Raw genomic sequence first — 144,179 nt, 5'->3', positions numbered from 1 at the left:
ACAGTCTCACAGAGCAATATTTACTTTGTGCCTTCCTACCTTCTCTTTCCTTTTCAAATATACTAGTTCTTCCCATTGATGTAAAAAATAGGTTGGGGGAGGGGGGAGAAGGAGAATGGAGAGTTTTCCTTTTTCCTGGCTATTATTTAGTAAGTTGTCATTTCATTTCTAATGACTTTGTTTTCTCTTGTGCATGGACAGGATAGGTGGTGCTTCCTGTTTAGATTTTCAACCAATATTCCAAAACCAGGTTATAAAGGTATTGTAAGAAGTTATATTTATTTGACCATCTGCAGGGCTCAGCTCTCCCACAGAAAGGTAATCAAAGCCAATAATAGCCCCCTTATTGCTGGTAGTATGCTATAAAAACCACTTCCCCTGTTTTGAACCACTCTTTCATTTTTTCCTCTTCTTGTGAGCTGAAAGTTTGGCAACATTACCACAAAAAAGAAAATATATTCAATATATTTTAAGAAGCTGGGTACTTTGTCCAGTACTTGATTGAAATGTATTTTTTTTTTTTGCTTTCTTTTACTAAGTAGCTTAGAAATGCTTATTAAGGAAACATTCTTTTAGTGCAATTGCATTTTTTTGGTTCAGTTCTTAGATCGAGCAAATTGGAAATTTAGAAGTCAACGCACAGCCTTGTTATGTTAACTATTTAGCCTGTTTAGAAATGTCAGTAAGTCAGTGAGTGTAAGTTTATGTATACGTACATATATACTTCTTTTGGATTCTGGGATTTCTTAGACCATAGAGGTAGTAAAGTTGCTTTATCTTCAGTGTATAATTTCTATTTTTTTTTTAGGGGGGGCTTGGTAGTTTGAGAAGTCATGAGGATAAGAAGGAATGTTTAATCTTGTATTTTGTTGCTCACATGACCCAGAACCCTGAATTGAACCTAAGTCCAGTGCCATATTTCTTAGTTATTGATATTTTATAGAACTGTTAGTTCCTAATACTGCTTCCTCTCCTATTCCTTATAAAACAAAACAAAATAAAAAGTATTCCTTATAATAAAGAAGTATACTCAAGGTTAAATACCTTGCCCACAACCACACCCGTCTTCCTAATTCCAAGTCCATTGGCCTAACTGCTTCATTAACATTCCCAGAAAGAAGTTGTTAAGAATGGATTAATCTTCAATTTTTCTCTATTGAGCTTTCTTTTTTGGTACTTTGATAGTCCTTATGTTTAAGTAATTTCACCCTCTTTTACTACTTATTTTTTAATTTGTGTAATAAAACCAGCATTTCTATATCATAGGATAATAAAAAGATTATTGCACATAAAATTGAAAATCTATTATGTACATTCCTATTAGAATATATTTGAAGTTATCATGTAATTTTTTTCCTTTATTTTTTCTCCCCTATGCTGCCTAAGAAGTGACTACATTTAGACAGAAATATAAATAATTTATAATAGTCAAAATGACTTATTCCCTCAAAGTTGTTGTTAGAAATAATATTGCTGTTATTGTATACAATATGCTGTATACAGCATCCTCTTGGTTCTACTCATTTTGCTCTTTATCGTTCCACGTAAGTGATCCATGTTTTTCTAAGATCATTGAGCTCATCATTTTTTATAGCACAGAAGTATTCCATCACAAGCATATATTATAATCTCAGAGAATAGATTTAATTCAAAGAGATAAATAGAGTAACTACATTTTGATAATAGGTACCATAAACAAGAAACAATAGCAATACTCTACCTTTATGCACCAAATAGTATAAAGCATCTACATTGTTAAAAGAAAAGTTAAATGAATTTCAGGTGGAGATAGATAGTAGTACTATAGTAGTGGGGGACTTCAATCTTACCCTCTCAGAACTAGATAAAGCTAACCAAAAAATAACAAGCATGAAGTCAAGGAAGTAAAGAGAATTATAGATAAAAGAAATATGATATATATCAAGAGAAAATTGAATGATAATAGAAAAGATTATACCTTTTTGTATTTTACTACATATAAAACGAAATACTTTTGAAAAGTTCCTGATGAAGTCCGAACAGTGTCATGTAGCACTTATAACTGATAAGGGCAGACATTATGGTGTAACGGAAAGAGATCTGTAGTAAGAGTTAAGAGGCTTGTGCTATCCCGACCTGACTCTCAGTTGTATTGCTTTTTCTAAGTCCTGTTACTTAACTAAGCCTGTGTTTTCTTTACATTAAAATGTAAGTGTTGAGCTTAATTGTCAACAAAATCATCCTCTAGACTAGCTCCACTGTGGTGATACTCAGAAAAAGATTGTTTCAATATACAAAGAGGCAGAACTGAGCTAATGTTGTAAACAGTAACAACAATATTGTTTGAAGAATAATTGTCAACGGTCAAGTTATTCTGAATACTACAAATGCTCAAATCTACTATATGGGACCCATGAAGGAAGATGATATCCACTTACAGAGAAAGAAATGGTAACTAGAACTATACATAGTATGGTTTTAAATATATTTATAAATTTGTGTCTATTAGTGGCCTTCTCTAGTGCAATATCGGGAGGAAACAGTTCAAAACTTAAAATAAGAAAATAAATTTTTAAAAATGATGGAAAGAAAGAAAAAAATACACAAAGAGACTACAATTTGATAAGAATGATGGCAGAGTGAATAGAGTGATTGTTGGGCCCAGAGTCAGTAAGATCTGACTTCAAATCCTGGCTTAGACACTTACTAACTATGTGACCCTGAATAAGTGACTTAACTTCTGTTTGCCCTAGTTTATTCAGCTGTAAAATGGGGATAGTAATAACACCTACATCACAAGGTTGTTGTATGGATCAAATGAGATAATATTTTCAAAGTGCCAAAGAAACTTAATAGAGGTTTGCTTCCTTCCTTCCTCTCTCCCTCCCTCTCTATGTCTCTCCTTCTCACCCTCTGTTCCTTCCTTCCACAATAGGTCCTAAATAAATGTTTGTTGAATGGATGAATTCAAGTCATTGATAAAAATTTTCAATGAACGTGAAAAATTTTCAAGTATCACTGGAGTTTATCCCCAGGAGTCTTAAGGAATGATTTTCCCTGGGTCTTGCCATGGAGGTAAGACATGGGGAAGGTAGCCTTTAGAAGAGTAATTGTACTATCCTGCCGCATCTCCCCTATGATCCATAGGGACTCCACGACAAAGCCAGATTTCCCAACTACTTATGGATCTATATTCTAACTTTTTGGAAAAGGTTTATAAATAAAATGCAGATCAACCTAAGCTGGTGTATATACATATGTACATATATACATACACATATATATATATATGTGTGGATATATATATGGATGTAGAGATAGAAACATAGAGATATATTTATGTATTTTTATGTAGACATATACACACATATACATACATACACACACACACATATATATACATATATATGTATGTATATATAATGGGCATATATATAACACAAACCCCACCATGCTTATACCTGAAATTGTTGTTAGCACCTCGGAAGTTATGAAGATAGGTAGGTTTCTTCCCAAACTGTACTGATGCATTGATTCTTTATCTGTATCCAGGATGAGTAATTAGGATTTCAGTAAATTAGTGTCACTTGTATTTCAAACTGGACCATTAGTATGATTCATCTGCATATCCCGGTACTGAGCATAAAACATGGAAAATTTAGTACCTAATCCATTTACCACTCAAAGTTAATTTCATTCTTTATGATGGGTTCTTTTTTCCAGAGAAAAACTTTGCTATTATATTCTCATTATATTTATGTTGCTCTTATTTTTAGTATAAGAGAATTGAAGAAACTGCCTCTTGGGTCTTCCATGTTAATGATGCAAACATGCTGTTCATCAAATTGAATTTCTCTGGAGGTGCCAGAGGAACTGACTGGCACATAGACAAGCTGGTGACACCCTTGAGGACACAGACTGAAAAGAAGTCGCAGTTGGAAACTTTAGCTAAGAGGCATTTGAATATGGGGGAGGGAGGGAATACTGCTCATTGTTAATGAACTGAGTATAACCTAATGGGATATTAAAGAACAAATGCGGGGGAAAATCCACATACATACACAGGGGAAAAGAATCATATAGCATGTTCAATTGACAAAAGAAAAGGTTATTATTTTTCTTATATAATTTCCACTGTCTCACACACACACACAAACAGACTTACTGCAATCAGTAAGTCAACTAGTCTGTCAACAATCATATATATATATATATATATATACATACACACATATACATATACATACATACATATACATGTATAAGTGTGTGTGTATGTATGCATTGTAAGATAGATAAACACACCACACAGGAGGATTGCTAGCACAGGTTCACTCTTGATCTGGTCATGCAGTAAAGACACTAAGAAGGGGTTAATAATCTTACTTTATTTTAGTGTAGTCTTACCAGAAAAAGATTGCTGATAATGGGAGCACAATTCCTACAGCATTCCCTTATTACCCTTCTTGCAGGGGCTGGTGAGAAGGGGGAAGCAACTACCCCTATGTCTTGATGAGGTCAGTAGAGACCAGCACAGTTTGTCCATTCCCCTAAATCCCCTTAGTCCTCAATGGGGACCAGTTGAGGCAAACACAGATTCCCCCAAGCCTTGATGGGGGCTGATCAAGGCATGCACAGCATTCCAGCTTGTGCATTCAACCCCAAGGGTTCCCCACCCCTTGACCAATGCCCACCTGTTTTACAGGGCAACAGACAAAGAAGGCATGTTACCAGCAATAACCTCACAAGTTTGCCTCACCTCATCCCTGTATCTCACTGTCAGCTACGGTGGATGTTACAACAAGCACAAGTGTTTATATTATTTGTAATTATATAATACTGCACAAGCATGATGGAGATGTTTTGAACCATAATAATGAGAACTCATAACTAATACCTAGGAACAAGAGATTGTTATGGCTATGGATCCTGGGAAACTGAACTCTAAAAAAGAATAACTAAAATCCACCTTACTTACATGTACATACCTACACGTAGGTATATACTTAGTTATATGGCTATATAGTTATACAGTTATGTTTATATTTATCACTTACTATATATCAGTCGCTGGGCTAAGTGCTGGAGATTCAAAGAAAGAAGCCAATTATATAGATGTGTCTTTATCTTGATATTCATCAGTATAGATAGAAATATGCCCTTATGCAGATATAGGATTATCTCCCTATTTATCAATATAAACAGAAAGATTTAACATATTTGGACAGCTATTATGCCAATCTACTTTACAAAACTCTCTTTGAGATAATTCTGGTTTTACAAATCTACTTGTAAAAGATAGAATTAAGAGAAAATATTTTCAACTTAGGAGTAGGATAATAAAAGGAAGTAGATCCAGGAATGTTTGAAAAACCTGACCTAGAGCATAGTGGGTGATTTCAACTAGGAAAGTCATATATCTTCCCTTGACCTTGTTCTGTTCAACGTTTATGTCGATTAGTTAGATGAAGGCAGGGATGGCATCTCTCAAATTTTCTAATGACGTAAAGCTGAGAGGGAGATTTAAACAACAGAGCCGTTGTAAAAATTTCCAAGCAAAACAGATTCTCTAAATGGTTGTGTCCAGAAAGAAATTGAACTTTTTGCACCCATAGTCTGGCACCTCTCTGTCAGAATGTAAATATTCTATTTCATCACTGGTTCTTTGGAATCATAGTTTACAGAAATGTTTTGGAAAAAGTACTATATAGATGTTATGAAGCATACATGTACAGATGCTAGGACCGCTCTTGGAACGGTTTTTTTAACTCAGTCTCAGATTTAGCCAATTACCTGACTTCCTGAAAGTTGAGTGGTAAGGATTGGGTAAGGAAGTGCATGTTAATGGTTTAGTTGAAGTCAAGTTTTGACAGTATTGTTAATTTATTTAAATTTCATAAAAATTTAATTTGAGAAGAGATGTCAAAATGAAAGAATGTGTTTTCATCAAAAGGTGCCAAGACTGATAAGAATGTCTAACCAGAAACGTTGATATAGTCACCAGCTCTGGAAATCTTGTCTTTATATCTTGATTTGTAGAAAAGCGGCATCTTAGGGATGCCAGTACTAGCAAAGGACCTCAAAGTTTGAAGAAAAAGTTATCATTTTTATTCAGATTCTCTCAACATATTCTATGTGTCAAGAAAAGAGAACAGATATGTTGCAAAGTGGTTCTTCCCTTTTTAGATTATATAAAAAGAATCGGTAATGATAAAAACAGGGGGTGAAGAGAGCAGTACAGAGTGCTTCATTCTGAATAATGATGAGTATGGAAGAAAAATGCAAATGTATATGAACACATAAGTCTATAGTTGAAGCATTAGATACTGATAATTATATCACCCTCACATTTTTATGCTATCAGAAGAACATTAGATTTGTAGGAAACTTCTTTTGGAAACATTCTATGAAAACATAGGTAACAGTATATGAAAGACACAAGGTAGCAACACAGCTAAGAAACTTAATCTCTTTGAGACGTTGTCCTAGCTATGATACCTTGCTTTCTGAATTTGGATTGTAAAATATTTTCTTACTTCAAAAAATTGTGATCTCACCAGCACAGGTTGTCCATCCACTGTTGTAAACTGCAAATCTTCCAGTTGAAAACTGACAACCAAAATATATTAATGCCTACATCTAAAAACTCATGTACTGTGTGTGGTCCAGTTCGTTGGCTATTTAAAGAATTGGTGAAAGCGTGGGTCAGTAAAGATAGTAAAAGAATGAGGAGAAAATGTTTGGTTTTACTATATCTAGAATAAGTTGATCCAGATTACCTCAGCAAGCACCTAATCTTATACCTTCTTTTTTAGATACATAAAATCTTTGTGAATAGTCTAAAGATATATTATCAAAATATCAGAAAGGAATAGGAACCTCTCTACAAATAATTTTCTAAAGCATATCATATCTTCACAGTCACACACCTGACAAAAATGTAAAGAATACAGATGCGGCTATGTTTCTAGTTTAGTGATGACCAAAAGAACACAACCAAAAATTAAAGAGATCTTAAAAGCTCCCTTTTAACACTCAACATCCCTGTACATATAATTAATGTAAGATTCTTTGATAGATGCAGAGATAACTTTATTCAACAATTTTTCTGATTATCAGTATCAAGATGGAATAAAATGAAAGTTTATGCCTTCACAGATGTTGTCACTGCTATATATGATGTATCAAAAGCATTGTCTACATGGAAACAAGATTCCCTATGGTAGCAACCCTTCTGTTTCACTTTCCTAAACCCACTGAAACCGGCAGATTGGGTCCCTAGAAGGGGCCACATGACTTCTCCCATTAAGGTTCTAGCAACCCTGAGGTATTTCTTTTAATACTGCTGCTTACAATCCTCCATCCAATGTAGTCTTTTCATTATCAAACAACCTTAAGTTGCTTTTGCAAAGGGATGTTTAGTGAGAAGCATGGCAAGGATAGGTACAAAAACACCTCCCAGATCGTGAGGGTCCTCTTTCCCCTTGCATTCACAAGCTTCCTGGGGAGTGTGGGCTAACGTTTAAAGTGCAAAGATTGTCAGTTACATGGTGTACATACAGAGAACACAGAGGGTTCATTCAGTGTATACTTATGACTCCTGGCCCTAGGAGTCCTTTTTTATCTTTGTAGAGTAACTATTAAGTTTACTTCAGGTCATTTTCTCAGATTTGGTGTTGTTGTTTCCTCACTTAACTGGGCTAGCTCTTTGAACAGTGTCTTTTCTGATAGATTAGTCCATTGCTGGGTCAAGCTGATCTTTTGGATGCCACTGTGGCTTCTCACTGGGCTCTGCTACTAGTGGTCATCCTAGATTAATTAAACAAGAGGAAGAAAAACAATATTGAATGCAGCATTGACTTTGGGCAATCATATTAAAAAAATCCAATTAAACACTAAAATGGAGATCCTGAATCAAAAAAGAGTGACAAAGTTGAAAACTTTAAAAATAAAAACAACCTCTACAAATAATAAAAATTTCCCCTACTGGGAAAAAATAATAAAATAGATAATATATTAACTAATTTGAATAAGAGAAGAGGAAAACCAAACCACCAATATGAAAAATGAAAAAAAAAACAAAAACTAAATAGACATTAGGAGGAACTATTTCCCTCAAATTTCTTTATCTATATCTATCTATAGAATTTTAAAAATGAAATCAGCAACTTAAATGAAATAAATATATATTTTATAATGTAAAATACCAAATCAGTAGAGTAGAGGATTCGAATGATTTCAGAATAGAGGAATTGAATAACTTATCAGAAAAAGAAATTGGACAAGTCATAAATGAACTTCCAAAGGGGAAAAAAAAAGAAACTCCATTGGACTTTCAAAGAAAATTAATTCCACTACAACACAAACTATTAGCAAGAACAGCAAAAGAAGGAATCCTATCAAATTCTTTCTATGGCAGAAATAAACAACGATGCATCAACCAGAAGAGTCAAAACAGAAAAAAAGAAAAATAAAAACAAATATCTCTAATGAACATTGATACAAAAATTAAAATAAAATGTTATTAAAAAAACTAAGGGAGTTTATCACAATGATCATGCACTATAACCAGGCTAGAGTTATACCAGGAATGCAAAGTTGTTTAATACTAGGAAAACAATATATTTAATTACTAATATTAAAAAACAAAAATTGTATTATTCATTATTATTATTGCATAGATAGATGTAGAAAAACTTTCAGCAAAATTCAACATCCATTTCTGCTAAAAAAAAGCACTAAAAGTTAGAAATAAGTGAACCTTTCATTTACATGACAATAGCATATATCTATATCAAGAGCTACTCTTATTTGTAATGGAGATAAACTAGAAAGAAGTGAATAAGCATTTATTAAGCACACATTGTGTTCTAGGCACAGTGCCAAGCACTTAACAAATAACTCATTTGATCTTTACAACAACCCTGAAAGAGAAGTTAATAACCCATTAAAAAAAATGAGGCAGACAGGTTAAATGACTTGCTTAGGGTCACCCAGCTAAGTGTCTAAAGTGGGATTTAAACTCAGATCTTCCAGAGTCCAAGGCTAGCACTTAGCTGAATTAGAATCCTTTCTAACCAAATCACAAATGAAATAAGCATATCCATTATGACTACTTCTGTTTAATATAGTATTAGAAATGCTGGTTATACCAATATGACAAAACAAAAAGAAATTGAAGACATAAGCGTAAGTAAGTAAGGAATGAAAAGATAGCTTATTGCAGTTGATATGATAGTGTAATTAACTGTGTAAAAGTCAAATAAAATGAATTAGAACAGTAACTTTAACAGATTTGCAGAATGTAAATCCACAAAAATCATCAGCATTTTCATGAAATACAAATAAACCCAGAAGGAAGATACAGAAAGAGAAATTCCACTTAAAAATAACACAGAATGCATAACATACTTGGGAGTCCACTAAGGTATACCACAAGAATTATTCAGGGCACTAAGACTTTTGGGACTATTTGTATAAATACAACTAATATAAATATTATTTGGAGAAATGAAGTCAGACTTAAATAAGTATGATTAGTAATGGGTATAGTGAATATAATACAAAGAACAGTTCTACCTAAATTAATTTACTTGTTTAAAGCCACATCAGCAAAACTATCCAAGGATTACTTTACATAAGTAGAAACACAATAATTATAATAATATGGAGGAAAAAACATCCAGACTCTCATGGCAAATAATAAAAGTAAGTGGGAACAAAGAGGGCCTAGCTAGTGTCAGATCTTAATCTTTATCATTCAGCAGTGATTATCAAAACAATACGTACTGGTTAAAAAATAGAGAAATTGATTAATGGAATATATTAATTATACTACATATGAAAATAAGTATCTTGTACCCTAGAATTAAATAAACATAAAGATTCCAGTACAGGGAGAAGGACTCCTTATATGACAAAAACTGCTAGAAAAACTGGACAATGGTATAGACTAAATTAACTTTAGACCAACTCTCATACAAAAATAATCTCCAAATCAATATAGCACTTAGATATGAAGAGTCACATCCTAAACAAATTAGAGAAACATGGAAGGAAATACCTATCAGATTTATGATTAGAAGAAAAATTCATAGCCAAACAGGGGATGGAGAGGATTACAGAAGACAAAATGAATATTTTTAGTTACATATAATTTAAAAAAAATCTTCTCCACAAATGAATCCGGTAAAACTAACATTAAAAGAGGAAGAAGTGGAAAAAAATTTGCAGCAAGTTTTTATTATAAATGTCTCATTTCTAAATGCTATTGTGCTTTAAGATATAAGGAAAGAAATGATTTCATTGAGAAACACAAAAACTTGCACTGATAGATGCAGAATGAAGTACACAAAACCAGAAGAACAGTTTATACTATAATATCAATATTACAAAAATGAGTAATTTGAAAACTATTATAAATTGATGAAGAATGAAATGAGCAGAGCAAGAATAATTTAAAAAGTAATAACTGCAGAAATAAAGAACTTTGAAAGATTTAAGAACTAAGACTGTACAATGATCCTCCATGATTACAGAGGACTAAAGATGAAATATACTATTCAACCCCCTGATAGAGACAGAGAGGGGATGAATTTAGGATACAGAATGAGATATGTTAGACACACACACACACACACACACACACACACACACACACACTTTATTTTGTTGTTGTTTAGGTGTGTCCTACTCTTCTTGATCTCTTTTTTTTTTTTTTGGCAAAGACACAGGAGTGCTTTGCTATTTCCTTTTCCACCTCATTGTACAGATGAGGAAAGGCTTGTTAAATGACTTGCCCACGGTCACACAACTAGTAAGTGTCTGATGCCAGGTGTGAACTCAGAAAAATGAGTTTCCCTGATTTGGGACTCAATACTCCATCCACTATACCACCTAGCTGCTTCTACACACATATTTGTATATAGCCAATGAGGGAATTAAAAAAAATTCCCCAAATTTATGAATTTATTTGTTTTCAGTTGTCAACATTCACTTTCATAAGTTTTAATTTTTTTCCTCCTCCCTTGCCTCGACCTTCCCAAGACAGCATGCAATCTTTTATGGGCTTTACACATACATTCCTATTAAATATATTTTCACATTAGACATGTTGCATAGACACATTTTAATGGATGAGGAAACCATAAAAAAAACAAAACATAAAAAAAGAGAAAATATTGTGCTTCATTCTGTGTTCTGACTCCATAGTTCTTTCTCAGGATGTGGATGGCATTTTGCATCGTGAATCCTTTGGAAATATTTTAGGTTCACACTATGGCTGTTCCTGTGTATAATGTTCTCCTGGTTCTGCTCACTTCACTCAGCATCAGTTCATAGAAGTCTTTTCAGGTTTTTCTGAAGTCTGCCTGTTCATCATTTCTTGTAGCACAATAGTATTCCATTACATTCATATACCACAACTTGTTCAGCCATTCCCCAAATGATGGGCATCCCTTGATTTCCAGTTCTTGACCACCACCAAAAGGGTTGCTATAAATATTTTTGTACATGTGGGTACTTTCTTCATTTTTATGATCTCTTTGGATACAGCCCTAGAAATGGTATTGCTGGGCCAAAGGGGACACTCATTTTTTTAAAATAATTTTTTATTGTGTACTTAACATAAACATTTAAAGATACAAATAAGAAACTTGTGTAGTTTGTTAAAAAAAAACCACATCAAATTTAACACCACAAAATTGCCCCTGTCTCCCTCTGAACTGATGCCCTTCCTTTTCTCCCCCATCTCTATCACTAGGCAGTAACTCAACATCCAGCCCCCACTGCCCCAGGAGAAATAGGAACACTCCCTTTTAACATACAAGTATAATCAAGCAAAACAATTCCACACATTGGCCAGTCTGAAATCTTAGATACTTCTGGGGAAAAGCAATATAACAAAATCATTTTGTGGCCCAAAACTTAAAACTCCATAAAATGGAGTTTGCCCACAGGCACTTTACTTTTCTGTGAATTTTGCACCTAACCAGGATCTAACACTTCATTCTGCTAACTACTTTTTCTAGTCAGTATGTCTGCATGGCAAGATCTTTTCTATTCTTACTCATTGGTTTTCCTTTCATTACAAGCCAATGGCTAACAATAAAAATGTTCCATAGAAGCTCAGTGTGCTGGTCTATCATCTCAGTTTCTTTACCCTTTGCTCCTAGGAAAAGGTTGAAATTTAAAAAAAAAAAAATAGGAGAGTCAGATAAGAATTCAAAGATCCAGACATAAAAGCCCCTCCTCCTCAACCATACTGGTCCCTTAAGGCTTTTTCCACTCCACAGCATAGAGGTTTCCTCTCTTCTGGCTGAGAACAGAGATTTGTAGGACAACTTGTCTATGTTTGCATGCACAATGGTTTCATTAATGCCAGCTGGGTCCAGTATCTCTCCCCAAAGACTCACCACAGTGCTATGTCCCCAGGCAACTACATCCCTGGCAGGGAAGACAGTGACCAGAAACAGCTAGTTGTCTATAGCATGGCCTTGCTGAAGCAGCTCCCAAAGTCCAGTGGTCAAATTAAAAACACTGACGTAGACTAGCAGCTGGCAAACTCTCTGAAAGTAGACTTGTGCAAATTCAGTGAAGTGAATGGCATAGCAAATTCCCACTTCCACTTTGCAGTAAGGGGTTTCAAACATGGAGAGACTGTCACCAGCACTCAAAGTTTCTGATTCTTCGAATTGAATCCTTCCAGGAACATCAGTGTCAAACAAGTGAAGCTTTCTGTGCTTTGTCAGGAGAGTTTCATCAGGACCAAATACCATACAGGTAATGTAAAATTTTCCATCATTTTCTTCTGGAATGGAGCCTTCAATGATATGAACTTGGCATTCCTTGGCTAACTCAGAAAGCTTTTCTGTGGATTCACCTGGGATTGTCTCTGCATATTCAGCGAAGCCGTTTGTACCATAGGAAAAATTAAAGCACTCAAGAAGAGTTATAATTTTGGCTCCTTGGTTTGCTACCTTCTTGATCAACTCACTACTTCGAATCAGGTTATTTGACTTCACAGAAGACACACCAAGCTGGAAGAAGGCCAAACGAAATTGAGACGTTGCTTTCGACACAGATTCCATAGAAGAAAAGCCCTGGCACATGGGGAGGAGGCTATGGGGCCCACGGAGAAGGGGATGGGAGGAGGAGGCAAAACACTAAGTAAGCCAGGAACTACCCAGGAGTAGGTATGCACATTTTTGTAGCCTTTTGGGCATGGTTCCAAACTGCTCTCCAGAATGTTTGGATCAGCTCACAACTCTACCAACAATGAATTAGTGTTCCAGCTCTCTCACATCTCTAACATTTATCATTTTCCTGTTTTGTCATGTTAATGAGTCTGATAGATATGATGTGGTACCAATGAGAGGATTTGTTTTTGCTTGACTGAACATATTTATTATGATTTTTTTAAAAAAATGGGATGGAGTAGGGTTAGGAGGGAGAGAAAATAAAATTCTATTTAAAAAAAAACAACAAAAGAGATGTGGAAGGGTCTACAGATGTGGAATGTTTCATTAACTTTCAGATAAGACCATTGTGTAGTAAGATTATTTAATGATCTTACTTTCTTTCAAAGAGACCTCTCAAGCAGTTCAGGTAACATGTAAACAGTTATAAAAAAAATCAAAACTCATCTGTATACCTTTTCTGATTACTGTTTTCTGTCAGTTTGGATAAATGTATTTGTTTGCCATTCATTATGTTCTTTGCGTAATTGGTATTTTATGGGAACTTGAGGCACTTTCCCTGTCAAAGAATAGTGATCAAAAGCTCAGCTTAAATTTTATTTCTCCTTTATTAACAATATTAGGGGTTGTAGATAGATCGAATTCTTACTCTATATCCTTTCTCTGAGAAGAGCAGAGTAGACTGTCTCTGGTCCCAACCTCCTGCTTTTTTTCTTGGTAGAAACCAAAATCTCCCTTGGAGAAGGGTAGTTAGAGGAGTTTCTCTGTCTCTGTCTCTCTGTTCTCTTCTCTGTCTCTATTTTATGCACACACATATGTTTTTGTTATATATAATATGTATACATACGTGTATGCATACATATGTATATATACACATATATTCATGCCTCCCTTCGAACCACATCTTAACAGATTGCTGGATACACATAACCTACACAGGCAAAATACCTACCACCCACTCTACTTCTTACAGCTATATCAAAGAAAAATTCATAAAGCACAATCAATAACTACTTCTGATAGCATGTGACATTCAAAACCCTAAATATATCAGCTCTCTACCAAGAAGGAACTGATTTTCACCATCTGGCCTCTGAAACCAAGATTGATCATTGTATTAATACGATTCATGACATTTTTTGTTTTTTTCATTTATGTTATTGTAGCTACTGTACATATTGTTCTTCTGGTTCTATTTTTTCTTAATTCTACTTTAGTCTACAAAACTTATGGAACTGTAGATCACAGGCTCATTGACTTAGGTACTGCACCTAAAGGGAGATTCATGAGGAGTGTCTGAAGGGCTTCTGGGTTGAGTAGTAGCCTGAGTGAGTAGTTTCTGCCATACTTGCAAGTTCTTCACATGTCTATCGCTATCATTGCACTGCTAAAATTGTAATTTGCTCTTCCCACGGATGTTGTGTATATTTATGGGAGAGTGTGCCCTAGGTTTACAGAGGAAATGTTTTATAGCTACTGGTCTTGCTCTTCGTTTGGCATAAATGCCCTTTGCTAAGAGCTCACTGAGTCTACAGTCTGCTTTTTAAAGGAATGCTTACTGGTTGGGGCTTATGAATGACAGTGTCATGAATGCAGTCACAGAGTTACCCCTGGAACCTGAAGTAATAGTGCCCTCTGGAGACTCATCCCTTGAGATTAAGTTGGAGAAGTAGCCCAGCTGGAAGGTTATATTGATCTTATCTAACCTTTCTTCTTTGGAGCTAGTCACTTCATAAACTTGTATTCCATAATGAAAGCTGTGTACAGAGAACATGTGAGGTGATATAGCTGTAATAGTCAGTGAAAATGAGAATTAAGAGGATATGTGAAATCATGCGGATACATTTCATTTATAATTCACTGAAATAGCACAACACATTTTTAAAAAGCTAGATAGAATTTGGCATGTGTTTCGAGACAGCAAAATTTTAAGGTATGAATGATAGAATAAATACCCCAGTATTATATCTAGAATTTATTTTTTCCACATTTACACCGCTGTATTACTGAATTAGAGTTTCTCTGTCATTGGTATTGCTGTAAAGGATTAGCATTAATTATTATGAATCATGATATATAATTTAATTTATGCTTTATTTTTATAAGATGCTTGAATTTTTTACAGATACATATTGGTAACCAATCTGGCTTAAGTGAGAATTGCTGATAACCATCAGGAATAATCTCTACTCTAGTCAGACCATTTTTCATAGAAAGCATCTTCATTCCAATTCGCACCATACATCATGACACTTTATAAACTCCTTTCTGTTGTTTAATTCTTCAAGGCCAAGAAACTGGGGCTTTGTCCCAAGGGTGCTAAAATTTAGAGGGCCCTGACAACAGATGTATACTTTCAACTCTGATTTGTAATTAGCTAACATGAACAGTTAGATAAAATATAGATCTCCCTCTCCCAGCAGTAGCTTGTGCCCTAGTGGCCTCTTCCTACAAGGATGGATATATCAAAATCTCTGTCTCTCCTCTGGTGGTACCTTGTGTTTCCAAGTCTGAGGTCCATTTCTGAGATATTCTCAAATCCCCTATCCCAAATAAATTTGTCAGAACAACTTGACTGTAACTCCTGTCATGTTGCTTGCCTGAGGGCTCATTTTTTGGTGTTTTTCATGGGGACCAGAATTACTAATTATAACTATGATTGTTTTATGTGTGTCTCATCTCTCCATGGCTGTTGAGGGCAAGAACCAAATTTCCTGTCTTTTTTTATCCTCCCTCTTTTGCTGGGTCCATATTACATGCATGGTATATAATCCATGATATCATTGCCACGGTTCACTAAAGGGGAAAGGGAAAGAAGTAAGCATTTATACAGCTTCTACAGACACTGTGCAGAGCACCTTTTGTAAATCTTATCTCATTTGATCCTCATAAGTAAACCAGGTGTTATTATCTCCATTTTACATTTGAGGGACCTGAGACAAACATGTTAAGTAACTTGCCCACAGTCACCCCTCTGATAAATGTCTGGAAACTAATTTGAACGCAAGCTTTCTTGATTCTAGTCTAGCACTCTGTCCACTGTACCCATACTTGCATAATGTGATCATTTGATGTTCATCTTATTAAGATATTCTTTTGAAGGTGAGACATGTAAGCCTGTTTTATACCTAGGTTTTTAAGGTTTTATTAAAGAAAGCAAAGACTCTTGAGCTTTGGAAGTTCAATGCAGAACTTTGCAAATAGCAGGGGGTTGATAAATATTTATTAATGGCTATTATAGAACTTGGCCTTTGAAGGTACAAAGTGATTTTGCAGGGAGTCCTGACAGTGCCAGATTTTATTAATTTGTAAGTTTGTTGTTAACAGAATGATCCTTGCTGTGAAAACTCAGGTAGTGGGCTGTGTCAAAATCGATGACATAATTGAACATTAATATATGAGGTAAACCTAAGCATCCTGTGAGCTTGAGGTACTTTGGTTCTGTCCAATTTATGCCTCTTTGCCCTTTCTGGAGCATTTTTGGAAGCAGCTGGTCAGATGGATAAGTTGTTTAAGAATGTTTAGGGACAAATTCTTGGACTTTATTGTCCCTTTTGACTCCCCTCTCCAATGGATCTCTTGTGAAATCCAAAGACATTATGCTTATAGTAGAACAGAATCTGGATAACATTTAGAATGTATAAGAAAGTAAATGATCTTTAGAATCATTTATATTCTCACTCCTCAGGGAATATGACCTGTTTCAAGGCAGGGGCATGGACATTTGCTAAATGACTCCTTCCCTTCTAAGTCTCTACAGTGCTCTGGTATAGACAAGTGAAGCAGAAGAGAAAAGAAGTATTTCACCTCCATTCAGCTTGATGTCAATGATAGCAAAATATTAAGGGGGCTCATGTTGTATTGTTAATGTTTAATGTGGATACATATTTCATTAATATTTTTGAGAGACATAAACCTTGGCTATATGACTGTTAAAAGAGGGCTGAAAATAAGTACATTAAGAGATAAATAATTTAATCAACAGCATTAAAATACATTTTAGTTCAAATTAGATTAATTTCTTGTGAAATGTTTTTAGTCTGAGAATTAAAAAAATTGATAAAAATTTTAAAATGTAAGAAAAGTGTACATTTGCTTTGTTCTTATTTTTACATAAAACTATTTTTGCTGGACAGAATTTTGATCTCTGTATTTTCTCTTTTTATAGTATTGGCTAATGAACATCAGTTAATTTTATTGATATTATGCATGTGTACTTTGAAATCTTCAGGAAAAGAATGCCTACAAATAAAGCCAAATAATTTGAAATTTGCTGAGTATAATATGGTTTTCAAAAATATAGTCATTCTATTTGGTTGTTATATTGGCATTGGTGCATAGATCTCTGTTCTTGATATCCGAAGATGTGGCTGTTGAGAGTGAGGTGATTATAGGGAAAGTGCTTTGCAAATCTTACAGCCATATCTATATCTATATCTATCTATCTATCTACATATATATCTACATATACAGATTTGTATATATATACATATATATGTATTATGATGCTTATTTCTGTTCATACTATGAATGTATTAATTTTGGCATTTATGTTCACAGGATCACAGATTTAGAAATGAAGTGGATATAATGACCTGGTTCAACTTTCTCATTTTACAGATGAGGAAAATGAGGTCCAGAAAAATTCAGACTCAGAGTTGTAAGAGCTGTTGTGGACATCTGAATTCTGATCTTCTGACTGATTTTTTTTTTTTTGCTAGATGTTGCTGCTTTAGTTGCATGAATTATACTTTACGTTTCCTCCAATTCTCTTTCTTCTCACATGATTGATCATAGGCCCATAAAATCTGAGTGCTGAAAGAGAACTTAGAAGATATTTATTCCAGCTCCCTAATAAATAACAACCATCTATAACTTTTCCAAGAAATGTCCATTCACTCTCAGATGGAACATTTCCTGTGAGAGGGACCTCATTACCTCAGAGAGGTAACTCACTCCATTTTTGGACTACTAACTGTTAAGTTGTTTTTTCATTCCATGGAATTGAAATGAATCTCTTGAGTTGGTTCACCTGCTATTTTCCAAAAGTTTAAGGTGCGGCAATTGGTTGGAGTTGGGATGTGGTGAATCCTCAGTAATTTTTTGGGGGGAGATGAGGGCAAGTATACAGCCCTCTGTAAGTCGATACTTCAGTTCATCTGTCACTAAACGCTTGGCAATATTTCTTTTGTTTCATCTATTCAGAGGAGTGAAATAGACAGTCCCAGAATAAAGCCTCAGAAGTGGCTAGAGAACAATTATCCTTTATTCCACAGGAGACCAAGATCTTATAGATGTGGATTCTTCCTTCTAATGTGGCAGAATGTAACCATGTACTCCTAGCCATCTTGTAGAGACAGCTATGTGGCACAGTGGATATGTCCCTGGGCCAGGAATCAGGAAGACTTGATTTGAAGTCCATGCTCAAATGGTTACTAGTTATATGATCTTGTGAAAGTCACTTAACTTTTGTCTGCCTCAGTATTTTTAATTGTAAAATGGGAATAGTAATAGCAGCTACTTTCCAGGATTGTTGTGAGGATCAAATGAAAGTATGTTTGTAAAGCACATAGTGGATACTTAACAAATACGTGTTGGGTAGCTAGGTGGTGCAGTAGATAGAGTGCTGAACCTGGAGTCAGGAAGACTCATCTTCCTGAAATCAAATCTGCCCTCAGATACCTACTAGCTGTGTGACCCTGGGCAAGTCATCTAACCCTGCTTGCCTCAGTTCCTCATCTGTAAAATGAACTGGCAAAGGCATTGACAAATCTCTCCAGTATCTTTGCCAAGAAAACCCCCCAAATGGTCATGAAGAGTTGGACATGACTGAAATGACTGAACAGTAGCAATAAAATACTTGTTTCCTTCCTTCCTTCCTTCCTTCCTTCCTTCCTTCCTTCCTTCCTTCCTTCCTCCCTCCCTTCCTTCCTTCCTTCCTTCCTTCCTCCCTCCCTCCCTTCTGTCCTTCTTTCATTCCTTCTTTCCTATTTTCCTTTCTTCTTTCCATACTTTCATAAATGCATCAAACCACTAATTTTGTTCTAGAAATTAGATATGCTGCTTGATGACATATTCAAGTCATACAAATCAAAAAAGAAGATTGGATAATATCTCCCTAATTGGCAGTCCTTTAGGGTGATCTTAATTTTGAAGTTACATTTAAACTCCATTTTGCCAGCCTACGCTATGCCAGAATGAAGATTTTTGCTGTAGTTTTCTAACTAACCCTTTGCTGTCTAGGTAAGAACATTTACGATCTCTTGCGTTACTTTCTGAATTTGGTTAATGATTCAGGAAGAAAAAAATAAGGTAATATCTAGATATCTGCAATGTTAGTTAAAGACTTGTATGAGTTTATTAACTTGAGCTATCAGAGTGGGGACAGGAGGTAAGAATGACACAGGTAAGAAGGACACAGGATATAAAATAAGTGATCATTTGCAATGCCAATGCAATACTCACAGCAACTACTATGGATATGCATGTGTATTTCTAGGGTAAGTTCACAAAATGTAAACTCTCTTCCTCAAAGACAAAACTAAAATATTTATTCAGATACCAGAAAGCCAATTCCACCAAGATAATATTGGTACATGTTACCAATAAAGGGAGCACCACCATCTGTAATGCTAATGAGATTAAAGATCTTCCCTACCCATTAATGACCCTGTCCATTAAGGGAAGCTTGATTAGGGGAGGCCCACACTTCTTATTAATTTCTAATGCACTAGTTCTCAAGGGTTATGATGCCCTCTGGATCTGAAAAGTATATAATTCCTCTGGGGTGAGGTTTTATTTTGGGGCTTACTCATTGGCAGTGTTTGTTTGGCCAGACAAGACTTTGGGCACCTGCTAAGGAACCCTCCTGCTTTGAAAACCCAGTAGTTGGTGCTTCTGTCTCTGGTAACTATGTATGTATGATCCGACTGTTATCTGTCTGTTGTTCTGTGATGTATATATTGTTTATGGTCAGACAGTTGGAAGCCCTATCTGTTAATTATTATTTCTTTGTATTTTCTTTGAAGTTCTGGGTGCTGACTTTTTCCCCTGAACTAAGTGAATGATATATGAACTTGATTAAAGTGATAGTTGCCCCCTCAAAAGCTGCTTTCCTGTCAGAAAAGCAGATCTAAGAACCTGTTCAGTAGGCCCTCCTCTGTATGTTGGGATGATTACTTTTACACCATCCCCAAGCCTTCCCTCTTTTAGACCTCCCCCAAACAAGCTCTCCTAGGCAAAATTCTTCCCTCTCATGCTGCTCTGCCTAGCTCTATCCTAGCTCTCCCTTATACTCTCTCAGCTCTGCCCTTCTTGCTGTACCTGTTCAGCAAGCTCCTCCCACCATTAGCTTCATGTGATTCAGGTTGTGGGCTAGGCCAAAGCTCAAAGCAGATCACATGGGCCTATTAAGTGGTTGGGAAGATCTTCAAATTCCCTTACTGTTACATCATTCTAGACTGGGGCTATAATCATCACAAGGGGGATGAGCTTCCAAGTAGGGAGCACTATGGAGAGAAGGGAAAAAAAGAATGATTTCCTGCTTGAATTATAAAAGGAGAGCTTGAGCTAAGTAAGACCCCAAAGAGTGCAGCTCTGGACAGAGGAATAATGTTCTCATGAGGATGATTAGGAGAGTACCTAATTAAAAATATCTCTCCTAAGCAGAAGCAGATTTCCCTTGATCTGTAGCTCTTTGCTGTCACTGAAGTATTACCACTGGCTGGAATAGGAAGCTTTATGCAATATCAGTGAAAGGATTTGGGAAAAAACCACAAACCTAGAAACTGTCAGTGGGCACACAAAGTAAGCTTTCCACCGTATATCCAGCTTAATAATGATGGATTCATAGCCAGGTCACTTTTAAATCTTTAGGATTTTTACTTACTTATATTTTACCCTAAATATTATTTTCCTTTTTTAAAAAAATAGCATATGCAGATATACCAGGAAATATGTATTATCTCTCTCCATTCTCAAAAAAAAAAAATTCCCATCTTAACTTTGTATTTCATAGATTTAAGGAAATAGAATAGGTTAAACCATCCCTCTACCAGTGCAGACCATTTTGTAGCCTCTAGTCTTAGAGTTACCAAGGACACTGAGAAACCATGTAATTTGCCTAGGGTTCTATAGGCCCTATGTGTCAATGGTGGGATGTGAACCTAGGTTCTTGACTCTGAGACTAAGCCCAAGGTCAGGCCCATCATCTTCTCTAGCATGCTCCCTCTTTAGCCTTAATGCTATAAAATGGTGTAGATCTGATTTTCCCATTTTATAGATGAGGAAATTGAACCTCAGAGCATTGAACTGATTTGCCCAGGTCACCTTAATTAAAAATAAAGTAGTGGAAAGAATTCTACACTTGAAATCAGAAAATCAAGGCTTAAATTTAGGTGTTAACTCTGAAATCAGAAAGAGCTGAGTTTGAATCTTGCCTCATACCCTTACTGTATCATTGTAATCAACTTACTAAACATCTCCTTACCTCAGTTTCCTTATCAGTAAATTGGGGATAATAATTGTGCCTATCCCAAAGGGTTTTTGTGAGGGTTAAATGTAATCATCTATGTAAAAAACACTTTATAAACCTAAAAATTCTCTCTATATGTTAGCTATAATGATTATTATTACTACTTACATGATGCTAAACAAGTAATTTTTGTCATTTGTTAAAAAAAAAGGACTAGGTTTATTGGATCTTTAAGGCTGTTTCCAGCTCTAGCATTCTATGAGCTCTTAGAGTGCAGTGTGATAGATAGAGAACTGCCTTAGAAGGCAGGAAGAACTGAATTCTGGGCAAGTCACAACCACTCAGTGCTCTAACCAGTTCTATAAAATTATAAGCTGCAGTAAAATCTATGTAGAGGGAGTTATCTTCATTTTGTAGATTGCTGTGTTAGTTAAATCCCAGGTTTTGTCCCTGCCTCATGTTAACTTAGAATAGCAGTTCTCAAAGTTTTTGGTCTCAGGACCCTTAATACTCCTAAAATTATCAAGGGCTCCAAAGAGCTTTTGTTCATGTAGCTTATATCTTTTGATATTTACCATATTATAAATCAAAACTGATAATTAAAAAATGAATTCATTAAAAAATAACATTATTATATATACTTCATATTAACATAAATGACATTTTTATGAAAAGTAACTATGTTTTCCAAAACCAAAAAAATGAAAAGAATGGTTCAGCATTTTTTTTTTGCAAATCTCTTGAGTGTTTGGCTTAATAGAAGACATCTGGATTCTTATATCTGCTTCTGCGTCCAATCTGTTATGATATGTTGTTTGGTTGAAGCTGATGAAGAAAATCTGGCCTTAAGCAGCTATGTGGATAGAAAAGGGAATTTTAACAGATAAATAACATCTTAGTCTTATTATAGAAATAGATCTGAACTCATGGACCTTTTGAAATAGTCTTGGGAACTTCTAGAAGTACTTGAAACACACTTTGAGAATCACTGCATAAGAGAAATCCTCACTTAGACTGAGGTTTTCTGACTATAGGTCTATGGTTTTGTTTCTTGTGGGAGATTCCATTGTCTTTAGTATGTTGTGAATTGTTGCCACTAAACCCTTTACTAGTGCAACATCTCCTCTCTTATGGAATAAATTTAAAAAAATCACAAGTTTTGTTTTAAACACAAAGAGAAAGGCAATATATATTCCAGGGATCACATAAGGAAGATGACTTAGTGATTTGGTTATTTAATGGCTGTCTAACCCCACATATCACTTGACAACTGCTATTTTCTTGGTGTCCTGTGAGGAATTAGAAATTAAGGACCTTAATTAACCTAACTGACCTAACAGGTTTAATTCACCTAACTCTTAACCTACCAGGTTTTTGTGACAGAGAGTTCGTTGTGATCTTTGTCTTCATTTCAGACATCCCTTGGATAATTGCCTCTTCTACTTAATCCAATTCAATTTGATTCAGCAAATATTTGTTAAATTCCTTCTGTGTTCCAGGTACAAAGACAAAAGATGAAATAATCCCTGTCTTCAAGGAGCTTGCATTCTTTTGAGGAGACCCAAGATGTACACAAATGAGAAATAAAAAGTATATATGAAATAATATGAAGTTAAAATATTTGAGAGAAATATATGTCAACAATTGTGGGCATGTTTGAGAAGAAAACAAGATCTAGAAAAACCTTGGGATCTGGCACCTGAGCTGTATCTTGAAAAAAGCTATGAAATTCCAGAGGTGAAGGTGAGGAAGCACATATTTCCAGATGTGTGGCAAGAGCTTTGTCACTGTAGAAAGGTGAAAGACAGCATGTAGTATACAGTTGTGTGCTAGAGCCAGCTTGAACGGGTTCTCAAGAGCCAATTATTAAATTATCAGTGTGAACATTTATACCTCAAAAAGTGGCATATAAAGGTGCAATTTGTTATTTTCTTGATTGGATAGACTTAAGAAAGTGATGAAGATAATGTTAATAACAGATTAAACTTAAAAGTGTGTAAAGATTCCATTTTTGGGGGAAAGTCAGCTGTTTAATATTTTCTAGCATGCTCTTGTATATAGGGAAAAACCAGAAGATCTATTTGATTGGAATGGAAAATATATGAAAGCAAATTATATGAAAAAAGCCTGAGAAGAAGGTAGGTGGGAGTCAGATTGTGGAGGGCCTGAAATGCCATGCCTAGAATTTTATTTTATCCTAGGATCAAAAGAAAACTATAGAAGATTTCCTTCTCTTTCCCACCCAATACCTAAGGGAGCAGGAGGTTAGTTGGAAGGAGATAGAGGGTGAAATAATTTATCCTATTTGCTTTTTAGTGACTTAAATGTGTTACCTTTGTGATGGATGGATTGAAGGGTAGAAGGATAGGAAGTAGAGAAACTATTAGGAAGTTATTTCAGTAGTTCAGGAAAGAAATGAAGTGTTTCTGAACTAGAGTAAAAATTGTGTGTAGAGAAGGGGACCAATAGGAGCATTATTATGGAAGTATAAATGAATCAGATAGATAGTAGGAGAACCACCAGAGAACAGGATCTTATAAGTACAAGGAAGTGTCTGGACAGAGAGCAGTCAATAGTGTCAAAAATTATAAAGTCAGGAAGAATAAGGACTATGAAAAGACACATTGGATTTGGCAATTAAGATTGCTAATTGGGAAAACAAAAGAAATGGAAGTCTCACAGACGAGTCCTAACTAAGGAATTTGACTTATCTTTCTGTTATATGTATTGTGGCTTTATTTAGAAACATTTGTTAAGAAAAAAATGGAGAAAGGGTGGGTTCTGGGTAAATTTTAATTTTTGTTGATTAGAAATTATCTTCGATGAATACTTGTGAATTTTAGAAAATGCTTTGCTTTTTCAGGCCTAACGTGGAGATGCCCCCCAAATTGTGTAAGTTTTCCTTTCCATTGCTAGAAGTGATTAGCTTGGACAGCCATCTGCTTCACAATGTGTAAAGTCTCTAAAGGCAGTCGTGTTCTAGGCTTCATCTTGTGCCACTTAACTTTCGTTTGCAATTTTTTGCATAGGTAACCCCTTCTAAATATAACATTTTAAAAAATGAAAGACTTGCAATACAGCACATATCCCTTGAGGAGAAATGCATTATTCTGATCTAGAGAAAGATCAAGTCTTTCAAAACTATCTTTTTAGTGTAAAACAAAACAAAACAAAATAGAAGTGAATCTCTTGCACTGGAAACAACGGCAAAAATCACACATTCATATTTTGCTTTAAAGTTACAAGACATTTAACATCTGAACTCATTGGTTCTGCCCCAAACCTGATATGTAATGCTACAATGTGAGCTCCTTGAGGGCAAGGTCCGTTTTGCTTTGCACGCTTAGTACTTAGCACATACCACATTTTACTGCATGATGGTTGCCACCACATAATCACTGCACTTTGTTTTGTATCAGTCCAAAAACTGGTTTATAATCTTTCATCGCATAATCGTCTCATGGTATAATTCTGTTCATCATGCTGTTTAAAAGGTAAATAGAGCAGTAATGTATTCACCAGTGGCATATGGATATGCATTTATCTCTTGCACATTGGGAGGTACTAGTTTAGAATTCTCAGCCCATGTGCATTGTCAGTATTCAATTTTAACATATATACATGAGTTCCCACCCAGCCTGATGTCTTTGTTTTTCTTAACCTTATTAAAGGGGCCATTCTTAAACAGACCTATTCAATGAACGGGAGTTGCCTCACCCTAAGTGAGTACCTGCAAGCAAGGTCTCCCATTGCATCTTGGGCCATCTCCACTCGTCCTGGGGAATATCAGGTCACTGGATTCAGATGGGTCTGGAGGAGAAGTGAGGCTGGTGACCTGCACAGCCCTCCCTCACTCAAAACAAAGTCAAGTGCAAGTCATGTCATCATTTCTCTGATGGCATGGTCTTCTTTGGCAACAAAGCACGAACACGATATACATGAGTAATCTGTGCATCCTAATCTTGCATCAAAGACTGTTTAATAATAAATGATTTTAAGTAATACCAGCACAATTTTAAAGCTTCACATAATGGTTATACCCCACTGTTTTACAAAAAAAAAAAATTGGCATAAAACCTGTGATAGTTATGTTGTGAAGTATGATAGAAGCTACTTGATAAATGCTTGTTGAAATAAATTGAATTGATATTTTACAAATGGAGAAAAAGAGTCTCAAGTTTTTACTAAAATGTTTTATTTCACCTGGATTCACTTTGATCTCTCTATCTATATATATCAAAAAAGGAAGTATGCTATAATAGAAATTGTATTGATCTTGGAATCAGGAGACATCAGTTCTAATCCTGGTTCTTACAATTCAGTTTCATCAACTGTAAAAAAAAGGATAACAACTTCACACTATTTACCTCATAGATTTTTGTGGTAAGGAAAGTGATTTGTTCAAAGCTACAGAGCTAATAAATGGTAGACCTAAGGTTTTAACAATGGATTTCTGATTGCGAGTTCAATGGTACATTACCCCTACAATGTTTTTACTTATTTTAAAAGTCCCAACTTGTGATTTCATCTACGTAGAGAACTCATACTGAAGAAACCCCCTCTCTCATGCAAATCAGCAACTATTCTGCAATGCTTAGCCTTTGAAAGTTGCCAGAGGCACTGAGACCTGTGTTGGATCACAAGTCAAAGATATAGTACAATATTTTCATGGCTGTTAGGTGTCTAAAAGAAATAAGCAGCACTGCTCTTTTCTAAGGCAATTTGAAAATTCCTCTTCACTCTCATGTTTTAATAAAGGGTTCCATGTACAATGGTTTGCTTTCAAGTAAACTGATTATTAATTTTTATTATTAATAATGATAGCTACCATTTATTTAACTCTTTAATATTTTCAAAGCACTATACAAATATTGTCACCTTTGGTCCTCACAACAGCTGTGGGAGGTAGGGTTTTACAGATAAAGAAACTGAGGCAGACAGTGTAAGTGACATTCTGGTAAGTGACTGAAGCAGGTCTTCCTAGTTCCAAATTTAATATTCTACTTGCTAAGCAATTATCAATCAACAAACATACATTAAGTGCCTACTGGGCACCAGTTATGTTATTAAACACTAGGAATATAAAGACAAAGAATCAGAACAATCTCTACTCTCAAGAAGCCATCATTCTAACAGGGAAGTCAATATGTACACGTATAAACATATGCAATATAAATGAAAATTTATACAAGACAGTTAAATATAGGGTCTTAGGGAGGGAAAACACTAAATTGTGGGGATCAGTAAAGACCATGGAAAAAGGGGGTGCTAGAGTTGCATCTTCAAAGTAGTGAAGACTTCTTTGTATGTAGAAAGGGATATATTATGAGACTGGAATGACAGGTTAGGGCCAAATTGTGAATAATAATAGTGCTAAGTGCTTTACAAACATTTAATTTTGTCATTACAATGACCCTGCAAGGTAGGTATTATTATCTCCATTTATGATGAAAAAATTGAAACAAGCAGATATTAAGTGACTTGTCCAAGGCCACACAACAAATAAGCATCTGAAGCAGGATTTGATCTTAGGCCTTCCTAACTCCAGATCCTCTCTTGGATCATTGCCTTGTCATGATGGACTTGTATAACTCAGTGAAACTAAGAGATATCCTTTTCAGCATAAGACAATTTAGATCATAGCAGGGGAGTTTTGACAAAAGGCGATCCACTGGAGAAGAAATGGCAAACCACTCCAGCATCTTTGCCAAGAAAACCCCATGATTTGGACAGATTTGGGGAGAAAGTGGAGGACAGAAGGGCCTAGTGTCCTACTATCCACAGGGTCCTGAAAAATTGGACACAACTCAACAATAAAATTCCAGGTCTTTAAATTTCAATTTAATACTGTTTAAACTAATTTCTAATGTACTTTAAGTTTTCCAAAGAACTTCCATCACCACAGTGGTATAAAGGAAGCAAAAAGACTTTCTATTTCTGTTTCCACTCTTTTCTTGGGGCGGGGAGAAGATGATGGGGTAGTAGAATCTGTCTGTCCTCCCAACCCTTACTCTCACTGCCCCAAATTGAAAAATAAGGAAATAAAACCCTTTTAACAAATATAAATCGCTGAACAAACAAATTTATACACTGCTCATGGCCCAAACTGTATGTCTCATCTTGAGTTCATCACCTTTTATCAGGAGGTGAGTAGCGTGCTTGCTCATTAATCTTAAGTAGATGTTTTTGATCAGAGAACAACTTCGAGACTAATAGAATAGGCAGAATTCTGACCATGTAAGGTCAAAAGCACAGTAGAATCTTTTGCTGTTTTTGTTGTAGTATAATCAAGTGCCTCTGACTGAATCTTGCGTTTATCATCTAAGAGTCTTTGTTAGGCGTAAAGTACAGAAATAAGAGTTTTGTTTTGTTTTTTGACTAGAAACAGTATATGTACTTGTAATGTTGATGTGATTAAAGATCTTCCCCATCCATTAATAGGCCTGCCCATGATAGGGAGTTTGATTAGGGAAGATTTGTAGGAAGACCCACACCTTTTGTTAATGAGGCACTGGTTCTCAAAGGTTGGGATGCCCTCTGGCTCTAAAAAAAGGTATAAATACTCTGAGGGTGAGGTTTTACTTTGGGGCTTAGTTTTTGGAAGAACCTTTGTGTGCCCGAGGAGACTCTGGGAGGCTGCTAAGGAGCTCCCTGGCTCTGAAAACCCAGATGTTGGTGTTTCCCTCTCTGGTAACTATAGTCAGACAGTTGGACCTGTCTATTAATTTGTGATATATGTATTGCTTATGTCAGACAGTCTGGAAGTGCTGTCAGTTTCCTGAACTAAGTGAATGACATGTGTTTGATTAAAGAAGATTGTTAACCCCTCAAAAGTTGCTTTCCTTTTAGAAAAGCAGATCAAAGAACCCATAATGGCAGGCCCCCTTGTATATGTTGGGATACATACTGTTACAGACCACCAGTTTAAATTTTTCTTAGTGGTTTAGAAATGAAGGGGAGTGTGAAAACAAGACTAAAAGAGGAGTGAACAGGAAAAGTTAGTCAAGAAATGGGACCAGGAACAAGCTAGGGCAGAGAAAGAATTAAGAAACCTATGAAAGCAGCGCTGAGATGATCCTTCATCATACTAACTGACGAGTCAGCTATTGAAGAATCTACCTAAGAAAAAGACCTTGTGAGGAATGAGCTACAGACATGCATCACTGACTTGGCCACAATGTTCTTATGATCTAATCATGGAGATAATATACATATGGTTGGGGATTAAGAATTTAGTGAAGTTCTGTGCTTTTATTTTATTATAGAGAATTACCACCACCAAAACAGATATAACCAAAGGAGCATGTTTTAGCACTGGAGATGACCTCAGAGGCCATCTCATTTTACAGAGGAGGAAACTGAAGCCCCAGTGTTTAAATTACTTGTCGAAGGACACACTGATAGCAGAGCTGGTATTTAAAACTAGGTCCTTTGTCTCCAAATCCAGCACACTTTGTGTCTAGTAGATAAGTTCTTCCTAAGTAATCTGCTGCATGCAAGAGTAGAGTGACTTGCCCAACAACACACAGCTAGTAAGTGTCATGAGTAAGATTTGAGCCCCAGGTCTCCTGAGTCCAGGTGCAGCATTCTACTCTGTCATACTGCCTCTCTACAAATATGGGGCTGTATATGGACCAGAACGAAGGGACCAGATAGTACTATCAGAATTAAGGGAAGGGAGAAATTGCTTATAAAAGAAAATAGATAAGGAACTCTAATTCTTTCCAATTCTTACCATCTTGCTGCACTTGCTTTATAGTAGTTTTCCATGGTGACGTTTTTCTTTTTTCTTCTTATGTATTACCATTAATACAATTAATTATAGTATAGATTTGGATTCTACAATAAATAGCATGGATAGGAAGGGTGATCTAGTGGATAGTGAGTCTCTGATTCAAGAAATGGGGCTTCTGTCTGTGTTCTCTGACAGATGGTATGACCTTGGGTGTGTTACTTAATCCCTCAGTTGCAGCAACTCTTTAAACTTTGCAGAATCATTGCTGATCTGCATTGATAGAGGGAATTTTCTTCCTTTATCAGTTCATTTACAGATGAGGAAACTGAGGAAAAGAGGATTTGTCCAAGGTTACACAGCTAGTAAATATCTGAGGCCAGATTCAAACACAGGCAGAGGAGTCTCTTGACTCCAAGCCCAGCATACTATATCCACTGCACCACCTAATTACCTCAGTTCCTTAGCCCTGTGGTCCAGGATTCAAATCACCTCCACCCTTCCTCTCTCTCCCATTCCCCAATAGCATTGCATTTGTGTGTTTGTCTTAAGGAAACTATAATTATACAGTATACTACTCAGTACTCCTTTCTCAGTGATTTTTATTTGGTAACTGTTCTAATAAGATTTTAAATAATTTAAATTAAATTATTATGTTGCTTGACCAATTAACTTCCAAGCAAATAATTATCTGAATATTTTTTAATTATTTGGTATTTTTATTTTTTAATTTTTGCAGCAAAAACAAGTATATGGAGAGTTGTTTTTTGACAGTAAGTGATAAATGCTCTTAAGGCTTTGCACATATTAGGCATTTAAAAATATCTTGCAAATGGAACTGGTGAATTTCTAACTTCTTAGAAAGGAGATTTAGTGGATGTTCCCAAAAGCCCCTGTGAAATTTGCTACCATAATATTATATACACGTGTGTGTGCATGTATATGCACACATATATGTATATGCATGATATATATTGTGCATATATGTACCTAAGTATGTACATTTATATATGTGTACATACATATACACATACATTTATTTATATATTTATGTGCGTAGTATATATGCGTGTGTATGTATGTATATGCTTTATACAAAAAAAACCCCAGCTTGACTTTTTACATCTGGGTTTGAAATTTCAAGCCAAATTTTCCTATTTCACACACAGTAGATAAGGGGAGAGGATTTGTTTTCCTCCTGAATAGAAAGACATCCAAAATATTGCTTTCCACCATGATTTATCCCTATCTGTCTGGCACTCTGAAATGCCTAAGGGAAATAATTTTCTGAGTGATACACTAGGTAGAGATTACCATTCGCCATTTCACACCTCATTATACACCAATTGGCCCCCTCTAATGATTTGAAAATCTAGAGGACTCTTTGAATTCTTTTCACATTAGGCATGGTTCCCAGAAACCTTTAGTTCAGTTTTAGAGTTGTCCTTCTTGGAATGCTTCCTCATTCCAAGATAATCTTTTTTGCTTTTTAAAAACAAAAGTCAGACCTTTCTGTTTAAATCTTCTCTCCATGTTTAAAAACAATACGGTGTCCAGACATTCATTTCTTTTTCAGGAAAGAATAACTGATTGTCAGGTCTTGTAGTGAGGAGGGGTGGAGAGGTCCATTTTTTCTCAACTTTGTTTACAACAATGCCTCATTTATCTGACATTTTGGGGAATCAGATCCGCCTAAGTTAATTTTCCAGAAAAACAGAAGTTTATGTGTTTGAGTAGCAAAACATTTTTTCTATTTTTTTTTTACAGAACATAAAAAAATTAATCATATTTTTATACAAATCACTAAAAATTCCATTGCACATTTTAGAGTCTGATGTAATTTAACTTTCATTTTTGATGACTCAGGGTCATTATTATGATCACCAGTTATTATGGTGGGTTAAAATGCAATGATGTCCTCTGAGATTAATTGCTCCCACACTAAATGAACCTCAACTATTATGGTTTTCTAGTTCCCCTCTCTGGTGTTTGTAGTTTCTTTTGTTGCCAGATGCTAATTGCTTCTTACAGCACTACCCTTCCCTCTGGCCTCCTTCCCACACCCACATTTAATTAGCTTTTGTCTAATTTGCTGTTAATGGGAAAACAGATCATCAAACCTGTTAGAATTATATCAAAATGAAGAGTAAATAAGTTCTGAGTTAGAGCCTGATAGTCTGTTCTCAGAATATGGCATATAATCTCTATTGTATTCCTCTACCCTGCTGAAATTATTTACATCCTATATGTGAGTTAGTATGAGCTTTTCAGGTGTCTAAAGTAAAAGTCAATGGATGTCTATCCTTTATCACTGTTCTGTGTGGTACAATGGAAAGTACACTAAATATTGATAACATTTAATATCATTTTTGGTCTTTTAATAAGGGTCAAAGCCTGAACTAATCAATCAGACTTGCTCTAAAAAAAACCTTTCCTGTGTCAGCAACTTCAAAGACCTGTTTATGATAGGATGCCTACAACCAGAGTGGTAGGAGTTTTTTCATATCTTGATATGAAGAGACAGAGGAAAACAGACATCCTGGGATCTTAATTTTCAACTGACTCTACCTTCTCAATTGTCTTATCTCACTGTATTTACAGCCTACACAACTAAGAAAACTCCTTTCTCATGGTAAAGTATATTTAAGCCTGGTCATTCTTGTGCCAGACAACTATAGGTTTCTTTCTGGCTCCATGATCATGTAACTGCTAGCTTTAAGGCAATAAATACACACACACACACACACACACACACACACACACATACACACACACATACACGTATATGTATATATACACACAACACTCATATATGCACACACACACATATATACATCCTACATATATACACACATATATATGTTTATGTATGAATATGCATATATATACATACATACTGAAATGGACGGACCGAGACAAGCACAGGCAAGAGTCAATTGAGAATTTGGGAGCATCTTTATTAGCCGGCGGCTGTCCACAAAGGAGGCAGCCCCAAACAAAGGTATGTGTGCCTTTTAAGCATCTTAGCACTTCCCGGTACAGCCTTGCAGTTCCAGCAGCACACATTTTTTACAGAACAGTTTTGACAGGGGTTCCTAGGTGCTGCTAGGCAAGGGGGCACAACAGAGAGGAGGGCCCAAGCAGCTGCCAGGCAAAGGGGTACAACAGAGAGTGGCTGCTAGGCGAAGGGGCACAACAGAAAGTGGCTACTAGGCCCAACCCTGCCTAGAAACTCAACAGACATTTCTCAACCCAGGGGCTCTGGGGGGGTGGGGAATAATGTCCACTTCACATACACACACGCACATACATATATGCCTGTTTGCCTTTTTTAACCAAACTTTCAGGTTGACAATACAAAATTTAAATCTTGCCTCAAACTCTTCTATACAGGTTAGAAAACTCTGGAAACAGTCTTTCCACCACTATCAATTCTAGACCAATGTCCTGCACCGAAGCATTTTTACTTCATTTTTATCCATGATCTGACCTGTTTCTAATGTGAAAAAGAGTGGCTGGTTCAGCAGAGATAGGATTCAGCCTTGATGTAATTAACATAATGATCAATCAGTCAACAAGTATTTACTGTTAACTATGAGCCTCTTACTGTGTGAAGCCCTAAGCTACATACAAAGAAAGGAAGAAAACAATCCCTGCCCTCAGGGAGCTCACAGACTAATGATTAAGACAAAGAAGAAATTCTGTATGAATTCAATTAGCAGTAGTAACTCGAGTTCTGTTTGATAGATCAGATGTTAACTAAATTGCTTAATTCTGATTGTGGAATTTTTTTTCCTTTCTGAATACCGTAAATGTTGTTATTGCTGTTTATCCTTCCTTCTTGAAGAGGACTATGACATCAGGGAGGTGATGCCATGACAGGGAAGTAAACTGGATTTAAGTGAGGGAGGGCTGTGCAGGCACCAGCCTCACTTTCTCCTCTGGAGCCTTCTGGGCCTAATGACAAAGTATAGATCAGGACAACTGGAGATGGCCCCTATACTGTGGGAGACCTTGGTCTTTTTAAATGCTACGAAAGAGGCCGCAAGGCTGAATGAATAGGAGACGGGTTCAAATCTTGCCTCTGATAATGTACTAGTTGTGTGACTTTGGAGGAATGACCCAATCAGTATTCTAGGCAGCCCTCTAAGAATTTAGTTTGAAGAGAAGCTGCTGACTGCCATTGGTAGAGGAAACCTCCTCGTCTTGGAGTTCCCTTTGGCAGTAAAATTGCGGGTCTATTCACTGTCTTTACCCTATAAAATTATATAGGAGAGGGAGACAATATAAAATTATATATTTGGAGGAGACCTTCAATTGGAAAGAGTAAATCTACCATTTAAATTTTATGTGTGGTTGTATTTATATATGTACACACACACACGCATAAATACAACAGCCATCTCTGTGTGTATATATATATATATATATATGCATATGTGTGTGTGTGTGTGTGTGTGTGTGTGTGTGTGTGTGGTGTGTGTGGAGAGAGCAGGGGAGGGAGGGAAAAAGGTAAGTAGGAGAGGGAGAGAGGGAGAGAAAAAAGGAGGAGAAAGGGGGGGAAAAAGGGGAGAAGGACAAAGAGAGAAACATTATGTCTTAATTTAAATACACAGTAATAAAAAGTCTCTGGCAGAATACAACCATAAAACAGCAAGTCCTAAACTTTAAGTTTTTGTTGTCATCATTTTAAATACAACAACTGTCTTTCCATACTTGTTTAGCCCAATTCACCAACACACAGTTGGGAGGAGAGGGAGGTTTGAGTCCGTGTGGGAAAACAATGGGATATTCAATTACTAAGTATCAGAACTGTGCCAGCAACTGGCTCCAGTGGGAGGGGCCAAAAAGAAGTGAAAGCTAGAAGCCTCAAGGGTCTCACTGTGTCCTTGAGGAAATAAGACATACATGAGGAGTGATGACTCACATCTGAATAGCTAGCTATTCTGGGCAGTTTGTGAGTGGTGTCAAACTAAGCCTTCTGTGACTGAAATAAGCTTTTGCAAATCACTATGAGCACTATGACCCTTTCTTCCACTTCAGCAAATTTGTATTTTGCTTAGGAAAGCATTCATTAGAGACAGCATGGTAGAGTGGATAGAGATACCTCCCCCCAAGTCAGGAAGGCTTGGGTTCAGGTCTGTTCTCTGACTCTGTGACCTTGGCCAAGTCACAACCTCTCAGTAATCCCAGATCCCTCTCTAAGCCTAGAAAACTACAGAATAGGTGCTGACCTGCATTGGTAGAGGAAATTTTTTCTTGTCTTAATATCTTTGGTTTCCATACCAAAGATATTTCAGGTCCTAGAACAACCTTACTCTCACTGCCCCCATTCCTGTCACCCAAACAACAAGATCAACAACATAAAAAGGTGCTAAATGAAGTTTTATCTATAGCTGAACTCCAGGAACTGAAGAATAAAGCTTGGGATGAATGAGGGAGCATGTATTAAATATATCCTATCTGCTAGCAATTGGGGATGCAGGGGGCTACAAAGGCAAAAGACGAAACAGTGGATGGTTTGTCCTCTAGGCTAGTTTTGGAGGTAAATCTCATAAACTATGATGAGAATTCACGAAATGAAGGTCCTGGCTTGTTGTCTCAGACTGCTCTTGTCTTTTTTGAACTGTCATCTTTGAGATCCTGAGATACCATTTAAGCCACTGTACATGATATGTCCTAAGGCTCCAGAGTTGTGTGTGTGTGTGTGTGTGTGTGTGTGTTAATGTTCACAATTGTGTCACTTACTTTTGGCTCAGTTTTTCAATTGGGTCAACAAAATTTAAGCGCCTTGTCCAAGCCTCTGCGCTGAGCTAGTAAAATTTCAAGTTTACAAAACAGGATCCTGACTTCCATTTCAAAGTTTCTTCATCCTCGACATTTAGAATGATTCTTGTCCTTCAACAATTTTACTGTGGTGGTTTTTTTTCTTTCATAATCTTCTTAGCTGTACACTTTGAAAAGCCTTGAAATTAGTAGAGGAATTTCATAGTTTAAAGTTTCCTTGGAGCCGTAGGCCAATTCAATTAGCTTGTGGCTTACTTTCAAATTTTTACAAATTGGATCAGTGAAGGATGACAGTTTCCTCCCTTCCTTTCCATGTTTCTAGGGATACCAAGTTGAAAGAAACAAAGCAGCTGGACTAATTACATTTTAGAAAGATAGTAGGCTCTTTTTATTCTTTTTAAATATTAGTTGGCAAAGGGCTTTTTTTAAGTCAGAAAAACAAAGAGCTAACGATTACACCAGACAGCCCTGACGTCTGCCGTCTATCTCCAAGCTACAAATACATAAAGTTTTGAGAAGAGAGCCTGACTCTGCGTTGTAGCTTTTTTTCCCTTTTCATTTTGAGGGAGGGAATACCAACTAAAATCTTCTCAGTGAATTTAGAAATATATAGAATAATTAATTTAAAGCTTGATGAACCTTAGAAGCCATCTAATTCAACAATCTACTTCAGAAAATGAGATTGGATTTTCATTGCCTTGATTACAGGAACTGAGGGACACTAAGTAATATAGTGAAGAGTCTACCTTACAGGTAGGATGACCTGAATTCAAATCTTGCTTCTCTCAGCTAACTGTTTGACCTTGAAGAAGTTGTTTGATTTCTTAATGCCTCCAGGCAACTCTCTGAGACGGTTATAGAAAAGTTTTTGACCAGTTATGGTGAGGGGAACTTCTACATTAAGAAACCTATATAATGAAGTCACAGATCCAGACAAGCTTTCCCCTACAACCCCCAACTTATTGTAACTATCTGTAAAATAGTAGCACTTTGTTATATTAACATTTTGGATACGGAAAGGTCTAAAATGCTATTTTACTATCATTGTCACTATCATCCTTCTCCTCTTCCTCCTCCTCTTCATTATTATTATTTTTACCAGAGAAGGGTTTAAAAACAAACAAACAAAAAAACCCTGATTTATCTTGAATTTGTGGGGCATGCTGCTAGCTCAAAAAGAATTCTCGGAGAGTAGGCACTTTCCTTTCTCTTAAAATTTCATGGTCACTTGTAGCAATATAAATCTTGTAAGTACATTATAAGATTTATGTTTGAAAGTGACCTGAAAGAGCATCTAGTAGAAATCACTCATTTTGTAGTTTATAAGATCATAGGTTCAGAGCTGAAAGGACCACTAAAGGTCATTTAGTCCAACACTATTGATTTACAAATGAGGAAACCTTGAGGTCCAGAGGCACTGAATGACTTTCCCAAAGTTACTCAGATAATAAGTAGTAGAGTAGCAATTAGAAATCAGGTTCACTCTGTCCAAGTTAATGTCTTGATTCAACCTACCAAACTGTCCTTGAAGTCAAGCCATTTGCCCACATTTATCACAGACAGGAAGTAGGATTCAAACCTAGCAATTCTGACTCCAAATCCAGTGGTTTTTTTCCCTACAACACCAAACTGCATCTTTATTTCTTAATGCTGTTGCTGTCCTCAAAAACACTGCTAGGAAAAGTGGTGATTGAATATATAGGGCCATACTGTTTAATGTGCTATGATTTCGTGAAAGTATTTTCTATTTGTTAGACTTTATGCTTAGGAACATACACTGAGCATGCTTTTCCCTATCTCTTTGTTTTAGGACAGGTGAAAACATGGTTCAAAATTACTCAAGCCTCAGGCACTGATGCTGGGTGAGGAATAAGGAAGGGACAGATGGAAACAATGAAGTCTTGATGTGCTTCCATCTACTTTCTTCAGTCTACTTCAGAGTTTACTCTGGATGTCGTCATGAGCAAGAACGTAAAATAAATGAGCTTCTCCAGATCTACACGTTAACTTCATATCAGAATATAATTTTTGTTCCATTATAAGTAGTGACAGCTTTCATTTGCATACATTTATTGGGTTTACAAAGCTCTTTCTTCTTGGTGACTATGCACAATCCTTTTATAGACAAGGAAACTAAAACTTAGGACATGAATGACTTGTTCCCAGTCAGGATTCAAACCCGTATCATATCAATCAATTAACAGGTATTTATTAAACACCTACTACGTAGGTCTTTACTATGTGCCCAACATTGTCCTAGGTCCTGGGGATATGTGACCCTATTCAGTGCTCTTTCTATTAACTTTTGCTAAGGAAGACCCTTGTGTTTGGATAATGGCTTACACATCCAGGGGATGGCAGTCAAAACTTGTTTATGGTAATGATCATATAACATACCCTCTTCTCCATATCATTTTGATACATTAGAACCACTCAGTGTGAGTCTGCTCTCCTTCCACAAATCTTGCTGCCCTCTCTATGTCTTAAGTACTTACTTTTCAATTCCTTTAACATCAAAAACATTTTTTGAGCCTAATCCAATTAGTTTCCACAAATGACTAACAAAGGATGATGAACCTTACTTTAAGCAAACATTTTATAAGAAAAATGAAGTATTATCAAAATAAGGAAAAAATGTTAAGGGCTAATTAATTTACTTCTCAGAAGAATCTGTCATAGGAACCACACTGTCTTTTGCCTTTAAATGGGTAATGCTATAGTTTAAAAGGCATCACATTTAGTGTCATAGGACATAGATTCAAATCCTGGCTCTGATTTTTATAATCTATGTGACCACTGGGCAAAAAAAATCTCTATGGGCCATAGTTTCCTCGTTTGTAAAATTAAGATATTGGGTTAGATGATCCCTAATGTCTATTTCAGCTTTAAATATATAATCTTATGAATTTATTAAAAACATGTACTCCAATTTCTAGAAAAATTATTTTGTTTAAAGGGAGGTATTCCTGTTGTAGGAACAAATTTTAAGCATTGTCAAGATCAAACTTTTATCCATTTTGTAAAGTTCTTGAGATACTTCTTTTCTTTGTGTATGAAAATAATGCCTATATAGCATTTTCATTGATGTATATGAATTTTTCAGTGAGACTGAGCATATACAGTATAGTAGAAGGAAAATCTCTTTTGCAGGCAGAAGACCTAGAAGTGAATTCTGACTTTGCCACTTAACTGACTGTATGTATGACCTTGGATCAATCTCTTAACCTCTCTAGGCTTTAATCATCTTATTTGTAAAAGAGGGGAATTGGATCAGCTCATCTATAAGATCCCTACAATTCCAAATCCAATGTATTAATTATTTTTGGTTACAAAGTTTATTGGGTTGAGTATAATTATTTCAAATACCCTCTTCAATTTTAATTGGTATGATATTGGCTCACCTAATGATATTCAGTCATTTTTCAATTTTGATTGACTTTTTGTGACCCCATTTGGGGTTTTCTTGGCTAGAGTAGTTTGCCATTTCCTTCTCCAACTCATTTTACAGATAAGGAAACCAAGGCAAACAAATAAGTGATTTGTCCAGGGTCACACAGCTAGTAAGTGTCTGAGGTAGTATGCAAATGCAGATTTTTCTGACTGATGTTTAATACACTATCATATATAGAAGTATTCTGCTAGGTTTCGAGGATACAAAGATAACTAGGTCACAGACTGTGCTCTTAAGGGAATTATGATATATTGAAAGAAGAAGATATATGGAAACTATGGGGATGATAGTAAAAAGTTGGAAAGAGATCTCAGCAAAGTAGTAGGCAACATTTGAAGGAAAGGTCATTTTCATCTTGGAGGGGGTTATTTAACTTTCAATAGGTAGTTCACTGAATGTAATCTCTATCTAAATGCCATTTCATTATATTGTTCCAAATTATATAAATGTAATTTCAAAAGTTTATTTACCAATAGTTTTACCTTAGAAAATGCATTGAAGGGTGAGAGAAGCATCAAGACCACACTGTTCTACACAGGTATCCCACCAGCCTGGCCCACCTCCCTCTACCCCTCTGTCTGTCTGATCCCTGCCAGTAGTGGCACTTGTTGCATTCCAGATAACGGGCTCATGGTGCAGCAGCTCTTCAGTTGTGGAGATGGACTCAAGTACAATGACTTCCCCATCCTCCCAGGCTAGATAGACTTCACAACAGACCAAGTAGACCTAACTTCAGCACTTACCAAGAAGATATCCCTGAAGACCCTACTTGTTTTTTCCCCAATGGACACAGTCACTGAGATCAGGATGGCTATAGCCATGGTGCTCTCAGAAAATATTGTCTTTATCCATCATAACCGCAGCCCAGAATTCCAGACCAATGAAGTACACAAAGTAGAAAAATATGGGTAGGGTTTCATCACTGATCCTGTGGTCCTGAGCTCCAAAGATGAAGTCAGAGATGTGTTTGAAGCCAAGACAAGGCATGGCTTCTGTGGAATCCCAAACATGAACAATGGCAAGATGGACACCTGCCTAGTGGGCATCATCTCCTCTTGTGACATTGATTTTCTCAAGGAGGAGGAACATGACTATTTCCTGGGTGAGATCATGACCAGGCAGGAAGATCTAGTGGTGGCTCCTGTAGGAGTCATGTTAAAGGAAACCAATGAAATCTTGTAGTGGGGCAAGAAAGGGAAGCTACCCATTATAAATGAGGATGATGAGCTAGTAGCTGTCAATGCCTGCACAGACATGAAGGAGAATTGGGACTATTCCCTGGCATCCAAAGATACCAAGAAGTAGCTTTCATGCAGGCAGTCATTGGTACCCATGAGGATGACAGGTATTGACTTGACTTGCTGGCTCAAGCTGGTGTCAATATAGTCATTCTGGACTCTTCCCAAGGAAACTCCATTTCCCAAATTAACATGATCAGTTACATCAAGAAGAAATATAACAACTTCCATGTTATTAGTGGCAATGTGGAGATAGCTGCACAGGCAAAAATCCTCACTGATACTGGACTGGATGCCCTAAGTGTTGGCATGGGTAGTAGCTCCATCTGCATCACACAAGAAGTGCTGGCATGCGGGCGGCCTCAGGTGACAGCTGCATACAAGGTCTCAGAATATGCATGGCACTTTAGGGTCCCTGTCATTGCAGATGGCGCCATCCAAAACGTAGGTCACATCACCAGAGCCCTTGCCCTTGGAGCTTCCACAGTGATGATGGGCTCTCTGTTGGCAGCAACCACGGAGGCCCCAGGCAAGTATTTTTCTGATGGGATCTGGCTAAAGAAATACGAGGGCATGGGCTCCCTCAATGCCACGGACAAGAACCTTGGCATCCAGAACCATTACTTCATTGAAGCAGACAAAATCAAAATGGCTCAAGGGGTGTCTGGGGCATGCAGGACAAGAGTCCATCCTCAAACTTGTTCCCTATTTTATTGTTGACATCCAGCACTCCTGTCAAACTACTGGTACCAAGAGTGTAACTCAAGTTATAGCCCTGATGTACTCAGGGGGCTGAAATTTGAGAAAAGAACTGTCATATTCTCAGGTGAAAGGAGGTGTCCATGGATTCCATTCACATGAGAAGTGACTCTTCTGAGAAGTAGCCTTGTTTGCTTTTATTGCCTCTCACCTCTCCCTCTCTAGGTTTTTCAATAAAAAGCCAGATATAAAAAATTGTGTTGATTTAAATCAATAGCATTTTTTATTCATTATGTCAGTAACCTTGATAACATCAATGCAGCTACAAGATAAAATGATCTATTACTGTTTTACTCAGCTGGAGGCAGTGATGAATGAAGTCATGAGAGGAGAAAAAGGAGAAGAAAAAAACATTGCCTGTGTTCTGGGCTGTATGCTGTATCCTGTCATACTTCCATATTTCAAACAATTGAGTAGACAGAATCAGACTAAATTTTCCAGGTTTGACCACACCTAGAACTTAGGCACAATAGAATCAGTCAGTCAGTAAACATTACTAAGTTCCTACAATATGCTGGGGTGTATGGGTGTTCAAGGAGAACTAGCACCTCTGGTGTGAAGGCTCGCCAGGTCCTTTTCAGTGTCGTTCATGTACTTTAGGTGTCCACCTGTCATCCACCTCTCACCTGGGGCTCCAAGCAGTTGTAGTATATGCAATGGTCACATCCTGGCAAACCACCTCTGAAGATGGGTGAAACCAGTTTCAGGGTAATTGATGAACAACAAACCCATTAATGAGTTAGGGGGATGTCCACCCTGAGCATGTGAAATCTTCCTCCAGCTGAATGAGTAGATGAAAAGAGTTCGTTCCAGCAGTTATGAAGGTGGCTGAAGCAGGCATTGTGGAGTGCTTAGAGCTCGGTCAGACATCAAAGACACCTAGATCATACACTGCATTCCTGGCTATAGCCAGGCATCCTGACTTTTGTGTTACCACTGAACTTGGACAACTATGGAAGAGAGAATGAGACTGATGACTGCATATAAATCTGCCTCACTGAAATCCAATTCTTTCACGAGTCAAGACATCATCCTGGTCCTCTTTGAAAATGAAGAACAAACACCAACTATATGCTAGGCACTTCGCTAAGCTCTGGAGATGCAGAGAGAGGTAAAAAGATAATTCCATCCCTTGAGGAGCTATCATTCTAATGAGGGGAAGCAACATACAAACAAACAAGATATAAACAGGATAAATTGGACATAATCAACAGAAGAAAAACATTAGTACTAAGGGGGATCTAGAAAGGCTTCCTATACAAGACGAGATTTTAGCTAGGGCTTGAAGGAAGCCAAAAAGTTACTTAAAGAATCAATAAATAAATTCATAGAAATTTGGGAATGTATTATTTGAATTGATGCTGAGCAAAGAAAGCTTAGTAAAGAGTGTAATGCCCTAAACTATAGTTATTTAAAGGAAAACAACACTAAAAACAATAACACAGGAAAACAACACTAAAAAAATCTGTATTTAGATTAATGTAATGACCAATCTTGATTTCATAAAACTTATTATGATAAATATTTTTCTGATTTTGATAGGAAGATGACAGATGTGGAATGCTACATATACTCTTTCAGACATGATTAATGGTGGTGTATTTCACTTAACTACTATAGGAAAATTATTAGGAAGTGACAGTGATATTTTTAAAAAAGGAGCAATAAGATTTTTTAAAGTCAATTCACATAGGAATGAATGAATCTAAATAACAACTATAGTCCTAGGAAAGTTGTTAGAACCTTCCCAGGAGAACAGGAATCAAGTTTAGGAAGGTTGGTTAGTAGAGGAATCTCTAGCCTTTTCTAGTAACAACAGCAATATGTAGCATTTACAATGCTTGGGGTAGGCAGCCCCCAACACACCAATGGGTTTGAGAACCCTTGGTTACCCTCAATCTGATTTGGCCCATCTGCCAAAATGGCCTCTACACATGCTGCAGCTTCTTGAAGCCACAGGTCAGAGTTAGGCAGAACAGGTGGCCACCAAAGGTGGGAAGAGCCCCAAAAAGGGCTTGGTAGCCATCACACACCAAAGGTACTGGTCCTCTCTGAACACACCCTACACCCCATGTCTTAGGAAGATTCTGATGAACACCTGGCAGGATATGGTACCAGACACTGAAGTCCTTACTTGAACTAAACTGCCAAGCATTCAAACTATGCTTCAGAGAGCGCAACTCTGATGGGCTGGCCACATTGTTCAAATGCAAAATTTACACTTGCCAAAAACACTATTTTATGGAGAACTTGCTTGGGGCAAGCAATCACAGTGGCCGGAAGAAACAATACAAGGACTCTCCCAAGGTCTCTTTCAAGAACTTTGGATTTTACTGTGCAACATGGGAGACACTGGCACAGGACCGCTCAGTATGGCGTGCCCACATAAGAAAAGGTGCTGCGCTCTTTGAGCAAAGTAGAATTGAGACAGCACTAAGTAAATGCAGGATGCACAAATTTGGGATATCCACCCCAAATACTCATACAGACTATCTGTGCCCAACCTGTGGTGAGCATTCCGAGCTCATATTGCTCTGATCAACCACAGTTGGACACACTGAAATTTCACTTTACAATGGTGATGTCATTTTGGTCCTCTTCGAAGACAAAGGACAACAACCAACCAATAGCATTTACATATATTGCATCATACATAACATTTATGTTGCCCTTTAGGTTTACAAAGTGCTTTACAAATATTATTTTATTTGATTTTCACAACAATCCTGGGAGGCAGATGCTATTATTATTATTATAATTTTACAGATGAGAAAAATGAGACAGATTGAGGTTAAGTGATTTTCCTAGGATCACATAGCTAGTATATACCTGAAGTAGAATTTGAGCAAGAAGTCTTCTGAATCCTACTTTTCACTTCCTAGGGGTGAATAGCTCCCTCGGTAGTGGTGATATTAGTGTTGCTAGTGTGAGACTGAAGTTGGCAAAGTTGTGTTGAACGGGATTAGGGAATTAGCAATGGCAAGGCACAATGATGACACAGCCTAAGGCATGAGCTCCTTAGTCTTTGATGGCTTCAAAGCTGAATCAATACCTTCTGATAATATTACCTGTCTTCACCAGCAATTCCTGCAGATCTGCCTAGACACTTATCAAGACTAGACATGTGTATACACCTTGAAAAAGCCCAGTGTGGTGATTCAGGCAAGTCTTGTAGTCATCTTTGTGGGTAGACCAGTCATTGAGGATCAACCAGTTGGTCTAATATAACAACCTCTGTGCTGATTTAACATTGGTTCCTCAGGATTCCCAGGGATCAAGAAATATACAAGTGAATAAATGAAATTCATGCCCCAGTTATTTCTTTTGATAAACTAGGTATTTGTGTAAGTTGATTAAATAGCAATAACTTCAAATATAGTGTTGTTGTTGTTCAGTCATTTCAGTTGCGTCTGACTCTGTGACCCCATTAGGGATCTTCTTGGCAAAGATACTGGAGTGGTTTGCCATTTCCTTCTCCAGTTTCCTCATTTTACAGATGAGGAAACCGAGGCAAACAGGGTTAAGTGACTTGCCAAAGTCACACATATAGGAAGTGTCTGAGGCCAGACTTGAATTTAGCTCTTCCTCAGTCCAAGGCTGTCATTCCATATATGCATTGCATCACTTAGCTGCCCTCAAATGTGATACCACAGGTTTATTATCAAAGTAAGTAAACATAATTGCAGCGACAAAGAACTATGAAGCAGAGTAACATCAGAAGCTACTTCATTAAATTGGTACCCACCCACGAATATTATTTACAATTTATCTTGCAAGTGGCCATCCAGCTTCTGCTAGAGTTCTTGTAGTGTTCTCCCAAGTAGAGGGTGTGCTGAAGGCAGCTCTAACCAGCTTGTGATAGCTGCTTGCTAAATTTTCAGAGTTAACATTTATACCTGAGAAAGAATCCCTTCAAATTAGGAATTGACTTGTTTTGTTGATTGTATAGACTTAAGAAAGTATTAATATTGTAGATTAAACTTAAAAATAGGTGAATACTTTTTTTTTTCCCAGAGAGCTTAGCAAGAGTACAGTAGATAGCTCAAGAAATGAAGAAATATAGAAACTGGAATTTATATAGCGCTTTAGGGTTTGCAAAGTGATTTATATTCATTATCTCATCTAAACTTTATAATACTCCTCCCAAGACAGCCCATTCCAACTTGGAGAGTTTTAATTAGGAAACTTAATTTTGTGTCATGTCATCTAATGAATATTTATTAAGTTCCTAATATGTGTAAGTCATTATGCTAGGACTATAAAGACAAAGGGAAAAAAGAAAAAGAATCCTTGACTTCAAGGAGTTTACATTCTGTTGGGGAAGGATATAACATCTACACTGATATACAAATACAAGATAGTATAAGGTTGGAGAAAGCATTAGCAATGGATTTTCAGAAATAGCAATGAGGATAGATTGCCTACCAGGTATGTAGGACAGACTTTGTAAAAACATAAGGACAGGAAATGGAATGAGGAGTTAGACTAGCAAGTAAGCCAACTGGAATATAGAATAGGTATAAAGGGGAATCATTAAATAAATATGGAAAGTTAGGCTTGAGCCAGACTGTGAAGGGCTTTAAATGTCAAACTGAGGAGTTTATATGTCACTGTAGTGGCAACAGAGATCCACAAAAGATTCTTGACCAAAGGACCCCTACTTTCAGAATATTATATTGTAAATACATGGAGGATGGATAGATGTGGGGAAAGATTTAAAATTAGAGAGATCAATTAGCCAGCTATGAAAATACCTGAGATGAGAAGCAACAGGTGCCTCTACTATGGTGGTGATCATGTACATGAAAAGAAAAAAAGGTTTCAAAAGAATTTATGGATAGGAAATGAAGGAGAATAAGAAAGGGATATAAATTCCAAGGTTGTAAACCTGGGAGATTGGAAGGATGTTGGAAGACTCAAGTGAACAGGTACAGTTTGAGAGAGGTACATTTAGATGGGGAAGATAAGGACAGGTTGACTTTTAGATGCAGATTGTTCTTCCAAGTGGAGATACAAATTGTACTGAATAATTCTTAGCTTTCTGAGTTAGTCTGCATAGTTTTAGCAGCTTTATCAGTCACTTGAAGACTACAGTAGCTCAAAAATTGTCTTGCCCATAGCAGATACTTAGGGATTGTTGAATTTCTTGACATAAGGATATTATATCTTTTGGCACTAAGGTCACTTTCAAGGTCCAAGTCAATCCCTGTTCACTCTCAATAGTTTGGACATGAATGAGGAAGAATGAAGACACTGGGCTAGATAAACTCAAATATCTCTGCTTAGTCTATGGAAGCCACGATGACATTGTCGATGAGGTGCTGACTTTTGAATCAGGAGCACGTGGATTCAAATCTTGGCTCTGATGCTTAAATGCTGCATGAACACAAACAAATCAATTGATTTTTTGAGAAGTACTTTCCTTGTTTATACAATGGAGTTAATAATAGTGGTGGTGGCTACTTCAAAGGGTGGGACTAAGGCTTGGATATTGTTTTGTGTGTTAATGTAAATGTCAGATGCCTTTCTGGAAATTCCATGTGAATTCTGAAGTTATCATGTGGCTTTAATAGATTGACATAAAAGTGGAAGAAAGTATTGGTAAACTTTTTATGAGATAAATCAATCAGTCACTTGGTTATGTGCATATGTATGTGTGTATGCATGTGTGTGTATCACTCTTATTTATACCTGTATAGCTTTACAGTGATTCTTTTTCTTCAACAATTTACATCCCAAGGAAACCACTCAGCCCCAGGATTAATTTTAAAATGAATTTTTCAGATTCCTGCAAGCTCAATTTATTTACCCTTTTGCCATTAAGTAGATAATTTGTAGTTTGATATTTAAATACTTGCCATTGCTACTCTCTGAAGTATGGGCTTTTATAATTGGCCTGAAATATTACATCTCATAGGTGGCTAGTATAGGAACATCTATAGGTTTTGGAAAGCATCTACGTATTTTGGTGAGAATGAGGCTGTCAGGTTTGGAAGTTTGTTTACATGCAGAATCAATCTCTACATGTTCTTTGGAATATCTGAGGAGAGATATGTTTGCTCTTGGGAGTGTTCTCAATACAATTTTAAGGTGATAAAAAATGCAGACTTAGGACAGGGCTGACAGAGAGAATGAAATGAACTGATTAACTTAAGGAAAATCAAAAATCTAACTTATCTGAAGTTAGGAAATGACTCTCTAAGCTAGCTCTTCACATTCATGTCTTCTACTTAATGCATCTGATCAGTGCAATAAAGAAGATTACATTTTACAGCTTTTATTCATCTTTCTGGAACATCCATAAATGAATCTAAACTGCTTTTTGTCACGTGGAAGGAGCATCCAATTATTAACTAAAATGCGGGTTTTAACAGTGATTGTAGGTAGATGACTTGGCACACACAGGATTTTGTTTTGGTTGACACCTGCTTAATGTGATTTCAGATATATTTAGTCATATTTGGTGATTTGGTCAAGGACAATGGAATTCTAGTTGAATTTCATGTATATCTTATCGTGTGACAATAGTTTGCAGGAAAGTGCTGTAAGTGCAAGTTATCATCTTCACTGTCACTGTTGTCATCGTAATCATTATTGTCATCACATCCTGAGCATAAAGGTTATCATTGCTCTATTTTTAAGCCAAGGGAAATTGAGGCATCGCATGGTTTTAGTAACTTGTCAAAGATGGCATAGTTAAACATTCCCTTATCTTTTGTATTTAACCTCCTGTTTCCCCCTTTTTCCTAGAGATATATAAAAACAAATACACAAAAGTGTGGATGATTTAAAATAATTTAACATTGAAGATAATATTAAATGGTCATGAAATAGTGGCAATGGAAATAAAATATTCAAAAGTAATCTCCATGGAACTGAAAGCATTCAGAATTTTTATTGAGAAAATCACAACTATTCAAAGGAATTACTTGCATTTAAGTAAATATTTTTAATTTACAAATTTATTCTAATCCAAGCATTCTTGCTGTATTTTAAATAAAGTCTGCTCATCTGCATAATTAATTACCTTTGAAGGATACTGTATATGGACGATGAATTGCTGATCCTTGAAACAAAGCTTCCTTTTTAACATCAATATGCTTCCATGATCATGGAAAACCCCAGCTACCCTTAGATAATGTATTTAACAAATATTCCTATCATATAGGCAGCTATGTGGCACAATGGATAGAGTACTGACCTTGGAGTGAGCAAGATCTGAATTTAAATTTGTTCTCAGACACTTACCAGCTAGCTCTGTGACTCAGAAAAAGTTACTTTAACTCTGCCTCAATTTCTTCTACAAATGGGGTTAATAATAGCACCTATTTCCCATGGTTGTTACTAGGACAAAATGAGATATTTGTAAAGTGCTTTGCACACTTTAAATCATATAAAGAAAGCAAATATAAATCCTGGTTTTATTCTCCTCTTTTTTCCTTCTCTGTATCTTGGACCTATCACTTCTTCATTAGTCAGAATTTTGAATCTTTCAAGGTTGTTTTCCAGTGTTGTTACTGCATAAATTCTTCTGCTCATTTAAATTCTACATCCGCTCATACAACTCTTCCATGGTTTACCTCCAAAATCTTTCCTTCCCTTTTCATTTTTTTTTTTTTGCCAAAACAAGGTGTATTTATTAGACTATAAGATTATCTTATGTATGAAGTGGCACAAATTAGGTTCTCCTTAAGGTTGGTACTCACCTAACATTTTCGCTGTGGGAAAAAATTATTAGCCAAATTTTTTTCTTTGAATGTGCTTAGATAAGTGACTGTTTTCAGTTAAGCTCCCCGTGACTTCATGCCTAGACCATTTCCATGGCATATGGCACATATCAGAGTTATGAACTGGACACAGCAAAAATATTCTTAGAATATGACAAGCATAGCATGAAATATTCCTTGTTTCAGGAAACCCTAAAATCATCCTATATAAATCTGGTCATTTTCCTATATCTTTGCCTTTCTTTAGCTCCTTGCTAAATCTTAGGCCCATTACTTTTGTGTCAATAAAGCTCCCAATGGCTGCAGAAAAAAAAAAAAAGAAATATTCCTTGTTTCTCAATCACACACACAAATATCACTTAAACTTATCTAACCAACATACACACATTTTAAAATTTTCAAACCTCACAGGGAAACACAGTTATTAACCTTGTCTGCTGAATGATGTTTTCATTCCAATCACATATAGAGACCTGAGACTAGCTCAGAAAGCTGAAAAGTGGCCTTTGTGGCTAACGGTGCTCACTGCTCAGGACAAAATAGGAGCAGTTTTAGTCTGAGTGTCTGAGTTAGAAGGAAAGGAATGAAAAAGCTTTGGGCTTGGTCTTAGGAAAATTTTCCAGCTGGAATTGGGGAATCCAGAAAACCCTGAGCTTGCTTGGTGGCAGCTTGAGAAGGAGCAGGGTCAAGCATCTTCTGAATGTTCTAATAGACATGGTACAGAGGACGAAAAGGAAGATAAAGGAACAGTTTGTATAATCTTCCCCCAACAGATTTCAATGAGATAATCCTTGAACGTAGGAAAGAAGAGTAAAGGGAAGCTTGGCCACCACCTGGCCATCAATATGGAGTTAAACATTCCCCTCAGGGCAGTAAAACAAAGTCAATAGCAAACCTAGATTTCATTCGAACCATTGTTATTCTTCAGTTTCTCCTCCTGCCTCTCTATTCTCTTCTTTTGCTGACAGCCAGCAGATTCTCTTATTGTTTCCATCTTCTTTTCCAATTTTTTGCTCTGCTTTTCCTCTTCAGCTTTTAATCTTTTATACTTGTCTGTTCAGTAAACCAGCACCCAAGTTATACTGTGCAGGTAAACTGTGTGAAGGAAGGTTAGTGTTGTGCACAGAGTAGGTGCTTAATAAACTGTTAAACTCATCTGAAGAGTTAGGTGTCCCCTGCTCCCCTGAACCTGGAAGGGGACCGAAGGGAGCTCTGGGTCCCAAGGCCCAGGGCAGGGGACCCCAATCTTTCCTTTACTGAAATTCCCCAAAGAATTAGAGCTTTGGCGCACCCAAAATAATAAAAAAGCAGTTGATGGGATGAATGGACCATAATACCCTGTCAATGAATTGAACAGGAGAAGTAGTATAAAGGATATCATCTGATATATGACTGGTAAAGGAGGCCAGCTAGTCATGTAGTGAAAGTCAAAAATAACCAAAGGAGATACCATGCACTCTGCTCTTATGACCAGTGGAGGACTTTGGTGAAGGGGGCTTGAACACACACATGTAGGAAATCTAGCATTCTAATGTAATGATTATGTCCAATGTTATAATTTCTTCTTACTCTCCTATCCCAACCTCCACCCCCAACCCGATATCAGGAATATAGAACTATAAACCACTTATAGTGTTTCTCAACCATAACATCTAATCATACCTTGTTATCAGGAATATTTCCGTATTTTTCTGTTCTTAAATATTGTTCATATGCATATAGCACTTAATGGTTTTCAAAGCACTTTCCTCACCACAACTTTATGAGGTATGCAGAATGAGGATTATTATACCAATTTGCAAATAAGATCATAGATTAATTAGCATGTTCAGGGTCACACAGTCAGATCCTGGATCCTTTAATTTGATACCTCCATGTACATATGAATTAAGGGCAGCAACTCACATCAAAATGTGCATTTGTTCATTCATTCCTCAAATAATTCTTTGTCACTAACTTTGTGCTATGCCTATGAGAGACATAAGAACGAATAAAACTTAGACCCTGCCCTCCAGGAAGATGAATAGGGAGATTAGACATGTATACAAATCATTGGGATGAAGGATAGCCCAAATGTCTTAGGAGTGGAAGCAGCAATGAGAGTCAGAAGCTGAAATGCATTTTCTCTGAGCATGTCCAACGATGAGAAATGGAGTGGATGCTGCAGAGAGGATTAATTTGTTCTGAGAAAATTAAATTACATATGTATGTCTTGTACAAGTGAGGGCAAAGGAGTGAAGAGTTTTTAGTTTTATATTCTAAGGAAAGTGATAGTTTCCATTTTACCACAGAAGAATGATCTCAGTATCAAAACAGTGGGTCTCATTTCATCTGGTTTCAGAGAATCAGTAATTATTCTAAGAAGGTGAGATTTTTCTTTTTCTTACAGGTCAAGTGCTGTTTCATCTGCCCTTTTTTGATTAGCACTGGCTGCCTGTATGGCAGAGAGAAAAACTCTGTTCTTTGAGCGGGTACTCAGGAAGCTCCAAGTATTTGCACAAACTTGGCTGTATGTCAAAGGGACTCATCCTATTTTATCCTTGACCTAATAGTCAGTTGGTGTAGGAAGCCATGAACAATCAATAACATTGCTTCTCTTTCCTCTGCAATTAACATTTGTATTTTGTTTTGAATTTCATCCTATTTTTTTCTGTTTTTGTGACTGTCATTTTTACCTTTTAGGTTCATTGACATATCCAAATAACCATAACTAAAAACCAAGGAAAATAGAATTAGATTGATTCCACTTTAAAATAAGCTTTCATTTACATTAGAGATCTTTTTCAAATCATGTCTGCTTGGTATGTCATGTTAATTTCTGAATATTCTCAGGAAGAAACTCAAAATGTGTTGCATTTCTTCAGCCAGGACTAATAAATTAGAAAGGAGGATCAAACCAACAGATGATTATAATTCCCCCAGTGGGGTCCTCAAAGTCCCCAAAGTGATATTTTTAAGAAAGGGGATAATGAAAAAGATAACATTAAGGCATGTAAATTGCTAGCTAAGAACATGATAACTAACAGTGAATTTGTATTTCTGGATTGTGATTTAAAGTAAAGGAATCAACAGATAAGTTAAAGATAACAGGTTAGGGATAGAGTATACTTAACAGGCTGATAAGAATATATATATTAGAAATATATAAATCTATGTATTATAGATTTATATATAATGAGTATAAATATATTATATTATATATAATAGATATAAAATATATATGTTTTCCTGGTACCTTGCATATATAACCAAACAAACTTCAAAATAAAAAGAATGGGGAAAGGAGGAGATTGACACCAAGCTAGATGTTGTAGAGGGTGGCCACTATAAAAGAAGAGCAATTGAGGCACTCAGAGGAGCCAATAGTAAAACTAATGATCTCAAATGTCTAATTGTAAATGAACAGTGTTTAGGCAAAAATCAAGAGGATCTAAAGGTGCTAATTCAAGGAGGCCAGTTGAACTTTAGGTATCATTGACACTTGGTGGGATGAAACCCATGTTTTGGAATATGGTTCTGAATGAGTTTACTTAAATCAAAGTTAATTGTATAGATAGATGGAGGTAGGGGTCAGGTAGCATTGTATATTTAATATTAAATTAAATATTTAATGTTAAATTAATATTAAATATTCTCCTGTGAGGAAATTGAGGAACCAGATTGGGGAAGATTTGGGATGAGGATTAATGGAGGAGAATCAGAAATCATTTCTGTCATTAGATTACACTGTAGAGTAGTTGGATAGGAAGAGGAAATAGATGAAAGAGCTCACAAGACTGGTAAAGGGGCATGGTGACAATACTGAATGCTTTTAGCAATAAATTGGGTAAAGGAATAGATAACAAACTTATTACATTTGTAGATGATGCAAAACTGGAAAGATAGTTATGGATAGCTACCGCATTAAATGAGAGTCAGGATGCAAAAAGTCTTCACAAGTTTGAGCAATGGATTGAATCGAATAAGATGCCACTTCTTAATAAAGATCCATCTAAAATCCTCTATGTACCTGAAGGATGAAGAGGAGAAAGGAGGCTTTGCTATGAGCCTGCATAAACAGTTTTCTCCCAAAATAGACTATTGCAATGGCCTTGAAATCCTCAATTCCAATCACCCATACTTCCATCTGGGAGCTGAGAAGAATGTGCTGTGGGCAATGAGCTGGTGATCATTTCTCTCTTCCCAGGAGGCTGCTGAATCCCAACCTTTCTTTTCACAAAATAGAATAACAGAATAGAACTATTAGATAGACTCATTACTGTTGAACTGATTGCACACTGTTTTTTAAATATCCAAAGAAACATCTTCTAACATAAATAGCATTGGTCTTGGAAACTCTTCACCTAAGAGAAGTACTTTGAACTTGAAAGGAGGGTGAAGCCATTGCTTCCCGGTGTTACCAAATGGGGAAATTAGGTGTTTTTTTGCTTTGTTTTTCTCAGCACATAAATACCTCTCCAAGACTGTGTCGGGCATTTTTGGAAGCCATATTAACTTTTAAGGCCATAGAGATACTTGTAGATCTATGAAACAATGATTATTTCAGTGACCTAAAAGAATTAATGAAATTTCCCAAAGGACCTTGTTTCTAATTCAAAAGAAGATTATATATTGGACAGTTCAGACTTCTTAAGAAAAAACAAAACAAAACCAAAGCATCTTTCTCCTTCTTTCCCTGTTCCTCATGTATGTACCTACATTAGTGGTGGTATGTTCATCCTTCATTGCCAAAGACCATGTCATCAGAGAAATAGTGACATGACTTGTGCTTGACTTTGTTTTGAGTGAGGGAGGGCTGTGCAGGTCACCAACCTCACTTCTCCTCCAGAGCCATCTGAATCCAGTGACCAGATATTCATCAGGATGACTGGAGATGACCCAGTATGAGGCAGTTGGGGTTAAATGACTTGCCCAAGGTCACACAACTAGTGAGTGTCAAGTGTCTGAGGTGAGATTTGAACTCAAGTCCTCCTGATTCCTGCACTGGTGCTCTATCCACTGTACCACTTAGCTGCCCCAGATGGACCTTGTAGGTTGAACTTATAGACTGAGATTTTGTTTTGTGATTTCTTGGTTTCTTATAAAGTTATTAGCTTCCATCTACTCCATTCTAATTTTTAAAGAACTATTTCCTTCAGTGAGCTTTTGAACCTCCTTTTCCATTTGGGTAATTCTGCTTTTAAAAGCATTCTTTTCCTCATTGGCTTTTTGGGCCTCTTTTGCCATTTGAGTTAGTCTATTTTTAAAGGTGTTCTTTTCTTCAGCATTTTTGGGGTCTTCTTTAGCAAGCTGTTGACTTGCTTTTCATAATTTTCTTGCATCACTCTCATTTATCTTCCCAGTTTTTCATCCACCTCTCTTACTTGATTTTCAAAATTCTTTTTGAGCTCTTCCATGGCCTGAGACGATCGCATATTTATTTTGGAGGTTTGGGATACAGAAGCCTTGACTTTGATTTCTTCCTCTGTTGGTAAGCATTATTCTTCCTCATCTGAAAGGATGGAAGAAAATACCTGTTCATCAAGAAAGTAACCTTCTACGTTCTTATTTTTTCCTCTTTTTTGGGCATTTTCCCAACCAGCTACTTGACTTTTGAGTCCTTTTTTCAAGACCAAGGTATACTCTAGGGACCTGTAAGTTCTCAGTTCCTCCCAGGTGTCACAATCAAAGGCCTGACCTGCACTCTGGTCTGGGAGCTACTGCAAGCTTTTCTGCCCAGGATCCTCTCCAAAACTTCCATAAGCTTCACCAGCTAGTGCTCTTCCTCACTCAGGACCACCATTCAGTGGTGAGACCCAGATCAGCTGCTTGATTCCCCCAGAGTCTTTAGGCTGAGGGCTCCAAAAATGGATGCTGCTGCCACCTGAGGCCAAGGCCAGACATCATTCCCTTCTCACCCAGGTGAAAGAGCTTTCTCACTGACCTTTGAAACTATCTTTGGTGTTTGCAGGTTGAAGAATCTGGGAACCACAGTTGCTGCTGGTGGTGCCCTGAAGCCTGCTCTGGTCCTGTCCCTGCCATGCAAGGCCAGGCTGCACTCTGCTCTGAGCCCAGTGTGATAGACCTTTCCTGTTGCCCTTCCATGATTCCTTGGGCTAGAGATCTCTTTCACTCTGCTGTTTTGTGACTTCTGTAGCTCTAGGATTTGTATAGTGTCACTTTTTACGGGTATTTTATGGACTGTGTGGGGAGAGCTTCTACAGGTCATCCTTCTACTCTGCCATCTTGGCTCCTTCCCTTTCTTCTTTTTGTTTTAATCAATTATTATCTCATTTGTTCTTCATAACAATCCTGTTATGAATTTGCTGTTATTATCTCCATTTTACAGTTGAGCAACCTGAGGCAGACAGAGGTAAAGTGACTTGAACAGAGTGACACAAGTATTAACTGTGTAATTCCACAAAGTGAAAAACTAAGGAGAGTGGTTTGAAATGAAGGGATTAGAAGAAAGTACAGAAAGGGCAATACTCTGTGTATATAATATGGATAAAGGAAACAGAAGGGCAGGGGAACAGAAACAGATTAAATCAGACCCAGAATATTGATGCTGAGCTTATAATTTCCCCTCTCATCATCTCATTACTCTTTCTTATTTAAAAAAAAATTATTAATTAATTTTTAGTTCCCATTACTCTTTCTAAAGAAGGGCAGAAGAAAAGAATGAAGGAAAAGTATAGAGAAAAGAAAATATAGAAATACACAATCAACAGTCATAATAATTAATATGAATGGGTGAACTCATCCATAAAACAGGAGACAGCAGAATGGATTAGAAAGCTGAATCCCATAATGTTGTTTACAAGAAACATATGAGAAACAGAGAGAAATACACAAAGTTAAAGATGGGTTGAGTCAAAATCTATTATGATTCAGCTGCAATAAAAAAGATTAATGTAATAATCATGATCTAACAGAAAGTAGTGATAAAAATAGATTCACTTCTGTCTTTCTCAGTTTCCTTATCTGTGCAATGGAGATAATAACACATCTACCTAGTAGGATTGTTGTGAGGATCAAATGACATAATATTTGTAAAGCAGTTATCACCGTGCCTAACGCTTAGTAGGTGCTACATAAACATTAGCTGTTATTATCAGATGCAAATGAGTACATCAGTCTAATGTTTGACAAACCACAAAAGCTGAAATATTGGTGTAAAAATTCACTGTTTGAAAAAAACTGTAAGGAAAACTGGAAAGTATTCTGTCAGAAGAGAGGTATAGATCAATATTTCACACAGTACACAAGATAACCTCCAGGTAGGTATATCACTTAGATATAAAGAGCAATATTATAAATAAATAAAAAGGGCAGGGAAAAACTTCTTTTCAGATATATGGATAGGGAAAATTACTCTTGCTCGTGTTGAGCATTTCAAGTTGTATATGATTCTTCCTGAGCCCATTTGGGGTTTTCCTGGCAAAGGTACTGGAGTGGTTTGCCATTTCCTTCTCCAGCTCATTTTAAAGTTGAGGAAACTGAGGAAAACAGGATTAGGTGACTTGCCCAGGGTCACAAAGCTGTCTGAGGTCAAATCTGAACTCAGGTCTTCTTAGCTCCTGACCCAGATCTCTCTCTACTACAACACCTACTTGTCCTATGGCTTCTTTCCTCTTAATTCTTTTTTTGTCCTCACTGTGATTTCCAGTCCTTCCATTTCTCCTTATCTATTAGTCCTACTTTAGCTTCATTTTATTCCCTTTACAATCTTAAATGGTCAAATAGTTCTATTATAAACTATACAGCCAGTCTGTGTTAAGCATTTGGTGTACAAATAAAAGCAGGTAGGATACTCCTTACCTCAAGGATCAAAAGATTCTAAATCAATAGGAAAAAAGTCCATGCAAAAAAAAAAAAAAAGATAGTCACATAAGGTAAAATGGACAGTTTTGATTATATAAAATTTAAAAATGTTTGCACGAACAAAACCAGTGTGGCAAAAATTAGAAGAGAAGTAGGTAAATGGGAAAAACTCTTTGCTTCAAATTTCTTTGAAAAAGTTTTCATTTTCTCCCCCCCAAACCCTCCCAAATTCCAAACTCTCCTATTACTTTTGAGGGTACCAACAGCTTACATTTCATTTCCCACTTTTCACTCTCCCTTCCTCCCATATCCATTCTGTTGCCATGGCCTGTTGTAGTTTTGTAACATCTCTCACACATGCCCCGTTCCTCTATACTGCCACCATCCTGATACAGGCTCTTATCATCTCATGCTTGGACTATTGTAATAGCCTCCTGGTTGGTCTCCCTGACACAAATCTCTCTTTACTCCAGTCTGTCTGCCACTTGAATTGTCAAAGTGATCTTCCTGAAACATTGTTATGACCAATCACTGTCCTACCCAATAAACTCCAGTGGCTCCCTACAGTAACCTCCATCAGATACAAAATCTTCTGGCATTCAAATCCTTCATAACCTGTCTTTCCCCTGCCCCCATCCTCCTAGTCCTTTTATGTTATACCACCCTCACCTCTCCCCTCCCAACCCCAGACTGTGTAATCCAGTTGGACTAGCTCCTTTGCTATTTTTCAAACAAGAAAATCCATCTCCTGACTGGGCATTTTTACTGTCTGTTCCCCACGTAGACTTTTCTCTCTTCTTATCTCTGCCTCATGGTTTCCCTAGCTTCCTTCAAGTCCCATCTGAAAATTCTCCTTTTTATAATAAACCTTTCTGTATCTAATTCTAGTGCCTTCCGTCTGTTAATTATTTCTAATTTATCCTATGTATAGCTTATTGGTGTGTAGTTGTTTGCATGTTGTCTCCCTCATTAGGCTGTGAGTTTTTTGAGAAAAGGGGCTGTCTTTTCCCTTTATTTGTATCTCCAATGCTTAGCACAGTGTCCAGCATATAAATAGGTGCTTAATAAATGTTTATTGCCTAACTGGATGTCAGAGAACCCAGGCTAGATTCCTAGTTCTGTTCCTTATAGCATATATGATCTGGGGCAGTTGCTTAACTTTTTTTGGGCTGCTATCTCTAAATTCTCTTCCAGCCCTAAATCCTTAAAGTTATTTGAGTATCTGAAATTTTTAATGCAAAAAGACATTGTAACATGGGGGTGGTGACGATTTTAGTAGAATGTTTTTATTAGGTAACTCCGGAGGGTAAACATTAGTGATTACTGGTTTAATCTTATTTTGACTGTTATTGTGGCTTCATAAGAGTTAATTTAGTTTAGAAAATGAATTGAGAATGATGTAATAATAAATAATTTGAAATAAAATTTAATTAGACCTTTATTTGAAATAAATGAACCAGTATAAAATATTGATATGAAGATTGTCTCTGGTTCCTTTTCTTTATCAATTTAAGTCAGTTGTCATGGTGACAGCTGGTTGTTAAAACTGGATATTGGTGAGAGGTAGTACTTATAACATTGTGGAAAGTATCTTAATAAGGTGAAGTTATGAGTGGGAAAAAAAAGTCAGTGGTGTTAGTGTAGTAGGGCTCTACTACACGTACAGACCTTATCAGCTTGCTTAGCCATTTCAACCTCTCCATGTGGAGGATTCTAAGGAGCTTGCTTCTAGAATTGTGATAGTTTATAAGGATAGTGCCTTGGGCAGACTGAAATATCTGTAGACATTCTGTAAGCAGTTGTGGTCATCTAAGGAAGTGGCAAAGAAGAGGGTCTCTGATTGGGAGGTACTGAAAAATTTCTGTCTGCATCAGTCACCACTGCTTAGTTTCCTTTGAGTCTGGGGAGATTGAGGATTGATTAGCTCATAGCTTTTGGTAAAAGAACATTAGTAAGGGGGAAGCCCTTATAGCTTTTTCTTTTCCCTTGGGGCCATATGGCCTTGAGCAACAGGTACTGGTCCTTGGCCTTTTCATTTGTTCTTTTCTGTTCTTTGTGAAAGGAGGAGAGTATCCAACCTTTGGAGTTAAAAGTTTTGGAGACCAGGGCACAGGAATAAGGAGATCATAATCCAGAATAGGGGATAGCTCCAAAGAAGAAAGTGAGGCTGGTGACTTTGCACAGTCCTGTCTCATTTAAATCCAATTTATTTGCATGTCATGGCATCACATCCCAGATGTCATGGCCTTCTTCGGAAGCAAAGGATAAACAGCAACCCCTATGAGTAGAAAAGGAGCTTCCCTCTGAGGACCAGAGGACCAGTCTTCTAGTTGGGCAACATGGCTTTCCTTCTCCTTCCTTCCTTCCTTCCTTCCTTCCTTCCTTCCTTCCTTCCTTCCTTCCTTCCTTCCTTCCTTCCTTCCTTCCTTCCTTCCTTTCTCCCTCCCACCCTCCCTCCCTCTTTCTTTCTTTCTTTCTTTCTTTCTTTCTTTCTTTCTTTCTTTCTTTCTTTCTTTCTTTCTTTCTTTCTTTCTTTCTTTCTTTCTTTCTTTCTTTCTTTCTTTCTTTCTTTCTTTCTTTCTTCTCTCTCTCTCTCCCTCTCCCCTAAGTTATGAACCAATGACCTTAAAGCTTTAAGTCACATAGAGGAGTGACCTAGAGATTTTGAAGGAAATACTTATACTTTTTACTTGACATACCTTCAACATAAATATATTTTTGTAAAAGTCAGTCTATGTTAAGTGTTAAAATTGAATCAAGGTGATAATCTCAGGCCCCTAACGATGGGAGGAACATAACAGAAGTACACCCAGTAGGGGCAGAAAAGGGACAACCACAAACTCCTCAGTGTGCCCTAGAATCATTAGGATAAATGTAACCTACTTGACTTTGGGAGATAGAGTCAGAGCATACCACACTACATTATTAGTTATTAAATTTTATTCTATTGTGTGTGAATTGAAGAAAAAAATGACAAAACAGTCTATAATTTTATGATCAACAACATTGTTATGGGTATCTGTATACATTGGCATCAAGTTTATCCTCATTGAAACAGGGCCTATTCACACACACGCACACACATGCACACATTCACTGCAGACAACGTTAGCTAATTGCCCACAATAAACTAAGTAACAGACATTTAGGGACCAGCCTCCAGGCCTGCCTAATCTACTGAATTCCAGCATCAGGAGAACATCCTGCTGCTGTCTTACAGCTAGTGTAGTAATCAGTCATTATGAGCAGCTGCAAACCTTCTCCCACTCCAGCAGAGGGCTGCTAACTCTTCATTATCTGTCAGAGGAGATATAGCTGTCTTCAAGTAATTGAAGGGTTGCCATGGGAGAGGGATTAGATTCATTTTGTTTGGACCCTAAGGGCAGAACTAGGATCAGTGAGTGGAAATTGCAGAGAGGCAAATGTGGGATAATTGTAAGGGAAAAGAAACAAAAAACCAGACTGTCCTATCAATTCAAACTGTCCAAAAGTGAAGTGAGCAGCCTTGGGATTTAGTGGCTTTCCATTGACTGCAGTCTTCATGTTAAGGCTAAATAACTACATCTGGGTTTTTTATTCACATACAGAATAGATTTAATAAAGTTGGAGATCACTTTCAACTCAGAGATTCTATGTCCCTGTGCTATGGTCCTCCAACTGGGGGGACACATTCCTTCCTTCGAAAGAAGAACTCTTGCTCCAAACATACCTAAGAAAAAATTATTATACATGTAGTGCATTTAAAAAGTCATTGTTAATTTTTTGGAAATTGAGGTTTGAATCTGACTCTCGTACATAGACACTTTATAGTCATGCACAAACTACTCTTCTGGTCTGAATGTGCAGAAAGTTTTAAAACGCCAGGGGGTAAATTAGGAATTTGTCAAATTCTCTGCTTTTGACAGAATGAAGACTTTTGGCTGATATCAGGATCATTAGGTCCCCCTCATTCTACTTTGTACCACGGTTTTAATCTTCATTGGAAAAAAAGCATCACCCACCACCCCATCTAGCGGGAGAGTCTGCATGGCCCTCCCACTACAATAGCATTCAGTGTATTTCTTTGTTTATCTTTTACTCATATGCTTTCAACCATGATTTCTATCCTTTACATTCCTGAATTTCAGTAGATTACAGAAGGTCATAGGATCATAGATTTATAACCATAAGGAACCTCAGAGTTTACGTAGTGCAAATTCCTCATTCTATAGATCAAGAAAATGAAGCTCAGGGAGTTTAAGTGACTTTCCCAAAGTCACACAGGTGGTTAGTATCAGTCAGGATCTGAACCCAGGTCCAGAGCTGATATTCTTCTATTTTTTTTGACAAGTGGCAGTTAGCACCAGAGGCATTATCTGAGCCTAGGTCCAATTTTCTTTTTACTGTACCATGGAGATATATATATCTTTTTGTTTGATAAGTAGTGCATTTTCCCTTACTTGCATAGCACTTTAAGTTTTTAAAACACTTTGCAAATATTGCCTCATGTTGTCCTCACAATAAACATGAGATATTATTATGATTTCAATTTATCAAGAAACGGAGGCAGGCAGAGATTGAAAGACTTGTCCTGGGTTACATTGTTAGTAAGTATGTGGCTGTTGTGAACTCAAGTCTTCCTGACTCCAGGTCCAGTACTCAGTCCATATTTGCCTCTTACTCGTCTGTTAAATCTGTTTCTTTAAACATTTAACTCTTCCATTATCATATCCTACTAATGAATTATAAGTTTTTATTTTATATCTAGTTTTTCTACTTGATTACTCTTTAAGAAAAAGATTTAAAAATATGATTCCATGTTTCTTGTCCTTATGTCTTTATGACTTACCACTCAATTAAAATCTATAGTCCTATAGCTCAAACTAATACTCAAACTAAGCTAATACTAATTTCTCAGACTGTGGGTATTCCATTTTTCTTGATCAGCATGAGATAAATTAAATGACCACTTCTCCAACTCCTACTTTTAAATTGTTAGTTAAGAAAATTCAGTAAGAGGTTTGTAGTAATGATTAAACTAATGTATGAGGTGAAATCCCACATATGTCTTTCTGCCACTGGTACCTTCATCTCCCTTTTCCCCACTTAGGGGAAACCTGCCGTTGTGGTCTTTTTGCCTTCCTTATAGTAAAACTGACTTTGTGAAACTCATTGAAGTGAAGATGAAAGCTTCATCCTTCCCAGTAGTATTTACATGTTATTGGGAGTGGGGGTCAAAGCTTTAACCCATAAGACAGAGTTTGGATCAGTGACTTAGATTTGGGCAAAGGTAAGGGAAATCTTAAGAATTCAGATTACATTATATCACCTCTGAGTTCCCTTCCAACTCATTAAAAAATTCTCTTTTAGTACAGAAGATGTAAATGTAAATTGTCCTACTTTTGAAATCTGAAAGTATTTTTCCCCCTCTCTTGTTTTTGAGTATAATTCTGGCTTTATGAAGGGGTAGTAACAATATAACTCTACTTCATTTGATATTTGGTCATGTGCTACCTTTCATGACCCCATTTGGAGTTTTCTTGACAAAGATACAGAAGAGGTTTGTTATTTCTTTTCCAACTCATTTTACAAATGAGGAAACCGAGGCAAACAGGGTTAAGTGACTTGCCCCAGGGTGAGGTAATTAGTAAGTGTCTGAAGCCAGATTTGAAGACAGGAAGATAGTCTACCTGATTCCAGACACAGAACTCTATCCGCCATACCACCTAGCTGTCCACATTTTACAGAATACTACAGTAGGTATTTAATGAGGAATCACAGGTCTATTTTTAGTTACTCTACTAATTCCCTAACTGGACTACACTTTCCCTTAACTGCTATATGGGAAATAGTGGTGCCAATACCACAGCAATATTCCGAGGATCAAACAAAACAATACAAACGTGGAAAGTATGAGAATATAGAAGTATATGATGCTCTATGGAAATTTAAGTTTATGGTTAGAGTAACAAGGAGACTAGAAGTTTGGGTTGAGGGGGGCGGAGCCAAGATGGTGAAGTAGAAAGACGCACATACACATAGCTCCGAACCCACAAACCACAGAACGGCTAGAGGAGACCAAGCCAGGGCGAATTCTGCACCCAGAGACCATGGAGTATTGGAGCGAGGGAGATTTCTGCTCCGGAGAGACCTGCGGACCTCTCGCGGGGGGTCCTTTGCGCTGCGGACTGGGCTCCGGGACGGGGAGCGGAGTGCGGCCCTGCCGCGGCCGCGACACTGAGGGGAGGAGATCCGAGAGGGCTATGGGGACGGGATCTCCAGTGGCCACGCGGGTCCCCCCACCCACAGAGGGACCTGCAAACCTCTCGCAAAAGGTCCGTCGCGCTGCAGATGCGGAGCCCAGCCCAGACCTGCGGCGGCGGCCGCGGCTCCGAGAGGCACAGATCTGAGAGGACTCTGGAGGCGGGATCTTCAGGGGCGGCAAGGGCCCCCCCACCAACAGGTGACTGACGGGGGTGGGTGAGAGAGTCTCTTTGGAGGGTTGAGAGGGGAGTGGGGTGCCCCCATGGCTCGGGCCCCCCCGGGAGGTGGGGGCTGAGAGGCGGCTGCGGACGGGGGCTCCCGAACGGGCAGGAGCCTGGATCCATTGTGGAAGGTCTGTGCATAAACCCCCAGAGGGAACTGTGCCTGAGAGGCGGCCCTGCCCCTGACCACCTGAACTTAATTCTCACACTGAATAGCAGCCCTGCCCCCGCCAAAAATCCTAAGGTGGGAAGCAGCATTTGAATCTCAGTCCCCAAACGCTGGCTGGGAGGACCAGGAGGCGAGGTGGGTGTGAGGAGAACATTCAGAGGTCAGGCCACTGGTTGGAGAAAATGCCAAGAAAAGGGAAAAGAAATAAAACTATTGAAGGGTACTTTATCGGAGAAAAGACACTTCCTCCCTTCCTTTCTGATGGGGAGGAACAATGCTTGCCATCAGGCAAAGACACAGAAATCGAGGATTCTGTGTCCCAGCCCACCCTATGGGCTCGGGCCATGGAAGAGCTCAAGAGGAATTTTGAAAATCAAGTTAGAGAGGTGGAGGAAAGACTGGGAAGGGAAATGAGAGGGATGAGGGAGAAGCATGAAAAGCAGATCAGCTCCCTGTTAAAGGAGAACCAAAAAAATCTTGAAGAAATTGGCACCTTGAGAACTAGCCTAACTCAGCTGGCAAGGGAGGTGCAAGGGGCCAATGAGGAGAAGAATGCTTTCAAAAGCAGAATTAACCAAATGGAAAAGGAGATTCAAAAGCTCACTGAAGAAAATAGATCTTTCAAAACTGGAATGGTACGGATGGACGCTAAGGACTTTTCGAGAAAGACAGATATCTCAGAACATACCACGCAGATTCGAAAAATGGAAGATAATGTGAAATATCTTATTGGAAAAACAACTGACCTGGAAAATAGAATCAGGAGAGACAATGTAAAAATTCTGGGACTACCTGAAAACCATGATCAAAAGAAGAGCCTAGACATCATCTTCCATGAAATTATCAAGGAAAACTGCCCTGAGATTCTAGAACCAGAAGGCAAAATAAATATTCAAGGAATCCGCAAAACACCGCATGAAAGAGATCCAAAAAGAGAAACTCTTAGGAGCATTGTGGCCAAATTCCAGAATTCCCAGGTGAAAGAGAAAATATTGCAAGCAGCTAGAAAGAAACAATTCAAGTATTGTGGAAATACAATCAGGATAGCACAAGATCTGGCACCCTCTACATTGAGGGATAGAAGGGAATGGAATAGGATATTCCAGAAGTCAAAGGAACTAGGACTGAAGCCAAAAATCACCTACCCAGCAAAACTGAGTATAATACTTCAGGAGAAAAAATGGTCTTTCAATGAAATAGAAGACTTTCAAATTTTCCTGATGAAAAGACCAGAGCTGGAAAGAAAATTTGACTTTCTAACACAAGAATGAAGAGAACCATGAAAAGGCGAACAGCAAAGAGAAATCATAAGGGACTTACTAAAGTTGAACTGTTTACATTCCTACATAGAAAGACAATATTTATAACTCTTGAAACATTTCAGTATCTGGGCACTGGGTGGGAGTACACACACACACACATGCACACATACATAGAGACAGAGTGCACAGAGTGAATTGAAGAGGATGGGATCATATATTAAAAAAAAAATGAAATCAAGCAGTGAGAGAGAAATTTTGGGAGGAGAAAGGGAGAAGTTATGTGGGGCAAATTATCTCTCATAAAAGAGGCAAGCAAAAGACTTATTGGTGGTGGGATAAAGAGGGGAGGCAAGAGAAAAACATGAGGTCTACTCTCATCACATTCCACTAAAGGAAAGAATATAATGCACACTCATTTTGATAGGAAAACCTATCTCATAATACAGGAGAGTGGGGGACAGGGGCACAAGCAGGGTAGGGGGGAGGATGGAGGGGAGGGCATGGGGAGGAGAATGCAATATGAGGTCGACACTCATGGGGAGGGAAAGGACCATAAGAAAATAGAAGTAAAGGGGGACAGGATAGGATGGAGGGAAATATAGTTAGTCCTATACAACACAACTAGTATGGAAATCATTTGCAAAACTAAACAGATACGGCCTATATTGAATTGCCTGTCTTCCAAGGGGAAGGGGTGGAGAGCGAGGGAGCTAAGGAGGTTGGAACTCAAAGTGTTAGGACCAAATGTAATGTTCTTACCACTGGGTAACAAGAAATACAGGTTAAGGGGTCAAGAAAGCTATCTGGTCCTACAGGACAAAAGAGAAGATGGAGACAAGGGCAGGGAGGGAGGATAGAGGAGAGAGCAGATAGGTCACAGGGGCAATTAGAAAGCTCGGGTCTGGGGGGGGGAGGGGAGAAAAGGGGAGAAAATTTGTAACCCAAAATTGTGTGAAAATAAATGTTAAAAATTAAAAAAAAAAAAAAAGAAGTTTGGGTTGAGACCTTGATATTTTTTTTGACAGAGGACTGGGTCTTTCATGTTCCTCTTAGGAATACGTAACATATAGAAAGAATAAAACATATGGAACCAGGAGACCTGGGTCTGAATCCTGAGTCTGGCACACAATAGCTGTATGGCTACCTGCAAATTATCAGCTCCAGATAAATGTGCTTCCTCTCTGTAAAATGGGGATACAAACTTTTGTACTTTGCGAAGAATTGGTGGGAGAAAGCTCTTGGTAACCCTACAAGCATGAGCCATCATCATTACTATAATTATTCTTATTATTCTCTGACGTCAAATCCAACTACTTACTCCTCTCCTCTAACACTGATAGTAAGATTTAAGCTGAGAACTTCTCTGTATTCAGGGCTCCTCACTTGTTGGACCTTGGAACATGGAATGAGATAAGAAAGCAAGTTCTGACTTGTATTTCCCTATATGAACTGAGGAAAGGGTTCATTTTTGTGTGCATAGGGTTCTATGTTCTTATAGGAAGCAGTATAAGTTGGTCTAATAAGCACTAGACATTAGTTAGAGTACCTCAGTTATAGTCCCAAATCTGCCCTACCTGACTTTGTAACCCTGGGAAAGTCGCTTCAACCTTTCTGTCCTCTACTTTTCTTAAATACAAAAAGAGGAGGTTTGATTAGATGATCTCTGCTTTTTCTTCTTGTTTTGTTTTGTCTATGGTTTTGTTTTTGTATATGGGCAAAATTTGTTTTGCTGTACTATGCATATTTGGGCAGCTAGGTGGCAAAGTGGATGCAGAACCAGACTTGGAATCAGGAAGACCCAAGTTCAAATCTAGACTCTGACACTTACTAACTGTATAATCCTAGACCAGTCACTTAACCCTGTTTGCCTCAGTTTCCCTCATCTATAAAATAAGTTGAAGAAGGAAATGATAAAGCACTCAAGTATCTTTGCCTAGCAAACCTAAATGAGGTCACAAAGAGTCAGATACAAGTGAAATGATTGAACTACAACAATAATTACATTTTATGCATATTTATTATGAAGGTTTTCTTTTTTATTGTTTAGTTGTGGAGGTGGGGTGAGGTCAGCAAGAAGGAGAGATAATAAATGCTTGTATAAGTAAACAATTAAAATTCTGATTTTAAAATGGCAGTTAACTTTCAGCTTTGCTTTTTGCATAAGATATCCTTGATATATTTTCAAGTTGCAAGGTATATGCTTATGTGTGTGTATGTATGTATACAAAATATATTCTGAAATGTAAAGATAGGATCTGTGATTTTATTAGTGTGCAGAATTTCCAGGGCAAGGCACCACCTCTACCAGTGCAAATCAGAACCTTCTCTACACCTACAAGTATCTTATAACACAGAAAGGTTAAATATCAAGTCACATTACTGGGATATGGCATAGGTGAGTCTCAAATCTAGAACTTTCTTTCCCTGAACTGAATTTCTCTTCATAGCATTACACTGCCTCTAAGTCATACATATTAAGAAGTAAATCTTAAAGAAGTCTAGTTTCTTGGCACCCACGAACTGACCTGTGTTAATTTACAAGATTCCACCACCCAAACAGAAGTTGTTATATTTGTACTAAAGGGCTTTAGCAACTGCTGTGTCTTGTAAAACTGTTATTAGGACTGGATCTGCTTTGTAGTATTTTAACCTATCTACAAACTGATTTTCTCAACGAGTAAATTTTGAAATGTTTCTTTTATCTTTTAAAATAAAAAAGTAGCATTTTTTAATTTGTAAATATAGATCTATTCTAAGAAACTATAAAAAAACTGTATTGGGCAAAGCCAAGATGGCAGAGTAAAAGCAGAGACTTGTTTGAACTCTCCCACCAAGACACCATTAAAAAATAGCTCTAAACAAATTCTGGAGCTGCAGAACCCAAAGAATGATGGTATGAAGCAATCTTCAGTCCAAGACAGATTGGGAATTGTCTGTTGTGCCAGTTTGGGAGGAGATCATAATCCAGCATGGGCCACACTGGTGCAGACAGGGCCTGAGTAGGTCACAAGGGACTGAATCACTGGCAGCTGTGGTGGTTCCCAGACTTCGTGACCCACAAATGCTGAAGACAGCATAGAATATCAGTGGGAAAACTCTGTGGGACCTATGTGAGATAGCAGCATAGTCTCTCCCAAGTCACAGGGCTCTGGAGAGGGTGGAGGAGTCCATGGCAGCTACAGCATCAGTCGAGGCTGTTTCTGGAACTCTAGTCCCACAGATTGTGGGGGAATCTGGCAGCTGCCAATACACACTCACTGCCATGGGAAACAGAGAACTACCTTGACAAAGAGCTCCAAAGTCAAGTAATTGGCTGGGGAAATGAGCAAATGCCTGAAAAAAGAAATCAGACTACAGAATCTTACTTTTGTGATAAGGAAGATCAAAACATACAACCAAAAGAATACAACAAAGTCAAAGCTCCTACATCCAAAGCCTCCAAAAATAATATGAAATGGTCTCAAGTCATGGAAGAGCTCAATAAGGATTTTGAAAAATAAGTAGGAGAAGTAGAGGAATGGGAAGAGAAATGAGAGTGATGCAGCAAATCATTTGCTTGCTAAAGGGGACCCAAAAATATGCTGAAGAAAATGATACCTTAAAAGCTAGACTAACTAAAATGGCAAAAGATATCCAAGGAGCCAGTGAAAAGAAGAATGCTTTAAAATGCAGAACTGGCAAATGGAAAGGGAGCTCCAAAAACTCACTGAAGAAAAAAATTACTTAAAAATTAGAATGGAGAAGATGAAAGATAATGACTTTCTGAAAAACTAAGAACTGTAAAACAAAACCAAAAAATGAAAAAAATAGAAGACAATGTGAAATATCTCATTGGAAAAACAACTGACCTGGAAAATAGATCCAGGAGAGACAGTTTAAAAATTACTGGACCACCTGAAGGTCATGATAAAAAAAAAATTTCTTTTAAGAAATTATCAAGGAAAACTGCCCTGATCTCTAGAAGCAGAAGGTAAAATAGAAACAAAAAGAATCCATTAATGCCCTATTGAAAGAGATCCCCAAAGGAAGTCTCCTAGGAATATTGTAGCCAAATTCCAGAGTTCCCAGGTCAAAGAAAAAATATGGCAAGCATCCAGAAAGAAACAATCAAGATAACACAAGATCTAGCAGCTTCTATCTTAAGGGATCAAACGGCTTGTTATATGATATGCTGGAGGTCAAAGGAGGTAGGATTAAAACCAAGAATCACCTGCCCAGCAAAACTGTGTATAATACTCCAGGGCAGAAAATGGTCATTCAATGAAACAGATGATTTTAAAACATTCTTGATGAAAATATCACCACTGAATAGAAAATATGATTTTCAAAGACAAGAATCAAGAGAAGCATGAAGAGGTAAACAGGAAAGAGAAATCATAAGGGACTTACTAAAGTTGAACTGTTAACATTCCTACATGGAAAGATAATATTGTTACCCTTGAGAGTTTTCTCAGTATTAGCTAGAATATTAGATATTAGTATTAGGGTAGTTGGAGGGATTCCATACACACACACACACACACACACACGCATATACACAGAGGGCACAAGGTGAGTTGAATATGGCTGGATGATATCTAAAAATAAAATTAAGGGATGAGAGAGGAATATATTTGGAAGAGAAAGGGAGAAATGGAGAAATAAAATGGGATAAATTGTCTGTCACATGAAAGAGGCAAGGAAAAGCTTTTATAGTTAAGGGAAAGAGGGGAGAGGTGAGAAGGAAAGAGTCAACCTTATTCTCATCAGATTTGGCTTAAGGAAGGAATAATATGCACACTCAATAGTGTATGAAAATTTATCTTACCCTACAAGAAAGTAGGGGAGAAGGGAATAAAGGGTTGGATGATAGAAGGGAGGGCAAATGGGAAGAGGGAGTAATTACAAGTAAACACTTTTAAGGAGGGACAGGGTCAAAAGAGAGAATAGAATAAATGAGGAGGCCCAGATAAGATGGAGGAAAATATAGTTAGTCTTTTACAACATGACTCTTATGGAAATGTTTTGCCTGACTACACATGTATAAGCTATATTGAATTGCTTATCTTCTCAATGGGGGTGAATGGGGAGGGAGAAAGGGAGAGAAGTTGGAACTCAAAGTTTTAAAAACAAATATTAAAAATTATGTTTACATGCAACTGGAAAATAAGACATACAGGCAATGGGTTATAGAAATCTATCTTGCCCTACAAGAAAATAGAGGGGAAGGAGATAAGAGAGTGTGTGTGTGTGACAGAAGGGAGGGCTGATTGGGGAAAGGGTAATCAGAATGCAAGCTGTCTTGGTTTGGGGGAAGGGGAGCTATGGGATGAAAATTTGGAACTCAAAATCTTGTGAAAGTGAATGTTGAAAATTAAAAATAAATTAATTAATTAGAAGAAAAGAACATAAACAATAACTTACAATTATAACAACTTATCTATCTGACATTTTAAGGTTTGCAGAGTATTCTGTCTTTTACAGATTGATAATTTGTGGCAACTTTGCATCAAGCTAGTCTTTTAGGATCATTTTCCCAACAGTACATGCTCATTTACCTCTGTGTCATGTTTTGATAATTCTCACAATATTTCAAACTTTTTCATTATTATTATATCTATTATGGTGATATATGATCAGTGATCTTTAATGCTACTTTTGTAATTGTTTTGGGGCACCATGAATTGTGCCTATATGAGATGTAAAACATAATTGATAAATGTTATATGTGTTCTGACTGCTCCACCCACAAGTCATTCTCTCTCTCTCTCTCTCTCTGTCTCTCTTCCCCTCTCCTGAGGCATCCCTATTCCTTGAGATACAATAAGGCCAACTGGTAGTCAATTAATTTCTAGCAATACCACTTCTAGGTCTGTATCACAAAGACATCAAAAAAGGGAAGAAGACTATTTGTAGAAAAATATTTATAGCAGCTGTTTTTGTGGTGGCTAAGAACTGGAAATAGAGCAGATGTTCATCAATTGGGAAATGCCTAAATAAGCTGTGATATGTGATTGTGATAGAATATTATTGTGCTATAACAATGGACAAGCAGGATGATTTCAGAAAAACCTGGAAAGACTTACATGAACTGATACATAGTGAACCTAACAGAACCACAAGAATGTTGCATGTAGTAACAGCAATATTGCACAATGGAGGACTATGAATGACTTAGTTATTCTCAGCAATACAATGATCCAAGACAATCCCAAAGGACTAATGATGAAGCATACTCTCTGCCTTTAGAGAAAGAACTGATATTGATTGAATACTGACTGAAGCATATTATTTTTCTTTCTTTCATTCTTTTTCTTTGGATCGTTTTGTACCAAATGACTAACATGGAAATGTTTTGCATAATTGCATATGTATAAACTATATCTGATTGCTTATCTCCTCAAGGATAGGAGAAGGGAAAGAGGGAGGTAGGGAGGCCTAAAATTAGAACTCAAAACTTTAAGATAAGTTACAGAATTGTTTTAACATGTAATTGGGGAAAATAAATGAAATTAAAAGAAAAAGAACAGCCAGCTAATAACCCTATAGCAATAAGGCAGCGGTGTGACCCTGGGCAAGTTAATTAAGCCTGTTTGCCTCAGTTTTGTCATCTGCAAGATAATTTGGAGAAGGAAATGGCAAACCAATTCAGCATCTTTACCAAGAAAACCTTAAATGGAATCATGAAGAGTCAGACATAACTGAAAAAGTCTAAAAATAATAATCTTCCAATGGTCTCCAAGTGTTTTAATGAAAGGAAATTATCAATTGACGCAGCATATATCATTTTGGTTTATTTTAAGAAATTGCCAGAGCCACCCCAACCTTCAGCAACCACCACCCTGATCAGGCAACAGCCACCAACATCAAGGCAAGACCTTCCACCAGCAAAATGATTCTGATGCATATTTTCTAAGAATAGATTTTTTTTAAATTAAGGCATGTGCATTTTTTTAGACACAATATTATTACATACTTAATATACTATAATGCAGTATAATTATAACTTTTATATCCAGTAGAAAACCAAAACATTTGTGTAACTCACTTTGTTGTAATATTTGCTTTATTGCGGTGATCTGGAACTGAACCTGCAGTATCTCTGAGATATGCCTGTGTACACGCACACACACACACACACACACACACACACACACACACTCTTATATACATATACACATAGATAGTTATTTATATAATTAAAACATATAGTTACTTTGATAACTTTTGGTAACTATTTCAATATAACTGCTTTCTTGGTTATCTTAAGAATTTCATTTTATACATTTAAAATATTATTTTGAGAAGAGATTCCCAAGTTTCCCTAGTCCACCAAAACGGTCCATGATATAAGATAAGATTAAGAACCTATGCCCTGTGCAATGCTGATCAATCACTTAAATAAGCTGACAGTTTTTTTCCTGTCAAATTAACATGTAAATAAAGTATATCTAGGTATTTTTTTCAAAGCATTTGTGATTTCATTAATGTGGGAACTCAGTCACAGAAGACTGTAACTCCTACTTGCTTTAAGATATGGTTTCATGATTTGCACTGGTCCCCCAAATGCGTTATCTTGTGGCCAACCTTTCAGTTATGAGTCTTTCTGAACTTAGTAGGCTTCAGATCAAAGGCCATGATCTGGTCTATACTGTAAACATTTGTGGCTTGGTCTAGGACCTGCCATAGCTGCTGTGTTACTGGTATAAAATGTAAGAAACATTCTAGGGTCTTATTATTACCTTGAGTCATTGGAGTAAATATTACTAGTGTTTACTTTTTACTCATATTAGTTTATACTGCAAAAGAGATCAGACTCTAACACTTGCACCCTATGAGAATTTAAATAATTTGTTAATAGTACTTAAGTCTTTAGTCTCAGTTTTACTGCTTTTCCCAGAACTTTGGATTAATGCACATACCTTCCAGCACATCAAGAATTATACCATAGATGTGTGTGTGTGTGTGTGTGTGTGTGCATGTGTGCATGTGTGCATGTGTGTATGTGTGCATACTAAAATTTGTGTTCTCAGTACAGGGGAAAACAGCAAACTCCAAGAGAATGTCTATGCAGATGCTACCTATCAGTAACTTAAGACTATCTCACAACCAACTGCTGTTTGACAATGAATCTCAAATACAATTGTTGTGTATTATGGTCTCACCATTCTAAAATAAAATAGCAATTAAAAAAACAAACAACAAAAACCCTTATAGTTTTATTAAGACTGGACTTTGTAGTAATCCATAAAACTAAGAGCAAAATAGAAAATTAATGGGCTAATGAGTACTCTACTAATGAACAAATGTACGTAAAATTATTATAGTACTAATAAATATTAATATAAAACTGATAGCAGAACTTATGCTATTCTTATCACTTTGAAAACAGATTGCTATACCTTCCTTTTGTCAGTAGATTGTGGGACAAAGTAGACTTTGGATACCAAATGTCACATATGTTGTTAAATGTGTTGTTGATTTTTTCTTTAAGTGTTTTGCTTTGTAAACAATGGAGGTTTCTAGGGAGGGAATAGTGATGGTGATAAAAATACTTTCTACCATTTTGAACACATTTGAGATCCCACCAAGTCCTTGTCTCACTGATTAGAAGCTTGGTAAAAGTATCCAAGGTCTATTACTTTGGAATTTATGCTCTACTTCTACCTAAGAAGGAATAACAGTGTTGGCAGTCCTGGCTCTGATTGTCACTAGCATTTGAGCTGAAGAATGACTAAACCTGGCTTTTGGAGGTTTTCACAGCTGTGACTTATGGAATATAGCCCAAGATGTTTTTTTATTTTGTTGATTTGATATGAGTTTTCAATAGTGAGAGAATAATTTTATCAGGAGGTTGCCATGACTTTAAAAAAAGTGGTGCCAATAGTTTTTTTTTTCAAAAAATTAATTTTGTATTGTACCTTTTGATTCTATTTCTTTCACCTCCTCCATTCATAGCACCATCTCTTGTAACAAAAAGTACAAAAAAAATAAAGAGAAAATTTTTTTTCAACAAAACTAAGTATTGCATCAAGTGAATCTGACAATAAATGACAAATTTCCACACCTCTAGTCTGCCATACTGGAGAACAAAGGAAAGCAGGTGCATTTTCTTATCCCTTTTCTGGAGTTGAGATGGGTCACTTTACTTCGGCAGTATTCAATTTCATTTGATTTTGTTGTTGGTGTTCTTTTCATTTTCGTAATTGTGACTATTGAATCAATGGTTTACTCTGATCTGCTTACTTCATTCTGCATCAGCTTTTTGAAGTTTTTCTGTGTTTCTCAGCATTATAAAGATTCGCCAGTTCTTCTGGTTCAGTAATACTCCTATGCATCAATAAATTTAAATGAACTAAAAATGCCTTTTGATAATGTCTACTTGTTTTGAAAATATTTAGGAATGTTTGAAGGAGGAGACCATCCTGATCTATTTAAATAAAATTTATAACTGGGCCTTCGAAGAGCAAAGTGCTGCTGAAATTAGTGGTCTTAACATTTAAATATTCTACCTTTGGTGTTAGACAGAACTTCAGAAATAAAGTAGAAATGTAGTAGCCTGCCTAGACTGTCCCTGGCTGAGGAAAAATCATTAGAGAGAAACATGAAGGATGTTACCTTTCTGTCTTTTTTTTTTATTTTTATTTTTTTTAATTTTGTAATGTTTAACAATCACTGCCATACAATTGCGATTTTATCCCTCCCCCCTACTCCCCACTACCCCCCTCCCTCCCCACGACTGCATACAATTCTGTATAGATTCTACATATACTTTCCTATTGAGTATATTTTCACTATAGTCATGCTATGTAGTCAGACTAAGATAAATGAAAGAAATCGTATAACAAATCAGTACCTTTCTGTCTTAATGGCTAGCTTTGATTTTTGTTTCGGAAAAGCTAAAAATAGAACCTTGAAAATTTGTCAGGGAAAGGAACATATTACAATAACTGATTTTGCTTCTAATCCTATTGGAATTCTCTGTAGGAATAAGGAGAGGGACTGAATATAGAGAAATCCCAGGTGAGGAAACTCGCTCTATTAATGCAGATTGTCATTCTCTACAATTTGCTGTCTTGGACATTTGCCTAGAATACTGAGAAGTTAAGTGATTTGCCTATGGAAATAGTATGTGTCAGAATCAGAAATGGAACCCAGGTCATCCTGGTTCTGAGGTGGATTCTCAGTATCTTCCTATCTGTTCTCCCTTCTTTTACTTAATCTGTAGGGGGCAGCTAGGTGGTGCAGTGGATAGAGCACCAGTGCAAGAGTCAGGAGGACCTGAGTTCAAATCTCACTTCAGACACTTGACACTCAGTAACTGTGTGACCTTGTGCAAGTCACTTAACTCCAATTGCCTCATCCTGGGTCATCTCCAGTCATCCTGATGAATATCTGGCTCTGGAGGAGAAGTGAGGCTGGTGACCTGCACAGCCCTCCCTCACTCAAAACAAAGTTAATTGCCAGTCATGTCATCATTTCTCTGATGGCATAGTCTTCTTCGGCAACAAAGGACAAACACACACAAATGCAATTTCAGGGCTTATTTATTCAAGGCCTGATTTTCCTGCACTTTGAGACTTCTTTGATAAACTTGTCAGCTTGCTGAGAAAGCACTTATTGGAAGAGGAAATAGTCATGGACATCATCAAGCAAACTGCCCCCCTTCAATACCTTGATGAAATCTCTGTGAGAACCAAGAAACTAATTATTATGAGCAAGTATGCTGACCATTATACTGAACTTCTAACTGCACAAAAGCCTCCAACTCATTTTAATAGTGTAGCTGTTTGGAATATAGATCTTGGAGAGACCTCTGGGTTTGTTGACATCTCTGCTTTATTTATTGGCATTTCCTTCAGGTGACAGTATTTGAGACTTTTGGTTCCACTGTCTTCCTTGTCTTGGCACTGTATCCACCTCTACCTGAGATGCTGGTGATTGGGTTGGACCAAGCATTTCTCTCTCTGCATACATTCACAGCTTCTTCTATTTGTTGTTGCCAGTATTCACAATTGCTTCTGTTTAGCGAGGAAATGGTATGTGCTGCACACTGTTTGAGGTGAGCCAAGTCAAAGACATCAGACTGTTCAAATAGTTTCTTCTAACAGAATGTTCAGTTCACTGGAAAATTTCACTTGAGTTGTGGCTCCAACCAACTACCATCCAGGATTTTCTGTAAAATCAAAGCAAATCAAAAATACCCTTTCTGTGGAGGCATGGCTAGTAATGATATTTTGGGGGGAGGAAAACCAGACATAAATGTCATTTGGTGCCAGCAATTGACTAACCACAAGAACTATTAACCACAAGGAGGAAGGTAGAGTCAGCCTCTACTTGCTTTTGTTTTGTGTGTCATTAAGCAAGTATGCATGAGAAAAAGCCTGATGCATGTTGTGAGGAGCCAAGCATCAATGGAAGGGTTACTACTCTGATCTAGTTGAATCTCATCCATTGAAAGAGTGTGCTTTATGGAATTCTCCAGGACAGTGAACAGTTAAAAATTTGGCTAATAACCCCTCTGCCTCATCTAAATAACAGTGACAGAGTCTATGAGTTATCATGTAACATTAAGCAAGATAATGACAGTTATCCCCCTGAGGATATTTCAAAATCACAATGAAATAAGAAGCAATTTGTTGAGGATCTTTCCCTGTCAGTTGCCAAAGCATTAGCATTCCATCTGCTAGGGGAAACAGGATTAGCATATCCCTGGTGAAGTTGTTAATGGCAACTTTTTAGAACTAAATAAATGCTTTGTAGAGTACTTCAGAAATAGATGCTGAGCACTACATTAACTGTCTTCCCTGGACAGATATTGTCTGATTTTTTTAAAGGCACCTATTAGATGAAAGATAGCCCAGATAGAAACTGGGACAATTTTTGCACTTGAGCAACTGACAGCAATGCCATATTGTACGTCTCCCCTTCTTGTTTTTGCTAAGGATAAGTGGAAGTAGTAAGAAGGAAGTTGTTTTTTTTTACAAAGCCTGCATCTCAACTGAGCAGTTGACACACGGGGGCTGTGGCCTGCGTGTACCTGTGTGCTTGCATGCTCACCCGGTAGATTAGCCTTCATCCATCTCCCTTCCCAGTACTGATTCATTAGGGGCTACATCTGAAAACTCTTGTACTGCTAGCTGAGGGAAACAGTTTCATATGTAAATCCCTTATAAAAATACCTCCCTCTCCCCCCCAAAATTGCCTTCTACCATTTTGAACACATCTGAGATGCCGCCAAGTCCTTGTCTCACTGATTAGAAGCTCTGTAAAAGTATCCAGGGCCTATTATTTTGGAATTCCACTGCTCCATGCTCTACTTCTACCTAAGAAGGAATAACAGTGCTGGCGGGGAATCCTGGCTCTGATTGTCACTAGCATGTGAGCTCATGAATGACTAAACCTGGCTTTTGGAGGATTTCACTGCTGTGATTTATTCATGTATATATAGCCCAAGATGTTTTCTTATATTGTTGATTTGATATGAGTTTTCAAACATAATTCAAATATCCAGAAGACTACAGAGAGTCTGTTTAGTCTATAAAAAGTGTCAAACTCTTTCCCTTGTACCAATTCTACTTCTACCTCTTCCTACTTGTTTTGTTTCCCTCTATTGCAGTTATGTGACAAAGATAAACATCTTCCTAAAATAAATATTTCTAGATTCACCCTCCAATTTCCTTAAAAATCATGGTTATAGTATTTTATATTTATTTTAAGAATAATAATGTAATATTACAATGTAATATTAGAGTTAGAGAGGACAAAGAGATCTTCTTGTTCAACCGCTCTCTGCCTGGTTTCAACTCCGCTGATCAAGACACCTTTTTGCCAGGTAGCCCCTGGTCTCCTCTTCCTCCCTGCCTTTCATACCTCCTTTTGTTTATTGTCTCCCCTCTCTACCTTGGATTGTGAGGTCGTCAAGGTTAGAGACTGTTTTTCTTTTTATTAGTTGTATCCCTAGTGGTTAGTACAGTGCCTAGCATGCAGTAGGCTATTAATAAAAGTTATTGGATTGGATTTAACTTTTTCATTTTCCAGTTGAGGAAACTGAGGTACAGAGAGATTAAGTAGATTGTCTAAGGTTTTATGGGTAGTTAGAGACAAATTGGGGACTTAAACTTGGTTCTGACTCTAAATTCAGTGTTTTTTTACTCTAACCACAATAACTTCATTCTTACTAGTTCCACTTATCTTTAGCAACTGTCATTTCCAATGTATCCAGCCTAATTACTTTCAACTACAAAGATAGGTCTTATTTTCATGATGAATTTAATGTTGCCTCTTTTCAAACAAGGATTTTTGTAGGACTTTATATTAAAAAAAGTTTCACGGTATCCTTAAAAATGGGAAATGTGAGTAAAACTTAAGAGTACATCTGCCCCTAATCCATACCCTTTGTTGTTCCTACAAAAAAAGAAAATGGTATGTTCTCCACTCCCACTTTATCTCCAAAAGGCAGTCACAAATTACTTTACAATTGGTAATCTCAATTATAAAAATGTGAGGATCCAATTGATTAATAATTTAACACTTGAACACTGCTTCTGTCCTCTCCCACACAAATGAATATTCAAAAAAGTTGCCTTAAGTTCAAGAAATTCTTTGGATCAATGCTCACTCAAAATAGGGTTCATAAGTCCCCACCAATGCCTTCATTATTACTAGCAGCTAGAGTGTACATCACTTCAAAACAAATGACATATCAAGTGGTATAATAAAGTTATATTAAAAGATTATCCCATGCACACCTGGGCCAAACTCTCCCACAGGTTATTACACCACTCCTGGGGGAGGGCACACATGCAGAATAGTACATGTGATCAGAAAACACAAAAATGGCACACGTGAAAAGAATAAAAGTGAAAGAGCATATGACAAAACATACTGCACAAAAAGAAGGTTGTTTTGGTGGGGTGGGTATGTTTAACCAGGCTATATGCATCCTGTGCTGTAGAGTTTCTGATGTTCATTAACGGCTCTCTGCTGTGTATCATGTATCATACCTTTCTTCTCTGATGGTTCTCATGTTTTCATTCTCTCTCAAATACTCTCTAATATTTGGTGGTCTTCAGTTCTTTAGTCTCTTAGAGGCCTGCTGTTGCTCTCTCTTACTATATACACTAAGGTATGATAGCTAGTAAGCCTTTCTTCTGCAAGATTATTGCTTTTATTGAATAGATGAGGATTATCACCTAGCATGCCTACCAGGTACCAATAAAACCTAGAGGAAGCCCCTGAGCTAAGATTCAGTCTATTGTTTTGACTACTTTTCTTATTGTGCCAGTTTTAGGTTCTTGGTCCAAGCAACTGGGGTCAGCTAAATGATTCAGCGGATAGAGAGCTAGGCCTGGAGTCAAAAAGATCTAAATCAAATTTGATTTCAGACATTAGTTATGTGACCCTGGACAAGTCACTTAACCTTGTTTAACTCAGTTTCCTCATCTGTAAAATGAGCTGTGCAAGGAAATGGGAAATATTTGCCAAATAAACTCCAATGGGGTCATGAAGAGTCAGACATGACCGAAACAACTGAACAACAATGGCAACCAAGATTACCATATGACTTGTGGTTATAAAATCTATAATAATGCTTGCTAAATATTTGATTATCAATAACCATTTTGAAGAACCCCGAAAATAATCTCCTTAGGAGATATGTGATAGTTGGAGTGAAAAGACTCCTTTTAACCCCAACACTCTCCCTGACTTGCAAGCAAATGAATTTGGAAAAAAGAATAGAAAGTTGGTTAAAACAGCTTTAGTTGGGCTCTGCCCTTGGTCTTCTTGTTAATCTTGTTATGCACACCCAGCAGCAACAATATCACTTGTTTTTTGTAGTGCAAACTGATTAGTGCAAACCTCACTGGTCTTTCTACATCCACAAAAACAGCCAATCAACTTTCATTTGTTTGAGTTCTTAATATGTACCAGGCACTATTCTAAGGACTGGGGGCACAAAGAAGGTCAACAACAATCCCTGTCCTCAAGGAGTTTTTATTCTAATGAGAGAAACAACATGCAAACAACTCTGTACAAACAAGATGTATAAAGGATGGACTGCAGAAAATTTAGGAAGGCAGCATTACAATGGGCAAGGGAAACTTTCCTGAAGAAGATAGAATTGTAGCTGAGACTTGAACAAAGCCATAAAAGCCAGGAGGTTGATATGAGGGGGAAGAACATTCCAGGCATGGAGAACAATCCAGATAAAGAGGTGGTAAAGAGACTACACAGATTTTCTCAGAAAGAAAGCAATAATTCACCTTGACCTTTAATGACAACACCAGAATACTATGATTAAAAGTCTTTAATCTTATGTGATCAATACTTTATTCTTTTTTTGAGTTTAATCTGCATTATTAATAGTTTTCAATCACTTTATTAACTCTGGGCAATCAACAAAACAATGAACCAAGTCCAAATTTGCAGCATTTGTCGATTGCTGAGGGGTAAATACACAAAAATTTAACATTCAACTCTTGAACTGACTCCAGCACTAATCTGCTTTTATTATACTTTATTCTCTAAAATGAATTTTCATTTTCCTTAATATGGTGGCATATTAATTTAAATTGACATCAGTATTATTGCTTGACAGTTAGGGCTGTCTCTGATTGTTTATTCCTTTGTATTTTATTATCAGCTTCTTTACTTACTGTAATCTCTGTTACGATTCTTACCACCCAAGACCCTAAATAAGTAAAATCATATGCAAGCACAGATTTGAAAAGCTACTACAGAACATGTTGCATTGCAAAAGCCTTAGATGAATAGCCTGCATATTCAGAAGGAAAATGTTAATCTTTTAAAAATCCCATCAAATTTTAATTAAAATATTTCAAAGTCAAAATCCTTTTTTTCTCTTTTCCCTTCCTTCCTTCCTCCCTTCCTCCCTTCCTCCTTCCTTCCTTCCTTCCTTCCCCTAATTCTAGCAACTGTAGGTTTGTTCAGAATTGAACGGAAAGGTAAGAGAATGAGCATTTATATAGCTCCTACTGTGTGACAGACAGTGTGCGACGTGCTTTTATAAACATTATCTCATCTGAGCCTCATAACCTTGCAACGTAGATGCTACTATTATCCCCATTTTGTACTTGAGGAATCTGAGGCAGGCAGAAGGTAAGGAATTTGCATTTACCTTTGAGAGTCTGTTTTAAAAATTAGATGTAGACTAGAAGTTCATACTATAGAAGTGTCAGAATGGGCCTTGTAGAAGAATTCCTCCCTTTCCCCTTCTTTTTAACATAAATAGTTTTAAAATGCCATAAATTAAAATAACATTTAATAATAAAATAAGAAGATCTAGCTGATATATGATTCTCTAGGTCAGTAACAGGAGAACTCATAGGAAAACAAGTGATTTCTATGTGGAAGTTTGATGTTCTTGGCCATCCTTTTTCCTCTAGTCTATAACAGGTATTTTTTCTTCTATGTGTAGGTTTGTCATTACTTGATTTTCTTGGATCCTAAATAACAACATTAGTCATCAGTTGAAGCATACTGCAATGAGATGTGCGTTGATGCCTCCCTGCTTGGTCTCTATCTCAGCTGGGAATCAGTTTAAATAAGCTGATGCTTTAACTGGTTAACAAGGCCAGGTCTCTGCAGGAAACATCTCATATTGAATTACAGATGTTGAATCATAGACTATTAGATCTAAAAGGGACCATGGAGTTGATCTACTACAACCTCCTTATTTTACAGATGAGGAAAATAAACATTAATGTGCCCTTTTGTTATCAGGTCCTCGAAATATTTTCCCCTTACCCCCTTTTAAAAATTATTGGTTGTGTATATGACACATAGTGAAATACCATGGTAAAATGTTAAATTGAATAGATACCTCATAGAACTATTCTTGAAAATGTAAACATATATATATGTATGTATATATATATATATGTATATATATACATACTCAAATATTCTTAGTGGAATCATTTGAAAACTACAGGTATCCTTTTAGCCAAGCGTTAGGACAATAATCCCTCTATTACTGTGGTAGTTTAACAGAAAAGAAGATGCAAAAGGAGGCACCATATTCTTCCTAGGGTTATCTGGAAATCTCGAGGGCCAACTCAGGGGATTCCAGTATATGCTAGTACACAGCACTGGTGAGTCTGAAAGCCCTCTTCTACTGCTCCACTTCTGGTTATTCATGTCCCTAAAGATTTGTTTCCTTGGAGGGCAAGGATAATTTTTGTATCTTCAGCATGTAGGACAGTCCTAGTCCCAGGTAATAGCTGCCTAGTAAATGCTCATGTATTCATAGGTTATGACATTCCAGGTCTCACTTCCATGCTTTTTCATGTGCCTGCAATGTACTTCCTTATTACATCTGCCTCTTAGAATTCTTAGTTTCCTGTGTTTTCTTTTACAACATCACTATTATGGAAATACATTTTGCATAACCGTATGTGTATAACCTACATATCAAGTCACTCACCTTCAAGGAATGAGGAGGGGGACAGGAAGAGGGAGAGAATTTGGAACTCAAAATTTTAAAAATTGAATGTAAAAATTGTTTTTCCATAGATTGGAAAAAATTAAATATATAAGATGCAATTGATTTCTTTGTGGGAGGGGAAAGTATATTTATGTACCTCTTCCTATAGCCTATCCAACATTTGTCATTTTTTTGGTCAACTTTGTCTATCTAGTTGTTGGGAGCTAACAGCTGAATACTGATTTAATTTAGATTTATCTAATTATTATTTTGTCATGACCATTGATAGCTTGGATATTTTCCTTTGAAAACTGCCTATTTATAACCTTTTAAAGATATTTTGTTTTTAATTTATGGAACAAAATAAACATTTTCATAACATAGTACAATAAAAAGATGATTGCACATGAAACTGTAAATCTACTAATATGACGTGCTATTCCTTTAAAATATGTTATCATGTAAATTTCTTTTTTCCTTTTTTCTTCCACACCCTTTTCTCCCACCCTAGAGATAACTACCATTAAACAGATATATATATATAGATATATATATATATACTTACACATATAATGTATATGTATATATATAAATTATTCTATGCATACTTCTATTTATAAGTTATTTCTCTGGATGCTGATAACATCTTTCTTCAAATGTCCTTTATAGTTGTGAGGTATTTATAGCAGTCAAAATAACTTATTCACTCAAAGTAGTTCTTAAGATGATATTGTTGTTACTATATACAATGTTCTCTTGGTTCTGCTAATGTTGCTCTTCCTTATTTTATAGAAGTTTTTCATGTTTTTTTAAGATCATTGAGCTCATTTTTTCTTACAGGACAATAGTATTCCATCACAATCATATACCACAATTCGTTCAATCATTTACAAATTGATGGATAACCTTGCAATTTCCAGTTCCTTGCCACCAAGAGCTGCTGTATTTTTTGTAAATATAAGTATTGTAAATATATTTGTAAGTATAAATATTTTTTATTTTTCCTTAATCATCTTTGGAAATAGATCTAGTAGTTGTATTGCTGCCCATTTATATCCTTTTAACATTGATTAATTGGTAATGATAAGGTGTTTACATTCTGTCAGGAATATTTCATACATATGTATACAATATACAAAGTATATATTTTAAAATTTCAAGTTAATTTTAGGAGGGATCTAATGGATATTTTGTATATAATATTATTGATACTGTGTAAATCGTTTTACTGGTTCTGATTGCTTCATTCAGCATCAGTTCAGATAAATTTCCCCATTTTTCACTGAAACCCTCGCTTTCATCATTTCTTACAATCCGTTTGATTCATATACCATAAATTGTTTAACCATTCTTTAATTGATAAGGACCCCTTAGTTTTTAATTCTCTGTCACTATAAAAAAAGCTGCCATAGATATTTTTGTCTGTGTTGATTCCTTTCTTCTTTTTTTGATCTGTTTGGGTTAGAGGTTAAAATGTATCATTGCATTTTATTGCTATGTTATTTTTATTATGACTGATTATCCACACTGTGTTAATAATAGTTAACATTTACATAGTAAGATTTGCAAAGCATTTTACATAATATTGTTTCATTAGATCCTCAAGACAATCCTGTAAGACAGCTGCTGTTATAATCCCCCTTTTCAGATGAGGAACCTGAGACTGCCAGAAGTTAACTGACTCATCCAGAGTTACTCAGCCAATCAGTCAGTCAGTAAACACTTATTAGGAGCCCACTACTATGTACCAGGCCCTGACCTAATAGTTATAGTCATTAAGCGTGGGCCTGTGTCAAGATTTAAACTTAGATTTTCCTGTCTCTAATTCCAGGGCTCTGTCTACTCTGCTACCTTACTACCACCATGAAAAGTTTTAAAATGAAAGACAATGAATATGGAGTCCTTTCATTTGAGAGGAGTGGAATGGTACATGTGCTGTTAGATACGATTGACCCATGGTGTCAGTTGGGTTTGGTTAACAATTTTTCTTTATCACTGGGAAATTAGGGCAAGGGGACTATAATCAGAAATGAGTGTCATGTAATAACAAAAGATTTCAATAAAACTTTAAAATAAACAAGGAGAATGGGATTGTGACTGTAGTGCATAGGCTCTGGGATGTATCACACAAACTCATGTTCAGATTAGCAGGTTGGATCCCCATAATCAAACTGACTACTACTGTTTTCTTCAGGATTATAAGGGTAATATTGAGGGAATGGAGGTGAATTTTCTAATGCTGTTGTTCATGAAACCTCATCTAGTACATTCCCCCAGTATTAATTGGCCAATTAACAATCACTAATATAAACTGACCAATTAAAATCAATTTTTACAAAGGAATACCCATGGAAATATAAAAATTTCAAAATGAGAACAAATTCTCCCTTCCTCATATTTTAATCCTTAATTGGGTTTTTTAATCCTTAAATTGGGTTAAGACTTAATGTGATTACTGTTTCTTTACTCTGAGAATCCTTTTCTCCCTTTGCATCATTCAACTTTTTTTTGTTATTGTTGTTGTTGCAAAGCCAATAGATGAGTTGTTCACTTTCTAACTATATCAAGTTAGGTTGAGTCAAGCAGGTCACTCCATTGCGTAGATATTTATTTGCCTCAGTTACTGTTATTGATATTACTGACTCCTTTTGCTGGATGGTTGGTGGTTCTTCAGATCCCTGTCTCTATTTTTCTCTGTCTCCCTCTCTCTTTTTCTTCTCTGTCTCCCTCTCACCTTTCCTCCTTTCCTACTTATCTATGACTAGGTTTCCCCATCTCACCTAGGGTGGAAGCACAAAAGTCACTCACAGACTTGACCCAACTATTGGTCAGCATGGAAGCTTTGACATGCTCCATTCTTGAACTGAGCCAATTTGTTCCTCCTTAGAAAGCCTGGTGCTTCCCTTCCCCCTCAACTCTAGGTGGGTGGGGGGCACAGCTCACCAAATTGATGTCATATGTAATGTGGATATCCAATCAATTTTTTTCCTATTGCAGCTCAGAACTCCTGAATTCAAGCAATCTACCAACCTCAGCCTTCTTAGGAGGAAAGATAATATATGAGTGCTGCCATGATCCACTCCTCTCTTGACCTTTTGAAGTTCATGAGGCATATTTCATCTCTTATCATTTAGCTAAAATTAAGAAAGGAGAAATACAAACAACACAGAAAAAAAGAGTTGCCCTATGATTACACACTTTACTCTGTGTGAGGAAGGGAGAAACTTCCTAACCTGCCAGTTTACAGCAGTACTTCCTTTTATTACCACCAGAAAGATTACAGTTCCTCCAATCGAACTTTTTATATGAAAACTAAGTTCCAGTTCAGCGTCTAGTTAAAATGCTTTTCATCACCATACAGCCAAAAGGAAATAGTTAGAAGATATCTTCACAGAGGGGAAGGAAAAGGATCAGTGCACCATTCTTTTCTAGAAGGCTCATCAAGATTCTATGTGAATACTGGCCATGCCCTAAAGCTTGACTTACATTGGGCAATTTCCCTTTAAAAGATACATATTAGATAGCAGTGAAGAATATATAGAAAAATAATTAAATTTAAAACTTGGGTGAAGAATTTTGTGTTCTAGCTCATATTACCACGTTCTGTTCCCAAGGTCCTGTGTTATAGGAGACAAGTAATGCCTATCTGAATCTAAAAGACCAATGTATGGAGCTTAGGTTGGTCAGCGAGGAGTTATTCCTGCATTAGCACATTGAGTTTTCACCTCACATTTTTTTTTCCTTGGGAGGAGTGGGATGCTGCTTTTTGTGTAGTTCATTTTTATTCTTCTTAGCTTCTACATATGGAGCGTGTGCTAGCTCTTTTGGAAAGCATTAAGAGTATAAATCAAGTGTCATTATAGGTCTACAGACTTCTAATGTAGAAATAAATTCTTTGACGTAATGAAACATACTTCTCTCTGTACTCTTGTTTATTCATCTATTTAGCTTTTTCCCGACAGCATGGAGATGGATGGGCAAGGTTAATGACAACTAATGAATACTCAGTAGTGACTTTCGTGAAGAAGCCTTGGCAAAGCATGTGTTAAATGGAGGTATAATTCACAGTAACTGTTTTTCAAGGTATCTTTACACACTAGAGGAGATCAGTTCAAAGCACATCAAATGTAATTCTGCTGTAGTTTCAAAATTCTCAGCAAAATTTAGCATGGTAATGTTCTGTTTATAATAAATCATAAGATGACTATATTTTGTGCTGGGATAGAAACTTTATGCTCCCATCCCATTATATATTTCCTTCAAGTTATGATGCAAAGTACTTTGAATATAGAATCAAATTCTGAGTAACTTCAAGAAAATGGTTGACTCGAGAGAATAAACGTTGTAGAGCATTTATCTTAGGCTGCTAATTTGGATAGTTAATAACAAATTTATTTTGTGACTAGGGGAAATGGTTATCATCTCATTCTCATTCACCATCATCATCATCATCATTATCTTTCATATCACCCCTCAAAGTCAACAAGTTAGAAAGGCAAACAGTGATTAAAGCTCATATTAGAGTCTCCTCCCCATTTGTACTTGTCTGTCTTAAATATAGTCACCTTTTTTTCCTCTTGACAATATATGTCTAGCTGAGTACAAAGCTTCTACTAAAAATGAGGAGGGATGATGTAAATACCACATGCAGAATCTAGAACAGAGAACCATTTTAATATATTATTTTGCTTATAAATTCATTATTAGCCTGAGATAGACCCTGTGCTTGGAGACAGATCAAGTCAATAAGAGGTAGACTATAAAACCCCTCACCTAAGTTCTCAATTTTACCACCATCACAAAGAACAGGACTCTCAGACCCATGTAGGGACTAATTATAAGTAATATCGGATTTATAATTGGAATGGGCCTTAGAGATCATCTGGTTCAAACCCTTCATTTCATATGTGGGCCAACTGAGACCTCAAGGGTAAAGTGAATTGGCCAGGACCAGTCAGCCTGTAAACTAGCAGTTATTAAACAGTTACTAGGTGCCAGGGTCACATGGATAGTGAGTTGCATGGGTCTTCTGTTTCTGATTACAGAACTCTTTTTACTGTACCATGTCACCTCCTGAATGTTTGAAAGGTAATTTTCAAGATATTTTACAGATAAGGAAACAGGTTTAGTGAGGTTAAATGACTTACTCGTGGTTACACCTTGTAAAAATCAGAGCTGAGATCTCAATTCAGAGCTCTCTGACTTGTATTTATTCTATCCTGTGACATCATGGTCATGCTGCCTGTCATAAGACATTGAATTGCTTTGCATCATGCTCATGCTCATGTAATATTTTTACTTACTGCATTAGACTCTTCCCTTTGTTCTGCCTTTAGTAATTTGTACCACCATTCCGAGGTTCAATAGTCATTAGAAAAGTAGGTTACAAGCAAGGCCCAGGGTTTTAACACCAATAACAAAGAAGAGCAAGCTATATTTGCATGTTGTTTTATAATTTATGGAGTGCTTTCAAGCCAATCTTCTATCTGACCTTCATAAAAATTGTCTGTGGTATGCAGGATAAGGCAGTATTGTCCCATGTTTATCGATGGGGAAACTGATTTTTTTTTTTTGAATTTTAAAATTTGTATTTATAACCCTAAAGTTTAGCACAGCACTTGGAACATAGTATAATAAACACCATATATACCCATACTATACACATAGTTTAATAACCTATGCCTAATTGATCGATTATTTAATTGATGCATGAAGATGGTACAGAAGGAAATTTCTTTGTCCAATTCTGCAAGTTTGGTTTCCTGCAGGACCTCTCTGATCTCATCTTCCATACCAGAGATGACTGCATTTTAAAATATGACCTATACTAAATTAACATCCCAGAAATCTCCAAAACTTCTTATCTTCAACTACATTAGAGGGTGTGATCACTTCCTTTTTCCTAAATATCTTTTCAAATTCTATGATGCAACCCATGGGGTACTTGATGATATGTTGATACCATTTGTATCATTACAAAGAAGAGGGTGATATAATGCTTGTAATTTACCAGAATCAGTCATTTCAATCAAAGGACAAGTCAAGGGAGGAAACATGATTACTGCCTGCCAATATTTTAAGTTTTATGAATGCCTTGATATTTTGCCAAGGAAATTAGCAAACACTCAGCTGACTGGAGCTCTCAGATATGCCGAATGGATCTTTAGTCAGTCCTCCAAATGGCATGCACAAATTCATTTACATAGTCAAGTCTACCAATTAAATGTGGTGGAACATAGCAGTGCCAGTGTCCATCTGTTCTGGTCTTTTGACTATACAGATTAATTCTGACTTCTTTATTTTTTTCCCTCTTCTAGACAGCACTTGGCAATTAAATATATGAAAATATAGGAAATAAATGCTATTAACAAATTCAATATTTTGAATCAAAATTCTAGAAAAATCACAATATAAATTTAGACAAAATTATAAAAAATATCGTAAAGGTTATATAGTTTAACTTCCCTTCTAATATATGCATTTCTTCCATAGCATTCCTGACTGATGGTAGTCAGTCCTTTGCTTAAATATTTACTGTGATGGAGAGTTCACTATTTTACTACATAGTTTTTCCATCATTAGCCCCCCCTTATTTAGCCATAAATTAGCCATTATCCTGATATTATTCAATGAGTGAGATGATAATCTGGTTAAGTAGCATGTTTACCCACTGAGGAGGAATCCTGGGAAAGTACTAAGTTAGCTAATATTCTAATCTTCTCTCTCCAGTCCTACTTCTCTCTGAGTGGGGAGACCATTATCTAAATATTTTAAAGTATGTGGTTATTGTGGATTTACCCAATCAGAATTAGCTCTTGGTCTCTTACCTCATAGAAATGTCACATCTTCCGTAATTCTCCCCCCCCCCCACATATTTTCTTATCAATCATTTCCTGTATCAAAATGATCACAAAGAATTACAAGTCTACTCTAAATTCTGCACATATACACAGGTATATGAACCTATGTTTACGGACTAAATCTGTGGTTTCCTACTAGAAGTGTGAGGATGAATGAATCATTTAACTCCTCTGAGCTTGTTTCCTTTTCTGTAAAATTTGGATAAGACCTATGATTTTATTATGATAGGGAATACCTGATGAGGAAATGCTATCAACCAAAGTAGATCAGAATCTGCTCTGCACCAGTCTTCAAAATTTGTGTAGGCTCAGAAGCAACATTACTTGCCAGGGTCAAAAAGAGGTATGACATTAACCCAGGTATTTCTGACTTCAAAGCCAGCTCCCTATCCCCTGTGTCACAACCTTCTCTTGCCTACATATTAATAGATGGGAAATTACTGGCTACATATGTGATATTCACTTTTGAGCCAGCTTCCTCTGTGCAGTCACACCATTGAATGAATTGGGCCAAAAATCAAAATCAACACAAAATCAGAACTGGATTAGATTTAATTGTGACATCTCCCATTTATCCCATACAATAATTTTCTGATTCAGAAAACAAGCAACTGGACAAAAGTAAAGACCATGACTCTGGTTATTAGCATTTATGATAAACTAATATAAATCAGTTACCACAAGGAAGAGGCTAAAAGATCCCAGGAACTGCTTAATATAGCAAACATTTAATCTCTTTGCCAATCAGAGAATCATAGGAGTCAAGTGTAAGTGATTTACGATGTTAGCTTATTTGCAAAATAATATTTCCTCATACAGATGAAGTTGAAAAACAGTAAAAAAAGATTGTAAGCCCACAGAAAGCTTCACATTTCTTCAACTAAGGCAGCCTATTTCCAGATAAAATTGAGAATAAAAATAAATGTGAAATGGAACAAATTTTCCATCATTTATGCAGCAATCTATTATCATCATCAGTGACAGTAAAATACCTAATTTTATCATATCTATACTGAGGGTTCTATATGGGGAAGTCAAAATGCCATTTATGTAAAGACAGTCAGGGAAAACTCACAAAATATGTAGAAGAAATCATGCTGAAAGTGACAAAATTTTAAAGGCTCTCAGAGATTGAGAAAACATCACAGAAGGGATGATTCCAAAACAGTGAAAAAGAATGTGAATGCAAATGTTATCTATCTTCTTCCTTTCCAAATTGAGTAAGTGGACTTCATTAATTACTGACCCATTGCCAGCTTTTTCATATGTATAATGACTTTGTGAAAATGCTCGTTCCATGTATTGAAGGTATGCTTGATAGAAATATTATAAAGAAAAAGGAGGGCTATATGTAATTTTTTTTTGTAGCAGACTACATACTCACAGTGACAAAAGTGACTGAAATGTGTAAGTTATTTCTGATTGCCAAAGGACATTTGATTCAATAGAACAAAACATAATTTGAAAGGTTCTTCTCTAAGACCACACTGCCAAAGAACATCGAGGTCCTATATTCCTCAATAGGTATATATGTCCATTTAAAATACCTTCCTATGATGTGCCTCTCACTAAATATGTCTTTGTATGCATGTACGCAAAGCAACCAAATGCAAAAGAAGCCTAGATTTTGGTAATCTAATAATAAGGAAGTATTAAGAAGGTTTGGCAAGCTCCATTTTCCTAGGTAACTATATGGTAATTAATGCTAGTTATAATTTTATTCAGCAACCTAGATTCCAACTCCCAAATCAAGATAGATTTTTTCAGTTTCATGTATTTATACAGTCATCATTTAATAAATTGAGGAGGTAGCTAGGGGGCTCAAAGGTTAGAGCACTAGACCTGGAGTTAGCAAGCCTTGAGTTCAATCCCGGCCTCAGACACTTAATAAGTCACAACTTTCTTTTGCCTTAATCCACTGGAGCAGGAAATGGTAAACCACTCCAGAATTGTTGCTGAGAAAACCTTACAGACAGTAATGGCATGCTGTGTTTCCTAGGGGCAAGAAGAGTTGGACGTGATTGAACAACTGAACACCATTTAATAAATATTCCAAAATGACTAGATAATCTCATATAGGATAAATCTAGATTATTTGTCTATTTAAGTTAGACTGGGGATGACTGCCTTAGTATGTGATCTGATCATCCAATGCTTATTTTGTAAGAGTGATCTTCATTATTATCCCAGTAATGGATAATAAATAATTCTGTAGATCTCATTTTATGCTTGAATCATGAAGAACTAGCTCTTTCCATGTCCTCATCAATACTTTCTATTTCTGCTATTGTGTCAGTATAGCTACTTTTGTCACACAGATCATAACCTCTATTTAATACTGTAGATGGTTTGGCAGAGTAGAAATATTTGTCAGTCTCAAGGCAATCTGGTAGTGATGATCTTCAAATTTAACTAAATAAGGCATCAATGCCTTATTTAGAGCATTTCCAGCTTGATATGTCTTCTGTCAGAACTTATGCTCCACTGGTCCACCCTTCAAGAACAGAGGGTCACTTCTGTTCCATAAGGTGGCATCAGACTAAACCACTAGTCCTATCACTCTTAAGTGCTGGAAGATTTCTTTATTTCTTGTCATAATGATATTCAGGAGTTTATGCCCTATTTTTTCACTGAGCATAGCTTGAGAAGTAAAATAAAATCATAAAAATTATAGTGAATCTGACTAATGTAAATAGTCAATTTGTTAGTTGCAGGTAAAAAAAAAATAACCAACGCTGTCCTTGTTTTCAACAATGGGATGTAACATATGAAATATCTGGATAGAATTCAAATACGCAATTTCTTCTGCATATGCAACCTCTGAATCTATTAACTCCTGGAACTACATTTAAGATGGAAGGTGCCACCTAAGTATATGACTTGGCACAAGTTATTAATGGAACATGCAAAGTTATCTCAACATATGCTAAAAAATGAAAATAAACCAAAATAACAGATGTCAGACACAGCTTTTCTTTTTTTCTTCCTTATTTAATATTATATTTTCCCCAATTAGATATAAAAACAATTTTAACATCCTTTTTTTCAAATTTTGAATTCTAAATTCTTTCCCTGCCCCTCTTCCCTCCTCATTGAGAAGGCAAGCATAGGGCATACGTGTATATTCATCCTTCATTGCCAAAGAAGACTATGCCATCGGAGAAATAATGACATGACTTGCACTTGACTTTGTTTTGAGTGAGGGAGGGCTGTGCAGGTCACCAGCCTCACTTCTCCTCCAGAGCCATCTGAATCCAATGACCAGATATTCATCAGGATGACTGGAGATGACCCAGGATGAGATAATTCAGGTTAAATGACTTGCCCAAGGTGACAAAGCTAGTGAGTGTCAAGTGTCTGAGGTGAGATTTGAACTCAGGTCCTCCTGACTCCTGCACTGGTGCTCTGTCCACTGCACCACCTAGCTACCCTTGGGCATATATGTGCAGTCATGCAAAGCATGTTTCCATTCATTCTGGGAATGAAAACACAGGCAACTTCCACTGCCCCACACCCCCCTCCCCCACAAGAAAAATAAAGAAAAAGTATATTCAGTCTGCATTCAGGCTCTACCAGTTCCTTCTCTGGAAATGGACAGCACCTTTCATCATAAGTCCCACAGAATTGTCTTGGATCACTCTATTGCTGAGAATAGCTATATTATTCATAGGAGATCATCATACAATATTGTACATGTACAATATTCTCCTGGTTCTGCACATTTCACTTTGCATCCATTCATGTAAATCTTTCCAGGTTCTTCTGAGAGGATCTTGGTTATCATTTCCAAAAGCACAATAATATTCCATCCAATCGTATACAAAAATTTATTCAGCAATTCTCCACTCAGTTTTCAATTTTTTGCTACAACTAAAAGAACTGCTATAAATATTTTTGTTCACATAGGTTCTTTTATTTTTTTTCTCTCTTTGGGATACATATCTAATAGTGATATTGCTTGATCAAAGTGTATAAATGATTTTATAACACTTTGGGCATAGTTCCAAATTGCTTTCCAAGAATAGTTGAATCAGGATACAACTTCGCCAACAGTACATTAGTGTTTTAATTTTCCCATATTACTTCTAACATTTGTCATTTTCTTTTTCTGTTACATTAGCCAAACTGCTTCAAGTTGTTTTAATTTGTATTTCTCTAATCAATAGTGATTTAGAACATTTTTCATACAACTATAGATAACTTTGATTACTTTGAAAACTGCCTGATTATATCTATTTTTGATCATTTATCAATTAAGTAATGGCTCTTATTTCTATAAATTTGACTCAGTTTTCTATATGTTTGAGAAATTGTCTTAATCAGAGAAACTCACTGTAAAAACGCTTTTTCACAGTAATGATTCCCAACTATATATTTCCTTTCATCTTATTTTATCCTGTTTATCCTTTCACCTTGTCCATTCTGAAACGTTTTGCTTCTGATTTTTACCTCCCCCAAACTGCCCTCCCTTTAGCTCTTCCCTCCAATCTTTTCTCTTATCCCCTTCCCCTCCTACTTTTCTATATTGTAAGATAGATTTCTACACCCAACAGAGTGTGTATATTATTCCCTCCTTGAGCCAATTCTGATTAAAGTAAAATTAACATGCTCCCTTCTCCATTTCCCCCATTTTTTCCTCCACTGTCAAATCTCTTTCAGGCCTCTTTTATATCAGATAAGTTATTCCGTTCTATCTTTTCCTTTCCCCTTTTCCCAGTGCATTCTTCTTTCTCATAAGTTAATTTTATTTTTACATGTAATTACACCATCACATTCACCTCCTACCTCTGCTTTCTCTCTACATATAGTCCTTCTAACTGCCCTAATAATGACAAAGTTTTCAGAAGTTATAAATATAATTTTCCCAAGTAGGAATATAAACAGTTTAACTTTATTAAATACCTTATGATTTTTCTTTCCTTTTTACCTTTTTATACTTCTTTTGTCTCTTTTATTTGAAAGACAAATTTTCTTTTCAGGTCTGATCTTTTCATCAGAAATGCTTGAAAGTCCTCCATTTCACAGAACATTCCTTTCCCCCTGTAATGTTAATGAGAGTTAAAGATCTTCCCCACCCATTAATAAGCTTCAGGTGAAGCCCATTAAAGGAAGTTTGATTAGGGGAGGCTTGTTTTGAAGAAAAACCCACACCTTTTGTTAATTTCTAATGAGGCACTGGGTCAAGAGGGTTGTGATGTCCTCTGGCTCTGAAAAGTGTATATATACTCTGAAGTGAGGTTTTGTTTTGGGGCTTACTCTTTGGAAGAAGGTTTCTGCATCAGATGAGCTTCTGGATAGCTGTTAAGGAGGCCCCTCCTCCCCCAACTTTGAAAACCTGGATGTTGGCGCTTCTTTCTCTGGTAACTATGTATGTATGTAGCGGTCAGACAGTTAGAAGCACTGTCTATTGGTCTTTATTTCTCTGCTTGTACTTTCTCTATTGGTATATGTGATTAAAGAAGGTTATTGACCCCACAAAAGTTGCTTTCCTTTTAGAAAAGCAGATCTAAGAATCTGTGCTAGTAGGTCATCCTGGATGTGTCAGGGTGCTTGCTGCTACACCCCCTACCCCAAAAAGATTATATTCAATTTTGCTGGGTAGGTGATTCTTTGTTGTAATCCTAACTCTCTTCCCCTCTGGAATATAGTATTCCAAGTCCTCTGATCCTTTAGTATAGAAGCTTCTAAATTTTATGTTATCCTGACTATGGGATCCATGACATTTGAATTGTTTCTTTTTGGCTGCTTGCAGTACTTTCTCCTTATCTTGGGAGGCCTGGAATTTCACTATAATATTCCTGAGAGTTTTCATTTTAGAATCTCTATCAGGAAGTGATTAGTAGATTCTTCCGATTTCTATTTTGTCCTCTGGTTCTGGAATATCAGGGCAATTTTCCTTGATAATTTCTTGAAAGATGATGTGTAGGCTCTTTTTTATGATCATGACCTTCAGGTACTCCAATAATTCATGAATTATTTCTCTTGCATCCATTTTTCAGGTCACTTGTTTTTTTCCAATGAGGTGTTCAACGTTTTCGTATATGTTTTCATTGTTTTGATTTTGTTTGTTTCTTAATATCTCAGAAACTCATTGGCTTCCACTTGCTCAATTCTAACTTTTAAGGAATTATATTCTTCAATAAGCATTGGTGCCTCCTTTACCAAACTGTTGACCCTTTTTTTCATGATTTTCTTGTTTTACTCTCATTTCCTCTACCTTTTTTTCTTACTTTATTTTAAAAATCCTTTTTGAGCTCTCCTGTGGCCATTTTTCTTTGGGGCTTTGCATGCAGGCATTTTGAGTTTTTTGTCCTCTTCTGAGCATGTGTTTTCATTTTCCTTGTCACCATAATAACTTTCTATGTTCAGCACTTTTTTTTTTTTGTTTTTTCCTCATTTTCCAGCCTATTTCTTGACTTATAATTCTATACTACAGTGGGACTCTGATTCCTGACTGGAGGGGGAAGCTGTTTTCAGAGGTAGTGCTGGAGACCTGTAAGATTTTGATCTAAGATGGCATGATCTAGGGTGATGTGTGTTTACTACTCTCCTATACTGTGTGCTGATTTGTGATTGAGTATAAGTACTCTTTTCAGACCTGGAACTGACTAGGGTCCCTGCTTTTCTTGTGGCTGTAAGCTGTGCATTGTTAGCACTCCTCCTCCCCCAGGACTAAAACTTAGAACTGTGACTCATATACAAGTTTAAGCAATGCAACAAAGTCCTGTCCCTGGTACCAGCAAAGGGAACCCTGTAAACTTCCTTATGACCCATTGCCTGATTTCCTTACTGTCTGTGGGCTGAAAGATCTGAAACTACCACTGCTGCCACTGATTCAGTTACCCCAATGCCTGCTTCTCATTTTCTGGGGCCCAGTCTATACTGGTGTAGCCTGTGCTAAACCATGTTCTACCCTCACCTTGGTGCAACAGACTCTTCTGCTGACCTTCTAAGTTGTCTTGAGCTGGAAAATTGTTTCACCACATTTTTTTTTTGTGTGTGTGTGTGTGTGTGTGTGTGTGTGTGTGTGTGTGTGTGTATGGGTTTTGGCACTCTAGAATTTGTTTAGCATCATTATTTATAGGTATTTGGAGGGATTTGGGGGAGAGCTCAGGCAAGTCTCTACCTTTACTCTGTAATCTTGGCTCTGCCTCCCCAGCCATAACTTTTCAAGGAGGTGTTAGAAATCTAAGGATTAGTGCAGTGCCTAATTGATGTTGCAGTTGGAAAATATGTGGTCTTTTGACATTTGCAGGAATTAGAAGCTGATATTTGATTTTACAAAAAATCTATTTTAAAGATAAATGCTAAAAAATTTCATTGACTTAATAAAGGACTAAAGAGATTTCCAGCCATGTTCTGCTAGTTAGAATTTCTCTAACATCTTCATACTTTCTGTGTTCTCTTTATCTGGTGACAAGTCACTGAGGATTTCCTACTATAGAAAAGGCAAACTCACAGTCTCAGGCAAAGTGAGGCCAGAGCTAGATTAAATATAATTTAGAAATGTTGAACAAAATAAATAAAATTCAATACAAGTTAGGCAATGTGAATTTGTGGTTTTCTAAGTAGGTTCTTGGCTAGCCAACATCAGTTTCTGTTAGTTTCACACCATTGCCCTGGTGGATTTGAGATTATATCAGTATCATTGCTTGCTGTTTGAATAGGAAACAGAGAACTGATAAATAGGTGTCATTAATAATCTCCTAGTTTTTCAGAAATCTTTTCTTATTTATTTTCCACAGCCCTCTTTCTCAGAATGTATAGAGACTTAGCATAGTTTTTCACAAGACCGTAAGAAACAAGAGCAAAGAGACCAAGTTTGTCAATGTCACACCATTAGTATTATTTAGTTTGTAAATTAGTGAAAAATAAGCGATCTTTGAATGCTTTTTGTGGTGACATACAAGTTCTAAAAATATTTGCTAATGAATGAATTTATATAGTATGCTATGTGATACCTTTAAACTGGGCAGCAAGAAAAACATCAGAAATAACATAAAGAATGGGTTTCATTTTTTCCTCTGACCTTGCATTCATTTATATTATTAAAACACACAGAGGAGAAAAGTGTTTTTTTAAAAGTCATTTTAAATATATTTATTGGACACTTCTAAATATACTTAATGCTGTATGCTATTTCTTCCCTTGGGTTCAGGGTTGTGGTATCCTGCTTTCTTGACTACTTCTCTTAATGTTTTGTTTCTATCTCTAGGGGATCATATTCAATCTCACAGGCTAATTTAATTATATTGTATTTGATTGTATCCTGTTCTCTTTTCCCTTTACACTGTCTACTTCAACATCAAACTTGGGATCTGGTGTTGATTTGACCTGGGACTCATAGGAGTTTGTACTTTCTTTGATCTCAGGTGTCCAGTTTATGACAGCAGGATCTCTGACTTCTTCAGGCCTAGGTTTAACCAATCACAGAAAGAGCATGGTGCATTCAGGAGTGGAGCCTGTCAAGCAACAGTGCCACCATCATGCTACCTGGGTATCTCTCTTCTAGACTTGATCACTACACCTTTTTCTTGCTGAATCTCTCCTCACTTCCTTTGACCATTTCCAAGTCAAATCTCTGTTGTAGGAAGGTAGTAGACAATCCTATAGAATGGAAAAGGTACACTAATATAGGAAATCTAAACCTCTTTTTCTTGATCACCATCACCAACAGTTTATTTTCCATCCTTGTTTGTTGTTATTTCATTGCTTGTTATCATCCAATTTAAATCACTCTGTTTCCCAGATATCCACTTTGCCCTACTATTTCAGTTCCTTTTCTTATGAGATCACAGAATCAGGAAATAGCTGAATTATAACTATAAGGGACCTCAGCTGTCACATAGTTCAGCCCATATGTGGAAGGATTTCCTAATATAACCTACCTGACTGGTGATCATTTAACCTCCTCTTATACATTTCCACTGCGGGTGAACCCACCATCTCTTGAAGCCCATTTTACTTTAATATAGATCTCATTATTTAAGCTTCTTTACAACTTTCAGTCATTACTCCTATTTCTGCCCATTAAGGTCAAACAGAACACATCTGTTCCTTCATATGATAACTCAATGCAACCATCTTGCCTTCTGCCCTCTCTGTACCCACTGCACCCCCACTTCCTGAATCTTATCTTCTCCAGGCTAAACAAACTCACTAGCTTCAGCTGATTATCACAATGGCCTTCACCCTCTGTGTCTCCCTCTTCTTCTGCATGCTCTCTAGCTTATTCTGTGACCTTTTTAAAGTGCAATGCCTAGCGCTAAACGCAGTGCTCCAAATGATGTCTAACTAGGGCAGTATATGGAAAGAAATCTCACCTCTTTATTCCTGGAAGTTATGCCTTTCTTTATGTATACCAACATGCCATTAGCTTTTTTGGCTGCCACACCATACTGCTGACTCATGTTGAGTTTTCAGTCAACTAAAATCCCTAGATCTTTTTCAGACAAACTGTTCTATAATCATGCCATCTCCATCGCATTTAATGTTTTTTCCTGTTCTGAGAATGGTCTCTAGTATAAAGTGTTCATTCACAAAGGAGAGGTCTAAGATCCTTTCCAACTATACACCTGTAATTATTGAATTCCTATCCATTCTTAAAAACCTGATTCAAATATCATCTTCTCCATAATCCATCCCTGAGTTCTTCAATCTCGGGCAGTAGCAACCTCCTCCCTCTGATACAGTAACATGCTTTGTTTTGCAATTCTCTAATGTACATATATTGTATGTTATATTTATCTGTTTATATTTTTTCCTGCTTTCAAACTGTAAGTTGCATGAGGGCAGGGGACATGTCATCTAACTCAAGAGCCTACCACAGTGTACTGCACCCTCTAGGTAACTAATAGATATTGTGAGCACCATTTAAGCATATTCTATGCAAATCTTTTTTAGAAAGTATTTAATTCTTTGTACTTGGCAATGGAGGATAGGAAAAATAGGATACACATGGGAAGGAATTAGAAGTACTTGTTATGTATCTATCACTGTGTCAAGTACTGGGGAGCAAATCTTGATGTTCCATAATCTTACTGGAAGTATTGTATTTGCTGTCTCTGCTCATCCAAATACTATGACTGGCCAAAAATGAATGTTGGGGAGGAGGTGATGAGCCCTTGTGTCAGAGTGGAATGAGGCCATGGGTGAGTTATCACCATTGGGTATACAAATAGGGATAGTGGAGGGGGGCAGGGAGAGTCAAAATCTAGCCCAGAGTATGTTTCTAGTGTTGATGGGAATTAGACTCTAGGGTTTAGAGCAGAACATAGCAAGGGGAGTCCTGTTAGACTTGTTGTTCAGTTGTTTCAGTTGTGTCTGCCTCCCTGACCACATTAGGGATTTTCTTGGCAAGAATACTTCTTTCTCCAGCTCATTTTACAGATGAAAAACTGAGGCAAATCAGGTTAGGCAACCTGCCCAAGGTCACACAGCTAGTAAGTATCTGGGGCCAGATTTGAACTCAGGAAGATGAGTCTTCCTGATTCCCAGCCCTGTGCTCTACTCACTATGTCTAGTGGAGTCTAGGTAGTGGTGGAAAGGTTAGGGCAGGTAAAAGAGAAATCTTCATATACTGCAATATCCTTCAAGAACTTAGAAAAGTTAATAAGGTAAAAGAGGTAAAGCAAGTATTTCTTGGTCTATTGAAGGAAACAACAGTTAGAGTGACAAATTTTATAACAAACTATAAGTTTAGTAGGAATTCAGAGAGGGAAGACATACGTGTGAATTGTGGAAGCTTTTGTAGGAGAAGTAAGCTTTACATTTGACCATGAACATAGATGACATGGATGAGTTACCAGGTTTAGCACTGAGCATGACTGCTGTAGGGGATATAGCAAGAAAATAAGTCTCATAAAATAGAGAGCACATGCTTTGAAGAAATGGTAAATAGAGTTGGGTAGTTAGAATGTGGACAGATAATAGGGAGCCCATAAAGAAAGCCAGGCAGATAAATCTGAGATATATTTTAAAAAATATAGGGTTTTTGAGAAAGGGAGCAATATGAGAAAAGTCATATTTTAGAAAAATTCGTTAAGGTAAATAAAGTAGAAGAAGTTCTAGGGATATGGTAGAGGTTAAAAGTGCTTGTCCATTGGTTTAAAAGACTGGAGTCAAAGAGACCAGCTAAAAGGTTCAGTAATTTAGAAATGAGAAACTAGACTCAAAGGTTGCATTCACTAATAGTAAATGGGAGGAGGGATAGGTGCTTGGGAAAGGGAAAATTTGAAATTGGACATGTTGAGTTTAAGGTAAGGAGGCAGTGACATGGGTAGCTCTTTTCTGTAGATGGATGAAAATATAAGATTGAAGTATAGGTTGAGAGGTCAAGACTAGAGATATAGATTTGGGAATTATCTGAAAGACAGTGATAGTGGAAACCTTGAGAGCAGATGAGCTCACTGACAAAGTAAATTTAGAGAAAGAAATGTAGAAAGCTGAGAATAGAGTTCTGGGGAAGATTCATAGCTGTCAGGAAGGGGGAAAAGTGATCAAAAGTGATAGAAAAAAACTTTAAAAAGCTGGAAAGAGAATGAGAAAAGTCTAATGTTACAAGGAGAGATTTTAAAGAAAGAACCTGTGATCAATGCCATAGAAAGGCCTGAGAGGATAAGTTTAAAAAAAAATGGTTGAAGAGAAAAAGCTAGAGTGAAGTTGGCTAGACATCAAAATGCAAAACCATCTGTTCTTTGAGAAGCAAATGGTAAATCAATAATGTAAAAATATACATAACTTAGAGAACAGAGGTTGTCAAGTTAGGTCCAGACCTGTGATTTCATTAATATGGGGAAACTACCCTAGGGTGGGAACTCCCTTCACAAATACAGATCAGTGACTTCTCTGTAACTTGTAGTCTTAGTTCCTTAACAGAGTTACTTAGAGTGAGATGATAAGTGAATTGCCAGTGATCACACAGCTAGTTTCAGAGGCAAGACCTAACCCCAAGTCTTCTTGACTCCAAGGCTGGTCCTCCACACAGTACAACACACTGCCTCTTGATTATATTAATGGTCTATCATCTCCCAAATTAGAGCTATCCAACTTGATGCTTTTATGGAAATACATCAGCATACTTTTGATTTCATAATTGTAGGCATTCCTTCCACTGATGCAGATCAGAGCCCTTCCATGCCTTTATTAAACTGTGTCATGAGTTACTTGGACTAAAACTTTTATCACTTGGTCAGCCCTTTGGTGATAAGTCTCATTGAACTTGGCTAGTCCTCAGAATCTAAAACGGAATCCATGTTAGAGCCATACTTAAGTCAAGTCAGTTTGTTAGGACTTGTTAAAACTTGGGCTTTCTTGGCATGACCTTCGATACCCAGGGTCAGGATCTAAGTTAAAACTCAGGGTAAACTTCAGCATCTTTAGGGAACAATAAGATATTTAAAAAATAATATGTATTTGAATTCTAAAGATAGACTGTATGTTGGACGGCATCAGGATGACAAGAATTCAGATCTTACTTTAAGCACTTACAGTCTGGGATAGTTTAATTTCCTCAAAATGGGGAGAGTAACAGCCCCTCCTTTATAGGGTTGTTTACATACATACACATGTATATATGTGTACATGTATGTGGTTTATAAATGTTATATAAATGTTACCTGTTATTTCATCAAGCAGATAGGTGACAAAGAGGATAGAGTACCTGATTTGGAATTAGGAAGACCTGAGTTCAAACTCTGTCTCAAACACTTATTAACTATGTGACTTTGGTGCAAGTCATTTAGTCTGAGTCTCTGTTTCCTCATCTGTACAATGGATATAAATTGTTTAGCATCTGATTCTTCATGATCTCATTTGGGGTTTTCTTGGTAAAGATATTAGAGTGGTTCATCATTTCCTTCTCTAGTTCCTTTTTACAGATAAAGAAACTGAGGCAAATGAGGTTAAGTGTCTTGCCCACATTCACAGAACTAGTAATTGTCTGAGGTCACATTTGAACATAGATCCTACTGACTGTAGACCTGGCACTCTATCCACTGGGCCATCTAGCTGCCTCCAATGGATACCTAATACACAGAGTTGTGACAATCAAATGGGTCATTGGTAAAACACTGTGCACACCGTAAAGCACTATATAAACGCTATGATAAAATATTTTATTATTATTTTAATCACCATGCTATTATATATGTATATACATATATGCATATATATGATCTATAGTATATTTATGTCTATATATAGTATATTTATATCTAGATATATATGTATATACTGTTTCAACAAACCATTATATTAATATGAGAAGGACCTGGGATTTTCTAAGTCTGGGAACTCCCTCCACTAATAGAGATCATATCCCACTCTGTAAATTTAACAAAGCCACCTAAGACTCAGATAAATTGGTATTTATATAATGCTTCAAAAAAAATCCTTGGATTTGTATGCTAGGAGGTATAATGGGTTGAGTGCTGGACTTGGAGCCAAGAAGACCTGAATTCAAACCCTGCTTCAGACATCTATTACCTGTGACCTTAGACTAGTCATTTAATCTCTCCACCTCAGTGTTCCCATCTATAAAATGGGTATAACCAAACTTTCTACATTTTTGGGCTATTATGAGGATAAAATGAGATAATACTTTGCAAGCCTAAATATTCTATCTAAATATTAGCTAATGATAATAATTGTTATTATCATTAAATTTTATCACATAGCTAGAGAATGTCAGAAGTGGGATTTGAACCAAGGTATTCCTGAATCCAGGTCCAGCATTCTATATGCCATATTATATTACCTCTTAAATGATTGTACATTTGACAACATTTATAAGGAGTGGGCTTCATATAAAGATGGTATCTTTGTAGTCCCTGGAGATGCCATGACACAGAACCTGCTATTGTTTTTTCCTCTTGGAGGAGAGAAGACAAGGCAATTGGAGTTAAGTGACTTGCTCAGGGTCATATAGTTAATAAGTGTCAAGTGTCTGAGGTTGGATTTGAACTCAGGTCCTCTTGACTCCAGGACCAATGCTATATTCACTGCATCACCTAGGTGCCCTGCTCTTATAAGGCTTATAATTTATTCATGAAGCAACAGAAGATGCGAATACCAGTAACTGTGACATAAAGGAGAGTGAGACACATGTAAAAGAGAGTACCACAAAAAAATACTTGACTGAATTTGAAAAAAGATCATCCTCTTTGAGGAGAGAGATGTCCATGGACTAGAAAACGACCAAGTTGAGATTGACGGGAAACAGGCACTTGGAGATGGAGAAGGAAATATAGGCTATTCATTCCACTCATGGGCAATCATGACACTAAGCAAGTTCTCAGAGATGAGAGGAAGCAGGGTGAGGAAATAAACTTTGATGGCAACATAGATTTCCCCTTCCCAATTTCCTTGTTCACTACACGGGACTGTAGAATTCCAGAGACAAAAGGTACATTATTGGCCCACTAGCCCAGGCTCTTTTTTTCATATATTGGAAGACTAAGTCCCTTAAAAGTTAAACAATTTGTTTAAGGTCAAACAAAGAGCTTTTGGTCACACAGAGAGCTAGTTTTCTTGCCTTGAGGACTTTTTCTCTCTGCCTGGTATCACTCTACCTCTCAGATTATATATACCAAAATGCCGTAAAAAAGGAATAAGGTGCTTTCATTATTAATTAGCGTATGCAATTTTGAAAATAATTTGAGTAACTCTTGAATGAATTTATCTATTCCTTTTAAAAGATTATGTTGGGACACATTTTCTACCATTTGGGCTTCAGGAGGAAAAATGTCACGCTGTTTTTAATGGTTTTCACTTGAGCTTCACAGCTCCATAATTAAACGCAAAGGTAAATGTCTGCTTCTTCCTGGGCTATCTGAACACCCTTCCAGCGTAGATTTCATTTCTAAGACAGAATATAAACAAAAAGTTGTTTCAATTAAATTCACTATTTATTTATTCTTGTTAGTAGTATGATACATATTTCTCCACCCGCCCCACCCCCCCAGTTTCCTTTACACTTTGGCCAGTCTCGTTGCTCTAGCCTATATAGGTCGTAGATTATAATCAGAGAGATAGTGTGACATAGTGGGTAGGGGGATGGAATCACGAGAGTTGCTTTCACGTCCCATCCTCACAGTCTTGGTAGCTGTATGAGCCTGGACAAATTTCACAGAATTTTTGTTTCCTTTTCTAAAAATGGAAAACACAATACTTGGAAGAAGTGTACATAGAGATGACTGCCTTTGGAGGTAGGGAAAATCCATTTTCAAGATTTTCCTTGTATGTATACTAGCTGTGTCAGCATGGGCAAGTGGCTAAATATCCAAGCTACATTTTGAGGATATAAATTTCAGAGGAGCTTCTGATTTGCATCAGTGAAGGGAATTTTCACTCAAAGAGTTGCTTAAAGGATTAAAATCACAGATTCAGTTCCTTTCTCCTAAAGTTACTCCCACATTCTTGTTATTATTCGTGTCTTACCAATCTGTTGTAAATAAAGTATTTTGCACTTAGATATTTCTATTATACCTGCCTTCATAACTTCAGTAACATTTTTCTCAGCATAGTTTAGGACTCCAATTTTCTTTGAGATGCAGCTCAAGTCCCACTTACTTCATGAAAACATTCCCAGCTACTTCAGCACATATTGATGTTTCCATTTTCTGATTCTAAATAGCTTACACCATGCAACTTATAACTGAATACATTTAATTTTATACACTGTATAATATCTATTTCTTGCTTCCCACAGGTATATATTGTCTCCTCAACTAGGCTATAAGCTCCTCATAGGCAGGGATCCAATCAATTTTCTGAGGAAATAATAGTACTAATACATACCTATATAAAATATTTAGCAGAATAAAATGTAATGATCAAAGACTCCACATTAAGAATCATAATTGAAGAAATATCATCATTATATATTTCATGCTTAAGAGACCTTAAAGGTTATTTTGTTCAAACCTCATATTTTACAGATGACTGTCACTCCCCTACTCAATAAAACCTAGTGGTTCCCTATTGCTTTAGGATATGCTGTGTGTAATAAGAACTGTTAGTCAGAGTCCAGGGGCACCCTTTCATCCTAAGGGGACCTAACCTTTGTACTCACATGGACCAAATTTAAGCCCCACAAAGGGCCAGGAGAAATATGTGACCGCAATTGGCCCAGCTCCAGGATATGTACATGTGGTGCTACTGGAAGGGTTCCAGACCCAGACATTCTCCATGGAATGGTAGGCACTGTTTTGTATAAATTTCTGATTGGCTTTTAAAGCTCTTTATAGCTTGGCTGCTCTCTACCATTTTATTCTCATGACACATGTTTTCCTTTTCCACATTCAATAGTTCAGAAAAAATTGGTCCTTATGTTGGTTTTCACATGCAGTGCTCCATTTCACCTCTCTGTCTTTCGCACTGGCTGTCCCCCATAACAAAAATGCCCCATCCCCCACAGAATCCCTTGCTTCTTTCAAGGCAGAGCTCAAGCGCTGCTTTCTACATAAAACCTCTCCTTATCACTCCAATTGATTACTAGTGCCTTCCCTTCATTATGTATATACATCTTGTCTTCTTTGATCGAATGTAAGTGCCTTGAGGTTAGGACTTTTTAATTTTCTCTCCTTTCCCCTCCCCCTCCCTCTCTGTTTTTATTAGGGCTTAGGAAAGTGCATGGCACTAAATAAATGTTTGCTTTCCTGGTAAGGAAACTAAGGTCCAGAGAAGTTAACCAATTTGCTCATGGTAATCATGGGAAGAAGTATCAAAAGTGGGCTTTGAACCCATGACACATGAAATGTATTTTTTCTGATCTTTCTCTCGTTGAGATATTCCAGCTGTGTTTTGAACCAGGCATAGTGTTCATTTAATGGTTAGCTGTGTACATGAATGATTCAGCAGCAGTTCAGATCCTTTGGGTTACAAAGTTCAAAGGATGATTTGCTGTGTTTATTTCCTTGTGATAGATTAGTTCCCCCCAAATACATATCCTGGAATAGTTCATATTTTAAATGACCAATGTGTCCCATGTATCTTTAATTTTGTTATCTAAATATTTGCAACAACACCTGGTTTCATCGTTTAGATTCATTAAATTTCCATTCATCAATGCAGTCTTTTATTTCCCTTGTTGAAATGAACCTTGTTCTACCTCCATTTTGGAGCAGCAGTACTGAAGCAGCAGTACTTCAGTACAGACAGATTTGTTTAACTCATTTCTCTCCAGAAGATGGGTTAATCCCTCATGTTTTCCTTGTAATAGTTTATGTTTAATTAAAAATATATTAACATCCATTTTATATGGAATAACCACTACTGCTTTTGCATATATTTAATACAAGATTGTACAGTATTTATAGCCTGATTCTATGTATGGTGGGATCTGGCTATTGTAAGCTAGTCAGTAGACATTTATTAAGCACTTGTTATGATCAAAGAACTGCTCTAAGTGGTAGGGATAAAAAGAAAAGCAAAAACATAGATTTGGCCCTCAAGGAGCTCATGTTCTTTTTTTTTTTTTATTTGTTCATTTGTTTAATTTTAATTTTAATTTTCACATTCTTCCCCTCCCTCAAACCTTTTCCCAGCCATTGAGATGCAAGCAATACAATACTATTTACACACATAGAGCCACACAAAGCATATTTACCTGGTAACCATGTTCTGAATTAGAAAAAACAAACAAACAAGCATAAACATAAAGAAAGGAAAAAATATACTTCAGTCTTCACTCTGAGTCCATTAGTTCTCTATGTGGAAGTGGATAGCATTCTATATCATAAGTCCTTTGGAGTTGTGGTGTCTTTCACAGTTGATTTTCCTTACAACATTGCTCTTGCCTTGTAGATTGTTCTACCAGTTCTGTTCTCCTTACTTATTGTCTTTCTAGGTTTTTCTGAAACCATCCCTTTCCACTTTTTTTTTTTGATAGCACAATAGTATTTCATTATATTCATATACCATAACATGGTTAACTATTTCTCATTTGATGGACTTCCCCTCAGTTTCCAATTCTTTGTCGCCACAAGAAAGCTATTATCTATCTGTCTGTCTGTCTGTCTGTCTATGTTTTAAATAGGTCCTTTTCCTTTTTCTTTGATGTCTTTGAGATACAGATCTAGTTGTGGTATTGTCAAAGGCTAGACACAGTTTTATAGCTTTTTGAGCATAGTTCCAAATTTTTCTCCAGAATGTTTGGGAGCTTCTGTTCTAATGGAGGAGATAGCATGCAAAAATAAAAATGAACATACAAGATATCTACCTAAGATACTGAAGTAGTTTGCCATTTCCTTCTCCATCTCATTTTACAGATAGGGAAACTAAGGCAAACAGAATTAAGTGACTTGCTTCAGGTCACACAACTAGTAATTTGAACTCATGTCTTCCTAACTTCAGGCCTGATGATCTAACCACTGTGCCACCTAGTTGCCCTATTTGGCATATAAGTACTAATTTATTTGCATTGTGACTTTCTTTTAAAAATCCATTTTAAACACTTGTTAGTGAAATTTCACAACTTTAGATATTTCACACAAAATATGTAAGTTCTTTTTTCAGGTTACAAAAGAAGGATAAGTATATATTAAGAATGATATGGGAAAAGGAATTTGATGTACTGCTCCCAGAAGATATAAATTCATAACAATTACCAATCATAACAATTACCAATCACTATTTCCTAGCCTAACTCATACATTCTTTCACTTCTTTTCTTTTCTCTTTATGGCATTTTTTTCCCTGTCAATCTTATCTACCTCAAACCAATAAACTTCTAGGCAATGATATGTGCTAAAAAGGATAGAGAATGCCCAACACTCAACCTGAAAGACTTATGTAAGCTGGAGGCCTACAACTAGGTTCTAATTTTGATGCTCTATGTAAATGAGCACTTTCAAGATAGTATAATAATTAAATCAATTTGTTTCACTCCAGAAAATGGAATTTTCTATATTGAAGAATTAGATAGTAATTGAATTGAGAAGCTCTGATAATTCTAGAGGGAAGTGTGTCATAGTGGTAGAGATCTGTTTTTGGAGGTCAGTCTCTGCCTCTGATATACATTATGTGAACATGGGAAAGTTACTTAGATGATGGTGACCAAGGCAAATTTCTAAGTCTATTCATTGTAAAGGGAGTAGGGGAAGGTTTCATATATGAAATTTGCCACACTAAAAATGCATAGATCTGGACCAAAAAGCAAAATAAGCCCACAAAACAATTTCTACAAAAACAATGAAGAGAAAAAAAGTTTGCTGTGTGCTAGACACTATGCTAAGTGCTTTACACTGAGGTTCCAGGTTGCTTCTTGTTTGGTACTCTGCGTTGCTATTCCTTGACAAAAGAGTTATTTTTTTTCTAATTGCATAATAAAGACAATTTTTAACATTCATTTGAAATGAAATTTTGAGTTCAAAAATTTTTGCTCCCTCCTTTCCATCCCTTCTTCCCAAGATGGTAAGCAATTTGATGTAGGTTATATATGTACAAACATGTAAAACACATTTCCATGTTAGTCATGTTGCAAAAGAAGAAATAGAACAACAGGGAAAAAATAAAGTAAAAATAGTATGCTTCAATCTGTATCAGACTCTTCTCAATTGTTTTTTTTTTTTTCTGGATGTAGATAGCGTTTTTCATAATAAGTCTTTTGGAATTGTGTTAGATCATTGTATTGCTGAGAAAAGTTGTCATTTATATTTGATCATTGTACAATGTTGACAGTGATTTATCTATTTTATCATTTTCCCAAAAGAAAGAGCTCTTAGTTTTATTTATTAGTTCAATGATTTTCTTACTTTCCTTTTTATTCATCTCTCCTTTGATTTTCAGAATTTCCAATTTATGTTTAATTGGGAATTTTTAACTTGTTCTTTTTCTATCCTAATTCATTGATCTAGTCTTTCTCTATTGATGTACACATTTAGAAAAGAACTGCTTTGGCTATGTCTCATAAATTTTGGTATGTTATCTTGTTATTATTATCCTCTTTGATGAAACTGTAGATTGTTTTTAATGCTTTGTTATTTGACCCACTTGTTCTTTAGAATTAGATTGTTTAGTTCTTAATTATTTTTAATCGATTTTTCTACTCACCTTTATTACATATAATTTTCAATGCATCATGATCTGAGAATGAGGCACTTAATATTTTTTTCTGCATCTGATTGTTAGGTTTTTATGCCTTAATATATGGTCAATTTTTGTGTAGGTGCCATGAACCACTTCCTTCCTATCCCTATTTAATTTTCTCTAGAGGTTTATCATATCTAACTTTTCTAAAATTCTATTCACTTCCTTCTTTCTTGATTTTTTTTTTTTTTGTGGTTAGTTTTATCTGAAAGGAAAAGTTGAAATTCCCCACTAGTATAGTTTTATTGTTTATTTTCTCCTGTAACTCATTTAATTTCTCCTTCAGAAATTTAGATGCTACCCCAATTTTTGCATAAATGTTTAATATTGATATTACTTCATTGTCTATGGTACTTTATAGCAAGATGTAGCTTCCTTCCTTGTCTCCTTTAATTAGATCTACTTTTACTTTGCTTTGTCTGAGATCTTGATTACTACCCCTGCTATTTTTTTTTTGGTTTGTTTTTATTGAAATAGATAAAATGTGGAGGAAGAAGTTTCTCTCACTCTATGCTAACTCAAAAAAAACTTACCTGGGTGGTGAGATTGGGGTGCAAGTGGTGGGGAACAGTGAGACTTTGGGAAGGAAATTATGAAGCTATACTCTCAGTCCAGGACTCCACAAGATCCTTGGATGATGAAGTAACTAGAAACATACCACCACCACAACCAAAGACATATTCAATGGAGCCATACACACTCCTGGGGACATAAACTGCAATCCATTCTGCAGATGAGTAAACTGAGGCTTCAGAGGTGCAGTGCATCAGTGCATGAAGGGCAACATCAGGTGGGATTCTGAATCCATGGCCTTTGACTTCCAATGACCTGACCTCCCACCCCTTTCCAGTATTCTTATTTGGTGCTTTCTGGAAGACCCTCCATACTCCCACCTCTCCTTTGGCCCCACTTCTTGGCATCCTTCACAGCCTAGTTAAGACCCTTCTTTCTATAAGAAGCCCTTTCTCAATCCTTGTTTCTAGTGTCTTCCCTCCACTAACCAATCCCTTCTTACCTTCTCTAATGTTTGTTTATATGTAATGGTTTCCACGTGTTCTCCCCAATTAGACAGTGAGGGCAGGCCTATTTTTTGCCTTTCTTTGTGTCCTTAGCTTCTAGCATAGGGCCTGGCACATATTATAAGTAATTTTTCAGTCATATCCAACTCTCCATGACCTCATTTGGGTGTTCATGGTAGAGATACTGGAGTGGTTTGCTGTTTCCTGCTCCAGCTAATTTTACAGATGAGGAAACTGAGGATTTAGGGTTAAGTGAATCACTCAGGGTCACATAGCTAGTACATCTTTGAGGCTATATTTGAACTCAAAAAGACGAATCTATCTGACTACAGGCGTGGAACTCTATGCACCAGGCCACCTAGTTGGCACGTAGTTGGTTGGTTGTTGTCCTTGGTCTTTGAAGAGGACCAAAATGAAATCACCATTGTAAAGTGAAATTTCAATGTGTCCAACTGTGGCTGATCAGACCAATATGAGCTCACAATGCTCTCCACAGGTTGGGCATAAATAGTCTGTATGAATATTCAGGGTGGATATCCCAAATTTGTGCATCCTGCATTTACTTTGTGCTGTCTCAATTCTGCTTTGCTCAAAGAGCACAGCACCTTTTCTTATGTAGGCATGCCATGCTGAGTGGTCCTGTGCCAATGCATCCCATGTTGTATAGTTAAATCCAGAGTTCTTGAGGGAGACCTTGAGAGTGTCCTTGTATCATTTCTTCTGGCCACTATGTGATCGCCTGCCCCATGCAACTTCCCCATAAAGTAGTCTTTTTGGCAAGCGTACATTTTGCATTCCAACGTGGCCAGCCCATCAGAGTTGTGCTCTCTGAAGCATAGTTTGAATACTTGGCAGTTCAGCTTGAGCAAGGACTTCAGTATCTGGTACCTTATCCTGCCAGTTGATTCTCAGAATCTTCCTAAGACAATTCAAATGGAAGCAATTCAGTTTTTTGGCATGGCACTAGTAGACTGTGTTTCACAAGCTTATAACACAGCACAATGGCTCTGTAGACCTTCAGTTTGGTAGTCAGTCTAATGCCTTTTCTCTCCCAAACCTTTCTTTGGAGCCTTCCAAACACTGAGCTAACTCTGGCCATGCGTGCATCATCCTCATTGTCAATGTGTACATCCCTGGAAAGTACACTAGCAAGATAAGTGAACTTATCCATAGCATTAAAAACTTCTCCATTTGTTGTAACTGACGGTTCCACGTATGGATGATGTGGTGGAGGCTGATGGAGCACCTGCGTTTTCTTGGTGTTAATTATTAGGCCCAAATTAGCACAGGCACATTAGCACAGAGAATTGATCCATACTTTGTTACATCTCAGCTTCAGAGGCACAATTGAGTGCACAATCATCTTCAAACAGAAAGTCATGCACCAACACTCCTTCCATTTTGGTCTTGGCTTGTCTTTTCAAATTGAAGAACTTACCATCAGTACAGTAGTAGACCTTAATGCTGTGTTCATCCTCATTGAAAGCATTTGACAACATGGCTGAAAACATCATGCTAAAAAGGATGAGAGCAAGCACACAGACCTGTTTCACTCCATTGGTGACTAGGAAGGTATGAAAGCTTTGTCCATTATCCAGAACCCGGGCAAACATGCCATCATGAAATTGTTGTACAATATTGATGAACTTCTCCAGGCAACCAAATTTTGACATAATTTTCCATAAACCCTCATGACTAAGTGTCAAAGGCCTTGGTCAGTTCTACAAACATTGTATACAGACCTCTGTTCTGCTCCTGGCATTTCTCCTGGAGTTGTCGGGCAGCAAACACCATATTGACTGTTCGTTGGCCCTTTCTGAAGCCACACTGGCTCTCAGGTATATGCCCATCTTCCAGGTGAAGGATCAGCTTATTAAGGAGGACTCTAGCAAGAATTTTGCCAGTAATGAGTAAGAGAGATCCCCCTGTGATTGGCATAGGAAAATCTATCCCTTTATCCTTATAGAGATGGACAACGGAGGCATCTTTGAACGATAACCTCCTCTTGCCATATAACCTGGAAAATTTCAGTCAGCTTTTGTATGAGCAATGGTCACCCTACCTTGTAAATCTCAGCTGGAATAGAATCAGTAGCAAGTGCTTTGCCACATGAAAGGAGCCTAATGTGCCTCAAAACCTCTTCTTCAGTTGGAAGTTCAGCTAAGTAGGGACTCACTGCAACCTGAGGTAAATGGTCAGTGGCTTCCGCATTGATTGATGATGGTCTGTTGAGAACACTATGGAAATGATCAGTCCATCTCTCTCTAGGATCATGTCCTTATCACTAATTAACGTGGCTCCATCAGCACTGAGTAGTTGTTATGCACCATAAGTTTTTGGTCCATAAATAGCTTTCAGAGAATCATAAAAGAGCTTTGGGTTGTTACTATCATCATAAAACTGAATTTCATCTGCCTTCTTACTGAGCTAGGAATCCTGCATCTCTCTAAGCTTTGCTTGTACCTTGCTTTTGATGGAATTAAATTCTGCCTTCTTAGAGGTAGATGAACTATCCTGCTGGTAAATCCTGTGGAGTTCTCAGTTTTCATTTAGCAGCTTCTGAATTTCCCCATCACTTTCATCAAACCAGTCTTGGTGTTTGCGAGTGTTCTGACCCAAATGAGCAAATGCAGTGCTGTATACTAAATCTCTGAGAGCTGCCCACTCCTTTTCTGCTCCACTGTTGCCAGCTGTCTTTTTGCTGCCTCCAAGTCAGCAGCAAACTGTTCCTGCTCAGAGAAGAGCTCTAATTTGTTGATATTAATTCTTCTGGTAGTCAATTTGCCTTGCGGGCAGCACTTTTGATGAATGTAAATATTTAGCTTGGAAAGGATAAGTCTATGATCAGTCCAGCACTCTGCACCACATACTGCCTTTGTCACTTTCACATCTTGTCTGCCTCTTCTCCTTACAATCACATAATCCATTAGATGCCAGTGTTTGCTGCGAGGGTGCATCCATTAAGTTTTATTGCATTTAGGTAAACAGAAGACAGTGTTAGTGATGATGTCATGTGATGTCCAAGTCTTCAGCAGTAAATGACCATTGCTGTTGCTGTTTCTAACTTCATTCCTCCCTAGGACTCCCTGCCAAGTCTGGTAGTCTGAGTCTACTGTAGCATTAAAGTCACTCAGAATTATAAGCTTGTCCTCTTTTGGCACATTGACAATAAGGGTCTTTAGTTCTCTATGAAATTTTTCTTTGACTTCATCAGGGTTTGTCATGTTGGAAACATAAGCATTGATGATGGTGACATGACATTTTCCTGCAAGTAGCAATTGCATTGTCATGAGCCTGTCATTCACTCCTTTTGGCAGACATACCAGCTTGCTGATTAGATTAGTTTTGATTGCAAAACCCATGCCAGCTTCACAGTGCTCCCCTTCTCTGTGCCCACTCCAGAAAATGATGTATCCAGCTCCAACTTCAGTAAGCTGGCCTTCATTTGCCAACCTTTTTTCCCTCAGGGTTGCTATTTGGATGTGATACCTGTTGAGTTCTTGCAATAAGAGAAGTTCTTCTTTCAGGTCTCCTGGATTTTGTGTTGTCTATAACTGTGCACACATTCCATGTGCCAGTGGTGAGTGGAATCATCTTTGCAGATGTTTTCGTACATTTTTTTGTGTTTCAATCACATAGTAGGATTCCCTGTGTGCTGTGGTAATCAGGCCAGGATTAGGTAAGCAGGAAATGTTTAGGGCACCTTTTCTAACCCTCTTCTTCACACCAGGAGGTGAGCAGTGTGATCCTTAAAAAGTTGTTCAGACACCCAGGGGGCTACCGGGTCCCTCTGCTGCTTCCAGTGAGAAATGATCCTGTGGCTTGAGCCACCTATGTGCAGGGTTGTGGCTATAGCTCCCAGTGTATCTGCACCTGCTGCTTCATCACTTGCCTGTCGCCTCAGGCATAATAGTAAAATGATATGGGTGATGTCTTTTGATTCGTGTTTAAATTGGATTTAAGTGAGGCAGAGTTGCACAAAGTCATCAGCCTCACTCTCTTTTCCTGAGTCGTCATCATCCAGTGGCAGAACAGAGTCAAGATGGCTGGTGATGGCTCAGGATGCAGTGGATAACCTTGGCGTCTTCAGTGTCTAACCAAGCTCTAAGCACTCCACAACCTCCTGCTTCATCTGCCTTCATGGCAGTTGGAACAAATTGTTCTCATCCACCCATTCCACCAGATGAAGTCTTATTATGTTTGGAGTAGATATCCCCCTAACTCACCAATGAGTTTGAGAACCCTTGGTTACCCTTAACCTGTTTTGGCCCAACTGCCTAAATGGCTTACCGGGATGTAGCTCCTGCACATACTGTAGCTTCTTGGAGCCACAAGTGAGAGTTAGGGGAAACAGATGGACACCAAAGGGGGAAAGAGCCCCCAAAAGGGCTCAGCAGCCATCACACCAAAGGTACTGGTCCTCCCTGAACACACCCTACACCCCAGCCAACTGGCACATAGTAGATACTTAATAAATATGATTGCCTCCAAAAAAAAATAGCTAAGCAACTGATGCTGGACTCTCTTAATGTTTCCTGAATGTCTGTCTCTCAAGAGTCTGTGGGACCCATCGGGTGTGGGGAGAGCCTATGGGACTGAACTGGCCTGAAATATTCCCACAGTTCTTGGACTTATATATACAGTTCCCATTGGAGGGTCAAGGTAAGGTGAGATTTCCTGATGAAAGCTGAGCCAACCCTTTGAAGTTTGTAGTGTGAGAGTTTGTGGGCTTTTTTGTAGGTTGGGAAGATTTCTTTGAAGGATTCCATCATGTTACCTAAAGACACTACAGGTTCTTTTTGTTTTTACTGAGCATCATTTCATGTAATTTTGCCATCTTAGAAGTGGAAGGGGGACCACAGACACCATCATGTTCAATCACCTAGTTTTATACATGAGGAAACCAGAGTCTTTGAGAGAGCAGGGACTTACTTTGCCCAAGGTCACACATGCTGTAAATGGTATAATCTGGATTCAGACATAGTGGTGCTGGCTCAAAAAACCAATATTCCTTCCACTGCAGCACTAAGGAGAGGCAAATTGCAAAAGTTCTATGAAAATCAAATCTTTTCATATTTAGGTGGGGGAGGGATTATTTGGTCTTGTAAGTCCTTTTGGGATTGGACTCCATTATTTTTGAATTTTCATTCTTCTGAAAATAACAGCATGATAGGATGTCCAAGATCACAATGATCAATGATTCAAAACTGAGATCCTTGTCTCCAGACAAAATCAGCAGGCCTTTTCCTTCCACTATGAATTGCTACTAATGACCTTGGGGATCATCTAGTTGCATTCCCCAAATTACATAGGAATTGGAGACCCAGAAAGGAGAATTGTTTAAGGTTACAAAGGTGATAAATGGACAACCAGGATTCTGAATCCAAATTGAGAGGTTTTCTTCCCACAGACTGCCTATCTCCTGGCTCAGAGGGAAGGAATGTTAGGTTCAGCAGGTTTGAGAAGGGAAGGACCTAGTTAGTTCTCCTTTCTCTCATCTATAACACCTGAATTTTCCATGGCCTCTGATCTTTGCAATCCAAGCATTCCGATGTATTGCTACAATTGAATTTCCAGGTGCTATTGGGGTCTTTGTAATCCAGGTAGTGCACAGGGCTAAAGCCCAGGCCTCCAGTCCGAAAACTCTGACCTGATGGGGAGGCTGGAGACTGGCCCAAGTGGAGTTCCATGCCAGTGGCAGGAATGGGGTTGAGGAAAGAATCATGTCCATCCAACTGGGACCCCATGGGTGAGAGGTAGATGCTGCAGTCTAGACCCCCCAAAACAAGGTAGAACTCCCATAAGGTGAAGAAGAGGCACTGAAAGCTTCTTGGGTTAGAGCACAGGTCAGAGTATAGGAAGAGGAGGCAGCATCAGAAACTCTGGGCCTTCATTGGGTGCATACAGGTGAGCCCCCAGCAGTCCCCATTGCTGCCAGTGGGTGTAGCAGTGGAGAGAGGGCAGGGCTCTAGATGGATACTAATGCTGAAGGAGGAGTGGCTGAGGGAGCTGGCACTGAGCTGTAGGGGCCTTATGGTTCTGGCCCAGGCTCTGCTCCACCTGGGGGTTGGGTGACACCGTTCTTGACTGATTGGGCCTTGGATGTTCCCCCACTTGCTGGTGCCTGCCGTTGCTGCTGGAGACACTCAACACAGAGGTTCTTAAACCATACCTAGATTCAGGATTCTGGTAGGTTGATTTTGCCTGCCATATTCTCTTGCCTGACGATATTAGGGTATCAGGTCTTGACAAAAAGACCTTCCAGGATGTCGAGTTGGGCCCAGGTGAATGTGGTTTGCTCTTGGTGTTGCTTCTTCAGCATGCCTGAGTAGCCAGCAGTAGTGTCATCCTGTAGAATCTCCAAGGCAGATGCTGCCAAGGCTAGTGCATTGACCAAGTAATGGCGTGGAGGTGACTTGAGGTAGGAGGACATCATGCTCCCAGGACCAGGGGCCCAGGGGTCCAGGCTCTGGTCTCCTTGATTTCTCATTCTTCTTCGGGAAAAGTCTATCTTCTTCCTTTCTCCCCTGCTTTTTTTTTTTAAACTTCAGCTAAAGTATGATAGATTCTACTCCAGTCTTTTACCTTTACTTTGAGTGTATCTCTCTGTTTCAAATGTATTTTTTATGAACAACATATTGTAGCATTCTTGTTTTTAATTCACTCTATCCACTTCCATTTTAAAAAAGCTTATCCTATTCATGTTCACAATAATGATTACTGTGTATTTCCCTCCATCCTATCAAACTCTTTCTTTTTTTCTCTCTCTCTCCTTTTACCCTATCCCTCCTTAACAGTATTTTGCTTCTGACCAACCCCTTCTTCCATTTACCCTCCCTTCTTTCAGCACGCTCCTTCTTATTTCCTTACCCTTGTTTTTCCCTATAAGGTAAGATAGATTTCTGTATCCAACTGAGTGTGCCTCTTATTCCCTCTTGAGCCAGTTCCTATGAGAGTAAATTTAAACCAGTGCTGGGAGACCTGTGGCCTCAAGGTCTCATGAGGGCTTTCACAGAAGAAGTTTGGATTCAGTCAAAAGGCATACTCGAGGACCTAGAGGGCCACATGTGGCCTCAAGACCACAAGTTTCCCACCCCTAGTTTAAATGATGCTCACCTCCTCCCTTTACCTCCACTGTAATAGGTCTTTTGTGCCTCTTCATGTAATATAATTTACCCCATTCTGCCTCTCCCTTCTCTCTTCTCCCAGTATAATCCTTTTTTTCAACCCTTAATTTTTTTTTTTATATTATCCCATCAAAGTCAATGTATACTCACACCCTCTGTCTATATAAACTCCTTCTAACTGCCTTAATAGAAATAAAGTTCTTAAAAGTTACAAGTATCATCTTCCTGAGCAGGGATATAAACAGTTTAACCTTATGAATAACATTGTTCTTTTTTTCATTTTTGATTGCCATTTCCTGTTTCTCTGCAGTCATTCATTTGAAAATCACATTTTCTATTCAACTCTGGTCTTTTCACTGGGAATATTTGAAAGTTCTCTTTTTCAATGTCCATTTTTCCCCCTGAAAGATTATACTCATATTTTTCCTGGGTAGTTGATTCTTGGCAGTAATCCAAACTCCTTTACTTTCTGGAATATTGTAAGCCCTCTGATCCTTTCGTGTAGAAGCTGCTAAATCGTATGTAATCCTGTGCAATCAATATTTGAGTTGTTTCTTTCTGGCTGATTGCAGTATTTTCTCCTTGGCCAGAGAGTTCTGGAATTTGACTATAATATTCTTGGGAGTTTTGATTTTGAAAACTCTTTTGGGACATGATTGGTGAATTCTTCAATTATTATTGTACTCTCTGGTTCTAGGACATGGCGGTTTTCCTTGATAATTTCTTTCTTTCTTTTTAATATTTTGTTTTTCTTCTCACTTAATAGCATTTTATTTTTTCAATTACATGTAAAAATAGTTTTCAACAATCACTTTTACAAGATTTTGAATTCCATTTTTTTTCTTCCTCCCCATCTCTCCTCAAAATGACAAGCAGTTTGATATAGATTATAGATGAACAATCATATTAAACCTATTTCCACCTTAGTCATGTTGTGAAAGAAGAATCAGAACAAAAGGGAAAAACCATGAAGAACAAAATACAAAACAAAAAATTAAAAATAGTATGTTTTGATCTGCATTTAGATTCCATAGTTATTTCTCTGGATGTGGATAACATTTTCCATCACGAGTCTTTTGTAATTGTCCTAGATTATTGTATTGCTGAGAAGAGCCAAGTCTATGAAAGCTGATCATCACATAATATTGTTGTTATGGTGTACAATGTTTTCCTGATTCTGCCCACTTCACTTAGCATCTGTTCAAGTAAATCTTTCCAGGTTTTTCTGGAATGTACCTCCTCGTCATTTCTTATACCATAATAGTATTCCATTATATTCACATGCCAAAATTTGTTCAGACATTACCCAATTGATGGGCATCCCCTCAATTTTCAATATTTTGCCACCACAAAAAGAGCTGCTATAAATATTTTTGTACATTTGGGTCCTTTTCCCTTTTAAATGATCTCTTTAAGATACAGACCTAATAATGCTGTGTGTTTGTCCTTTGTTCCCAAAGAAGACCATGCCATCAGAGAAATGATGACAGGACTTGCACTTGGCTTTGTTTTGAGTGAGGAACGGCTGTGCAGGTCACCAGCCTCACTTCTCCTCCAGAGGCATCTGAATCCAGTGACCAGATATTCATCAGGATGACTGGAGATGACCCAGGATGAGGCAGTTGGGGTTAAGTGACTTGCCCAAGGTCACACAGCCAGTGAGTGCCAAGTGCCTGAGGTGAAATTTGAACTCAGGTTCTCCTGACTCCTGCACTGGTGCTGTAACCACTGTGCCAACTAGCTGCCCCCCTAGTAATGCTATTGTTGGATCAGAGGGTATGTAGTTTGATTGCATGCAATTGATTGTTGTTGTCTCATTGCTGTTGTCTCATTATTGTGGTTCTCTTTGAAGAAATTACTGTTTGTTTCTATGATTTGCTGTTTGACCCACTTATTTTTTAGGATTAGATTATTTAGTTTCCAATTTATTTTTCATCTATTCATAGTCCTTTATTGCACATAATTTTTATTGCATCATGATATGAAAAGGATGGATTGAATATTTCTGCCTTTTTGCCTTTGTTTATGAGGTTTTTGTACTCTAATACGTGGTCAATTTTTATGTAGGTACCATGTAGCACTGAGAAAAAGATATATCACTTTCTATCCCCTTTCAATTTTATCTAGATGACTACCATACTAACTTTTCTAAAATTCTGTTCACATCCTTAACTTCTTTCTTATTTATTTTGTAGTTAGATTTATCTAGTTCTGAACAGGAGAATTTGAGGTCCCTCACTAGTAATGTTTTGCTTTTTCTTCCTGTAAGAAACAACTTCTCTCCTAAGAATGTGGATGCTATGCTACTTGGTGCATATATGCTTAGTATTGATAATACTTCATTGTTTATGGTGCCTTTTAGCAAGATGTAGTTTCCTTCCTTATCTCTTTAAATTAGGTCTATTATTTGCTTTTGCTTTGTCTGAGATCAGGATTGCTTCCCTCTGTTTTCTTTTTTTGTTTGTTTTTATTCAGCTGAAGCATAATATAATCTGTCCCAGGCCCTTTCCTTTATTCCGTGTTTGACTCTGCTTCAAATATGTTTTTTGTAAACAAAATATTGTAGGATTCCGGTTTTTGATCTACTTTGCTATCCATTTCTGTTTTATAGGAGAGTTCATCCCATTCACATTCACAGTTGTGATTGTCTCCATTCTATTTTTCTTCCTGTTTGTCCTCTCTCTCCTTTCACCTTTTCCCTCCTCAACAGCGTTTTGCTTCTATTCATTGCCTCTGAAAGTCTGCCTTCTCTTCTGTCAGTCTCTCTTCACCTCTCCTCCACCACCCCTTTGCTTAATCTCCTGTCCTTCTAATTTACTGTTGGGTTAAGATAGAGTTCTGTATTCAACTGACTATCTATATTCTTCCCTCTTTGAGCCAATTCTGATGAGACTAAGGTTCAAGTGATGCCCATTGCTCACCCTTCCATCTTTCCTTCATCTGTAAAAGGTTTTTCAAGCCTCTTCATGTGAAATAATTTACTCCATTCCACATCTCCCTTCTTTCTGAATCCAATGTACTCCTTCTTCTCATCCCTTAATTTTTTATGTCATTCCCTCAAATTCACATTATACTCTTTCTCTCTCTTTATGTATATTCTTTCTAACTGTACTATTAGTGGTACAATTTTTAAGAAATACAAGTATGCTCTTCCCATATAGGTTTATAAATAGTTCAGCTCCACTGAGTCACCTATGCTTTCTCTTGCTTTTTCCCTTTTTAGTCTTCTCTTGGGACTAGATATTGAAATCTTTTTTTCCCTTTCCTGCTTTTCCTTATGAAATCTTTAAATCTTTTCATTTCATTGAATTACTATTTTTCCCTTGAAGTATCATGCTTAATTTCATCAAGTACGTGATTCTTGGTGGTAGTCCTAGCCCCTTTGCCTTCCAAAATATCATGTTCCATGACCTCTGATATTTTAATGTTGTAGCTGCTAAGTCATGTATAATTCTGATTATAGCCCCTTCATATTTAAACTGTTTTTTTTCTGGCCACTTGCAGTATTTTTCCATCCACATGATAGTCCTCTAGTTTGGCTATAATATTCCTTGGAGTTTTTATTTTGAGATCTCTTTGGGTAGATGATCAGTACCTTCTTACAATGACTATTTTGCCTTCTTAAAATCTTAAACTCAGTGCACTCTGTAGATTGGACAATAATAGGTCCCTGCTCAAACTCCACTTAATGGCTGTTTTCTGGACCCTCTTTATTATCAAGAGAAATCAAAGAGAAATCAAGTGATTATCAATAGTAACTTTTTCACTTTCCCTCCTAGCTTGACTTAGTTATTTTTTTTCTTTTTCTCATTAAAGGGGCCATTCCCTGACTATTTCTTAAAGAGGCCTATTCACTGAATGAGTGTTATCTCGCTCTGTTCTTGTTGTTGTGTTTGAAGAGGACCATGACATCATGATGATGACATTGATGACATGATTTGCATTTGACTTTGATTTGAGTGAGGGAGGGCTGTGTAACATGACCAACCTCACTTTCTTCTCACCTCACTCTAAGTGAGTACCTGAAAAGACCTTAGCCTAAAAAGGCCAAGGTCTCCCATTGTATCGTCGGCCAATTCCAGTCGTCCTGATGAATATCTGGTCACTGGATTCAGATGGCTCTGGAGGAGAAAGTGACACTGGTGACCTGCACAGCTCTCCCTTACTCAAAACTAAGTCAAGTGCAAGTCATGTCATCATTTCTCTGATGGCATGGCCTTCTTCGGTAATGAAGGAAGAACACAACCAACAACACACAACAATTTTGCCCTCTGGTTCCAGGATATCAGCACAGTTTTCCTTGATAATGTCTTTAAAGATGCTGTCCAGATCCTCCATTGGATTATAGCTTTCAGGTTGTCCTATGATTCTGATCTTGTCTCTCTTCGATCTATTTTCCAGGTTAATTATGATATTTTATCTCTTCCATTTTTTCATTCTATTGCATTTGTTTGATTCTTAGTGTCTCATAGTCATTAGCTTCTACTCGCCTAATTCTAATTTTTAAGTTGTTTTCCTCAGTTAGCTTTCATACCCCCTTTTCCATTTGTCCAATTATACTTTTAAGCAGTTGTTTTTTATTTCCAACCTGTTGACTTTTTTTATAAATATCTTGCATGCCCCTCATTTCTTTCCCCAATTTTTTTCTGCCTTTCTTATATGATTTTAAAGATACTTTTTGAACTCTTACATGAGTTCTTTCTGGGCATTAGACTACTTCTTATTTTATTTGGGGTTTTGCCCCTAGGTGTTTTGACATTGTTGTCCTTTTTTGAGTTTGTGTCTTGGGCTTCCCTGTCACTATAATAACTTTCTATGGTCAGATTCTTTTTTTTTTTTTTCCTCATCTTTTTTGGAGGGGAGTGGCTTTTTTTCTTTCTTTTTAATTTTAGCTCTGCCCTCAAGGAGGAAGGGGCACTGTCTCTGGCTTCTTTTTCCAGGAGCTGCAGGCCCAGCTGTTTATCTGGTGTTGCACTGATGTTTCCCTGGGGCCTTTGGGGGATCCTCTTGTCTGGTGCTGCACTGAGGGTGTGGGTGTGAGGTGGCTGGCACTGATGGAGGCTGTATATGGGTAGCTGTTGCTGCTGGAGGACATAGAGGTCTGCCAGCTTACCTGGTGCTGACCTAGGTTCTAGTGCTGGTGTCTGGCATGTGCTGAGTCTAGTGGGGTGTTTCCAGGGGAGCTACACTGAAGTACATGGCTATTTGACTTGTTGAGGTTGCTCATATGCCCAAGACTATGCTGAATCAAGTGATGGTTCTCGGAGCTGGAGTCTGCCTGTTCCCCTGGCTATGCTGAGGCATGTGAGGAATCTTGGTGTTGGTATTTGCCTCTTCCACTTCATTGGGGTTCAGTATCTCCAGCTATTTTGTTGATGTGGGGCTTGCTTCTGACTTGCTGTGCTGGACCACACTCTTCTTTTCCCAAGTGAGACAGACCTTTCCTACCAATCTTCCATGTTTCTTGGGCTCAAAGGTTGTTTCACCCCATCTATTTGTTGGTTCTCCTGTCCCAGCGTTTGTTTTAGTTTGTGGTTTTCTGGATGTGAAATTTACTGCTTATTCCACCATCTTGACTCCTGGAAGTCAATTGCTTTATTAGTTAATCCTGAAACGAAACAATGGATTCAGTGTCATTATGTAAGCACAAGATGAGAATCAGAAGAAATGAGGTCAAAGTTCATCTACACTGTGCTAGATAAATGCCCTTGTTGTATTACATCACTTTTCCACTCTAAATCTTAGTCTTTTCATCTGTAAAAGGAGGTATATAGGATGTTATATTTAGATGTAAGGTATAACAGAAACCGTCTAGTCCAGGGATTTTAACCTTTCCTTCCTTCCTTCCTTTGTCTTTCTTTCTCTCTTTCTTTCTCCCTTTCTTTTCCCCTTCTAGCAGTCTGTTGAAGCCTATAGGCTCCTCCTCAGAATAACATTTTAAGTGCATAAAATAAAATACATATAATAATAAATAAAATCAGAAGTTAATGAAAATGATGATACATCTTTCCCATCCAAAAAAATCTAACCAGAGATGTCTTGGGGCGGGGGCTGGGCTATATTGCAAGTTAACCCCTTATCCAATCCTATTTCCTCATTTTACAAATGGTGGAACTAAAGCCTAAAGATCTGATAAGTGAACATAACAGAATTAGAGCCCAGGTTCTCTGATACCTAAGCTCAATATACTTCCCACTATACCAAAATGCTTCTCAGGTCTATGGCTTTTTTCAACTTTAACATCCTATGATTTGGGGACCTTAATGATGACTACTACTACTTACTATTACTACTACTACTACTTACTATTACTACTACTCCTACTTAATATTACTACTGCTACTACCACACACACATACACACACACACACACACACACACACACACACACAAACGCACACACAAACTACCCCTTTAGTGGATGGGTTGGGAATCTTATTACTTCTAAGTCTTGTAGTCTATTGCTCTAGTTTAAAAAAAAAAATGAACTTGACGGAAAATACTTACTTTAGCTATGTGAAAAATGAACATATTTCTTGTGTACTGAAGTAATTGGGCAAAGTCAAACAGTTTAAAAGTTCACTTTGAATAAACATTTACAATGTTTGAAGCTTAGTTGAATCTTGGCCAAACCACCCAAATCTTTCAAGTCTGCAAAAGAAGTTTGGAACTCCTTGAAGAACAGCCTGTCTCCTGAGCTTTTTTTTTTTTTTTTTTTTGGCACTTTTCAGCCCTGATTCTTTGTGGGCCAGAAATACAGTAAAATATTCTTTTCTGTAGTGTCAGAGTCTTGACAATTTTTCATATTAAGTGCATTGGATCTAGAAAATACAAGTAATATGAAATGAAAAATAAGTTAATGCAAACCATCTTCTAACTCTATCAGTACCCAGCTCTCTTTAATTTCCCATTCTGTTTTTCTTAATATTAGAAACACTTGAAACAATCTATTCCCCTTCCCCCAGGGCTTTTCCTTCCCCTATCATCCCCCTACTCCTTATCCACTAACAAGCAGAACTTCAGGATGGACCCCATACGGTGCCATACTGGAGCTTAGTTGCTTCTGTTCCTACTTGTTTGAGGTTGGAGACATGCTTTCCCCTCTGTGAGCCTCAGTTTCCTCAGCTTTTAAAAAAGGAATTAGACTAACTGCTTTCTAAAGTCATTCCCTGACATCATCATTGTAGCTTGCTGCATTCCCCCTCCCCAAACCTCTTCTTCCCCAATTCTGAGTTCAGGTCTTTTCTTCATCAGCATCATTGGTTCTGCTACATTAGTACCACAGGGACAACAGAAGTGGTTATGACAGCTGCTGCTGAATTTTATTGGGAATGATCAAGTAACAGAGTTTTAAAGTACTTTTACAGAATGATTTGACTTCACCAAAATATCCCAATTAAATTAAGCAAAAGAATGAAGCAGTGACAGCCTGCCTTATCTTCTGCTTGTTTCCAAGACTATTTTTGTACATAATTTAAGCTAGAATTGCAGGAATTAATGTACTATCTTTTCAGTTAGTTTTGGATGGTACCCTAGCTGCCAATACATTTGAAATTCATTTTGTCCCATATGATTGTTAGCATTCATATATTTCTTTAAAGTTTGCAAAACATTTTATGTGTATTACCTCACTGGATGCTGACAATACTGTGATGCAGGTGCTCTTATTGTTTCCATTTTACAGATGAGGAAACTGAGGCTGACAGAGGCTACGTGACCTGCCTGAGGTCACACAGCTTATATATGTCTGATGTCAGATTGGAACAAAGCATCTTCATGACTTCATGTCCGGCATCGTATCTATTGTATCACCTAGCTGTCAACCCAATCCTATTAAGAAATTAAGTACTTCTCTGAAACTAACCAAATCTAAGGTTTTCCTTTTTGCATGTGTGAGTAATAATGTTGATTAAAAAAAAAAAAGAACTGTGTATAAAAGCTATTATGACCTAGTAGACAGAGAGCTGACCCGGAAGTCATAGAGCTTTTCTTGTCACTGAGTCAGGGAAATCTGTGTTCAGGTCAATCCTCTGACTCACAGTGACTTTGTGACCACAGGTAAATCATTTAAAAGTTTTTTACCTTAGGTGCCCATGTTAAAGTGATTGGAAGACATGACCCCTAAAATGATAGGAGAAATGGAAATGTAAGGAGTTTTCCCATTAGGAGTTCTTCATTGAATGAAATCATGGGTTTGGACAAGAGCCTCCTGAAGGATATCTAATGAAATTCTAATCACAGAGAAAGGGGCAGAAGTGATACTTTTTGTGTCTGTCTCTGTGTCTGTCTATATGGCTTTCTATCTACCTATTCATTTATATCTGAATCTCTATCCATATATATGATATGGGAAGCTGCATGCTTATACCCACTGACTTGACCAGTTACACAAAAGACCATGACAAGTATTGAATAAACAACAAATTTATTTATTAAAGTGAAACAGTAAACAGAAATTGACATTCAACAGATTAGAACATACTAGAAAATATCTGAATATATTTATATAAAAATACATATGCATATACATAAATATATATGTATATATATATACACATATATACATATAGACAGAGAGAGACAGAAAACAGTAGACTAGACCTATGATTTCATCAATGTAGCATGCTCCCCCAAAAGGAAGCTTCCTGTACAAAGCACATTTCTGACTGCTCTGCAATTCATTGTCACAGAGATTGACTGGGGAACATGGAAACATTAAAGGCTTTGCCCAAGATGACATAGCCAGTATATAACAGAAGCTAAATTTGAACCCATCTTCCTGATTCTGAGATCAGCTCTTGATTACCATGCCATCCTGCCTCTTGACCATTAGCAATATTAATTAAAAGTTTCCCTCATTGTTAAATAATTCTACATTCACAAGTCATCAGTCTTGATGTTTGTAAGAAATTTTCTGTTCTACTATTGGTACGTCCATAACTGGGCAGCTAGGTGGCACAGTGGTTAGAGTTCTGGGCCTAGAGTCAGGAAGACCTGAGTTCAAATCCAATCTTAGACACTTACTAGCTATGTGACTGTGGGCAAGTCACTTAATCCTTTGAGCCAGAGAAGCAAATAGCAAACCATTTCTTTGTCTTTGCCAAGAAAACCCCAAATAGGGTTATGAAGAGTCAGATATGACTGAAATGACTGAAAATATGTCTAACTGCTGCTTTGTTATTTAACCTCTTTCTAATATTGCTGACTGATTGGTGGCCTTGGTAGAGTTGAGAGTGAAGCTGAGTGGTTTAAAAAAAAACAAATAATCTCATAAAGCAATTATGAAAAATTAATATATAATATATTTGTCATTCAGATGAAAATAAAATGGAAGTTTTCTACTTGTGCTATGCTGCCAGACATACAGATTATTTTATTCTTTCATTTTCTCTTTGGTTTTTTATATTAATTATATATAATTAATTTTTATATTAATTGTATTGTAATTATATTAAAATTAATTATATTAATTAATTTTATATTAATTAAAGCCCCATGGCTTTATTTTTCTAAACTCTTCATGGCATGATTAATACAAATTAATCCCAAGATAATCTGAACTCTTCAGACTTCAGGACAAAAAAAAAAACTTTCTCAAATTTTCTGCTTCTAAGCATCACAGTATGTTCCCTTAGCATTTAACATTAGGACTTTGTACGAAAGCATTTAGAAGATATGATCCTTTTGATGGTAGTACAACTTTATTATACCACCCTACTGATAGCTAAGTACAGTATATGTTCACTGAACTCTCAATTATTTAAAAAATAATTTATTTTCTGAGTTTAAAATACATGTGTCTATGCAAAATATATATGTTTATATGGACTGTCTTAATATATAATAAACTCATGACTCAAGGAAAATGTGTGTATATATCTATATCTATATTAGTATATAGAAATAAAATTATAGATCCATCCTGACTAAGGAAAGTCAGGAAGCCCAGAAAAATGTCTATACCACTGTCAGTATGTTAGGAGGAGCTCTTTTCTCCAGTCTCCAAGAAGAGTATTGGCTTGGAATTAATAATCACCTACACTCCCCATGCATCCCCTTGCCAAGCAATTGATTGTCTTGGGGAATGATTTTTTTAGGGGTAAAAAAACAGAAGTCACTTCTCTGATCATTTAAAAGACAAGAAAGCTGCATATTTATACCCGTGACTTGGCCTCTACTCGTCCAATGCCAGTTATATAAAAGACCATGAGAAGTGAAGAATAATCAGCACATTTATTTATTAAAGTAAAATAGTAAACAGACATTGAAGACATTCAACTGATTAGAATATACTGGTTGTTGTCCTTTGTCTTCAAAGAGGGCCAAAATGAAATCACCATTGTAAAGTGACTGTGGCTGATCAGACCAATACGAGCTCAGAATGCTCTACCACAGGTTGGACACAGATAGTCTGTGTGAATATTTGGGGTGATTATCCCAAATCTGTGCATCCTGCATTTAATTTGTGCTGTCTTAATTCTGCTTTGCTCAGAGCACAGCACCTTTTCTTATGTGGGCATGCCATGCTGAGCGGTCCTGTGCCATTGTCTCCATGCTGCACAGTCAAATCCAAAGTTCTTGAGAGTGTCCTTGTATTGCTTCTTCTGACCAACATGTGATCACCTGCCCCATGCAAGTTCTCCATAAAATAGTCTTTTTGGCAAGTGTACATTTTGCATTTGAACAACATGGCCAGTTCATCAAAGTTGCACTCTCTGAAGCATAGTTGAATACTTGGCAGTTCAGCCTGAGCAAGTACTTCGGTGTCTGGTACCTTATCATGCCAGGTGATCCTCAGAATCTTCCTAACACAGTTCAGATGGAAACGATTCAGTTTCCTGGCACTAGAAAATATTTAAAAGCGTATAAGCTTTTCTCTGAGAGTAATAGGAGATCTCAGCTCAAACCAAGAGAAGGAACCTGATCTCTTACATTGTTGATGTTCAGTTGTATCCAATTCTCCATGATCCCATCTGCTTTCTTTGTAGTTATTCTTTATGTCCCATTTTTCTGAGATAACTGCTCTTTTTTACCTTTTCCTGCCCAATTTTTTTTTAGAATCACCTCATCATACACAACTCAGCCCCAACCTTTCTTTAAAACTACCACGGTAATAACAGTTTTAAGAATACTATTACAACGACTACTAACTAATAATTACTAATATTAATAGCACTAAGTTATTTAATCTGAATCTGTACCTTATAATAAGTCTTTAATGATATCTTTATAGTTCTTCTGGATCTTTTATATTGAATTTTCCATTGAATTCTGGAATTTTTGTTACAAATACTTGAAAGTGTTTCAGTTCATCAAATACCCATTTTGTCCCCATTCATTCCCTGTGCTGGATAAGTTATTCTTGGATGCAACCCCAGCTCCTTTGCTCTTCAAAATATGTTGTTCCAAGACCTATCATCTTTTAGTGTAGAAGCTGCTAGGACTTCTGAAATCCTGATTGTTTTTCCATTGTATTTAAGTTTTTTTTTTTCCTTGTCACTTACCATATTTCCTCTTTAATCTGGAAATTTTGAAATTTGGCTGTGACATTTCTATAAGTTTTCTTCCTAGGATATCTTTCAGGTGGCAAAAGGCATATTCTTTCTGTTTCTGCTTTATCTTCTTGTTCTAGAACTCCATTTCCTTAATACTTTCTTGCAATATTGTATCCAGATTCTTTTTTTGATCAAAACTGTCAGATAGTCTGACAATTCTTATATCATCTCTCCTTGATCTGTTTTCCAGATCAGTTGTTTATATATTGAGATGTTTCAGATTCTCTTCTATTTTTTCTAGTTTAATTATACCTTGGTGGCTTATAATGTCATTCAATTTCATTTATCCAAATCTAGTTTTCAAGGAGATATTTTCTTTCTTAAGATTTTGTATTTCTTTTTCTAATTGGTTAACTTTCTATTCATAATTTTCTTGAAAAGTTTTTTTTTCTAATTTTTCCTTGTTCTCTTTTACTTGATTTTTTAATTCCTTTTTAAGTTCTTCCAAGATTTCTTTTTGTGCTTGTGATCAATTGACCTTACTCTTGAAGGAAGAGTAGCTTTTATTACTTCATTATCCTCCTCTGAATATGAACTTGGATCTCTTACACCAAAATAACTATCAGTGGTTGGATTCTTTTTCCTTTCCTTACTCATTTTTATTTTTAATTTGTACTATTTTATTTTTATCAGCTTAGTATTATTATAATCAAGTTTGAATCCCAAATTGTGGGCCTCAGGTCCTCCTTATGGTTGTTTTCTGAATTCTGTCTGGGGGCTCAATGTCAGGGACTCTTCTCTTCCTCCTCTAAGCCCCAGTCATGCAGTCCCCCCAATTTTCTTGCACCATATAATACTGTACTCATCAGGCTTATGTTCATTCCTCCTTGGCTACAGTCACAGCTGGGGATCATGTCTGGTCAGCACTGCTAAGCCTGACTTCTGGAAACACCAGGGGTCCTTCAATCTCACTTTACACCTATCATATTGGCTAAAATGATAGAAGGGGAAAGAGACAAGTGTTGGAGGGCATGTAGAAAAACTAGGATACTAATTCATTGTTGGTAGAATTGTGAACTGATCCAGCCCTTTTGGAAGGCAATCTGAAATTATGTCCAAAGAGTTATTAAACTACCTATACTTTTTGACCCAGCAATATCACTAATTGGTCTATCTCTGCAGATAATTAGGGAAAAAGCAAAAGAAACTATATGTTCTAAAATGTTTACAGAAGCTCTCTTTATGGTGACAAAAAATTGGAAATTTCAGAGATGCCCATCAGAAGTTGTGATATATGATTGTGATGGAATACTACTGTACTATAGGAAATGATGAACTCAATGATTTTAAAACAACATGGAAAGACTTGCATAAAATAATGAAGAGCAAAATAAGCAGAATCAAGATGATATTATGTACAGTAACTGCGATATTGTTTTAAGAATGGGTTTGAACAAATAAATTATTTTGACTATTATAAATAATCAAATTAACTACAAATGACATGAAGAAAGATACTATCTTCATCTGGAGAAAGAATTGATAAACAGAAGTATGTATAGAATAGTTTTATATATATGTACACATACACACACACACACACAAACACACACACACATACACTGCCACATCTATTTATTTCTAATGGTAGCCATCTCTGGGGTGTGGGAAAGGAAGAAAAGAATAAATTTACATGATGATTTTGTTGTATGTTTGAAAGGAATAGCAAGTTGTACATACTGGATTTGCAGTTTCATGTACAATCATCTTTTTATTGTACTATGTTATAAAAATGCTTATTTTATTATTCCATAAATTAAAAATTAAAATTAAAAAAATTGACCAGTAGAAAAGACTGATATGATAAAAAGGAAATGGAACAGAAGTGATATTTGTATTAAGAAATACAGATGGGATTAAGGATACAAGAATTGGTGTATTGTCAAGGCAATATTCTTAGCACTGATGGTGACTATGAATATGCTTGCATAGTTCTCAAACACAAAGTATAACTAACTCTCCAAACAGAAGACAGAAGAAAAACATTTATTCAGATGCCAGAAAGCCAAATCCCAAAACCAGAAAGCCAAATCCATCACAGTAGTCAAGAAGTCAATACACATTGAGGACTAAGGCATTCCCAAACCTCTCTCTCCCTGATCCCTTCCCATAAACAAACACTCAGGAGCCTAAGCTGTGCCTGTCTGCTTCTGTCCTTCCCAGTTCTCACTAGTCTGACCAACTTCCTCCCAGCTCTGTTCCACCCTTCCTGTTCTACCTGTTCAGCAAGCTCCTCCCATCACATGTACTTAAGCTTCCATGTGATTTAAGCAGATCACATGGGCCTATTAATCAATGGGAAAGATTTTCCCATTTAAATTACCATTATAATGTGTCAAGAGAGAAAATAATAGTGGGAAAAATGCAAAAATTGTATTAGAACAGGTGGTTGGCACTTGGAACATATTTGATGTGAATTGGAATAGATAACATGAGATCATAAATCTAGAGTTGAAAGGATCCTCTGAACCTGGCTTCTCCAACCTCATCCTTTTACAAAGGACAAAGTTTAAAAAAACTATGCCGACTCCCCCAGCCCAGGTCAATGACTTGCCTAAAGTCACATGAGTAGTAAACATCACTGATGGGATTTGAACCCAGATGCTTTTATTTCAGAATCACTGCTCTTTCAACTGGGCTCAGTTCAGTTTATTTTTTTGTAAAATGACTTTAATCTGACAGATATTTAGGACTTTTTCTCTGTGCTCACATTGCCTGTTTTATACCAAAGTGCAGAGGATTAAAATCTAGATGAGTTTTCTCTTACTCTGAAAACTTAATGCAGGAGATTTATAGTGTTGAGTTGCCCCATTGATATATACTGCTATCAGCTTTAGTCTTCCCAATCATAAATTGATGTTCAAGGATACTCACAAAGAATAAGTCATTTGTATGGAGGAAAATATAGCACTTGATAAAGAGGAGGACAAATACTTTGCTCTTCTGTCAAATAAATGTCCTAAAAAGGTGGAGGTCCATTTTTTTTTTTTTTGGTTCAAGAATTGTCTACAATACACCACATGAAAACATAAATCACCTTTCTTGTTTCTCCTTAAACACTGCACCAGCAACTAAGTAAAACAGATGTCCTAGATTCTTGGGTCAGGCTGTTTTTTCATGTGTTTGCACTTATTTTCATGTGTTAGTCAAAATAACCCTGACTCTTTCTTATTAACGCATTGTAAAAATACTGGAATAAACTAATGTTAAAATAAAACTATAAGATTATAGATTTAGAGCCAGAAGTGACCTTAGAGGTCATTCAGTCATACTGTCTCATTTTACAGATGAAGAAACTGTGGCCTGTGAGGTTCAGTGACTTAACAAAAATCACAGGCATGGAATGGCAGAGGAAGGATTCACACCCAGGAAGTCTGATCCTCAATCCAGTATTCATTCTTCTGGGTCATTCTGTAACAGATTAGTCTCTTTCCTATAATATTTCATGAGTCTAAAGTTCTTTTATCCTTCATTTTCTCCATCTTTTCCTTGATCTCCCCACTCTGTTTTCTTGTGATTTTTTTTAAACTCATGGTGACATTTTATTTGGAAGACACAGCAAATGTTATTTCCATTGATGTAGAGGCACTCAACCCCCCCCTCCCCCTCTTCCTCCCCCCTTTCCCCCCCCCCCCCAATCCAGGCCACAGCTTGCAGTAGCTATGAGAACTCTTGTAGGCACGAGGCACAGCAGGCATTTTCCTATGTACCTTGACCTAGTATGGCCTTCTATCTGTTGGTATGAGGCAATGGCAGGCCCCAAAGATGACAGCAATAAAGTATTGAGAACATAAAAGGAAAATCACTGGAGTTGCAAAGAGGTTGGAGAGAGTGTTGACCTTTCTAGAGAGATACTCATGTAAAGTCCCACATTTGAGTAGATATAGTTTTCACAAATGTATTTCATGACACACCTATGCCCTTTTACTCCTTTGAATATCACTAAAAGATCAGAGCTATCAAATATATTTACTTTTAGTCATTCAAATAACACTTATTGATTGCTTAAAGGGAAGGAAAGAAAAGAATCATTTATTTAGTGTTAACTATGTGCTAAGAACTATGCTAAATGTTTTATTAGTGTTATCTCATTTGATCCTCACAAACTTGTAAGATTGGTGCTACTATTATTCCCAGTTCACTGTGGAGGAAACTAAGGCAGACACAGGTTAAGGGACTTGCCCAGCTAAGAAGTGTCTGAGGACAGTTTGAACTCAGATCTTCCTGAGTCTAGATCCGGCACCCTGTTCACTGCACCACCAGGCAGCCTCCTGTGACTAGCACTACTAGAAACTATAGGATGGAAATTTTTAATATTGATCAATCAATGTCTTTGCTCTTAGTTTTGAAATGAATGTGTCTTTTGAGAATAAACTAACCCTATAATCATTTAATCAATATAAGTTTAGCATTTACCAGTTTGGTAATTTAAGAAACATACCTGCTTATTTATAAAAATCTATTTAGAAATTCTTAGAGGAGGAAGCACTCATACTGATGAAATCACAGATCCTTGATGCTTTGGTATACTGACATACTTGAAAATTATGTGATGGAGTCTGGTTTACAAAATGTTAGGTACTATCTTATCCCTGACAGCTGGAAATTACTTTATTACAGAACAGTGTTTTCATTCTTCTGCATCTTTTTCAAGATGTTGAAGAGCTTACAATAATTTCTTTCAAAAACACTTAGTATGCTACTTTACTTTTATTCAACCATAAAAAATGAAAAGGAAAATTCAAAATATGCTAAGGCTTATTCTCAAAATATTTTCTGCCTTAGAAGCAATCCAAGTAGCAAACAAGAAATTCCAAGGCTAATTCTCATTTGGGGTAAGCATTCCCAAAAATATCCCTTTCTGAACTCTATATGGCATTTTATTTATTCATATACATATTCAGATTGGACATACTCATAGTTATGTGAGCACAGATGTATTGCATGACAGTTATTCCATCTTCATATAAACAGAGACAGCCTAAACTGATCTTATGGAACTTTTGGCTGGCATTTTAGCCCATTTGTGGTCCTGTAAAATTCAATCTGTTAGGTAACATAGTTATTGCCTGATATCCTTGTGACATGACTCCTCCAGTGTATTTATCTCTATGATAGACTGCTTCCAATACTTTCCTCAGCCCTGATGTACAAAAATCTTTATTCTTCATTTATCATTCTTACAGAGAGGTAGTTGTTGTTATTATTGATGGTGGTGATGGTGGATCAACATATAAATACCAGGACAGACATCACTATGGGGTTAGGCATTTTTGTTCATGAGGGGTTCTCCATAAGCATTCTTTCCACTAATCAGAATTCTGTCATCATGATTTCCCATCTTGTAGAACATTTCTTGTTGATATCACCATCAATTATTCCACCAAAAAAAGCTTTTGCTAAGCATTACCCCATATGTCAAGCACTGCGCTAAATGTAGCCAATATGAAGCAAAAACAAAAGTGTTCCTTAACCTCAAGAAGCTCACATTATAATGGGGAAGACTACATATAAAAATCATTATGTAGAGGATAAATAAACAGTAGATGGAAGGTATCTTTAGAGAAGATGGAATTGTTATCAAGAGATACTAGGGAAGGCCTGTATCATGCTATTTCTGCTCAGTCCCAAAGAATCTAGACATTCTAAGAGTTGGAGGCTGGGAAAAAGACTGTTCCAGTCATGGAGAACAGCCAATGCAAAGACATGGAGATGAGATAGAATACCAAGTATGAGAAGCAATAAGTAGGCCAGTGTGGCTAGATTATAGCATGTGTGAAGGGAGTAGAAAGTAAGAAGTTTCAAATGGTAGGAAGAAGCCATGTTGTGAAGACAAATGCTAAAGAACACCATCTTGTCAAGGTGGTGACTGACGTACATATGTTCTACTAAGTCATTGTGGTCTTACCAGAAATATTCAATGATCAGTTATTAGTTATTATAGATTTTGAATTTTTAATGTTCAATATACCATTTTATAACTCTAGTATTCAGTGTGTGGTCCTAGGAATTTTGTTTTTTTTGCTTATGAAGCAAATTATGTCCATTGTCCATTGCCCTCTTCAGTAGGTGTTCAGGCTAATTCATAAATATTCAAGGTAAACTTGACTGCCTCAAGAGTTTTGATTTTGTGTGCATGTGCATATGTGTTCATACCTGTAAATCAATAGTGTAGGGAATTTTCTAATATGAAAACTCAAACAGTGTAGGTCAGCAGCTGATCTGGCTCCCTGAGAGGTTCAATAACTTGTCCATAGTCATATAACAAATTTGTGCTGTAGGATAAACTTGAATTCATATCTTTCTGACTCTGTTCACTTTTTTGAGAGAGTATCAAGTCAATAAAATTCTTAGAAACAAAGCATAAAAAGACTAATGGGGGAAAAAGTCTGGAAGCCTGGAAAGAGAAATGAGGAAATGTTACCAGTTTCTTGTATGTCTTGTAAAAATATTTAATAATGAGTATGATGCCATTTGTAACAATGCTTAGCCTGAAGTTCAGACACTGACATTAAGGCGTTTTTATTGTTTGCTTAATTATAACAAATATACAAAAAGAGGGAATATTTGGTTGACCAGCTGCCCGACTCCTATGGCACCATATGGAACACCATAATATCATTATACAAAAATGGGTGTTTTATGGGGTACAGATGGCTACTCATAATGCCTCTGTAATTCATCAAGCTACAGCATCTGTTATGTTGTGAGTTTTTCAAACAAACATAATCTTAAGTGCTTCTTTAAAAAGCAAAAACAACTGATCACCACTAAGACACCACATAGTCTGCATTGACAGATATGAAATAGAAATAGATAGAAATAAATTGAGTTCATCCTGGCTCACCATACCTTATCCAAATCATTCCTCTACCTGCAGGAAACCCAAAAGGACTTTCAGTGAGGCAGACTTCACAAACCATGCCAAGAAGACCTACCTGACTTTACAGTTGCATTGTATTCTGTGCAATCATTGATCAATAGACACAGTTATTTGCATAAACACACTATCTCCCTTAATGTGAGCTAATTTCAAAGAAGACACTAAAACTCAGATGTTTGAATACTTGCTATTTTTCCTGGAACTAATTTCCTTCTCACTTACGTTTATCCCTGAGTTTTGCAATATGCAGCATTCCCAGGTATGCGAATTAGAATGTTCAAATGCTCCACAAAGATGTAAAGTTTAAACTGTTTTTGTTCCGTTATGGAGGCAATAACTATTTTATGAGCCAATTCTTCTTTAGGCATCCTATATGTACAAAGGATGTAAATACAATTTGATTTGTCCTAACCAGAATTTGATTTAAATCAAGTTGTTTGCCCCCTTATCCCTTTGCAATGTCTTGTTAAACTCTACCTGGGATTACTTCCATCGTCTTCCACTTTTACTCCTATTCACATACTCCTAAAAAAAGAGCTAGAAAAAATCGAGAATCCATAGTAATTTGATACACCACAAATCTATATTACATAATCTTAATGGGGGCCTCACTGCAACAAGGGAATGCTTTGTTACCTCTTTAGTATATTTGATTCTCCATTAAACATAACAGCATCCCAAACTTTTGTCATCCTTCCTCAGTCTTCCTAAGGTGTTCTTCTACACTTTCACCTGAGAAGACCTTCCTTGTATTTCACCAAAAAAAACCCATTTAGATCATCTAAATTTTTCTTTCATATGTATTTTCATGGACTATCTCTCACACGTGGAATGCTTTTCCTGCTCACCTCTGTCTCATGGAATCTCTCTCTCCCTTTAGGTTTTTAGCTCAGACTTTTCCTGGTTTCCTCAGTTAGTGGTGTTCTGTCTCCCTTTCTTCAATAATGAGTACCTATTTTGCATAATTTGTATATTTACTCTTTTCTCCGTATATTATTGCCGCAGTATACAGCATAAGATTTTGAGAGCAGAGGCTGTTTTGATTTTTGTCTTGATATTCCCCAAGTTTAACATTATATCTGACACATAATAAGTGTTTCATAAGTGCTTGGTAAATTGATTTAAATTGAACGTAACCCTTAGTATAAGGAATTACTCAGAAAATATTATTCTGATCTAATATTTCATATCTTTTCAGGCATCATAATAACCAGCCACTTAAAATTTATTTATTAAGTATCCTTTCAAGTATTTTACAATTTTTTTCACATTGAAACAATGAGAATATTTATGGGGCCAAGAAATTGTTTCTACAGGAAAACAAAACAAATAAACAAATGACCTAAAAACCAAAACCAAAAACCACTACCATTACTTCAAATTTCACATTTTCATCTTGTATGTATTTAGAGTCACAAAATATGTTGAACGTTTTCATATGTAAGTCACTGGACCTACTCAAATGTAAGTACCAAAAGTATGTGTGGGATGTACCCTCCATTATAGACTTGAATATGCTTGAGAAGTTTCAGAAGGAGCCTACAGATCACTAGCATAAATAGGAAACAAGCAAAGGTCCTCAGGTACTACATTTTGAATTATGCAGAAAAGGTGGAAAAGGTGCTTTTGTACTCGATCATCTAGTCACTAATTAATCACTAACATTGATCCGTTTGCCCACTAAAAATCTGATTGCTAAACTAGTCATTTCTCATATAGTTTAAAAAAAAGTCCTCCTAAGATAGCTTATCAAAAATTCCCATGTGTTGGGGCATCTGTCAATATTATAACTTATTGGGGGTGGGGTAAACAAACTTAAGAGTTGCTTCTTGGTCATAAACTCTTCCTTTAGCTATAGATCTGAGATCTGTCCAGAAGAGATCTTAAGAATGCTTTGGAGGTAAAGCGTGGGGAATAGGGCAGGAAAGAAGAGTATTTTTGACTGTTGTGGAACAAAAGCAGAGGGTAGACTACAGGGGTCTATATGGGTCATGGCCACATGGGTCAAAAACATTTTATGCTCATGACCATAGTCTTTCAGAGACTCATATGTAAACTCTTTCTCAAAAAGAAAAGGGCAATTTCCAGAGTGCCTCATCCTGTAATTTTGCCTTCTATCAGTGTTTTCTTGTATAGTACAGGTTTTGGAGTTGTCTCTTAGCCCTAAATTTGAGAGTTCAGGAATAGACCTTCTATGAAAAGAAATGAGATTTCTTGGATGATTCATCTTGTGCATGACAAGAGAATTGTAGACATGGTCTCCATTGCCATTAATAACAAGGGAGTATCAATGGATAGAGTGCTGGGAGACAGGAAGACCTGAGTTTAAATCTGTCCTAAAATGATTACTAGTTGTGTGACCCTAGGCAAGTCACTTAACCCTGTTTGCCTCAGTTTTTTTCATCTGCAAAATGAGCTGGAGAAGAAAGTGATAAACCACTTCAGTATCTTTGCAAGAAAATTCCAAATGGGCTCACAAAGAATCAGAAAAGCCTGAAATGACTCAACAGTAACAAAAAGAAGGAGGAAAGGATCTGGACTTCAAACTTCTACAATACACAGTAGATATACTGGATAGTATTGGTCTGATGGTAAGTGATCTTGCCTACCTAGCAACCCCAAATGTATTCCCTTCTGAGGGGAAGCCAAACACTTGGGAGGAGCTATGGTTTAGTATGTGATCCTGTGGAAAGAGGCTGTCACTGTGAAACAGGCTGGCGGAAGGGCACTGCTCCACTAACAACCAAAAATCTATTTTATTTCTGAGGATTCAAACAAAGGTAATGCCATCAGTATGGGGGACTTTAGGATCTTAGGGAAAGCAGAAGAAAGAAGCTGATTATCTATGAGCTGATGTGAGGTCATTGCATCTTCTCTGTTTTCTACGAGGTGGAATAAAAGATGTCCAATATCTGATAAAAACACAATTATCTTGAGTACTTATATTAGATCTGTATCCATGTTTGTTGAGAGCTGGATGCAGGCTAGACTTATAAGCTTTTCCCAAAGACAATGCTGGGTAGGGTTATAGTGACCACAGTGAAATTATTGGGTTGAGGTACCATTTGTCCATTTAACCCATGTTTTTTGCCCAAGACGAAGAAATCATTACAGTGCAGGAATGATGCTGTTGGGGGAAGAGAAAGGAGGAGGTTACTTTTCCCCTGCAAAAGGTAGAATAGAGCTGTTCATATTCCTACCCCATTTAAAGGATCAAGGAAGAGTTTCATTGTTTTGTTCTAGTCAGTCAAGTTGTTGAAGAAGGCTAAAATTCACTCAGTGTTGACCCTACAACAACACGGAATGGAAAAAAGAAATGAGATATTTGGATGTGGAGACAAAAACAAGAAAAGGGACTCAGAGACAGAGAGACACGTAAGGAGACAGACAGACACACAGAAAGGCAGACAGACAAAGATAGGAAAGAGTAAAGGAGAGGGGAAAGTATTTGTTATTTAAGTGCCTAATCTGTGCCAGATGCTGTGCTGAGCACTTTATAAAATATTATTTTATATTAATAGAGATGAAGTGACAGGTTACAGAAGGAAGCAGCCTTAAACATAAAATCTGTCTTTCACTATGATTTTCAGCCTCAGAGCATATTTGAGAATATACTCTAGCTGCAAAGAATAGGAGATGTGGTACTCATAGCTTCACTCTTGGAATTAAGAATCTGGGAAACCTTGAGTCTCACTGTACTCTGGAAGCAAGGGAAATTATGCTGCTCATTCAGGAATGTGGTTAAGATTATTTTCTTTTACCATTTATTTCTGTCCCAAATACTCAGTGAGGTAGGGGAGGGGAGAATCAACCTATTTCACTGTGACGAGAAATAGAGTATTCAGTTTGGGAAACAAGTTAAAAAACACCTTGATAATAACTTGTTTTTCCCTCACCAAGCATCCAGGTAGTGAAATGAGAAAACTGTTCTTAAATTCAATGCAATAGTAAAATTGTAGTGTTTCCCAACTTCCTACTCCATGCCTCCTTTAAAAATGTTCTGACTCTTACTGTCTACGACATTTTTCTGGTACATATTTATGTAAGATTAACCAGCTAATCAAACATTTGTTGTTTTTGTTTTGTTTTGTTTCTTTGTCGTTTGTGCCTGAGGGCAGAGGATAGAGGCAATCAATTCCCTTAAAGGGAACATGATGTTTACGGTGTCCTTACATGCTCTTATGAAAGCTGGAATGATCAATTGAGCGCTCCCCCCCAGCCTTAGTGAAGTTTATAAACATAGTTAGCATGTGCTTGGACAGAACCATTGTCATCTTTTGGTAATAACACCTCTACATTCTTGGAAGAATGTCATGATTCTGGCCCAAGTTTCTTCCTGCTGACCACAGAGGGAAAAAAAGAGATTTTTGTTGTCGGCTCCTCTCTATTAATAACTCCCCAAATAGATCTGCTTACCTGGCCATTTCTCACAAGGTCTTTTAAAGTTGCTTTTATAAATAGCAAAAAAGATAGCAATAGTGTTTGCTAAATGAAATCCAGAAAATAACTGTTACAACATGGAAAATTGTGTCCAGTCTATTTGCAAAGATGTATGCTTTCTTTCAAAGATAAATCTCTCCTCTTACACATAGTTCTCATAATATTTATATTCATCCTTTTTGCCCCCACTCCCACCCTCATCTCAATGTGCACACCTCTTCCTACTGAAATCCTTTTAGTATAATTCTTATTAATTATTTCAAAGGTCATCAAAGGCAGCATGCATTGCATTGGCTTCAGAATTATAATATAAAAGACCAACAGAGAAAACCAAGACAGATGTTAGTGGAACCACAAATTTTCACATCTGTAAAATCCACATGCATTCCTCCTGAGAGAACAAAGTGCACATCTTAAATCAAATTCCAACTTTCCCACAAATTGCCCCCAATTAAAAGGGCTCCACCCCAGTTGTTCTATCCAAGGAATTCTACATTTTTGTTCCTTTTAATCTTACTAAAAACTTAGATTGCCTCTAAATTTCCTTCCAGCTCTCACATTCTGAATTTTTCTCCTGAGACCAGACTATGAGAGAAGTGGAGGACAAAAGCAGAGCACATAAGTGTAAAATGGCTCATCTGGTATGTGCCTTGGATTCTCAAGGGTTTTTTTATGTTAGATCCCAGAGTAGAAGGACAATATATCTTTTTTTGAATTCCATAAATACAGTTTGCTCAGCTCTACTCAAGGCGAGGGGGGTGGGGGTAATCTGATTGACATGTCATTCTGGTCATTTTATTTTAGTGTGCACTACTTTAAGAAAACCCTTAAAATATTCCAACTTATTCTTTAGTGGGGAGGGAGAACTTGTTCACTTCTTTAAAAAGCCTTTATATTAAAAAGAAAAGAGCTTGGAGCTTCTTTGAACATTAAACTGTACTACCCTATTTATGAGTTTCTATACAGATTGTCAATTATTTGTTTATTTGTTTTTTGTCTTTGTATTCCCAGTAACTAGCAAAGTGTCTAGCATATAGTATGAAATTAAGAAATGCTTCCTGGTTGATTGATGGCTGTATTCAAAGTGTAGTCATTAATAATTCAATGATAACATGAGCCTAAAGAGCTTCACTGGAGTGTCCAAGGGATAAGCCAATTATGGTTTCCCTTTCCTCTAAATAAAAACAAAATAAAACAAAATCTCAGTAACTTAGCTAAAGACATATATGACATGATTATCAAATTTACAAATGATACAAAGGTGGAAGGGATAGGAGGATAGATAAGTTCCTTTAAGATAGGGCATAGTAAAAATGGTATGTGCAAAAATGTAAAAAAAAACCCAGATATTTTTAGAAAATGCGAAGTCATTTAGGGGAAGTAGAATTTAGACAAAGCCAGAATCCCTGAAAGTCTTAACCAGAGAGGATATTAGCCTGAACTAAATAGTATAACATTTAATACAGATAACTCTGAAGTCTTAAACTTGTGTTTTTAAAAAAATTCAATTCACAAGTATGAGAAGGAATGCATGTGGTTAGATTGCACTTCATCTGAAAAGGACATTAGATTTCAATGGGTCAATGTGAATCAACAATGTGATTCTTTAAAAATAGACCTGTTATTTCATCACATAAGAAACTCCCAGTGAAGAAAGCCTTTCTTCCAATCCAGATTGACAATTGATCTGTAAATTTTATTCATAGGGACTTATCTAGTGACACTGTGAAAGTCATGCAGCTCATTTGACTGAATTTAATTTTTCCTTGAATCCAAAATGTCCCTGCAATCATTGTGCCTTCTGCTTCTCAGCAATACTGTGACATGACCTTCAGAAAAGCCAATACGAACTTGGTCTTGATTTTATTGTAGCTTCCAGTATAAACAGTTGTTGAGTGTCTCCCCATATTCTGTTTTGTTTAATCATTGTATGGACTATTCTACTTACCACAGTTTAGGGAGAGCATCAATAAGCTGAAGAATCTGCAGAAAAGGCTGCTAGGCTGATAAGAGACTTCTTGAATATGTATCATATGAGAATCACTTGAAAGAAAAGATGATATTGAGCCTGGAGAAGACAAGATTCAATAGGGACACATCACTTGTGTTCAAGTATTTGAAGGGCTTACGCAGTATTAGATTTGATCTCTTTGGTTATGGTGAAGAGAACTGGGATCAATGGGTAGGTGTTCCTAAAAGATAAACATAGGCTTAATATCAGGAAAATTTCCTACCAAATAAAATTGTCCAAAAATGGGGTTACCTCCCTGTAGCACCAAAGTGACATCCACAGCAGCTGCTATGGGTATGCATACATATTTCCAGGGTAAATTCCCAAAATATGAACTCTTTTCCTCAAAGATGAAACTAAGACATTGATTCAAACATCAGAAAGCAAAATCCATCATGACCATCCCCAAGTCTTCCCTCAGGTCTCCCCATAAACAAACTCCCTTAGGCAAAATCAATCCCTCTCTCACTCACTCACTCACTAGCTGCTCTACCTGCTCTCTCTCTGTAATCAAAAGGGATTATGGACTGCACAGTACTTTTACTTTAGGTTCAGATCTTAAGAACCAATGGCATGAATTCAAACAGGCTTAATAGGCAATTAAGTTTTATTCACCAATACTACAAACTGAAAGTTAGCCAGTATATACTTATAATCTAATAGATAACAGTTAAGACAGAAAAGAAAAAGAGAAGAAATACATCACCAACCAGGAAGAGAACTTCATCTCTTTGAGACGACTGGGGAAGCTGAAAAGGGGGGAGGGGCAGTTGGCAAAGGTCCTGGCTGGGAGAATGGACAGAAGCAGGCATTTCCACTTCTGAAGCAAAGACCTCCAAAGATCCTTCTCCCACTCAAGGAAAAACAACCATAGAGCAAGGAAGGAACTCAACCAAAGTTCCAGATGTCTGCTCTGATGTATGTGCCCAAGGACTGGCCAGATCTTTGAACACAGGCAGCCCTCCTTTAAGGAGTTTTATGACTCTTAAGATAAGGGTCTTTTCACCCCAGCTACATGGTTTGCTAGTTCTTCCAATATTTATGTGCTGCTTCCTTTGGCACTTCTGGTTATGCATATCAACTTTAAATTATATTCCTTATGTGAGGTCATGTGGCAATCATACAAGAGGCTGGGGAGAATCCCCTCAGTTTTCCCCATACTCTCAGCTCTACCTCACTCACTCTTCCTGCTGTACCCTTCCTGTTCCACTCATTCAGCAAGCTCCTCCCATCATGCCACATGACTCAGGCTGTGGGCTAGGCCACAGTCCAAAGCAGGTCGCATGGGCCTATTAAGAGGCAGGGAAGATCTTCAGATTCCTTTAGCATTGCATTCAGCACCAAGATCTTTCATGTCCATTAATAGGTTAATGGGAATTTATGGGTAACTGCTGTCAATATAACTTCACAACAATATAACAGTGATAACACAAAATAAACAGAAAGACAGTACCTTCAGGTGGGGGCTTGAGCACAACCTAAAGTGAATGGGACCCAAAATCCCTTGGGGTAAGGGATGAAGTTCTCTTTTATAACAACTTCCTGCTGAGATTGGATGTAGAGTTGTCCCTGACTCATGAGGTCCCATTCAAGGGATCAATTCTTTAGTTGGCATCTGGAGTTTGGTTGATGCCAGGTCCAGGGGTGACACATCATAGTCTTGGGCAGAGGATAACATCCAACTTAAGCAGTCAGTCACCTGCAAATGGAAGACACTAATCCTGAGGGAGACAAATCTAGCAAACAAGTTGGACAAAAGCCAAAAAGAATAAAGAGACAATAACCAGAAATGGCAAATATAGCATCAGTCATGCATCTGGAGTCCATGAATCCACTGGAACTGCACTAATTTCTATCTTTCTTACTGCATGGTTTCCATATATAAGGGAGGCCTCTGCCCCAGTGTCTATTAGTGCTCTAGTTACAGTAGTTGATCCATTTTTCTAGTTTATGGTTAAACTGATACAGGGTCTGTAATTCTGTCTGTGTACTTCTTTAATCTGAGCTGGAACTTGGCCAATTTCTAAATCTCTGGGTTCTTCATTCTGTAGCCTTGGTTCCCAGTTTTCACAAAATCCTGAGCTATTTTAGCCCATTCTCTCACCAGAGAGGAATAAGGTAAATCCTCCCATCCTGGGATACCCATTTCCTTCCTTACAGTCTTACAACCTCCAATTAGAGGTTTTATATTTTGAGATCCTAATCGCCATTTGTAGCACCAATATTATACCTACAGCAGTTGCTATGGATATGTCTGTGTATTTCCAGGGTAAATTCCAAAAATATAAACTCTCTTCCTTAAAGATGAAACCAAGACATTTGTTCAGATACAAGAAAGCCAAATCCATCATAGTAACAAGGAAATCTACATACTTTATCAATCCATCCCCAAGCCTTTCCTCAGTCAGACATCTCCCAAAACAAGCTACCTTAGGCAAAATCACTCCCTCTCTCACCCAGACTAGCTGCTCTGCTCTACCTTCTCTCTCTCTCTCTCTCTCTCTCTCTCTCTCTCTCTCTGTCTCTTTCTCTCTCTCTCAGCTCCAACTCACTCTCTCTTTCTTTTCTGCTCTATTCATTAAGCAAGCTCCTCCCACCATGCCAGGTGACTCAAGTTGTGGACTGGAACAAAGCTCAAAGCAGGTCACATGGGCCTATTAAAGGGGGAGGGAAGATCTTCAAATTCCCTTACCATTACACTCCCTCAAGTGACAGGGAATTCTCCTCT

The 144,179-nt window shown here is 37.0% G+C and overlaps 1 long non-coding RNA gene and 4 pseudogenes across 1 annotated transcript; 2 read left to right on the top strand and 3 right to left on the bottom strand.

Moving 5' to 3' along the window:
• Positions 1 to 12,249: 12,249 nt before the first annotated feature.
• On the bottom strand, positions 12,250 to 13,100 carry LOC140505976 (omega-amidase NIT2 pseudogene; annotated as a pseudogene).
• A 22,599-nt stretch (positions 13,101 to 35,699) lies between these two features.
• Positions 35,700 to 37,174, top strand: LOC140505975 (uncharacterized). Its single transcript, XR_011967720.1, has 2 exons — positions 35,700 to 35,920; positions 36,978 to 37,174. It is a non-coding gene; the product is annotated as an uncharacterized lncRNA (long non-coding RNA).
• A 1,721-nt stretch (positions 37,175 to 38,895) lies between these two features.
• On the top strand, positions 38,896 to 40,748 carry LOC140507836 (inosine-5'-monophosphate dehydrogenase 2 pseudogene; annotated as a pseudogene).
• Positions 40,749 to 48,948: 8,200 nt separating this feature from the next.
• Positions 48,949 to 97,738, bottom strand: LOC140507835 (calcium load-activated calcium channel-like; annotated as a pseudogene).
• Positions 97,739 to 114,896: 17,158 nt separating this feature from the next.
• Positions 114,897 to 115,925, bottom strand: LOC140509132 (homeobox protein otx5-like; annotated as a pseudogene).
• Between the last annotated feature and the right edge of the window lie 28,254 nt (positions 115,926 to 144,179).

Source organism: Notamacropus eugenii, chromosome 5, assembly GCF_028372415.1.
Source record: "Notamacropus eugenii isolate mMacEug1 chromosome 5, mMacEug1.pri_v2, whole genome shotgun sequence".
In the NCBI taxonomy this organism is placed as follows: Eukaryota; Metazoa; Chordata; class Mammalia; order Diprotodontia; family Macropodidae; genus Notamacropus; species Notamacropus eugenii.
This window is presented reverse-complemented; position numbering and strand designations above follow the sequence as displayed.